General features: G+C 36.1%; 2 protein-coding genes across 2 annotated transcripts in view; both read right to left on the bottom strand.

Moving 5' to 3' along the window:
* Positions 1-1,121, bottom strand: part of LOC149779655 (helix-loop-helix protein 13-like) — a 16,159-nt gene extending 15,038 nt beyond the window's left edge. Inside the window, exon 1 of the mRNA XM_089938451.1 lies at positions 650-1,121. Coding sequence (XP_089794577.1) covers positions 650-1,121 — 472 coding nt within the window. The remainder of the gene's footprint in view (positions 1-649) is intronic.
* A 42,946-nt stretch (positions 1,122-44,067) lies between these two features.
* Positions 44,068-113,056, bottom strand: LOC149779654 (uncharacterized). Its single transcript, XM_089940465.1, has 6 exons — positions 112,942-113,056; positions 92,535-92,642; positions 86,050-86,142; positions 66,024-66,174; positions 62,834-62,870; positions 44,068-45,051 (listed from the first exon to the last, which is right to left on the bottom strand). Exons 2-5 carry the CDS (start codon positions 92,637-92,639, stop codon positions 62,860-62,862), a joined length of 360 nt encoding a protein of 119 aa, XP_089796591.1. The 5' UTR covers positions 92,640-92,642; positions 112,942-113,056; the 3' UTR covers positions 44,068-45,051; positions 62,834-62,859.
* Between the last annotated feature and the right edge of the window lie 31,123 nt (positions 113,057-144,179).

Here is a 144,179-nt window from a genome sequence, read left to right as displayed (position 1 = left end):
TCTAAATCGATTGTTATTTTCTTACCTTAGATAATTATATTTATCGGCAAAACATTTAATGTACGAAAGCGATACTTAACAGTTTATGCATTTGGGTGCAAATGTTTAAATACCATTAATGTTCCGCACTTCATCTCACTTCATTTCAAACATTATTACAACTGTATCTATTACTATTGAAAAACAATGGAAAACGAATAATGAAAAATGTTGATGATTAAACACTTCCCAAACATCAGGTTCAACGTTTTCTAAGTTGAGCATGACCTTGTGTAAGAAAAGTAAGAAAAATATTATATTATAAAGTTAAATAAAATAACTATATCAAGTTAAATAAATAAAACATATATTTTCTTGTCTTCCTCGACCTGCTCTATTGGGTCCGTTATCCTGTAAGGCCGCATGATTACATGTATATCGTTGAGGTCTCGTAAAAAATATGAAAGCCAAAATATATCTGGATCAAAACAGACAAAAAGAAAGGAACAACGCAAATTAACAGATTTACGCCATCTATCTGAATTCAGTCGCCATCTATCTGAATTCGGTCGCCATCTATCTGAATCCAGTCGCCATTAATTAGATTAGGAGAGAAAGAGAGAGAGAGAGAAAGAGAGAGAGAGAGATTTGGGGTGTGGGGGAGATGTACCGCTTGTATTCCATGTCTGCTTTTCATCCGCGTCTACGTCAGCTCTCAACGTACTTTCGACATAATCAAGAGGGTCACACTCGGAAACCAAAATATCCCTCAACAAAGCGATGTAAGCGATGGCCAGTCTGAGCGTGTCGATTTTTGACAACCTCTTTTCGTATGGAAATGTAGGAACATGCGTTCGTAGCTCCTCAAATGCCGAATTGATACTCAACATCCGACGTCGCTCCCTAACGTTGGCAGAACGACGGTGGGGCTTGCATGGTGTGTACGTTAATGACGGGTCACCGTGAAATCCTCTGACTTCGTTACGTTCTTGTTGAGAGGCGAACGCGCAGGACGGTAGATCGTAGTGAACTGTTCCACCTGATATTTGTGATTCTTCCGTCGATGTCAACCCAAACGTTTCCGTCTCCAACTCATCTTCAAATGTTCCACAGTAGTTGAAAAACTCCTGCGATTGGTTCATAGTGGGAAAGGAATTTTGACGTTGATGACTGCTCTTCCACCCAGAATTTATGCCAGTAGGAAACAATACCACGTGTTTTAAATGGAAGGTGAATTGTGAAATTAATTTTTACAAGCAGTATGGTGTTCGCAGTTTATTTTCCTTTTCAGTTTTAGTAAATTTATCCTTTTTAAAATATCGTTTCATGTTGCAGGTGAACATTGCATCCACGGTTGACTTTTAATATATTTTAAAAGTTTGTCTGGCCGCAGATATATTATGTAGCTATGTGTTCAACATAGGGATTCACTTCTAGAAAAGTAACTCCTAAAAAGCATACGTCGATTTTGACTTCGATTATACTTTAGATATGTAGCCGGCCTGTCTTCCTAATATATAGGGAACATGTTTCTGAAAGTTTACTACCAAGGGCCATTTTATATAGTGTCCCCCTTCAAAGCTGACAGCCTGCCAATATCACTTGCCTCTGCTAATTACAACTTTGATGCGCCTTTCCGAGCCAGAGATTAACAAGTCTCTCACGTCTATTCGGAATGGCATATCCCTTCTATTCAAGAGCGCCTGCAGGACGCGGCGGGGTAGCTCTCGATCATTTACTGAAGAGAAAACAATCTATTATGCGGCTTGTACAAAATCTGAATGGCCTGTAGCATCATGCGGTGAACAGTATTTGGTAGGGATGCAAAATACGGCAATTCCGTTAAATTCAGAGTATTTAGAAGTCAAAACCCAATAGTATGTGTCAGGGCACGCGTCGGTCTCGCGCAAGAACGACCATTGATCGGGGAACAAAGCGGTTCCCGATTGGTCCAATTTACCCTATGGCCTTTGCAAGGTCTGGATTGCGTTACAGCTTATTAATGCACAGAGTTTTCAAAACACAAGATTTCCTCTTTTTCGTAGTTTAATGGAATTAAAAGGATGTTTCCATCTGAACGGGTATTGAACAGGTTATCTTGTCCAGAGGCCACCACTTATAGATGTCTGCTGTGAGAAAAGAAGATGAAGTTAGCAGACGACAAATCGCGTGATATCCATTAAACCTAATTTTCTTTCCTGAGTTAACGGTTGATTTCATGTTATATCTTAGGGAAGCTTTTCCACTGATAATCGCTTTAAAAACTATTTTAAGTTCTAGTTTCATACTTTAAAACTTGTATTAAAAAATCTTGCATGAAAGTAAACAAAACATGGTAAAATGCGTATTTTCTGGTGAAATTAATAAAATATATGGTTAAAAACCTTTCCATTTCTTAATTGACATTTAAACAGCGCATAGACTATGTTCACTTTATTTATCTTTTCATTTGCCACATCTACTTGATGTGACGTTGTCATCAGCTAATCGAATTGCGTAAACATGCAAGTACGAGTTCAAATGATTTTGCTCATTGATAATAATACACTCCTGACACAAAACAAACTATTTATTGTATTTTTGTGCAATAGTGTGTGTAACTCTTACATTTATAAAGTTATTCCAAATGTGCTTGAAAGATTCCGTGCCACTAAAGCTTATATCCCCCGGTTGTATCATTCACAACAAACGGCCCTTGCGAGGAAAATAAAATCAGGTAGTGGGCTGATAGACAGAGAAGCAGGTCAGGAAATAGTCGTCGATTTTTTACCAACCATGCTTGCGAAATTTGCAGCAAAATCAGTTTCCCTTGAGAACTTTGGAAAATTTTGTAATGTTAGTGGTAATATTTATTTATTTATTACCCAGGCAACGACGACATTATGGAGAGATATATTTTGCTGCGTTTAAAAAAATATATTAAATATATTATTTCAGTCGCCAGAGATATGCTTCATGCGTATAAATATAATTTTAGACTTTCTACAGTACTCAAATAAATGATTCCTTTTCATCGAAGATTAATTGACAAGATCCAAATAACATTTCATTCGCTGCCAGCAGTAAATCATAATTCTCTGTATTGAAATAGTATTTTGCAGATTTTCTCAGGGTAAAGCTAAAGTGAATAAGAGATGAAACCCATATCTGGTCATTCTAAAACAGCCTTTGGAACGTAAGACATGTGGGAATTATAAAACAGCCTTTGGAACGTAAGACATGTGGTCATTATAAAAGAGCCTTTGAATGTAGGACGTGGTCATTATAAAACAGCCTTTGAATGTAAGACATCTGGTTATTATGAAAAAGCCCTTGAAATGTAATACATCTGGTCATTATAAAACAGCCTTTGGAACGTAAGACATGTGGTCATTATAAAACAGCCTTTGAATGTAACACATGTGGTCATTATACGACAGCCTTTGAATGTAAGACGTGGTCATTATAAAACAGCCTTTGAATGTAAGACATCTGGTTATTATGAAAAAGCCCTTGAAATGTAATACATCTGGTCATTATAAAACAGCCTTTGGAACGTAAGATATGTGGTCATTATAAAACAGCCTTTGAATGTAACACATGTGGTCATTATACGACAGCCTTTGAATATAAGACGTGGTCATTATAAAACAGCCTTTGGAACGTAAAACGTGGTCATTAAAAAACACCCTTTGAATGTAAGACATCTGGTAATTATAAAACAGCCTTTGAATGTAAGACATCTGGTAATCATTAAATAACATTTGGAATGTAAGACATCAGGTAATTGTAAAACAGTCTTTGAATGTAAGACATCTGGTAATTATAAAACAGCCTTTGGAATGTATGTCATCTGGTTATTATAAAATGCCCTTGAAATGTAATACATCTGGTCATTATAAAACAGCTTTTGGAATGTAAGATATCTGGCCATTATAAAACTGTCTTTGAATGTAATACATCTGGTGATTATAAAACAGTCTTTGAATGTAAGACATCTGGTCATTATAAAACATTCTTTGAATGTAAGACATCTGGTCATTATAAAAAAGCCTTTGAAATGTAAGACATCTGGTCATTATAAAACAGCCTTTGGAATGTAAGATATCTGGTTATTATAAAACAGTCTTTGAATGTAAGACATCTGGTAGTTATAAAAGTCTTTGAATGTAAGACATCTGGTAATTATAAAACAGCCTTTGGAATGTAAGACATCTGGTAATTATAAAACAGCCTTTGGAATGTAAGACATCTGGTCATTATAGAAAAGCCTTTGCAATGTAAGACATCTGTTCGTTATAAAACAACCTATTCGAACGCAAGACATCTGGCAATTATAAAACAGCCTTTGGAATGTATGACATCTGGTAATTATAAAACAGCATTTGGAATGTAAGACATCTGCGGAGATACATATCCGTATTGTTGTTTATGGTTTTACAGTACAGCATCACTTTGAAGGCTATATTGTGCCCAAGCAAGCAAAGTAAAGGTACCTTGCCTAAGATAGCCAATGCGGATTGATACAGCGGTGGGCGACTGAACCCGCATCCTTCACCTCACGGATCCAACGCGTTAATCACTCAGCCACAGCGGCTGCTCAATAGCTATTGTGATGATTAGGTATAGTTTAAAGATAAAAATATCAAGGACGCGCTAAATGAAAGGTTTCTATTTTGTGAGATTCGTCAGTTTTTATAAGAAACTACTTAAACCGACGTGCACTCGATGAAATAATTACAACCGTGAAGACATGTTTTGACAAAAGAGGTTAAAATCTAGTACAGCATTTGATGATATAATTTAGTTACAGCCGTGAAGACGACACGTTTGGACTCGCCATATTAAAATAAAGTGATGATATAATTTAGATTTTTGTATATATCATGCTGCATTTCGAGTACCGTAAGAACTTTACCAATGATGGTTAGCTTAGAGACTTATTACGCCGACATCAAATTTGATTCACTATTCCACCTTTAAGGAATGCTAGCCCGTTTCTGTCGTCACCGCTCGATATGGACGTGGCCATCATATTTAATATGCAAGTGCAATGCGCTGAATGAATTATTGCCAACTAATTGGTCGACTGCAAATGAGCTTATCAGAAGGCGTACTATATCTTTTCAGTCGACAAACGAGAGGGCAGTATTCCATTCAGCGCATCGCACATGCAAATTAATCAGGTCAAATCATGGAAAGTTCCTGCGTTACAGTTATTTGTTGAGGTTGTTTCTATCAGGGCGTTTTATTCTGCAATATTTTTACAAGAGATGCGGAGATGGTTAAGATTTAATCCCTTTTTCACTTCTCATAACGTCACACCTGCGAAGGCAACAATGCACAATCATTCTGATGTTATTGTTGAGGTAATCAAAATTATATTCTAAAAAAATGTATACTTTATAGAATTATTCCAAAGATTTATGTTTCATTCCACGTATTTTCGAAAAAAAAATGTAACTTTTTTCGTTCATTGCGAAAATGAGTACACTGAAACATGGTTATGTAGCAAACGATTATAGCATTTTGGAATGCATAGTTATTTTTGTAAGGAGATCAAATTTCTTGGATTTATACAGCACATGATAAGATCTTTAGTGCATAGACAATAGAAGCTCTGTCAAGGGACAGACACAAAAGAATGGCTAATGAAAGAGTTTACCCACACATCACATGAATAAGCGAGAACGAGCTTTCTTTAAAACAAAGTTCATATCAGTCACGTGGATGAGTAGAGACAGGCAGAAATACCTGACAATTGTTGTTTGAACTTTGGTGTCACATGAAAATACAAATGAAAGGAATAATCTCTAACAACACATTAATATTAGACTTGGTCAATGAAGGTATAGGAAAATACAAAGATGAATACAAATACAACTCGACAGCAGCAGCACACACACACACACACACACACACACACACACACACACAAAGGGGTGAATGAGTGTGAACAAAGAAAGGAGATAAGTTACGTGGCGCATTTATACAGATCTTTACAGAGCCCGAGCCTAAACAAAAATATGAAACAAACAAGTTTTACGACAGAGAAGTTCAAAGGAAAATGCTGAATCCTTTTTTTTTAATTTATCCAGACATCGAAAAGCGTATGTAGTTGAAGTGTTTAATAGAACTACAAGGACCAGAAAGTGGAAACATTTTATTCAGACTGAACCAGTAAACCAGCTGACTTTTACCAAAGCGACTTGATGGACACAATAACACTCACTACAGATCAATATATATGACTTTACAGATTAATAGGCATGACTCCACAGATCACTAGACATGACACCACAAATTAATAAATATGACTATAGATCAATAGATATGAATCCACAGATCAATAAATATGACTCCACAGATCAATATATATGACTCCACATATCAATAGACATGACTCCACAGATCAATGGATATGACTCCACAGATCAATAAATATGAATCCATTCTATATATCAATGAACATGGTTCTACAGATCAATATATTATTTCACAGATCAATAAATATAACTCCACAAATTAATATATATGACGTCACAGATTAAAAAGACACGACTCCACAGATCATTAGATATGACTCCACAGATTAATATAGACCGCTCCGGTGGCCTAGTGGTTATAGCGTCCGCCTCGGATGCCGGAGGTCGTGGGTTCGATCCCCTGTTGAGTCGTACCAAAGACTTACAAAATGGTACTAACAGCTGTCTCTCTTGGCGCTCAGCATTAAGAGGTTAGTGTTAGGACTGGTCGGCCTGGTGTCAGGATAATGTGACATCATGGTACATGTTTGCGGCATGAAGCCCCAGTGCTAGACATCACTAAAAACTGTCACACTGCAGACATCGTAGCGATATGACTGAAAATTTTTTAAGTTACGTTAAAAATCCAAATAAAACACACACGCAAGCACAGACATGATTCAAAAGACCAGTAGATATTTCTCCACAGATCAATCAACATGACTCCACTGGAAGCAGCGAAGAAGGAAAAACAGATCAAAATTATTGAGCAGGGTATTCAGTTACCTAACAATAGATGTATTCTGAAATTTAATATGGATAAAAATGTCAGAATACAAAAATAAATAAAAACATTGTTTTTAAAAAAAAGAGATCCACTCCCAACTTTACCCAAACAACGCTTAACATCAGGCAAATAATCGTACGTTATCCAGTCGTTACAAATTGGACGACTTAAAGAGAAATTATATCGAGGGCATGTTTCACGAACAAGAATAACAAAACACGACAATCAAGATGACATATAATGTTGAACGGTAAAAAGTAATGCACTTCTTAAATGGACAGGTAACGTGGACGATCTTATGGTTGGGCACCGGATGTTAACATTGTGCCATGATAATAAATGGCGTCCAGACCTTGTAGAGCACTTGAGCTGAAGGAAACTCGATACATAGAAGTATTAAGGTGTATAAAAACTTGGACAAATAGCGCATTAGATCATAAAATGTCTAGCACTGGGGCATCATGCCGCAGCCATGTAGCACGATGTCCCACCGAGTCACCAGTCCTAACACTAACCTCTTAATGCCGAGAGCCTAGCGAGGCAGCTGTTAGTACCATTTTTGTAAGTCCTTGTTATTACTCGGCCTGGGTTTGTACCCACGACCTCCCGCTTCCGAGGCGGACGCTCTAATCACTAGGCCACCGGAGCGGTCTATTTTAGTATGTATCTTTGTATGTATGTATGTATGTATGTATGTATGTATGTATGTATGTATGTATGTATGTATGTATGTATGTATGCATGCATGCATGCATGCATGCATGCATGTATGTATGTATGTATGTATGCATGCATGCATGTATGTTATGTATGTATGTATGTATGTATGTATGTATGTATGTATGTATGTATGTATGTATGTTATATATGTATGTATGTATGTGTGTATGTATGTATGTATGTATGTATGTATGTATGTATGTATGTATGTATGCATGTATGTATGCATGTATGTTATATATGTATGTATGTATGTATGTATGTATGTATGTATGTATGTATGTATGTATGTATGCAAGTAGTTAAGTGGGTCACCCTAGGGACAATGGGAATTACCATTAAAAACACCCCTGGGTCACTCTGGGGACTATGTAAATTTAACATGGGGAAAATTGCTGGGTCACTCTAGGGACAAAGGGAATTTAACATGGGGAATAGAGTTTGGGCTTGTCTAGGGACAATGGGAATTTAACATGGGGAATAGAGTTTGGGCTAGGGACAAGGGGAATTTAACATGGGAGAAAAAAACTAATTCAGGGACAAGGGGAATTTAACATGGGATTTTTTTTTTTAAATTTAAAAAAAACAACTGGGCTAGGCAATTGAAAGTCAATCTCTTTTCGAGACCTATGAGTGGCCCTGAAAAGGGCCTTTGGGTTTCTTCTTCTTCTTCTAACTCCTCCACTTCTTCCATCAAGTCCTCACTTTTTCCATTATTCCTTTCTTCTTCTTTTTCTCCTCTGGCATCCAGTCTGGATGTCCCAAGGCTCTAAACTTTTCCTGGACTTTGATCCAATTCTGATTGAGCCTTTCAAAATCTGCCTGTTTCTTTTTGTTTTCCTGATCTTTTCTTTCTTTATTCCATCTCTCTTTAATCTTCTTTACTTCTTCCTCCATTACTTTTCTCATTAGTTCTTCCGATTTCTTAAGCTGGTCCAGGCCTTTTTTGACGAATGACCACTCTGTCCATTCCATTATGTCTTCCAAAACACACTTTACTTCTAGCACATTATCCATGGCTTCTTTCAAGTGACCAGTCTTTACATACTCTGGATTTATAAAGCCTCTTAGTCTTTTTACTTCTTCTTCTATCATCTCTTTCACCAGCTCCATAGCTAATTTCAGGTTTGTCACTTGCCTGCTGACAAAATCCCTGGTAACTTCATGCTTCCATTCACGTTCAATCCTTTCCACTACATAGGCTCCATCCACCATCCAATACCAAATATCCTTCAACTGGTTAAACAATTCTGTTACAGCCACCATCTTCCTTGTCTTTATTCTCTGTAGAATGGTTTGAACAACGAATACTGTGGGTTCTTATACGAAAAGCGCGGACGTGAAGGAAAACATCCCCCTAAAATAAAATTGATCTTACCTAGATCATCACTTAAAACGCGCGGACGTGAAGGAAAACATCCCCTACTTTTCTCATTTCATATGATCTACGATCTACTATCCACATACCTGAAGCAACAATAAACAAACCCAAAATCTACTATCCACACACGCAAAGCATTATAATGAAACCCAATAATCTACTATCCACACAAACGTCCGTGAGCGCTTACAAACACACACACAGACACACACACACACACACACACACACACACACACACACACGGAAAAAAGAGTAAGTGTTTATATTCACACTACTCTTCATACACACATTGGCAAATCGATTGTTATTTCTTTTCTAAAGGTTTGGGTAGCCCTGAAAAGGGCTGTTTGTTTTTGAACTCCAGTGACACCTGGTTAATGATGGCACCTTCCAGGCCTGGCACCACACACACATCTTCTTCCCCAGTCTCCTTTTACTTTTTTTTCTTGAGAGCGCAGAGGGAGGATGACTGGCTTCAGCACCCCAATCCTCTGTCTCTGGTATCTTGTAAGCCATCCTCTCTCCTATTTTCTTTTCCTCCTCTTCCCTCTGTCTTCTCTCCTCCTCTTCCTTCTTTATTCTTCCCTCTTCTACTATGGCCTCCGCTGCCAGTTCATTTAACAGGCGCCTGACATATTCCAGATGTATCTGGAGTTCAAGAAGTTTGCTTATTCTGGAATTCATTGTCTTGTTAACGAATGAACAGGGTAGCTAGACTGCCAAGCGATTTTCAATTTATAGTTAAAGCGCGAACGTGAAGGAAAACATCCCCTAAAACAAAATTTATATTACCTAGATCATGACCAAACAACGCGCGGACCTAAAAGAAACACTCACTCACTTTTTTATACTACCCATTACTAATTGAAAATTTTTCATTAATCACTTCAATATACTATTCACATACGCAAATAAATCAAATCAAACCCCAAATCTACTCTCCACGCACGTCAAACAGCAAAAAACATGATCATCATCTACTATCCACACAAACACATACACTCACACCACAAAAGAGTCAGTTTATATTCACGCTACTCTACATACACACATTGGCAAATCGATTGTTATTTCTTTTCTAGAGTATTGGGTAGCCCTGAAAAGGGCTGGGGTTTTTTTTTTTTGTTTGTTATGGCGATCTTTTAGTTTCTAAGAATGCGACGTCCTCTGAGGATAGACTTTCTGACGATAGGTCTGCTTCTTCGGAAAGAGAAGAAGAACTCTTTGGTGTCGATACGACAGTCGACAAAGCCTCTGTCAGGTTCAGGTTGCTGCTACTCTTGCTGCTGTTACTGCTCTCTCTGCTGTTTCTGAAGTCTGTACTTCTCTGTCCATTCTTCTTTCTCCCTGTTCACTTCTTCTCTGAAGAGCTCTTCTATCAGGTCTTCAGTGACTTTTAACATTCTCACATTCTCTATCTCTTCTGGCTTCGGTATCAGACTGTGTCTGACCCTGTGCAAATTCACGTAGGCTTCGCTTAGCTTAGTTAGTTTGGAGCACATCTTCGTAGGAGGATGAGTCGACAATGGATGGTTAGACTGGAGGCTACCCCGGCCTTAAAGTCAAAGCGCGGACGTGAAGGAAAACATCCCTTTACGGTTTTCGAGCCGCAACGATCAATGAGTGTCATGAGAGAGATAGAGAGAAGTCAAAGAGCATGAATCAACATTCTTATAGCCAAACAAAAGACAAAGGCATTTTTTTCAAAACACAACATTTTTTTATTCAAAAATCACTTAACACTAACAAACAACTCTAAGATTTTTTAACAATAATCCAACACTATAACATCAAACATTTGTTTTTCAAATCACAAACATTTTTTTCAATTTACACATTATTTTGGACAGGGCTGACAACCTTGTGAATGAAATTGTGATTTCCACTGTTGGACGTCATTAGGCCATTGATGGACACTACGTTTCCTAGCTTGAGACAAAAGATAAGCATAATGGTCACAAAACCATCGATCTACTTTCACATCGTTTCTAGAAGAAGAACGAGGATCAAAATGAGTCACTAAATGTTCTAAGGAATAACCCAGGCTGCGATGATGCAGAAAATACACACAATATTGTCCACACACCAAGGAATCTGTGCCTTGTAATTTCACATTATTGAATCGGGTGGTCTGAGCATTTCTTCTCATAAAGTCGATGATATCGTCTTCCAAAGGAGGCAATCCATACGAATCGAAATATTCCAAACATCCTTCTTGAGGAAAGTAGACGGCTACCCAGTGGGTTCCTGGGAGATGACTGTCGTCCGTGTTGATCACATGAGCTTGATGGTCTTGAGGTTTGCGATGAGGGAGTTCATCTTTAGCACAGACGACAGGATTCCAAGAAGCCGTGTACGAACTGTGGTTCAAAAGATAATAAAGTTCCCAGGTATCCATTGATTTGTGTGGTTTTTTTCTTCACAGGTAATGATAAGTGATCAATTCGATCCTAACTTTTTGCTTGAAAATGTCTGACAAGTAAAAGGCGTTTGGCTCCGACTTCTTATTCTGGTCAAAGAGAGATTCGATGCGACGGCGCTCCAGAGACATTAATGGAGGAGAAGAATGTTTATCCAAGCCTTTATACCACTCGTTCAACACGAGTTCTATCTCGATGACACCCCAAGCTTTGTCCAGATACTCGTCCAATTTTTCTTCTTGGCTCAACATCAGACATTTGTCGTGTTGAATTTGACTGGGATGATCGTTGTGACATCCATAGCACTCTTCCTTGATCAATTCTTTCATTACATCTGTCAGGAATGTAGCAAAACAGGAGACTAAATGGGCTTTTTGTTCTGGCCATCTCGACTTCATCATGATAACTTCTTCGTCTTGGGATTCTTCTTCTTCTTCTTCCACAGTCGCCTCACATTCCATGTTTAAAGTTTCTCCACTAGGTAAAGAGGGATAACAGTCTTCCATAGCTTCTAATAATCTAGAATGACTTCTCTCAAACTGTTGATTTCTATGGTATTGTCAAATTCTGCATACAGGAGGACGTTCACTGTGTCAGGTAGAGGATTAGTAAACTGAAGTTCCACACGAATCTGGCCGGATTTTATAGGGTGGAAATGCCCCTCGTCGCTGCCTTGGTCTGGAGTGAAATCGAAAGCCCACAAAGCGTAGCCTCCTACATAATCCTCGTACGTAATACCGTGACTGGTGTTGGTTCCTAACTGTCCCGTGGCTTCGTACAGGGACAAGTACGATCTCAAATAATTCCTGTCACCGAACTTAGGCTCAAAAGGTCGAGTACACAAGATCTTGCCGTCGCGACTGACTTCGATCTTGGACACATTTTAATGATAAAACTCAAAAGGATTTTCCTGGTAGAGTCCGTTGGAGGCTGAATTCTTGACCATACCAACGATCAAACGTTTGGGTAACTGTCCTTGGAATAGATGATCTTCGATCATGGATCGTTGTGCAGCAGGAATGGTGAACGTTTTCACTTCCACTCTTCGTATCGGATACTTGGCAGTCGTTCTGCTCAACGTCTGACTGACGTCGTTTCCCACTTTAGGTAACACTTCCACACGACGCACGTAGAGTCTGGCTTCTTGGATGATGGTTTTGTAAATGGAACCATCAGCAGCCATCAAATGGAAAGCGGTACTGCTGCGATTCAGTCTCAAGCGGATATCCACCCCGTTCAGCAAATACTTTTCTTGTAACCACATGTTTAGATGCAAGCGATCCATCAGTTCTAAACTACGACTTAGATGAATTTTCGTTCGTCGTTCTACAAATCCCGTTGTATTTTGAGCATCCCCAGCAACTGTAATGCTGTTGAACTTAGTCGCTTTGTCAGGTTTCCATACCACGCAAGCATCCAGATGAGTGTTCTTGGCTTCTTTTCCGTACGTCAAGAGATTTTCCAGGTACGCTCGGTAAGGGTAAGTATCCATGCTGCTGCTGACCAATTTGTTATTCAAGTACAAGTCCACTTCGCTAAACAAGGAATGCATGAAATTATTGACGGGAACTACTACATTATCATTGTCTATGTTAGCGTTGGGTGGTTCGATCACTTTCACTTTCAAGTATAGGTAACTGCTATTCAGATCGATGTAATCTTCGGGTTGTCCTTTGATTTCAAACTCGATGGGAGCGGAATCCGTCAAAGAGGAGACGGGATGAAATTCCACCCACTGGGATTCTTGCATCGTCATCATGGTGGGGGGGCATGGCAAACAGATCCAGTTCCGACTTGGAACAGGCGCAAGACTCTCGGTGCATCATTTTTTCTCTTTCGCAATAATCGAAAACGTCTAAGTCTCGAACGGTTCTTCTTTTCTTTATCTTTCTAGCTTTAGACGTGTAAAGTCTGGTGAAAGGGTGTTTTCTTCGTCGTCTCTTTCTGCCTTGTCCTTGCTGAATGCCTGACTCGGTAGCGTGCAGGGCATTTATAGGTGTTTCTCGTCGGCCCAAAAGGTCTTTACCCGTTTGCAGCAAGACATTTTTCCCGGCCCTCATGAAGGCTTCTTTAGGGTTTTGTTTGTCGATGATGACATTTTGGAGAAATTCTTTGCCTTGCGTCAATGCGGCATCTTTCAAGGCGTGCAATCCGCGTGTCACCATCGGTTTCAACACCCGGGCCACCGAACGAAAGGCCGATTTTAACATATCTCCTAAACCGTGTCCTCGCTGTCGAGCAACCCCTCGGTACACTGGATACATGACTTACGAGTCGTGAGAGAACCGTTTCCTTTGGTGAATGGAATATTTTGTCCCAAATCTCCTTTTATAGCAATGTTGACCGTGTCCAAATACGACTTGCTGACAGGCAAATAGTGAGGATGTACAAATTCGCGGTGAACGTGGTAAGTGTTTCCACCTTCCTCGTCAGAGTTCGTGGCAGAATCCACTTTGAAAGGAATGACACGCAGCAACGGCACAGAGGTGTGTCCCACCACGTTATACTCCACCACATCGGAGTACACAAACATCAAATTCAGTCCTTGGTTCAGTTCTACCGGGGCACGAAATAACTTGCTAAAAGACTCGTTGTCGTAAATGACTGGTAATTCCTTTTTCTTGAGCATGACCATTCTCATGTCCATGTCTCCGCCCAACATGTCAAACAATTCAGGACAAAATAAAATGGACATGATTTTACTCCCGTCAAATTTCATCAAGAAGCGACGAGCTGCTTTGTGGTATTCCATGGTGACACTTTTTTTGACACTTTCCAAAGCCTTCACAAACACGACATTAAACCTGGAGGTTATGGTGCTCACCAAATGTTGACCACTAAAATAATAGCCTGAGGGAACGAACAAGTGAATGGTGGTGTACTTTTGATTTTTCCTGCCAGGGGTTTTCTTGTCATATTTGCCATGGGTATCCAAGTACTGTTGCAATTGTTCGTCATGAACTTCCACATCAAAAAAATTTTGATTGGGAAGGACACTGAGGACGTGTGTCGGGTGAATGATTTCTACTAAAGCCACTTCCCAATGGGCTTCGTGATCTAATGGGATGGTCTGAGGTAATTTGGCCGTGTAACAGCACAACGTGTTCTTGGGAAACACCTCCATGGAACTGTCACTGGGTAAGGTTAAGTAAAATTGGTTTTGGTGACTCATAATTCCAGAGTCCTGTGGCTGTCCGAGGGGTTACTGGACGTCAGAGGCGTGTCTCCTCTCAAAATGGGGTTATTGTTGTGGTTGGAGTGGTGACTGGCCCTGGCACTGGACACAAGGTTCCCGTGGTTCCCGTTCGAGGAGAATTTCAGGGAGGGATTGGGAAGCAGGTAACCGATGCAACTGCTCAATAAAATGGTCCACAATTGTTTGTCTCCTTGTTGCAAACTCAAATTGGCAATGGCTGCCCCGATGACACAATACACCACGAAGATTTGGCAGAAAAGGACGATTTGCGTTTTCGGCACACGTTCTCCACACCACACCCACAAGGGTTGTTTTTGTAAATTTTGCAGAGAAGAACTAGGTGAAGGAGTGGTAGACGTAGCTGCGTCTGTGTGAAATTGCATGATGGTCACTTCTTTTGATAGTCGATGACTTGCGAAGCGTCAATCCAAGAATCAAAACTGGGTGGATATCCTTTCCAACGTACTTTGACTTCTTTGACACGTCGTTTGCCCACTTTACGGGTTCTGCGTTCGAGAATGCTTTCGATGTCGTACACGTCGTCTTTTTTTTTGGTGACACGTTGTAACTCGGGTAAGTAAAACGTTCCTTTGAGAACTTCTCCGTTCATGTCTTCCAATTTATAGACGGCAGGATGACGGCCATGCACTCGTCCAGTGACACGAAAGAATTCGGTCGTCCAGTTAGGTAAGTAACCTTTGTCGAAAGTGCGTTTGGTTTTTGCCAATGCGCACCCAATCTCCTACGTCCACCACTCCACTTTTCTTGGGGACAGCCCTCGTCGTGGCCGTACCAAACAGGCGTTCAAACACCAACACTTCGTTCTCGGGAGTCACTTCTTGTTGGGCACGTCCGATGCTTCGATGGTAAGATTGGTTGTACGCTTGCACCAGGTGCGGTAAGATGTCGATGTACTTCAGAGTGTGGTGATGCGTAAAATATTTCCACATGCGTTCTTTCAAAGTGCGTTGAAAACTTTATACTGGCTTTGGTTTCGGGATTCTAGGTGGTAAAAAAATGAATGTCACGTTTCTTTAATTCTTTTTGGAAAGCTTGGTTCAGAAATTCGGTGCCTTTGTCCTTTGCCATCGAAGAGGGTGACGACCGCTTTGTTTCAACACTCGTTGCAGGGCTCGCACTAACTCGCTGCTCGATTTGGAAGTCAACGGTACGACCCAGGCAAATTTGGAAAAGACGTCGATGACACAAAACAAATATTTGTAGCCACGATTGTAGCTGGCCAAATGAGAGACATCGGCTAAATCGGCTTGCCATTGATGATCGATGCCTTTCACTTGGGTGCGACTTCTGGAAAACTTGCGTCGAATGGGTTTGTGTAAAGTGTAGGTAGCTTCTTCTTGTAACCATCGTTGCACTTGAGGTAAACGGAGACTTTTCAGTCGAGTTTTGGCAGCACGATACAATTTTTGAACTCCTGCGTAACCTGCAGGATGGGAGGGATCGTAGTAAATGCTAGCTAAGACTTTTTCCATTTTTTGTATGTTAATAAGTCACGCACTCTTCGGTGATGTTACTTTGGGTGGGACGAAAGGGTGGTTTAGAAACGGATTTACGTGTCCGATGGGCTACGGGAGTAGAAGTCGAAGGTAGTGGTTGAGGTGGTAATAGAATGGCTTTGGTCTTCTTTTCTTTTTTCACTTCTGGTTTCCCTTCTTTCTTTTTCACTTCTGTCGAAGGAGGAGTGGACATCATCTTTTTAACCCAAGCTTTCATTTCTTCTCGTTGGGGTGTGGGGGACGGGGTCAACAAGGATGCTGCAATCTTACTTGAAATGGGAGCTGCTGACGGTGTTTGAAACACTTCTCGCATCTCTTCTTCCTCAGGTCTTCGTGACGTAGCATCTCTGGTGACCCCTGAGGATGGTAGTGGTGGTGGTAGTGATGATGGTGCTGGACTTTTCATCAAGGTCTTCAAATCTTTCAGAGTGGGTAGAGCTGTTTCGTCTAAAGCTTTCTGGTGAAAGAGTTGCAGTCGTTGCAAGAGTTGACCCTACATTTGCGATTTTTCTGTTTCGGACAAATCTTGGCGATCCATCAAGGACTGCAATTCGTGTTGTAACTGGGACATCTCGCTCAAATTGGGATTGGGAGGTAAATGCGGGGTGCGTTGTTCTTGCCAACGATGGTATTCCATCCATCGTTTGTAAGGCACTAAAGCTAGATTTCGTCCTTCCATGGGGTTGTCAGGGGTCGATTCTGAGATCTTGGGACTTCCGAGGGCCTTTTTATCTTGCTCCCACCAGTCTTCCCAACATGGTTCCCAAGACTCCTTTCAGCAATGGGCCTAACAAGAGGGGTAAAATGCCTCCACGTTAGAGCAAAATCTTCTTCTTTTGACGAATGGGAATTTTCTTTTGAACCATTTGGCGAAGAACTTGACGATGTTTGCCTAAGCATTGTTTCTGGTGTTTGGACAAAGGGATCGTGCCTTTCAAGACGTTCAAACAACATTCGCACACGGTATGGATGACCTCTTTGGAGGCTGATTGAATGAGTCTTTTTCGTAGAGGTGGAGAAGCTTTGGACAGGACAGATAACATGTCCCCATGTTTGACTAAACGAGGAGGCAGTCCTTTCCTTTTCTTTCCTTGGGGGTGTTTAGAAGAGGGATGTTTTCTGGAGGGTGACATCTTTGAGTCTTCAGCACCAAAAACACTGATACCCCGACTTGGTCACAGGCCTTTTTTATACTGGAACGCGTAGCCACTGATTGTCTTTACGTCGTATCAACTTCAGGACAGGCATGACACGTCGTGCAGGGGTACGCAACGGACTAAATCGAGCCAGTTCTTGCTTGGACAAATCCAGTAAACTTTGTAACATGCCTGATCTTTCTTGAACTTTGATTTTGGGAGCAGGTACTTTGTGAGCAGCAGCCACTGCCACTAAATTGGAGGGTCCTGCCACTGGGGAAGTTCTTGGGGTCATCAACGGAGAAGTTCTTGGTGTGATCAACGTCTCCAGGTACTCTTCAGTTCTTGGTGTCATCAACGGGGAAGTGGATGAACTTGAGGCTGCCGGAGACGCGGTCACCGCCGTGGCAGGTCGTGGTTTGTGAGTGTAAGGTTGAGTCCTGGCCGAAGTGTCTCTCTTGCGGATAGTTTTCTTCTGTGGGCTTTTCTTTTTCTGGGGACTTTTTCTCTGTTTCTTTTTCTGGGGGCTTCTTTTCTTTTTCCGGGGTGGTGTCTGGTCAGAGGAGGGTCCCGCCACTGGAGAAGTTCTCCTTGGGGATCTGGTCTTTTTCTTCTTCATGGAGCTTCGTTTGACTTTTTTCTTGGGGAGAACTTTGGGGGCATTATGATCCCATCTTAAGAGAGAGCGAATGATGACCCCTCCTAGAGTACCGCTCCCTCCAGGTTTCAAAATGATTTGTTTTTTGGTTTGAGTGTCGATGCGGGGATCGGCCAGTTGGGTCAAAGCGACTTTGTTTCGATCAAAAAAGCGTTTGGTTTGATGAGGAATCTGAATGATCCCTTGGAGTAACTGACGTGCCGTCACCGTGAACCATCGTAAGACTTCTTTGAGACTAGCTTCCAAGACACGAGAACGTATTTGTGGATTTTTTTCTCGACTGATGCCATACAAGGCACGAATCAATTTGACGGGAAGATGCGACTGAAGGGACGTCATGTTCAAAATGTGTGTGAGAAAGACGAAAAGGGTCTGAGGTTTTTATAGATTTTTTGTGGAGTTAAGTTAAGTCGAGGAGTGAGACGTGTACAGGACAGGCCCTCCGTCTTGGCACCAGTGGTGAAACAAGTGGGTACGAAATCGCAAATCCTCGGGGGTCGTAGGTTTCAAATCGACGAGTAAATAGGCTTGTGGAGTTTGAGTGGCATCGTCGTACGCCTGAGTCAGCCAAGGCGTTCCTAACTGTTTGGCTAAGACTTGCACTTGCGATTTATCTCGAGGGCTTTTAAACAAGACCACGTAATGCGCATTGAGACTGATGATGCGATGGGCTTTACTTTGTTGAAACACATTTTGGGTGATCTAAACGACACTGGGATTACGATGATGCCCTTTGCGCGTGAACCACAGTTTAATTTCTTCTTCGTCTTCTCCTAACATGTCGTCGAAAATGACCAAATGGGTTTGACGGGAGTCAGAGACGATGCCGTCGTCTTCTTTAGGAATGCCTTCCACAAACACGATGGAATCGCCTTGACTTTCTCGCAAGAGGCTGTACGCCGATTGCCACTCTTTGTAACACCACACGATGCGCTGAGGTGGTCGATCGATCAAATGATGTTTATGTTCGATCAAACGTTTGACGAATTCGGTTTTGCCTGAACCGCTAGGTCAAGCAATGAGCATGTTAAAGGGATGGCGAAGATACAAAGCCTCCCAACTGGCACGATCTAAGTGTTCGTCGATGACTTTGACAGTAGAGGAAGAGGGAGCAGAGACAGCAGAGGTAGCCATAGTGTTAGGAATGTCACTTGTGACACGAAAACAGACAAGACAAGAGTTTATATACTTTTTTCAGGACACGTTTATTGAATGTTTTAAACATGAACACGAAAGACAAAAAATACATAAAAGCCAAAGGCTTAAGTACAACGATAAAAGGCACATGAAAACCATCAACGTGGAATAAACACAAGTGTCTGTACAACCTGTTTTGGGTAATGTTCTGACCAGTTCTATAGGGGGTAAGGTCACACAAGTGTCCTCCCGAAAGGGTCTTTTAGGCATGTCCACGACAGTCCTGTCCTGGGTGACGGGTTCTTCTGGCACCGTCACTAACACAGGTTGAAAAGTAACTTTTTTCCTTGAACAACTCTCGTGCATACTGGGCCACTTCTTGGGTCCAAGCCTCAAAACCCCCTTTTTTTCCAGTCACGGACATCTGTCCAATGGGGGTGTAAGTCACAAGCTACACACACATCGTCATACACGTCTTCGGTAGCATAAAGTTGACGAATCTTTTTTTCCCGTTGAGGTCGAGAAGTATCCAGATGAAAACGCAAGGCTTTGAGCAAAAGGAGTCTTTCGTGACCATTTAAGGCCATTGGGGTGTGGTAAGTACTAATCGTAAAGAGTCCACAAGGAATCGGCTGGTAAACGAAATCCTAGAAAACAAGTCACTAAGACACACACCACTTGTCGACCCAAATTGAATTGATACAGTTCTTGTAATAATCGATGGTAATGATCCACGGTTTGAATATGGTCATTGAGTTCCTTCCATGGAATCTGTTGGATTACATGTGACAAAAGTCGTGGCATGGCAGCCTGTTTTTATAGTCTCTTTGTTTCGGAAACAATACACGTACTTTCTAGCCAGAGATCTTCGTTTTCCAGTGGGGAATTTAAATGTTGCATACTGTAACCGAAACGTCAGAGTTCGTTTAGACGTTTCCTCTTCCACTAAGTAGATTCCGCGTAAAATATATTGGTAATTCTTTAACTTGTCTTCCTCAATACATTGCTGTAGGTGAATCTCGAAGTAACCAAAATGATCAACACGTGGATCATCGGGGCCCTGGAAGTATTGAACAAGGTCTGACCACTGAAACAATTTCTGACGAATCAGTTCTCTTATACCATTCAGGTACCAGTGGTTAAAGATCTGGTGACGTAACGGATGCAACTGTTCTTTACGTTTGACTTGTATTTTGACCATTTCTCGGTAAATGCGTTCTTTCAACTCCACAGGCAAAGCACGAATGTTCTCTAGCAAAGTATCCATGAATAGGTCATGCTAAATCTTCTTTTGTCTGACACAAGACATGTGCTGTTTGCACAGACATGGTTTTAATTCATTGTCGAATCTAAATCGTTTAGTCACTAATTTACACGTTACAATTCGTTCAGAAGTTTCCTCTTTCACTAAGTCGACATTGCGTAAAAGATGTTGGTAATTCGTTAACTCTTCCTCTGGAATTGGATCCAGTATGTTTACAATGTAGTAGATAGAATTATCCATGCCAAACCATTCCTTTTTAAAACCAGGGGTCGTTGATCAATGTCTGTCCAATGGAACACTTTCAACTCAATCAATCCTTGTATAGCATTCAGGTACCAGCGATTAAACATCTGGTGAGGTAACGGATGCAATTGTTCTTTACGTTTGACTTGTATTTTGACCAGCTCTCGGTAAATCCTTTCTCTCAACTCCACAGGCAAAGCACGAATGTTCTCTTGTAAAGTATCCATAAACAGGTTAGTCCGTACAATTCACAATCTTCTCCTAGAGGAAAAGTAATTCACATAGTGAGTAATTTCTGACCACTGCCATTCGGGGTAACGTCCAAGAATGTCACTGAACTCTTTTAATGTAAACGGTCTAGAGTGATATAATAGGACGAACGCACACTTGACCCAGAGAAATCTAACACTTTGATTAATTCTTTTCACTTTCCTCTTGTGAATTTCTCGGCACAAAAGTTCTACAGTTACCCATTGAGATTTCACTCTGGCAAGTCCCTGCCAAACTTCCTTGTAAATCTTCTCTTGCAGTTCTTTAGGTAATGATTCAATATCGTTTCTGAAATGAAGTTTAAATACTGGTCTCGGTGATGTCCAACATTTGATTCCTAACCAATCTGGTTTCTTCTTCAACAACATGGTAAGTTACTTCAATATCTCGGTCCCACTAAGGGTAAGTAATGACAATTCGGTGACCATCGAGCATGTTCTGCGTAGGCCGAATCTTGTGGTTCCCAGTGGTGAAGTGACACACCGCAACTGAAGCACTTGACTTTATCTCCTTCGCCCAAGTAGAACAATCCGGCTCTGGCTAATTCTTGGGGGGTTGGTCCTCCCAGATACTTAGGCCATTTTCCTTTGAACGATTGAAAACGATTTTCAAAGTCGCAGTATTCTGACAAACGCACAGGGAACGAATATTCGTCTTTCACAGGTTCGTTTCGATGAGGGTTGGGTGACATGGACAGGAGTTTGCTCAGGGCTGGATGACATCCGTAGGGGGGGGGGGTAAACGTGAAGGTGAACATTCCCCTTTAAAACGAAACCCTGTAAAGTGTCCAAGAGGACGAGTGGCATCGCTTTCGCATCCCTCAGGTTTGGCACGCACAGCATCACTTTCCATGATAGGGGTAGTGAGAACAAAGTTCCCATGATGCTTTACGGCATCGCTAAGGTCACAGCGTACAGCATCGTTCCCATCGCAAGGCTCACAATCGCATTCGACTTCAGAAGTCCCACACTTGAATTGTGCCTGTCTGAACTTGTTTTGTGTTTCTCTGAAAGTATTCATCTTGTTCGCTTGGTCTTCGTAGTCACAATGAACTATCGATCTTGCCTAGGGTCCCTTTTTATATACAGACCAATACCGACGTGTCCATACGGTAAGGTGAAATGATTGGGAAGTCGCACTCGCTTCTGGTACACGATTTGATAGACTTTTTCCAAGGGTCGACTGACGATGTGGTGAGTGGGTAAACGTACAATCTTGTTGGGTTGATAGGTGGTCACTTTAAAGTGTTCATCCTCTCCAGATTGCAAGGCTTCTTTCAATACCCCAAAGTTGACCACTCGACTGGTACGATAATTCAGAGTCAATCCTTTCACTTTACACTTCGTGTGCACTTCTCCTTGTGGGTCCCGGTATTAGTAGCCGTAATTTTTGGGACCACCACTGACGAAACTTAGAATCTTGTCGTCGGGATGCTCGTCTGTCCAGGCTCCTAAAAGGTCTCCTTCGATGTCAGGGTGCTGTTGACTCGGGTGATGGATGTAAATGTCCGTGTCAAAGTACAGGACGCGTTCCCCTAACAGTTCTAAAGCTTCGTACAATTTTAAACGAGCATGAGCTGTCACGTAAGCCGCAATGATGACATTTCCAAAAGGGTCGTCTTGTACAAAGTCCAGATCTTCTTCGTAATTGACCAAGATCAAATCCTCGCGAACGACGTCCACGTGTTTCATGAATTTGGTTTTGTCGTGAATCATCTGAAAGTAGCGGGAAGGTTCTGTCAAATATTCCGTCTTGGGTAAACACGGTCGTTGTGCCATTTTACCCCACAAGCAATTTAACATCACTTTGGCAAACGATCGCCTGCCTTCGTTTTTCTCTATGTGGTCTAAAGTGATGCCTTCTTGTTCCCGGTATTTCTCTTTGAATTTTATTTGGTCTTCGGGAGTGTGACACCAGGAAGGATAGCCGCTGGCTTCTTGCTTCAGTTTCTAAAAGGCATCCACGTAGTCTGCGAAAATGCCTTTCTGAGTGGGGTCACCCTTGTGGTATTGTTCTGTCTTGGGAAAGTGGCAAATTTCGTACACTTCTAACAGTTGGTATCCCATGTCCAGAGCTTTGAACAATTTCACACCCACGTCCCCGTCAAGGCCCGTTCTTCCTGGGTGTGCTGACAAGGTTGGTCTTGGTTGCACGTTTCGGCACAAGTACGGCACAAAGGAAACATCAGTTTGCCTTGGCAATGGTGAGGTAACACGGGATGGTACAAGTCCGTGGGAGGCAAACCTTTACACTTGATCAGACCTTCGTATTGTCGACTGTTTTTCAGGTCGATGTGTTCCGTCAACAATTGTGGGTGCCCTGCAGGAAAGCGACAATATTTGCACACGTAAGGATACAGCGAACACACATCCAATTATTTGATTTATTCTCCTTTCTCTTCGTCGGATTGGTACAGCAAACAGGTGGCATTGGTCCTTCCTCCGTACAAACTATCCCTCGGGTTCAGGGGGTCCATGAACTGGTAACTTTCCACGAGGCGTTTAAACTCGGGATCGGTTTTCAAACGGTGATCGTACTCGTGTTCCCACATTTCCACCACTTGGTATCCTTGCTGTTCTAACTTTAGGCGTCGCTGACAAGTATCCTGGTACAAGTCTTCCATGGTTCGTTGTAAGAACTGATTTTTAGTACCACGATCAGGGTAACAGACGGGGCATCCGTGAAATAAGCAACCGTTAAACTCGTACACGATCTTGGGGTTTTCTAAGTCCCATCCATCGACCGAATGCGTTCCGATGGTCTTTTCACCTCCTCCGTTGCGGGCATGCTGAATCCATTTGTCTTCCTTGTCGCACAAGTAATGTAACCAACGTAGGGCTTTGACCGAGTATTGACGTTTGACATAGTTGGTCGTTTGAGGACTGATGACAGCCACAGTGTTTTCAGGCATGAATCGTTGCCGGTACACTAAGGAACACGCTTTGGCAATGGTGCAAGCTTCTTTCAAAGGATCGACCCCTCCGTGTTCCATGAACAGTTCTCGAAATTTTCCACTGCAACGCCGTAAAATGTCCACGTCGGAACGACAATACTTTAGCATTTCTTCCTGAAAGTCGAAAGGGTCCGAGGCGTGAGCCTGGTACCAAGCGTAGAAAGCGTCTCATTGTTCGGCATGCATGTTGTCGGGGTCGTAATAGTGAGCCGCAGGTAAATGGGGTAGAACGGCGTGTTGATTGGCTTCCGTGTTGAAAAAGTGTGGAAAGTACCCTTTAGCCATTTCTGTCATTCCAAACGTTTTAGACATTCGACTCAAAGGCATGGCCAAGTAACTCATCGAATCTTTAAACTGCACTTGTCCCACTTGCATGAAAATGATTTTGGCTCCGTTCAAAGTGACTTTAGGACGCTCGGTGCCTTGTTCCGTATAGTATCTCAAAAGAAACTGTCCATCGTATCCGGAGAAATTGTGAGCCATCACCGTGGCATGACGATGACAATCTCCGTAACGTTCGATGTCCTCTTGGCTCCACGTCTTGTCGATGGGGTCTAAGACCCATTGTGCAAAATCGGCTAACGTGTTCGGTCCCCGAAAGATTTTTTCACGCCCTCCAGGAATCTTGATGCAGTGAGGGCAATGACTGAAGATAGGTTCCTGAATGCACTTCTCGCACGCTCGATGAGCCACGCAGAAATTAGGAATGTGAATACCGGTCTCTTGCATGCATTCGAAATCGAAAAAGATGAAATTGCCTTTCTTCTTGTGACCGTCCTCTTTCTCTGGTGGGGGTTGGTATTTTTGCACGTAGCATTGGTGTTCGAAGTCCTTGATGTGGTGACAAATGTGACATTTTTTCTTTCCTGAACATACGTGTGCCTTGGCATTATTGGTACGTATACCTTGTCCACACGTAGGGCACAATCTCAGCAGTTGACAAACACATTTCTGCTGTGAACCTTGCGTCTTCAGATGTTGTTGGTAACAGGTAGGGCTGACAAACGTGCGCAGACAAGTTGAACAATGCACCGGTCCTTCGCTCAGACAGGGTGGAGAGGCCAAACATCCTGAGCATTTCGATCCACAATGTTTGTGTTGTTCTCGATTTTTAGTCACATTTTTCACAAAAATAAGCATATCCCAGGAATCCAGTGATACTGGTAATGGTATCGAAATGTTCATCGTGATGATAAAGGTGAATGTATTTTCCATCCTTAAAATCTTGGCCTCGAAACAATAGAGGTGGAGAGGCCAAACATCCTGAGCATTTCAATCCACAATGTTTGTGTTGTTCTCGATTTTTATAGCCATAGTCACATTTCTCACAATAATAAACATATCCCAGGAATCCGGTGATAGTGGTAATGGTATCGAAATGGTCATCGTGATAATAGACATGAATGTATTTTCCATCCTTAAAGTCTTGGCCTCGAAACAACAGAGACCCATGCACTTCTTGAGGGTGCACTTTCAAGGTGTAGCGTGGAGCTAGGGCATCTTGCAATTTTTGCATTTCAGGAATGCCACAGGGTTTGTCTTTGGGCAAGTCGACTTGTTGCAACAGGAGTTCTGCTCCACTTCGTTGTTTGGCTCGGTCCGATTTTCGAATATTCTCCCAGGCTCTTTTCCATTCTACCGTGTCGTTTTTGTTGGCATAGGTTCGTCCCACCACGATAGCCCTGGCTAAACACATCTGGTCTTGAGGGTTGTGAATTCGGACGAGACTTGTTTTGGTGCTGCGAAGCTCGTCCACCAATAACATCTTTTTGCGTCCAGTCCCTTGAGGAGGAGAGACGTGGGTCATGTCCAGTGTGTCTTTTCCATCGGTGATGTCAAACTGGTCATTGGATTGTTGTAATTGTTGAATTTTGTCCATGACTTTGGAAGCAGTCAATTCTGCAGGGCTGCTAAACACGATCCAAATAGGGGATTTCAAACCGTCGTGTTGTATGGAGAGTCTCATGCGATCGTCTTCTTTGGGTTGACATTGTCGCTTGAGTGTGGTGAGCAAAGAATCCCACACCCCGGTGATGAACCCTTCTGCTTTCTCTAACGGTACTTCAGCCTTGAAATCTTTAAACTTCACCGTGTATTTGTAAGCCGTGGTTCTAAATTTTCTAGAGGAGCGCTTTTCGGTCTCTCGAATGGAATAGTATTTTTCAGGGTTGACTAAGGGTGGCGAACTTTGTTTAGAGGGTTTGGATTCTGGTTCACTCATGTCCTCTTCAAAATCACTGTCATGAATTTGTGCCAAGACTTTAGCTCTGGTACGAGGCGATAGATCACGTTTCTGCCTCTTACTTTCTTCTTCTTTCTTCTCAAATGAATTGGATCGTTTCATCTTGAGTGCAAAACGTCAAATGACTCAAGTTTAAACACCATAGACTAATTTATAGTCATGGCAGACCAGCGTATATAAAAGGGTGTGTGTCTTGTCCTTTCACTATTCATTTCACTCTCAGACAGAGCACAACGATGGAAGAGATTACCCAGATGGAACGTTTCATCAGAGCTTTGCGAGGGGTCATTAGAAAATTCTCTTCAGACCAGCCGACGGACTACTCTCCTTCCTTTCGAGATAAAAGTCAAGATTCTTGCTATATCTGTCAGAAGAAAGGTCTTCAGAGTGTCCAGACCGTCAAAAAAAAAACAGGGGCTAGAAAAGACAAAAGTCAAGATACCTGTTATTAATGTCAAGAAAAAGGACATTGGTCTCCAGATTGCCCAAAAAAGAAACAAGAGGAGTCAGAAGAAAAGAGGGATTCTTCAGAGAAAGAAGAAGAGGAAGAAGAGGAAGAAAGCAGACAGGTGAAAAAAAGAAAGAGGAGAAGAAAAGAAGAAGGGAAGAAAGTGAGGAGGAAGAGGAGGAAAAGACTGTGACTGTGAAGAAATTGAAAAAACAGAGACTAAACACAATGAGACAGAAGAAGTGTATGAACTTTTTAAAGTGTTCTGTTGTGATTTGTGAATTGAATTGTAACTATTGATAAAAGAATACATTAATTATATAAGGTAAGTGTCTTTGAGTTTTGATTTTAAATAAGAAGCTACACTCACACATTCATACACAAGTACTATAGGGGTAAAATGTTTTTTTTTTTGGTTTTTTTTAGTTATTGGTAATTGAAACTCTATCTCTTTTCGAGAGACGTGGGTGGCCCTGACAAGGGCCTTTGGTTTTTGGTGTTTGGGTGAGTTTAAGCAATCAACTTTAACTGTCTTAAGCCTTTGCCACGGCCAAGGCCTACTTCTGGACTGCGTACTGTTGATGATGATGATTTGGTTGAAATAACTAAGGGTGGCACAGTAGGCTTAGTCACAGGGTTGGAGTGTTTAGCTCGGGAAGGTCGTATTCTCTTCGGTCGTAATAAAGAAGTCTGATACATTTGTTTCAGACTTCTTAACTCCGCTAAAATGTCTAACAGTACCGTGACCGTTTGATTTTCACACCCTTGTTTCTTTGCTGCTGCTTCTTCTTCTTCTTCTTGTTTTTTTCTTACCTCTTCTTCTTGCTGTTGTTGCTGTAGGAGAAAAGCTTGTTCCGCTTCCTTTTGTCGTTGTATAAATTTCTCCAATTCTTCTTTCTGTCTCTGTCTAAAATTCTCCACGTGCGGTAATGAAGGAGACGAAGGTTCCGGAACAAATTCTTGCGAGGTAAGAAAATCCACAAAATCCCAATTTACCTCTTCTGAAAGTAAGTCCGGGTTCCCTTGGGCGGTCTCCACTGCTGGTGCACCCCAAATGATCGTTTTCTGAGTTTCCGTCATGTTGAAAAACTCACATGGATTGACTACACACAGGCGCTAGCGAATCTATATAGACCACTTGACGTCACAGACTGCTGTCTTCCGATTGGACGTGGGCTGATTGAATTTTGTAACGCGTGTTTGGATTGGTCAATGAACTCAATCCGTTTCAATCCTTCCTCTACCTATAAATAAGCGCAGTTCACTGCATTGATTCACCTGTTCTCGGCGCCTCAACATGTGGACCGACGTTCAATCTTCTACGTTTGTGTCTTCAATGATGTTCAGGACGGACATACCGATGTATGTCCAATCCAAGTGGACAGTTGTCCATAGGACCGACACCAGCCTATGGATACGTAGGATTTACGTGGAGAGGCAAGGATGCCTCAAAAGAGTTTTAGTCTATGGACCTACCATTAGACGAAGCCTAAGACGAAGAAGATGTTGCAGATGCCCTTTATGTTAAGGGCATATTAACATAAACCCAAAAGCCCTTTTCAGGGCCACTCATAGGTCTCGAAAAGAGATTGACTTTCAATTGCCTAGCCCATTTTTATTTTTAAATTTTTTTAAAAAAAATCCCATGTTAAATTTCCTTTGTCCCTAAAGTAGTTTTTTTCTCCCATGTTAAATTCCCCTTGTCCCTAGACAAGCCCAAACTCTATTCCCCATGTTAAATTTCCATTGTCCCTAGACAAGCCCAAACTCTATTCCCCATGTTAAATTCCCCTTGTCCCTAGAGTGACCCAGCAATTTTCCCCATGTTAAATTTACATAGTCCCCAGAGTGACCCAGGGGTGTTTTTAATGGTAATTCCCATTGTCCCTAGGGTGACCCACTTAACTACTTATGTATGTATGTATGTATGTATGTATGTATGTATGTATGTATGTATGTATGTATGTATGTATGTATGTATGTATGTATGAATGTATACATCTTCTGTATCTATTTATACATTTTATGTTACATTATTTCCAACTGTGAAAATATATTTTTAATGGAGAACAGCATCTAGAGTTTGCCAAGTACCAAATAGTCCTAGAGCGTTTTTTGTTACCTTTTGGCAATTCATTTTATTGCAGCAGGGAAAATATATGGTGGAAGTGAAGAAATATTTCACTGACATGACTTTAGGTCTCACTGGATAGTTTCGTATCTTGACACCTAATTTTTAAGGTAGAAGGCATGAACCTAATTATCACAAGCCTAGCATTTATAAATTCACACATAAGCTAAACCTGTAATGTGGCTGTGATTCACTTTGAGTTAGGCTTGGAAATGGGTTGGCTTGTTTGTTGACTGACTGTCACAGTTAGATGAGCATTGGAAATCAAATGCGTAACTTGGGCTGCAAATGAGTAGCCGACTTGGGTTAAGTATTTACATGTATCTGCTACAGAGGTAAATATCTAAAAATCTCGATGGTTGAGGGTGATGAAAAGTATGCTAATTTGTTATAGTACTAGTGAACTTGATTCATGCATAAGACACACACTGATTCTTTTAGTTGCCTTGTCACAGGAAAATATTCAAAATAGCTCTTTCATGTCAAAAAATGAATGTAAAAAAGAGGGGTTGGTGACAGTGTTGGTTAGTTTAAAAGCCACCAGTAGCATTAGGAATTAACCTGATTGCCGCAGCCAAAATCTCACATGAATACTTTCTACAAAAATCATTAGTTTGTTTTATTTGTATCTTCAGTGTAAAATTATTCTCATTTTTCTGCAATAGGTCATTGTTGGATGAAAATTCACCAGATAAACTGTCCAGTGAGACCTTAGTTCAATATTGAAAGGCTAACGTGAGCTATCAATACAGGTACTACATTGCCGTGCACTGTCCCCGATGATATACAAAATTATTGGGTAGATTACGTTTCGATATTTTAAAATATTGTGATTCATACTTTATTTTAATTACAAATTATAACGTTTGACCTCAAGCTGGACTTCCTTGCTTCCATTATATGATGAGTATTAGACATGGCAAGGTCAAACTTCTAATTCTCCAAACAATCTCAAACCTGAGTTTGTTGATTCCAGTGTATCAAGTATACGAGAAGAGACCAGGCATGGCTCCGGTTCCTCCCCAAAAAATCTCAAGGTCGGTCTGAAATTATGGTCTTCACCTGAGAACCTTCAGTATTAGTCAAATGGTGTTTCTCACAAATTTTCCGACTCGAGGCTCAAACTCAAATACCGACTTTGCTGCGCTCAGCTGCAAATAACCTATTATTTGTCAAACTGGCCATTTCGAGACGATAAATCGGAGTATATCAGGACAAAATATCTGAGTTAAGTACACACACACACACACACACACACACAGACATATCAACCTTTCCAATGTAATTCCACATGTTTCCAATGTAATTCCACGTTTCCAACGTAATTCTACAGGTTTTTAAAATTTGATCCCACGTGTTTCCAATGTAATTCCACATGTTTCCAATGTAATTCCACATGTTTCCAATGCAATTTCACGTTTCCAATGTAATTGTATCTGTTTCCAACGTAATTCTACTTTTTACAATATAATTCTACAAATCTCCAATGAAATTTGACACATTTTTGCTATTCTACATATTTCCAATGTAATTCCACATATTTCCAATGTAATTCCACATGTTTCCAATGTAATTTCACATGTTTCCACATGTTTCTAATATGATTCAACATGTTTCCAATGTAATTACATATGTTTCCAATATGATTCCACATGTTTCCAATGTAATTCCATAAGTTTCCAATGAAATTCGACACGTTTCTGTAATTCTACATATTTCCAATGTAATTTTACATATATCCAATGTAATTTTACATATTTCCAATATAAGTTTACATAATTCAAATGTAATTTTACATATTTCCAATGTCAGTTTACATATTTCTGTAATTCTACATATTTTCAATGTAAATCTACATATTTCAAATATAATTTGCATCAGTCCATTCACAGTATCTTTGTTAAATTCGTGCACCGTTCCTTTAATCCTGAGCGGTCGGTCTATAGATGCTAATGTAAAATTAAAATGTGAAAATATAATATAGGATGCTAATTTAAAATGAAACTGGCAATACGAAATATACGTCATGTGAGATATCCCAAACCCCGATAATTTATAAATGTATGTTATGTAAGATAAGTGAGATAACCCAAGTCAGATAATTTACAGATGCACCTTATGAGAGATAGAATAAGTCCGATAATTTACAAATGTACCTTATGAGAGATAGAATAAGTCCGATAATTTATAGAATTATCTAATGAGAGAAGGACTAAGTCCGATAATTTACAGATGTACCTTATGAGAGAAAGACTACGTCCGACAATTTACAGATGTATCTAATGAGAGAAAGTCTAAGTCCGATAATTTACAGATGTACCTTATAAGAGATAGACTAAGTCCGATAATTTACAAATATACAGACTATGAATAATTAATAGTATCACGCAATGTCCATTATACAAAAATATTATTTGACCAACATGTGTCATATGACCAGTGTATTAATAACATGTATCATTATGAACGAGGAAAACATAGAAAACAATATTCACACACACACACACACACACACACGCGCTCACGCACATACATTTGTACAACATATTTTAGATATTATACTACACGTCAAGCTGTATGCAAAGTCTGATTTTCGTCAAAAATTTCACTTACGTGAAGCTGAAAACTTATAATGTTATTGTAACCAGAGAGAGAGAGAGAGAGAGAGAGAGAATTTCACAACTAATGGGATGCAACTCTTACGCGTTTGTAAAAAAATTGTCTATTTATCTCCCCTACTCAATTTCTCGGAAACGCTGTACTGAAATACAGATTTCTAGTTAAAAGCATACTATTAAAGTTTCATCCCAACTTCGTATATTTAATATAAAAAAATCGTGAGACCAAATGGCCTATTTCTTTTTACTGTCAGGTATTTGTTTGTTAGTAAAAACATATTCTTCTTTACATGCTGATCGAGAAACTGAAGACTTCCCACCAGATTGTCACAAACATAAAAATTATCATGTCGTCTAGATTTGTGTTACTATAGTTACGAATCAAACATTAGCGAGAGAAAGTACGTAAAATAAACAACTGTGCACAAAATTAAAGATAAAGCCAATCACATCAAATAAAATGGAAGACTTGAATATTATAAACTAAGAGTATATACCGTACCCATGGTATTTGTTTTTATGGGAATCATGCCTACAGGTTATCATTGATGTGTTAGGGTCAAAATCTGTATGTAAGCAATTAAAATATTATTATATTGAGAGAAGTGTGGGAAATATTTAAAGATGCTATTGAAAAAATGCTCAGGTGGCCTAGTGGTTAGAGCGTCCGTCTCGGATGCAGGTGATCGCGGGTTAGAACCCCGACCGAGTCATACCAAAGACTTATAAAAATGGTTTTACAGCTGCCTCGCTGGACGCTCGGCATTAAGAGATTAGTGTTAGGACTGGTTGGCCTGGTGTCAGGATAATGTGACTGGGTGGAACATGATGTTACATGTCTGCGGCATGATGTCACAATGCTAGACATCACTATAAACTGCCACACTGCTCACATGGTAGCGATATGAATGACAAATTGTTAAATTTTATGTTAAAATTCCAAATCACATACACACGCACGCACCTCCCCCCACAACAACACGCCCCCACAACCGCACCCGCGCGCGCTCGCACACACACACACACACACACACACACACACACTGAATATAGACCAGAAGAGCTTATCTGATGGCCAGTGGTCAGTTGGCTGGCTGGCTGTTACGACACTATGGTCTTAAACTAATTAACAAAAAAATATAAAACATCTTTAGGTTCTGTAAAACTCAACAAATAAATTTAAATTATTTAATGCAATGTCAAAATTTAAAAGAACTTACAGTATTTCAAATTAAATCCCAAAATAATCCTAAAATTTTATCACAAGTCGAAATGTATATATTTTAAATTAAATTTCAATGGTATTCCAAGTAAGTTCCAATACTGGATGTGTTGATGTGCTTGTAGTCTTGAATGTGGTAATGTGCCGATAGTCTGAATTATGATGATGTGCTAACAGTCATTTGATGTGCCACGCTCATATAATGCAAAAATGTTCTTGTCTGAATTCACTGAAATTCCATTCTAATGTCCAGTCCAGAATATTATTGATAACCACTTAGTGTTTCCAGTGAATAATAATTTTAATAAAGAACTCCACCCAAATGAAAAACTGAACACAACAATAAGACTGATTCTATTCCAAGATGTTAATGCAAGAGTGAATAATATATATATATATATATATATATATATATATATATATATATATATATATATATATATATATATATATATATATATATATATATATATATATATATATATATATATATATATATATATATATATATATATATATATAAAAGACAAGATTGTAAACCCCTCTACTTTTCTAGGTCACAATTCTCGTAATCTCTGTCTCGTTATGGAAACTTTCATTCCATTCAAGAAGTTTCTTAGGCAGAAGGAAGACTATAAACATGTTTACATTAATTAAGATCTGAGCATTTTATCCACAGTCACAGAAAAACTTCAGCCACGTATTCTGTTGTTTACAAAATATACGTCCCTGGTCAGGTACAGAGTGACCTTGAATTTAGACAAGGTCAAGCACAAAATACAAATGTATTCAGAATATAATCCTTCAGAACAAAGCCAACAAATAATGCAAATTCAATATACATAATATACTACATTTATATATTTTAATTATACATTAACATCTTGTGTTAAATTTTCATTTTATCTTTTTCATAATATCATTTCCATATTATATATTTCATATTATCGCTTGCATTATCAAACTGTTTTACGTTTTCATATTGGTATCTAAATTAACAGCATCTATTACATTTCATAATATCATTTCCATATTATTTTTTCCATATCATAATTTTCATATTCTCTTTAGAAATTAGCAATCTGCATTGCAATTTTATATTATGATTTTCACATAATCATTTCTATTTTATCATCTTATATTAGCACCATGTATTACATTTACATATGTTACGTATATCTGATTTAATTTATATTTATTTTAATTTTATTGTTTGTCAGCTTTTTTTAAATTCTATTATAATATAATCTTGTTTGCGTGATTTTGAATTTTTTTCCAGTTAAATCTGTTTAACCTGACTCTAACTGTAAACACATAAGGCTGACCTAGTTCCTGACCTTAATTCAAAATTAGTAACAGCCACCTAAACAAGTTCTTTTTTTTAAAGTTATTTTTATTGTGGGAATAATAAAGATGAGCTAGAGACTGTATTGGATACGTGACCCTAGACTTGTTAATTGTTTTAGTGAAGTAAACGACTTTCTTTTAATTTTATCAAATGAGTAAAATGATTGGTTTTTGTCAGGGCCATATTGAGAGGACGTAATTTAAACATGATCACGTGACCCTCATAAGGGTACCTATTCTGCGTCTTAACATTATTGTATAACCATTGTTTTAGAGAATAATCGCACTCTGGACTTAAAACGCTTGATGTGAAGACGTTTCCTTCTGCTGTAACCAGTTTTCGAGTTAAATGTTAATTTTTCCTCAGATTATTTGGATTCTAAAAGATTGATTCGTTTTTCTGGAAATATTTAGGTACAGAATTCTTGAACAAAGACATTTCTTTTAAAAAAGTTATTCGGATTTCCAACACCGGACTGTTATTTCTTGTGTTTCTATAAGGAACTGAATACAACAACACTGTACATGATACAACATACGTCATCGCCTTCCATCTTGGAATCTTCATCGGGACTCGAACTTGATTTCATTAGAACATTTTATTAGTAGGACGTCTAAAAATTTATTCGTTGATTATTTTTGGATTTATTTTGGATCTGATTCTTAAAACCGTAAGTTCTTATTTTTTTATATTTTTACAGTGTCTTTTTTCCAGGGAAATCAGTTATTGGTTAAATTTTTCGAAGCTTGTTGTTCTCAGTCTTTCTTTTGTTACTGTTTATTCACGTGACATAAATCATATAGTCATTGTAATATGGCATCCTTTATTATATTTTGATATTATTATTTGGTATATTATCTTTTAAATTAGCAATCTGTATTACTTTTCTGAAATATTGTGCCGGAATAACATACTAGTTTACGTGTTTTAAAAAGTATCTTATTGAAATAACATCCGGGTCTATGATTATTATTATTATTATTATTATTATTATTATTATTATTATTATTATTATTTCGTATTTTTAAAATTCTAACTCTGAAATAGCAATAAAAACTTGCAGTTTTGTAGAATACATCCTCAGTATTGATTAGCGTTTAAAACATTATTGCACGAAAACATTTAATTCTTATAACATGTTCGCAGAAGAATCTTGTCACAAAATTTAATTAACAAAATACTCTCTGCCTTTAGGCATATTTACTTTTTGTCTTTTTAGAGCGTTCGGATACTTTCGTTCATAATTATGTCCAAAATTAATTGAGAAATTTTCTTTACGTTTCATTTTAATGTATACAAATTCTCCTTGCTGTAGAATGCGTCGCAAGTAGTTGATGTACCGAGAGTAATGAACCACAGAAAAAAAGATTAAAAGATAGTACTATATTTTCTCCCAGTGTCGGAATAAAGCCTTCCAGGACTATTCAAAATATTATGGTGCGCCCCCCCCCTCCCCCAACTAAAATAAAAACATCAACAATTTAACAAAATACCAGAAAACAATGCTGTGTTATGTATATTTGATTTAATTATATCTGATTTGATATATAATTATTTCAATTTAATTTTTTGTCAGTTTTAATATTTTTTCATTACATGATATTGTAATGTAAATTTATTCACTAGAGATGATATTTCTTTTAGAAAATAGTTTGACCTTGACTGTTAGTTTATAAACACCTGGTGTTGACTTAAATCCTGACCTTGTTTCAGAATTTGTAGCAATCTCCGTAAACAAGTAATATTTGATTTTAAAATGATTGGTTGTTTCCAAGGTCATGATGGGACTACATGATTTAAGATATAAACAATTTTTTATTTTTTATTTCTTGGAGTAAAATGATTGGTTGTCGTCAGAGTCATTTTTGGCGTACGTGACATAAACACGATCACGTGACCCCCTATTCGATTTCGCAATTCCGGTTTTTCTATTACGCGCATTTGTTAGTTTTAATAGAGATGCTTTGAGAGAGATTTCTGTTTTGGGCTTTATCCACTGATGTCAAGTTATTTTGTTGTAGCCAGATTTATAGCTCTAATTTTCTTCAGATCAGTTGGATTTCAAAAGAATTAATTCTTTTTTGTCGGAAAACATTTTGAAGAATGCTCACTGAAATTTTGGAAAGAAATTGCTTACAAATTTAATTTGGATTTCCAACACCGAAGTGCTAATATTTGTATTTCTACAAGGAACGGTAGATAAGCACAGTACTGACTTAAGCATACATCATCGTCATCCATCTTGGATTTTCCATCAGGATTCGAACTTGAAATTATTAGAACATTTATTACTATAACTTTTGCAATATAATTCGTGGATTATTCTTAGATTATTTTTTTTTTGATTCTTGAAACCGTAAGTTCTTTTTTCAATTTTACAGATTTTTTTCCAGGAAAATAAATTATTTGTTAAATTTTAAAAGCTTGTTGTTTTCGCTCTTTCTATGTTACTGTTTATTCGAGCCTAAACACGTCACACTATTTATTCACTGGAAATATAAAATGCTCTTTAAATCCTTTTCTTGGATATAAATATTAATTTGGAATTATAGTGAATTCAGACAAGGGCATCGATGATGTATTATTGTAATTAATTGGAAGACTGTTAGCATATCATCCCACTTCAGGCCAATGTACATTAGTACATTCAAGGCCACAGGCACATCGACGCCTTCAGCGCTGGATTTTATTTTGAACACCACTAGAATTTAATTTGAATTTTATCTATTAGGACCGGTGATATAGCTTTTTTGTCTCGTTGCGATTTAATTCGAAATAATGTGAGTTCTTTTTAAATTTTCACTTTTGTATTCTAGAGAAATAAATTATTTGCAAAATTATACAAAATATGATGGATATTTCTTAGTTTATGACCATAGATTGTAATAATGACAAAAATGTAATTTACTGCGACAGACTATGTCAACCAAATCATTTTCTTAAGTCACGTAGATTTGTATGATCATGCTATGAAAGCTAGGAAAATAGGGTGGGGGTGGCGAACGTGTTGTACAAAAGAGCGAGTTTAATCTTCATTAATACCGGATATATTTCATCTTGTGTTCGCCACTTGTTAATAAATCATGTTTTTGGTAACAAACGATAACGTATATCAGGTATTAATTTAGGAAATGAAAATATCCTCCTTTTATTGACGTAATATACCAATTTAGCCAAGAAAGTAAGTTTCAATTTGACATCGGCGCCCATTTTAGTGAAAAGAAATGCATGTAGTTCAGACAGGACGTGTTTTTATTGCTGTCCAATCGTCCAACCAAATTACAGCTGACACATGAAGTCACCTTATATATTTAAATTTTTAAAGCATAAATAATTTCCAAGGATTTCTTAATTGGTCATCCTGTTCATTTAACACAAAACATTGTATATTTTTGATATTGTTACAAGAATTTTTAATTTCATTTAATTTAGTGCCTGATTAATAGGTGTATTTTGGATTATAGAGTACATATCATGGCCTTACTTCAGATAGGCATCTCTCAAAGAAATGCTAGCTCCGCTTGGTCCTTTTCTCTACCTGAACTTCTAATGTGAACTGTATAAAATGAGCGGATAATATTTTCTTACTTTCTATATATTTTTTAATTTTTTAATTGCATTTTCAGAAATCAAAATCGTGTACTCTGGTACACTTTCTTTCTCCTAGTTTAATAACGGTTCGTGTACTTTGGACTAATTCAGGATCATTTTTTGGAGTATATGGGAACATTTACTTTAGTCAGATGTTTGCTTTGATCTTGTACAATTTCCACACAATATATATATGGGGTTTCAAAGAAACGGAAGGAGCCGTTAGACTTTGTTGAACGCCAAACTGATATTTGCTCAATAACCAGAAGCTGGAAAAATATAGCAACAAGGGCTTAAAAGGAAAACGTTGATCATGAAACAGTAGAAATTGAGTGAAAACACAATTGTTGGTGTGTTTCACGACATTTTCGCAGCGTTGAAATACCTTAGAGAAATATATCAAATTTCTTTAGAGAAATCGACGAGAAAGAGAAAGAGACATTCACTTACATCTAAGCTGCTCACCAAGCAGATGTCAGCTGCAGCGGCGACTACTGCCACTACCACTACTACTACTACTACCGCAATAATATGACTTGGGCGTGGAAAAGATGCAAAGCAGTTGCGGACACTTTACAGCTGTAGTAGCACACATTTAGTTTTTTTTAAAGTCGGACCTTTAGTATTTCGGTAGGACCCATTTAGTGAAAAAAGCGACTGGAGTACCACACAACTGAGTCCAAACTGACATTTCTATTGCAGTAAAGTGACACAAATATCCTGCTAGACAGTGGATATTTTCCTCGCTAATTCCTTGCTCCTTTTGTGCTACTGGTTCATTATTATTTTTAGAGTACCGGTACTAGATATTATGATAGATCTATGATTTGAATGTCTTGAAATTTCTCCATGCGTTTACGTGATTATTCGTATTTGAAGTCCAGTGGTGAAATTATAATACTGTATTTAAATCTCTTTATATATATTCAAAAAATCATAAAGAACCATTTCACTGCTTAATCTGGGATGTAAATGGTATCTGTTCTAAAACGAAAACAAGCGGATAAAGAGTGAACAAATCAAAAGGATGAAAGTATTACCTTTATGCTTTGTGAAAACACTCTTCTGCAAGCACGTTATAAGACTTGTCATGGCACGGCCATCTCTATCTTAGAGAAAACACACATGCTGTTTCGATGTGTCAAGATGGAAGAGCCATGAAAGAGGACACTTATGGTCAGAGATTTACAGAGTCATTCGAAAATATTCAAGACTTTTCGCGAAACTCCAGATCACTTCACTCAAGATAAAGTCATGATCCTTGTTTTGTATAACTAGTCTAGAGAGTGTCCCAAGAAAAACCATTTTTTTTAAAGGAAATTTAACCCATTTCAGTGAAGAAATTCAAAAAGATAGAGACAGTGAAAGACCAAGAAAAGATGATACTTTGTGATGTGTTTTTCATATTTCATTGCGAATCTGATTCAGTAGAATATACCAAAACGTAAGTTTATATTCGTCTTGATTTGTTCTTTTAGCATGAATATAATGCTGGGCACACGTTTACGAAAAATCAAATGGCGTGTTGTATAGGAGGTGTGAGGTGTTTGATAGTAAATGTGGGGTCTTGAACATTGAAAGTGGGATGTTGAACGGTAGATTACTCATGTTGGTCATTCTATTATTTTAATTATTTGGAAAGTGTGGGGTGATGGTCACTGTGATCTATATTTAATTTGGATTATGTGATTGGGTTTGTCCATAACTGAGGGTACAACTTGAATTTGAGCTTGATTCTGACCATATAAATGTAGTAAATTTAGAGTATGTGCACTTGGTTGTAGTGCCCCGTTTTAAGCAATTCTTAGATTTGTGTGATTACTTGTTTGATTATTGGAATTCGGCGCCATGGAAATATTCCTGGCCCGAACTAATGAGCTAATGAATAGGAGCAAACGTCACGGAGTGAAGTGTTAGTGTGTTTCCATGATGTCCCGGTTCACTAGTAGTGAATTCCGACCAAAACCGAATGAATGTCCCTGTCGTAAAATAGTACATATTAAAATCTAGTGGTATACATTGGTAGCGTGACTGCAAGGACAGTACTTACAGTATTAAACCGGTAAATTACACAAGGGCATAAATAAAAAGGGATTTGACAGACACCGTTTATGTCGCCATGTGGGCGAATATGGTGCAGTTATATCGGCGAAATGTGCCTGGAAAGCATCATTGACTGGCCTAAGGTGGCGGAGTTAAAATAGTTCCCATTGTTAGGGAGTACTCATATATGTTCTAAGGCGTGAACGGTTGGTGGTACGGAAACATAATGAAGCCAAAACACGCAGATATACGGTTGATAGATAGTTGGCAGTTTGGTTTATCTGTGGTCTTGCATTAATTAGAGGAAAATTTAGGTATAGAATGGACACGTCGGGCTTTCTGATTTACAACTGAGGTTGTATGGAAGTCTTTGGAAAGTCGGGGAAACTTATGACTTCTAGCGAGAATCGCGCCAGGGTTTGACAACCGCTCGGTCAAGTAAATACCCGTGTGCGTGTAACATAAGGTTACAGAAACGAATTTTGTTTAAAGTTCGATGGAAATTTCCATTCAGATGAGTCCCATCTTGGTCCTCTTATTGTGACTTATGTTTTTATATTAAGGTTGTTTATATTAGAATTGCTCATCCCTACTTTAACATCTGATTAGTGAAATCGGGGTTTTCGTTGTTTTCAGCTTTAATTTGAGAGGATTTTTTAAACATTTAAATCATTCACTGGAATTACAAAGTGTTCAAAAATACTTTCGGACTAAAGTACTATTTTGGGATTATTTTGAATTCATTAAGAGAATCTTGTGGATTATATCATTGTGATACAACGAGGCTGTTAGCACACCAACACGATTCTAGGCTATTGGTACATCATCACTTTCAAGATAAGAGTTGATTCGGAACACAACTGGAATTCGTTCACAATGCTCTATTGTTTTGAACTTCTGGTAGGACATTTAGTATTGTTAGGGATTCAGTTCGCTATACTGTAAGTTCTTTTTAAATTTTCACATTGTATTCTATGAAAATCAATTATTTGTTGAATTTGACACAACTTGTTGTTTTAGCTCTTATATGTTACTTAGTTTTAAGCCATATATTCGGAATAGTCACTCAAAACGAAATAAAATTTTTAATATTTGCACACTTATTTCCCATAATTTAAAACAACAAATATTCAATTTTCAGTTTGAATTTTGTTTTAAAACAAATCCAATTTTTAAACAAATCAGACATTTTTGAAGTATTCTCTAAATTAGGTATAATTTGTTCATTTATAAAAGTTGAACAACAGTGCAAATATTTACACTTTTAAATCATTTACGATTTGTAAAAGCTATCTTTTTAATTAATTTTTTTTTATATTGAGCGAATCTTTTGAATCTCCAATAAATTTCGTATTAGTTTATGGAATGTATTGTTGCTTTCAGTCCCAGCCAAAACTTTTACATTTTGTCAAGATTTTCGTTTTCAGTTTCTTATAAAATCCGTGACAGTTTGTGAATTTCAGGAGAGCTTTTAGTATGTCGTTTTAATCTAATATACGTTTTTTTTAAAAGTCTTTCTCCTCTAAGGTCCGAGACAGCTTCCAAATTTAAGCATAAATTTTTCTCTGGGTTAATTAAATCTAATATTCCATCTGTTTAAATCTACGAGAGAGAGAGAGAGAGAGAGTTGTAAATCTACGATAAATTTTGGCAATCCTATAACTTTCATTTCTTTTAGAGTTATCATCCGTACAATATCTCCAAATTTACTGACACCGTCAACATAATCTACGGCATATGGGCATCATTTTAGTCATGTTTATAGTACAATTTTGGGTGTTGGATAGTACACAACTGTGTGTTGATCACTAGTCACATGTCATGATGGATATTACGTATAAGGTATTTGACGGTATAGTGTAGAGTTTTGGATAGTAAGTTACTATGTATTAGTAACTACATATGGCGTGTCGCCTATTAGGTACTGGTCACTTCACACGAGTCGTTAATGATATGGTATGGGTGTTGGATAGTAGATGACTGAATATTGGTCACTATACACGCCGTTACAAAGTCAATAGCTCATTTGTACACATTATAAAGTAATTCTATCTTAAATTAAATTCTCATTTATTTAAACAACTTGTGATTGAATGGAAACCGGAATTTTCTTCCCAACTGCTTACAATGTTTGAAAATTGTTCGTTTATTTTTCATTCCCGACATTCTGTGTCCTTGCCTCATGATATCTTTTATTTGATGACTGAAAATGCAGATTTAATAGGAACTAATTTTCTGAAGCATTCGATACTTTAATAGTTCGACCAATATTTAATCGGTGCCCACACTTTATAATAATAATAATAATAATAATAATAATAATAATAATAATAATAATAATAATAATAATAATAATGATAATGATAATAATAATAATAAAATACAATTATTTTGATTGATCTATCATATAATTTTATCTATGTCATTATTAAATTATCACAAAGGTCTGTGATGTTTTAAAACTCAATGAATCCTGCTATGGGTCCACTCTTAAATGTGCTCGGTATCGGTATTGCAGAAATTATCCTACATTCTAATATATTCAGACTAATTACACCGTTGGACCATTTAGCCTTCTTTCGGATATGTTCGGACTAATTAAACCGTTGGACCATTTAGCTTTCTTTCGGATATGTTCGGACTAACGGCTCTTCCGACCAATAAAAGTATATTCATAATATTGAATCTTTGTACCAATAATTTCTGCGCATCCACTCGTGTGTGTGTGTGTATGTGTGTGTGTATATATATATATATATATATATATATATATATATATATATATATATATATATATATATTTCATTGTTCCATTGGAAATAAACAAAAGCTCTTTATCGATTGTTGCTTGTTACGTATTTATGAATTAATGAATATGTAAAAGTAAATCTCATATATTTATATCTATATATATATATATATATATATATATATATATATATATATATATATATATAGAGAGAGAGAGAGAGAGAGAGAGAGAGAGAGAGAGAGACTTGTATTAGGCGTTTGTGTCATGTTTAATATTGCATTGCGTGAAGTACTAATATACGGCTCGAAAAGACTTACGAAACACTCAAATGTGAAACATATACACACACAAAACAAAAGGAACAAAAAAAACAAAACAAACAAAAAACAAAACAACAAGTGTGAAACTATAGTTTCGTCGTGTGTGGTCATTAGTTGATTAGGGCATAATTATCCGTAGTGTTCGCGCGTTAAAGAGCCGCTCAGGTGACAACGTCTATTGTCCTGAAGTCTTTGGAAATAGAGAAAAACATGGACTATCAAGCCACACTGTCACGCAGAAGTTTGATTCGCACGGTTTGAAACCCTTTGCGTGTAACAATGTGATACACTAGTACATATTCATTAATACATAAATACGTAACAAGCAACAATGGTTAAAGAGTTTTTGTTTATTTCCAATGGAACAATGAAGTAATAATAATAATAATAATAATAATAACAATAATAATAATAATGATGATAATAATAACTTACTATTGAATTTTGCTCATGAATATTTATTCAATGACGAAATTTTCATACACCCAGGTTTAATGTATTATAAATTTAAAATTTTAATTTCACAGAGGCGAGGAATGAATTACATAAAATGTAGAGTAATTTACGGTTTGAGTCAAAACAAAGCATAAAAGGTAATAAAAACTTCCCCAAAAATTAATTATTTAGAATCATTCATTATAATCCGTTTTCGCACGTGTACAACAATAACTTGTGTTGTACAAGAAAATTTAATTAACAGTCATATATCATCATTAATCAAGTTTTGAATTGGATAAATCGGCACAATTTCCTTTACGATACACAAATTCGAAAATTCTTTGCCATAATTTTTTAAATTAATTAAAGAAAAGTAATTGATTGGGTTTTGAGCTATCATTTGGTTAAACATACATCTTGATTAATGTATCGAGGTGATTATTTCCTACATGAACGTGTAATTTAGTATGATGGACTTTGAAATTGCAAGATTGTTTACGTTTCTACAACTCACCATATTTCAGGACACTGAATCGATATATTTAGCAATGAAAATCCCATCGTCCCCGTTATAATACACGAACAGAAATTGAAAGGTTCTGAAAGTAATTCCTTTTATATACAATTTTGTATAAAGTTTCCAAGGGGAACTTTTTCCCTTACTAAATATTAACATACAGGTCTAGCTATAGTTAAAGAGTCTGAAAGAAAGATCAATAGTAATTTAGCAGATCAATTATTGTCAGCTACATGTATAAGCTAGGATCGATCAAGTACTCCACTCAAGATGAGTCTGTGCGACATGTATACACGCAGATCGATCAAGTACTCCATTCAAAATGAGCTTGTACGAGATGTATATACCGCAGATCGATCAAGTACTCCATTCAAAATGAGCTGTGTGAATTCCTCAGGCGAAGAGTAATTATATTTTTTACGTCGTACTTGCTTATTTACGATTTTAAGAACAAAAGAGTCAAAATATTTTATTTAATAAGACGGTTAGAAACGAACGAGTCTAAGCAAATAATATTTATTGCATTTTATTTCGGCTTCAATAATTTTATCTCTACAGTGCAGAAACTAATTAATTTCAAACTTGTCAAGCATCATTCAAAATACGCTGGATTTATCTGAATTATGTAACGTACTTCAGAAATTCTGGCGTTTTGCTATAAATCGGCTCGTGATATAGGAAATTTGATAGTTTAAAATGTAATGAAATCTGTCCGTAGAAGAAAGAGACTTGTCTGATTAGACCAAATACATTAAACCATTTAGCTGCTAATAACGTCCACATTATTACACCATTCTCGTTTCATGGAAATGGTCATTAGAGTCAAATTTACAACATTCTGGTTTTATGTAAATGGTCATTAGAATCAAATGTACTAAATATGTGACCTCACTTCAAAACCAAGAAATAAATGAGGGCCTGGCTTGGGGAGCAAGATCTTCAAAATGTCTAATGCACACATTGCTTCATTAAACTGCACATGGAAAAAAAAAGAAAATCATCTCCTCCAAAATACCGTATTAATTGTATTTGTGCATGCATAAAGATATTAATATCTCTAATAGTTCAGTCAAAGAAAAACACCTAGTTTCGATATGTATTGTGATTTCGTTTTCAAAATCGGTATGTCAGGCAGTTCGTGACACAGGTAAAAGACAAAGGGTTTATTTACTTCAAAAGAAAAATACTGGTATACGATTGCAAATCACTGTACATACTATAATCAAAGTAATTTAAAGCTGTACAATATCGAAAGCAATATGATCGTTAACATTAAATAATAAACTTTTGACAATTTAAATATGAAGATAAAGATATACAAATGAAATTTCCACACAGAAAGTTTTTTTTTTAAGAAATAATTCTTCGTTGAAAATGAAGAAACAGAAATCTTTTTATAAGCAATAATCATTCGTTGAAAATGAAGAAACAGACAATGAATATATGGTGCTCTTTTCCATCAAATAGTTCCGTTAGGCTGAGTTGTTTATCGGCCTGAAATAAGACAAGACATGAAAATTATATTAAACAACAAAATAGCTATTTCATCTCTGCAAAGACTATAACAAAATGGTTACCATAGCAATAATAGTCTGAATACAATATCGTGATTATACTAAATTACAAAACAGTTTGTAATTAAGAATATCTACAAACAAATTTCAGGAATATCTGTAACCATGCACAGTCAGTAGTAAATTTCAGGAATATCTTCAAGCATACACGGTCAGTAGTAAATTTCAGGAATATCTGCAAGCATACACGGACCGTTGTAAATTTAAGGAATATCTGTAAGCATACACGGTCAGTAGTAAATTTCAGGAATATCTGCAAGCATGCACAGTCAGTAGTAAATTTCAGGAATATCTGCAAGCATACACGGTCCGTTGTAAATTTCAGGAATATCTATGCACGGTCAGTAGTAAATTTCAGGAATATCTGTAAGCATGCACGGTCAGTAGTAAATTTCAGGAATATCTGCAAGCATACACGGTCAAAAACATGCACAGTCAGTAGTAAATTTCAGGAATATCTGCAAGCATACACAGTCGATAGTAAAATTCAGGAATATCTCAAGCATACACAGTCAGTAGTAAATTTCATAAATATCTGCAAGCATACACTGTCAAAAACATGCACGGTCAGTAGTAAATTTCATGAATATCTGCAAGCATACACAGTCGATAGTAAAATTCAGGAATATCTGCAAGCTTGCACAGTTAGTAGTAAATTTCAGGAATATATGTAAACATGCACAGTCAGTAGTAAATTTCAGGAATATCTGCAAGCATGCACGGTCAGTAGTACATTTCAGGAATATCTCAAGCATACACAGTCAGTAGTAAATTTCATAAATATCTGCAAGCATACACTGTCAAAAACATGCACGGTCAGTAGTAAATTTCATGAATATCTGCAAGCATACACAGTCGATAGTAAAATTCAGGAATATCTGCAAGCTTGCACAGTTAGTAGTAAATTTCAGGAATATATGTAAACATGCACAGTCAGTAGTAAATTTCAGGAATATCTGCAAGCATACACAGTCGATAGTAAAATTCAGGAATATCTGCAAGCTTGCACAGTTAGTAGTAAATTTCAGGAATATATGTAAACATGCACAGTCAGTAGTAAATTTCAGGAATATCTGCAAGCATGCACGGTCAGTAGTACATTTCAGGAATATCTCAAGCATACACAGTCAGTAGTAAATTTCATAAATATCTGCAAGCGTACACGGTCAATAGTGAATTTCAGGAATATATGCAGTTTTACACAGTCAGTAGTAAATTTCAGGAATATCTGTAAGCATGCACGGTCAGTAGTAAATTTCAGGAATATATGTAAACATGCACAGTCAGTAGTAAATTTCATAAATATCTGCAAGCGTACACGATCAAAAGCATACAAAGTCAGTAGTAAATTTCAGGAATATCTGCAAGTATGCACGGTCAGTAGTAAATTTCAGGAATATATGCAGTTTTACACAGTCAGTAGTAAATTTCAGGAATATCAGGAAGCATGCACGGTCAGTAGTAAATTTCAGGAATATAGGCAAGCATGCACGGATAGTAGTAAATTTCAGGAATATCTGCAAGCATGCACGGTCAGTAGTAAATTTCATAAAATATCTACAAGCGTACACGGTCAAAAGAATGCACCGTCAGTAGTAAATTTCAGGAATATCTGCAAGCATACACGGTCAGTAGTAAATTTCAGGAATATATGCAGTTTTACACAGTCAATAGTAAATTTCAGGAATATCTGCAAGCATGCACGGTCAAAAGCATGCACGGTCAGTAGTAAATTTCAGGAATATATGCAGTTTTGCACAGTCAGTAGTAAATTTCAGGAATATTTGGAAGCATACACGGTCAGTAGTAAATTTCAGGAATATATGCAGTTTTACACATTTAGTAGTAAATTTTAGGAATATCTGCAAGCATACACCGTCAGTAGTAAATTTCAGGAATATCTGCAAGCATACACGGTCAAAAGCATGCACGGTCAATAGTGAATATCTGGAATATCAGCAAGCATGGACGGTCAGTAGTAAATTTCAGGAATATCTGCAAGCATACACGGTCAGTAGTAAATTTCAGGAATATCTGCAAGCATACACGGTCAGTAGTAAATTTCAGAAATATCTGCAACCATGCAAAATAAATTTCCATCTAATTTGCCACTGCATATTTGACACATAATTTAACGAAAGCAAAAGAGTATTTGAATTTGTTTTGTGTCATGTATATTTATTTTTATTTTAAACTGAACGAATCGTACAATAGTATAATCACGACATACTTTTTCATCAATTGAGGCAAAACGTTCTAAACATTGTAATTTTTTAATCAAATGAAGCCAAGCCACAGAGGAAATATATTGTACGTAATCGTCATTGGTTGGCGAAAGATGTATACACAAAGAAAAAGAACCATCACACTGTTCATCAACAATTAAAAGTTAAACGTCTCTCATTAGCTAGATCAGAAAACAGAATATTGTCATAAATAAATCCTCTCCAAAAGGTGCTTAACATAATAAGTAGCAAATATGTCTCTTCAAACCAATCAAATCTGCTGGATAATCCTTTCTATTCTCCACTCTCTTTTTCCCTGTATTCTCCATTCTATTTCTCTTCTTTAAACGAATAGTATTACACTAATTTGCATTCAGTTTTCTTCGTTTCAATTTGTACTCTATAATTGCTTGATGAAATTTTTAATAGTCATTGTAATAATGTATTAAATCACTGATGTATGTACAAGTATGCACACCTATTATTACTCCTTGTCCCTTTACATGTATTTATTTATGTACTGGTACTAAGTTGCTAGAACTTGTAGGCAGACCCAATGTAAAAATATTCATAATGCAGACCAATTAAATTAATCTTCAATTAGGACTGTCATAATGAATATTATGCATAATTAATTAAATGTTCTTGTTCCGTTTTTGTCAGAGCGGATATATTATGAACTGACTGCACTATCTTGAATGAGATTGAGGCCGATCGGTTTATGTCCCGAACATACGGCAGTGACCTGGCCTGGATATCACACAACACTCACCTACAGTTCGGACCAATCACAAAGGTCTTTACGTTTTGAACAGTCTCTGGCCTACAGTTTGGACCAGTCACAAAGTTCTTTACTTTTAAACAGTCCCAATTGACCGACAGAGAGTCCCGAAGAGGTTGATATGACTCGTTTGGCAATGTTAAACTATTTTAAAAGCCAGATATTAATTGCCATTGTCAAAGCAGAGGTGAAACGTTTCTGTTGAGAACGTGCAATTTATCGTTGTTTCTGAGCAAAATAGAGACACCGCTTTCAGTATACACCCTCTACCTGTTCTGAATTCAAAAACTGTCATGATCCCTGACGGATACGATAACTTATCATTTCCAATATGGCATCGAGGAAGAGTCCGATAACACCAAAATATTTAAGCACGAAGATGAAAAATATCAGACAGTTTTAGCAAATGCTGTTGGAGGTGGTCGTCCACTCCTAGTTGATGGTTTCCTCAAGGCTGTGCAGTTTCTTCTGCTGTACGACTATTCAAGGCCTTGTATTTAACTATCTGAATATAAGCTGTGAGAACTGACAAAAAAGTTAATAACATTTCAACTTTGAAGCAAATGTATGAGCTTAGTTTATAAAAAAAACTAATTAGTTCACAAAAGAGACAATCAATTTACATTTGGATTGCAGGTATATATATATATATATATATATATATATATATATATATATATATATATATATATATGCATGCACACATACACATACATACATAGATAATAAAAAAGACAGAAAGACAAATAACCAGGCTTAAATGTAGACTATAACACCCCAGCAGAAATCCCTAAAAATGACAAGAGTACTAGTCAGACGTACAAATAGACAGACAGGACTGATTTGCTGTTTTATGGTACATCGAGAGAAGTATGTTATTTAGTGCAAGGCAAGTGGAATGAGCTAAACTGCTTAATGACACACCCACCGTATCCAACTCGGGTTGTGATAAAACCCTTATCCTTAATGACAGACCCCCACCGTATCCAACTTGAGTTGTGATAGAACCCATACCCTTAATGACACACCCACCGTATCCAACTTGGGCTGTGATAGAACCCTTACCCTTAATGACACACGCATCGTATCCAACTCGGGCTGTGATGGAACCCTTACACTAAATGACACATCCACCGTATCCAACTCGGACTGATAGAACCCTTACCCTTAATGACACATCCACCGTATCCAACTCAGGCTGTGATAGAAACCCTACCCTTAATGACAAACCCACCGTATCCAGCTCGGGCAGATAGAACCTTTACCCTTTCCTTTGGGAGTTCGGCACGCTAACCGCTGAACCACCGCGGCTCCTGATAGACAGACCGACACTCGCACATATAAATATAAAAATAAGCTGATTGGCTGTGTGGTGCTGTGGTGAAAGCTCTTATACGTGTCAGTGATTTATTTATAAACACAAATACTCAACTTTACGGTTAAACGTTCCTTCCCATTTTAAACTTTATATAATATTGCCGATTTCGTACAAAACATTAGAAAATAAGTATTTTCGACACTTTAAACCATCAAGACACAAACGTGTTCATAAGCAGACATTATTGTAGCACTCAAAGTTTTCAAAAACTGATCAAATACTGGCCGTAATAATTTCCATTAATGATTTTTTGTTTTGGTTGCGGGGATAGACAACCGGAAGTGGGTACTTTCAACTAATGTCATGAATTTAAAGCCGCACGAAGTTGTCACGAAATTAATAATGGAAGTTCGTTGTTACCTGGTGATTTATGTCTATCATCTTACTGTGGAGCATGCAATACGTACGCTACAATACTGAAATTAATAAACGTGTTCATGTAGTATTTCACAGACGATAAAGTCAGTACGCCCCCTTGACTTACTGTTGCTATCAGGCTTAAACGTCATCCTCCAGGCTGTTGTATCAATCCTTAACTGTAGACTTTGGAATGTGTTATGATCAGGAAGTAAACTGTACCCGTGTAAAAATATTTACTTTCAAATAGGTGGAATTAACTCTCTCTCTTTCTGTCTCTCTCTTTCTGTCTATGTCTCTGTCTCTCTCTCTCTGTCTGTCTGTCTGTCTGTCTCTCTCTCTCTCTCTCTCTCTCTAAGGCTAAGTGCTCTCTCTCTCTAAGGCTAAGTGTGATATTGTTATCCTTCTTGTGATCAAACCGTAGTTAAGTTGAAACATCCGGTACATATGTCTCCGAGAATTCTTGTTTGATCCAAACGATGATTTCTAATTAATCCGTGTTCGTTAAACTACACAGCTTAGCGGGACGGTTTTTTTTTTTTTTTTACTAAACAGAGACTAAAATCAATGGCAGAGGGAAATGAGCAAAATCAGATCATTTGATCTAATTTTCAGCCGTATTTACCGGTGTCTTTTCATCCGTAGCTTTCTTAGTTTACATCCGGATCGAGGACATTTTTCATTAGTAAGGACGCAGATTACAACATGCAATACTTGATCCTGTCAAAATTGTAATTATGTTTCAGAGTATGTTGTTTCCAGCGGATATTCAAGTGAAAACACTCACATTATATTCATCATCTGAGTACTTCAATCAAATGTTTTAAAAACCGCCCTTGTTTCTACTATTTCTATGCATATAAGGTCACAAGATGTCCGAGTGGTTTAAGGCTATCGTCTTTTCCAATTACTGACATCTTACCTCTGTCCGCGGGTGTTCAAATCGTAGGCTTGGTCAGCACGGCTATGCGAGAAAACTTGCCAGTAGCTTTTATTTTGGCCAGTGGTTCTTCCCGAGATTTTCCTCCACCAGATGTGCTGGCCTCCATGTATAGCCTATTATGTACTGAAAATGGCTTGAAATCCACAATAACAAATCTACGCATACACATTCAGCTCTTTTTGCTACGTTCAAATATATTTCAAAAGGGTTACAACGGTTAATAATTTCCTTCAATGGTTACCCGAAATACATTATCCAAACAGTAACTAGTCAATGGAAGCCACGCGCTTAGTATGGTGTATATTAAATACATCATCAAAGTTTTTTGTTTCTGTTCATCGATTTGGTGTTTTACGGCACGGCATTACAAGAAAGTTATATCGCGCTGACGCAATTGGAGTAAAGTTCCATGCCCACCGACAAAATACGGCAGCCGATCTGGGTTGATCCGATGATAGGATTCGAACCTGCGCCCTTCAGGGCATTAGTAAGGCACGTTAACCACAAGCCGGTGTCACACTTTTCGACGGTTACTTTTTCAAAAACCTTTCACCTTCCTTTAACAGCTATTTCCATGAAACAACCGGTAGTCTCTCGTTGTTAATACTGTGTAGTATATCATTGTTAATACTATGTAGTCTCTCGTTGTTAATACTGTGTAGTCTTTCATTGTTAATACTGTGTAATTTATCATTATTAATACTGTATTGCCTATCACTTTTAATACTGTGTAATTTATCATTATTAACACTGTATTGCCTGTCATTGTTAATACTGTATTGCCTATCATTGTTAATACTGGTTAATCTGTCATTGTTAATGCTATCTAGTCTATCATTATTAATACTGTATTGCCTATCATTGTTAATACTCCGTAATCTGTCATGATTAATACTGTGTAGTCTATCATTATTAATAATATGTAGTCTTTCATTGTTAATACTGTGTAATTTATCATTATTAATACTGTATTGCCTATCACTTTTAATACTGTGTAATTTATCATTATTAACACTGTATTGCCTATCATTGTTAATACTGTATTGCCTATCATTGTTAATACTGTGTAATCTGTCATTGTTAATGCTATCTAGTCTATCATTATTAATACTGTATTGCCTATCATTGTTAATACTGCGTAATCTGTTATGATTAATACTGTGTAGTCTGTCATTATTAATACTATGTAGTCTATCATGATTAATACTGTGTAGTCTATCATTATTAATACTATATAGTCTATCATTATTAATACTATGTAGTCTATCATTATTAATACTATGTAGTCTTTCATTATTAATAATATGTAGTCTATCATTATTAATACTATGTAGTCTTTCATTGTTAATACTGCGTAATTTATCATTATTAATGCTGTATTACCTATCATTGTTAATACTATATAGTCTATCATTATTAATACTATGTAGTCTATCATTGTTAATACTGTGTAATCTGTCATTGTTAATACTATCTAGTCTATCATTATTAATACTGTGTTATCTATCATTATTAATACTGTATTGCCTATCATTGTCAATACTGTGTAATATGTCATGATTAATAATATTTAGGCTATCATTATTAATACTATATAGTCTATCATTATTTATACTATGTATTTTGTCATTATTAATACTGTGTAGCCTATCATTGTTAATACTGCGTAGCTGGTATAGCTTTATGGTGATTGTACACATGCAGCGCAGTTTCAATATCAATAGGGACTTGGGTTCGTTATGGAGCAATGCCCGATTTGTGTCTATCGTTGATGACATATGCATTCCTCTTTGCCATATAAAATCAGACAAAGAGCAACTGTTCAAAATGTTCAAATAGCAAACGTTCGGGCCAAAGCGTGATACGGTGCTTCCGCATCATCATAACCAGTTAAACAACTCCAAACAAAACACTATGGTGTTAATGAAAATTATTTCAAGACATGTCCAACCCCTACCAAAGTCGCTTCAAGTGGATGGGTTTACGATTATGTCTTCCGATTTGGATGCCCTAGAGCTGTCACCAGGCATGTCAGTCTTATATACGGCGGAGAAAACCGCCAACGGCGCCAAAGCCGACCATGATTAAAAAAATGTCTCCACTAGGAATCCGACAGTAATTATCGAACACTGCAAACATCGGTAAAAAATACACGCATCCGATAGTGCAAGTCCTATTCAACCAACGTCATGCATCTTTTGAAAGGTCGTAGTGGCATCGCGGTAGCGTTATTGTATAATAACTAGAATTGCCTGGTCATCCAGCCTGGCTAACATACTCGTGTCCGATCATTTATTATCGTCTGCTATTTTCTTTATGTATTTGGTTGATGAAAAGAAAGTAACACATCAATTAAAATAACAAAACAAACAAACAACCTCCGGTCAATCATGCCAATCTGATATGTCGTACATGGACGACACAAAAAAGAATTATTCGTTATCTTATACGAGAGTAAGTGATTCAATTATAAGAAAATAGAATTTAATGAAAATATTTTACCAGTCTATTATTCAACATCATACAGAACTATACAAAGAAGTGATTGACTTCTTCGAAGTTTTAAAAGTGCATGAGATGGTGCCCAGTAGAACGTAAGCACCAAATGTAATTACTTCATATATAATTGTATACAACCATCTCTCTCTCTCTCTCTCTCTCTCTCTCTCTCACGCACACACACACACGCATAACTTTTTTTTTTAATAAAAAGAAGCGATATACGTCTGTGCCTGGGCATAGACTTCTTAATGGCAAGTATGTAGGGTGGTGATTTAACGCAATTTCCAGCGCAACTTTTAACGGATAATATTACACAAAGTGCTTTGTTCAGGATAGACAAACTTTACCTATACAGTATACAAATCATTATCATATTTACGTCACAGACTATCCATATTTCGGAAGACGTCATCTCCTTGACGTTTTCTATACCTGACACTTTTTGTTGTATCAATTTGGGTACCAGTCTAGTGCTTACTGGAAGCAGTTTGGGTACCAGTCTAGTGCTTACTGGAAGCAACTGAGGCATTTACTATACAGAACACACTACCAAGGCATGCTCTCTGTTTCACTTATTTGGTTCATTGCTGGAAACATCTGTGGATTTAAGGTTGATATTTATTTAATCTTAAAGTGTAAAGGGCACGGGTTTTTAGAACTGCCGGTTTAACCAAATTCTATATATATATTATTTTTACGTTTGTCGCTGACGTTCGACGAAGTCTGCTTTGGGAGTTGCTTTTTGTGTTTTTCATTATATTTTTTATGACAAGAAAGTTGAAGTTCAGCCTTAAAAAAAGTCAACTGTTAAAAAAGGAAGCGACAGGAAATTATGACATCAATAACATATCATTTTACAATGGTTGTCACGGAAACGTTAGTTTGTCCAGTGGAAGATATTTTACAATTTGAGCATCAATGCCTTTTGGAATAACAATTCTGGTACGAAGAGGCAACTTTATTTGTCACAAACTTTGAAGGTGATCTAATTCTGTTTTCCGTCTTCTTGATTTCCTTTTCGAAAGTATTTTCACGCTATATTTAGAGTGACAATTCCTAAGAGAAACGTTATCAAATCATAGTTTTAAAATGAAAGCGCACGGGAAATATTAATACGAAAAACACATCGTTATTTTTTTTTCCATTCACCTAAATCAGCTCGAAAGAATTTACATGTGGAGAAATTACATAATGAACAATTATAATAACCTCCTCACCGATGTAAGCCGCAGTGAGATCAATAATAGACATTAGCTTTAAGTGTCAGTTGTAGTCAGGAAATAGGGTTAATACTCCATTTTAACTTCTTTATTAACTTCTTTTTCATGATGAAAACCTAGACGAGTATGAATTTGGGACTGAAAAAGACAATCCCAATTTGCATTCCGAGTCATTAGAGAGACTGACACTCCCCGTTCTCGTTAGTCTGTCAGGGACAAAGATTTTTTCTCCACGCCCCCCAATTAATGTTAGATGAAAACCATGGCGATACTTTTATAGCACGGTGTAATTACAATGCCACCTTAACATAGGAATCTTTAATTTAAGACTCCTCAGTCCTTGTGTTAAGTTCAAATATTGAATTATCAAAAACAAAATACATGCATAATACAAGAAAATACACATAAGATACCAATTCTAAAATACTTTCATCTTAAGTTTAAAAGTTTAAATTTTACAATGCTTATATGGCATGCTTTCCTAACTTGCCACAATAGGACAATTGAAATGTAGACGCATATCATTATTTCAAATTTCAGAAACCAGTATTTTATTTTCACTCTTTCATATTTTTCAGAGCTTTAGATATGTAACGTAATTGTGTATGCTGGGCAAAATCAAGATAGACTAAAACAGGATAAAGAAGTATTTAAATTGTGTCCAAATCAGACAAGCAATTTAATGTTAGAATGTAATTAATTCTTGCCAGCACATTACTCATGCAGTAAGCACAGTGTTTTGGTTTTGTTTTCAAAATGTATTCAGTCCATATAAACTATGGTATTGGAACAAGCGCAGGATGCTTTGTGTTCGTTTCAAATAATTGTATATGATCATCGCGCGAATTTCTCGTATAAAGCCGAATGTATAGAGGAAATTTGCTTGAAACGAGTGAATAACGGATATATTTCATCGAGTGGATGAAAATACTAGAGTTTTTCACCCACGAGATGAAATGTATCCGTTATTCACTCGTTTCAAGCAAATATTCTTTTTATTTTATGCTCACATAAGTTGTGACACAGTGAATTAGCAGATTTCTTACGGTAATGTCAGCTGTTTACCGTACATGTTCTGCTGTGCTATGTGTACCTGCGCACAAAATTAGTTCCACATCAGATTGATAACAATTAACTGATATTTCCAGAATAACAAACTACAAGTTTCAAGGATAACAGACAGGGATTATTAATAATGACAATGACATGTACATAAGGAAAACGTAGTTCACGGACAGAAAATCAAAGGGAGGTAAGTATGTTCTGACCCCAAAAAGTAGTTCCTAATAGTGAAAAAATATTGTTATTTTTTCACTACAGTGAAATATCAATATTATTTTAATTAGAAAATCAAGTAATTCACTGCTTAGCATGAAATAAATTAAATTATTTTTCCTTTGCCACTTCTCGGTTAATTCAATGGTCAACCCAATCATAGAAAGAGCCGTTTTGGTCGCGGTTACGTTTTAATTAAAACAAATTTCTGGTGAACAACGAACCCAAAAAACTAACTTGTATTCCTACAAGTATATCTGATATTTCGTGACATTTCAGACATGACCGAGCGATGTTTCCACTGTGGTTGCACACACATTCGGAGCACCTCGGCTATTTCTGCGAGACAAACATATGCCTTGGATGCATGTCTGCGCAATAATTTACAGAATAATCATACATTCTGTTCACCATACATTTCATCGCTAATAAAAAGAGACAACGATCTATTTTGGAACACATTGGCTATTTCTTCGACTGAGGACTATGTAGGATTGACCGAGAAGTTGCGAAATGAACATATATATCGATGGATTCGCAACTTCTCGGCCAATCCTTATTTTCTAAATAACAGGTGGTCCGAACGGCTGTTAATGGTAGCTATTCACATACATTCGATATATGATCGGTGGTATAGGTTTTGTTTTGATATTTTTGCTGTATATGTTATCCTTGTATCCAGTGTCACCATAGAAAATATGACTTTTAGATAATGCAAAAATACATGTAACTTCAAGCTGAAGGAGGGTCGACATGTTATAAGAGTACATACTCTCTCTCTCTCTCTCTCTCTCTCTCTCTCAAATCCGATTAAAAACGTTACAGAAAAGTACGGATCTTTGTTATTTGTTTAATTTTGACGCCTGATATACACGCTCTACGGACCAAAGTCGACGCTACCAAATGAATGAATCTTTAACGGTGAATCCATCGAACCTAAAGAAGAAATACGACCATCAGATATGGCTGTACAATAGGTTTTATCTCTATTTTAATTTAATCCACAGCGACGTACAGTTGTCTTTGGAGTGAAATACGTATGAGTGCATAATGTGACGACACTGTCATTCAACAAGCTTCTCCTGGCTATAATTCACAATGGCATGATTTTTGACACATTCCATATTTCTAATATCAACTTTATAGTTAGTTCCACACCTTTAGAATTATCTGAGTGTTTGAATGGCAAGAACTGTCTTTTCATTGGAGTCCTTGACTGGATAAATACTAAGAGCTCCTTTTTTAATCGAGTCCAACACCTTTTTAAATCACTATACAAAACTGATCGTATATTGCAGAGACGTACAAATTTATGACCCATTTTACAAATAGAAGAGTAGCCGTGGGAAAATACCCCGTGGGATAATTTCATCTTTGAAAAAGAAAAATGGAAGAACCTAATTATTTAATTGGCAAACTGAATAATGCATATACAACTTAAATGTAATCGATATTCATTAAACTTACTAGAAAATCAGTCCATACTATTACATTTCAAACACAACATACAGTACTTTCTAGAAGCAATTAATGGTACTAAGAGATGCAATTAATTACTAGAAGCAATTTAATTACCAGAAGCAATTAATGGTATCAAGAGATGCAGTTAATTACTGGAAGCAATTAACGGTATTAAGAGATGCAATTAATTACTGGAAACAGTTAATGGTATTATGAGATGCAATTAATTACCAGAAGCAATTAAAGATATTAAAAGATGCAATTAATTACAAGAAGCAATTAATGATATTAAGAAATGCAATTAATTACTAAATGCAGTTAATGGTATTAAGAGATGAAATTAAGGGTAATTAGCAGAAACAGAGATTTTACAAAAAGTTCTTAAAACTGTAAATGTTTCCTCAGAAAATTGCAACATATTTACAAAACGTCAGAGACATGAACATCACTACAAAAGTCGAACCGCAAATAATAATGTATAACCAATTTAATAAAACAACATATTTTTAAGAATGATTTCTTGAATTTTTATTCAAAAAAGTTTTGAAAACCTTGTGTCCAAAACATTGCCAAAAAAACTTTAGATGACACACAAATATTAGATTCAGAAGTCACATTGATGTAATTATTGTTTTGAAACTTTCCCTATAATTTTTTTAAATGAAAAATAAAAGTTTAAAATAAGCAAAATTATACGGTTTCAAGGTTAAATCGTCGTTTATACAGTGTCGTGACACTAGCCTCTTCATATTAAATAGTTGATTATATAGTGTCGTGACACTATCCTCTGCATATTAAATGGTTGATTATATAGTATCGTGACACTAGCCTCTTCATATTAAATGGTTGATTACATAGTGTCGTGACACTAGCCTCTGAACCGCTTCAGTGGCCTAGTGGTTAGAGCGTCCGTATCAGAAGCGGGAGGTCGTGGGTTCGAACCCCGGCCGAGTTATACCAAAGACTTACAAAATTGGTAGTAACAGCTGCCTCGCTTGGCGCTCAGCATTAAGAGGTGCTACATGTCTGTGGCATGATGCCCCAGTGCTAGACATGACAATAAACTGCCACACTGCAGGCATCGTAGCGATATTGATGAAGAATTATTAAAGTTGCGTTAAAAATCATAATCACACACACACACACACACACACACACACACGCCTCTGCATATTAAATGGTTGATCATATAGTGTCGTGACACTAGCCTCTTCATATTAAATGGTTGATTTTGTAGTGTCGTGACACTAGCCTCATAATATTAAATGGTTGAATGTATAGTGTCGTGACACTAGCCTCTTCATATTAAATGCAGAAGATCTTTTCGATGTCAAGAGTTCCATTGATGGATAACTTTGCCAGACTATTTATCAATAGAACGTAATTACTACAGGACGTCTGGTTAAACCATTCTTGATGGATTTGTATTAAAACATGCAAAGATTATTTGTTTTGCATCGATTGCTCATGGAACAAGTTCATTTAGCTGTGTAGCGTAGGCTGCGAAGGAAATGAGCAGTCCAAGCTGGAACGAAAAACTTGACTAGTATAATTTCTATGGGTCTGTCTGTCTGCCTGTCTGTATGTATGTATCATGTAGGTAACTAGGTATGGATCTACTTGTCTCATTTAAACAACTTTATAAACAACTTTTTACATGGTGGTGACATTGTTCAAAACTATCGCAATCACTATATTCCAAACATGTACAATATATCCCATTTGTTTATTTTGAACTCAAAATCTCTTGTGACTTCTCGCCAGGTCGTGTGAGCAGAATAGTTCAAACATGTTTGAGTAATTGTGATGAGCGGAATGTTAGGTACCTGTTTAGAATAAAAGGTGATCGCATTCTCTTTTCTAAACATTGCACATGTACTGGAATGAGCAATTTAAACGTGTTTGCTAAGATGTCAACAAATTTATGCTCAGCTCTGATTTTAATGTAACTAACGATACGTATCCTGACTCTCAAGGACTCTGACATCGGCAAATGATGTTGTTATGATAAAGAGAGGTAAAGGGTGTTGTTGATAAGGAGGGGCAAAGGGTACTGTTATGATAAAGAACGGCAAAGGGTGTTGTTACGATAAGGATAGGCAAAAGGTGTTGTTATGATAAGGTACAGCAAAGGGTGTTGTTATGATAAGGAGCGGCAAAGGGTGTTGTTATGATAAGGAGCGGCAAAAGTTGTTGTTATGATCAGGAAAGGCAAAGGGTGTTGTTAAGATAAAGTACGGCAAAGGGTGTTGTTATGATAAAGAACGGCAAATGGTGTAATTATGATAAAGAACGGCAAATGGTGTTGTTAGGATAAGGAGGGGCAAAGGGTGTTGTTATGATAAGGAGGGGCAAAGGGTGTTGTTATGATAAGGAGAGGCAAAGGGTGTTGTTATGATAAGGAGCGATAAAGGGTGTTGTTATAATAAGGAACGGCAAAGGGTGTTGTTATGATAAGGAGCGATAAAGGGTGTTGTTATAATAAGGAACGGCAAAGGGTGTTGTTATGATAAGGAGCGGCAAAGGGTGTTGTTATGATAAGGACCGGCAAAGGGTGTTCTTTTGTTATGAAACGATAATGGGTGTTGTTATGACAAGGAATTGCAATGTGTGTTGTTATGATAAAGAACGGCAAAGAGTGTTGTTATGATAAGGAGGGGCAAAAGGTGCTGTTATGATAAGGAACGGCAAAGGGTGCTGTCATGACAAAAAACGGCAAAGGGTGTTGTTATGATAAGGAGGGGCAAAGGGTGTTGTTATAATAAGGAGGGGCAAAGGGTGTTGTCATGTTAAGGAGCGGCAAAGGGTGTTGTTTTGATAAAGAACGGAAAAGGGTGATATTATCATAACAACACCCTTTGCCGTTCTTTATCATAGCAGCACCATTCCTTTACCCCTCCTTATCATAAAAGCACCCTTCCTTTGCCCCTCCTTATCATAGCAACACCCTTTGCCCCTCCTTATCATAACAGCACCCTTTGCCCCTTCTTATCATAACAACACCATTTGCCGCTCCTTATCATAACAACACCCTTTGCCGCTCCTTATCATAACAACACCCTTTGCCGCTCCTTATCATAACAACACCCTTTGCCTCTCCTTATCATAACAACACCCTTTGCCTCTCCTTATCATAACAACACCCTTTGCCCCTCCATATCATAACAACACCCTTTGCCCCTCCTTATCATAACAACACCCTTTGCCCCTCCTTATCCTAACAACACCCTTTGCCTTTCTTTATCATAACAACACACATTGCAATTCCTTGTCTAACATTGTTACACATGGGTGATGTTATAATAAGGAACGGCCATGAGACAAATGGTGCTGTTATGGTAAGGAACGGCAAAGGGTGCTGTTATGAGAAGGAATGGCCATGAGTGTTTTTATGATAATGAACGGCAAAGGGTGTGTTATGATAAGTAACGGCAATGGGTGTTGTTATGATAATAAATAGCAAGGGTATTGTTATGATAAGGAACAGCAAATGGTGTTGTTACGATAAGGTACAGCAATGGGTGTTGTTATGATAAGGTACAGCAATGGGTGTTGTTATGATGAGGTACGCAATGGGCGTTGTTATGATAATGAATAGCAAGGGTATTGTTATGATAAGGAACAGCAAATGGTGTTGTTACGATAAGGTACAGCAAATGGTGTTGTTATGATAAGGAATGGCAAAGGGTGTTGTTATGATAAGGGATGGCAATGGGTGTTGTTATGATAATGAATAGCAAGTGTATTGTTATGATAAGGAACAGCAAATGGTGTTGTTATGATAAGGAACAGCAAATGGTGTTGTTATGATAAGGTACAGCAATGGGTGTTGTTATGATAAGGTACAGCAATGGGTGTTGTTATGATGAGGTACGCAATGGGCGTTGTTATGATAATGAATTGCAAGGGTGTTGTTATGATAAGGAACGGCAAAGAGTGTTGTTATGATAAGGTGCTACAAAGGGTGTTGTTATGACGAGGTACGTCAAAGGGTGTTGTTATGATAAAGAACTGATTGCGAAGGATAGAATGTTCACTGTTAAAAAGCGTTCACGTGCAGAATTCAATCTGTTCTAACATAGTTGTAGATTCATCTCAAGTGAGAGAGAGAGAGGGGGATGGATGGCAGATTTGGAAGACAGCTTAAATCAACAGATTAGTACCAACACTAGTGAAGTGAGCAAAACATTTACATTTATCAAAGTTATTAACTCTCCTGACAGGTGTGCTGATGTGACGTTTCATGAGAACAACACATTTTGTAATGTAGGGATGATAGGGTAAGGGCTCTAAGATACATAATGAAATGACGAGAGAAAACGTATAGAACTGAAAAAACATGCTACTGCATCCAATCGGACTTTGACGACAGTTATTCGAAAAACTCGTCAGGAATACTACCATACATTATAACACTGAAGAGTACCATCGCAATCGTAGCATTTATAGAGGGTAGTTTAACCTGTCATGTATTTAGCAGAAGAGAAAAAAAAAAAAAAAAAAAACTCGAAGACAGTTTTCTAAAATTGTCAGAATGAACTCTCACAAAATAAAATGCAGTAAATTGAATTGGTAAGGGAGAAACGATTGAAATGTCAGTCCTTATATCCTATCATAGAACTTTAGTTCCTCTTATTTCAAGTTGTGTTCGATATTTTTTTTACTCTAACTTATCGTTAGTTTTTAGTATAAATGTTAAAGAGTGCTTTTTATTTTAATTTCTTTGCCTATATTTCAAGGAATGGAATCTTTTCCTGCGTTGCCCTTATTTCATTTTCGTTCCTTTTCCTTTATTTCACGTAAGTTGAAACCACGCATTGTTTCGGTTCTTGTACGAAGTCATATCCATGACCTTTAATAACGTCTATATGAATCTGAAACTATTTAATCGGAAAGAATAATTATAATTATGTATTTGTGAAGGACACGAGACGAAGCAGATAGATTTCTCTGGTCTGTTAAATTGTGAAGCGAGTGACAACATTATAAAATTGCATGTTTAGTGACACATTGATCAATCATAAATACAGAAAAATGTTTACACGATAAAGTGTATACAGAAAAATGTTTACACGATAAAGTGTATACAGAAAAATGTTTACACGATAAAGTGTATACAGAAAAATGTTTACACGATAAAGTGTATACAGAAAACAAGTGGAATCTCAAAGTGTGCCGACATTTGTACAGTAAGAAAACAAGTGGAATCTCAAAGTGTGCCGACATTTGTAAAGTAAGAAAATAAAGGAAATCTCAATGTGTGCCGACATTTGTACAGTAAGAAAACAAGGGGAATCTCAAAGTGTGCCGACATTTGTACAGTAAAAAAAAACAAAAACAAGGGGAATCTCAAAGTGTGCCGACATTTGTACAGTAAGAAAACAAGGGGAATCTCAAAGTATGTTGACATTTGTACAGTAAGAAAACAAGGGGAATCTCAAAGTGTGCCGACATTTATACAGTAAGAAAACAAGGCAATCATGCTACAAAGGGTGAAGGTGAGTACACTTATTTTAATATATTTGTATATTTACGACGTTTAGAAAGGTGTACAAAATACCTGTGTAGATAGAAGTTCCCTTTTTTTTACTCGGAATCTACAGAAATAGAGACATAAAAGAGTAATCAGAAATGAAAAGAATACATTTTACGAAACGAAAATAAAACATGATTTCACATGTATCTAAAAATAATTAAAGAGCTTGTTTAAAACAGCACTTGGAGCCAATTTGTCACATTTTGAAAACTAATTTAACCGAAAGGTTTACACATGTATTACTTGTCTTTAACTCGTATATTAGGTTATTATTGGTGGACTAGAGAAAAATAGAAATAGTTACAATATTAGCAAACACATTATAATATAACCATGAATAGAACGAGCAGACGTTAAATCAGGTTATCTGGTTCCCACACTCTTCCTTTAATTTAATATCGTTTTACATTGATGACAAGTTGTCCAATAAATGTCCGAGAGCGAACGACGTCTATGCAAGGGCAGAATAAACCCTTATGCTGCCGAAGACACTGCAAGATATCTCGCGTCACGTGACATAATCCGGGCAATGATACGGATGATTCTGGTTTGCTTCACTCCTAATTATCAAGAACAAAAGTTCATTGTGCAGTTCTCGTGTGATTTGTCGAGAATAATGTCACGGGGCTACAACAGTTTTCTGGCATGTGGTTTTCAGCTTGATATGCGAATATTATGCTAAACAAATCAAAACAACAAGAACAACAAAAAGAAACGTTAATCGTTGACAGCTAAACCCTGCTTCTGATATTCTCGAAATGCATTCAGTGATGAATTAAAATAGTATATATAGTAGTTGCATCGAAATTCGTTAAAAATTCAGTTTGCAAAAATACTTAGAAATTACTGTAAGATTTATTTGTGCTTCACACAGAGAGAGAGAGAGAGAGAGAAGAGAGAGAGAAGAGAGAGATTCAATTATTTCAGTAAATTTCCACCGCTTTCTACGCAATTGCTGATACTAAGTGAAAAGGCAACTTTGAACAACTCAATTTTAGCAACGTGTCTTCATTGAGCTATATTTTAAAAATCAATTTTAATACTACTACATACAGATTTTTGAAAAAGGAAAAAACAGTCTTAAATTAGGAAGAAAAAAAGGAGTAAATGATCATTTGAAAGAATAACACGTACTGGGTTTAAAGACAAGTCAGCACAATAATGGCTATATGGTATGCACAATGCTGGATTAATTGTGCCGATTAAAAGGTATGTTCTAAATGTGTCAAAATAAGATATAGCAAGATGAACAACATTAAGATGAATAATAATAATAAATAATAATAATAGTATTAAATAATAATAATAATATTAAAATAATTATAATAATAAATAATAATAATAACAATAATAATAGTATTAAATAATAATAATAATAATAATATTGAATAATAATAATATTATTAAATGATAATAATAATAATAATAATAATAATGATAACAAAACGATTTATTGTAAACAGCAAGCTGTCAAGGAGACAATAGACTTAGCAATGAACCGAAGGATGCCAAGCTTAAAGAGAAAAGAAAAAGGGGATGTTCACCTATTGTTACTACTATAAACTCCGTTGGCAACCAATCCTCCAACCCACCCCTTCCCCAATAAGTATTCAGAAAGTAAAAGGCAGGAAACCAGCAACTTAGTAAATACGCCACAAGAATCCTATCACGTGATATTTATCGACGACCTGAAACTTTAAGAATGACGTGGTTAGTAATGAACGGCTTGGTCCACATGATACGGATTGTCCAACGGGAATTCCAATGGGAATTCGGAATCGACAAGAACGCATCTTTGAGCATCAACAGTGACAAATTAGAGGAGACAGAAAGCATAAAGTTCGCACACTAATACAGAGGAAAACAAATAGTGGAGGATAAGGACTACAAATACCAGGGGATTCTGGTTAAGAGAGCTTACGAAATGAGCACATGCAGTGTAATATCTGAAAACAGTACATCTGCAAGTTGGATAAATTACTAGGCACAAAACGATATGGGAATAACACATTAACTGGTATCAGTAGATTAATATTTTTCATCATCGAAAATCGATGACAAGGGAAGGAAAGAACTGGAAACATATATATCGATAACAAATAGCAACTGGCCATCGATGACACACAACATTCACGAGATGAACCCTGCAAGCCAATGGCAATCATGGCACACTCTATCAAAGAACCGATGTAAAAACACTCTTTGTTTCCCGACCTGGGGAGAGGGAGGGGAGGGGAGGGGGGAAGCCCAAATGAGAAAAGTGATGCCCAATTTATTGCTTTCATCAGGTAAGAAGGTTTGCTCGAACCGACCGAAAATAATATTTAGTAGCTATAACATGAAGAGAGACCACTAAAATAGATGCGAAAAAAACCCACAATACCAATACCAACAAGAATACAATGCATCAACAGTTTGCAAGAACAAAATAAAGCCTCCCCCCCCCAATAAAAAAAAATCGATGCCGTAGTTTACAAATACTCTCAGAGCACATAAGAAGGGCGTATGAATACACATGTACACATGATGAGATTTTAGCCAATATACATAATCTACATGGGCTTTGTATATATATATATATATATATAGAGAGAGAGAGAGAGAGAGAGAGAGAGAGAGAGGCAGACAGACAGACAGAGACAGAGCTCTTTAAAGTGGAAGCGTGTTCGATATGCACATTTCACATATTTACAACTATGTATAACATGTGACTAACAGACGCAAAACGTATAGTACTCAGCGTATGTTTGACATATGGGAAGCAACATGTCTTGTTAGTTCCCCAATGACGCCATCAGCAGCCATGTTGTAGTATGCTGGCAGATTTAGGCCTACCGTTGAGTTTAAATGGCATTTGGAAGTTGAAATAAATGTATGGAATCTCAAGATACTTTTACTAAACAGAACGTAAACCAGGCTTTCTGTTAGTATCAACATTTATAATTATGATTTGATTTGGTTTCAGTGTGCCTTGTTCAAAATGGTCAATTTTGGTGGTCGCGTAAAGAAGGAACTACGAGGTTGCCCATCGTTCAGGTAAACTGGGCAGAATATCGTCTGCTAGTGACATTATCGGGGAACATCTATTGAACAACTTCAACACTTTCTCAACATATGGTTCTGTTTTTCAGAGTGTACAAAACACCAATTCTAGACGTAGTGCTAACAGTAGATGTGAATCAATGCAGATGTCCTACAACAAACGGTTACTAACCAGCTTTCCAGCATGGGTAGGGAGTGAGGGTGGACCCACGTCGTCTAACACACAGTCCTAGATGTCTGCCTCTCCGTTCCACTGCGCCCTCAGGTGCAGACTCTGAGCTGGAGACAAGTAGTTCCGGGTTTATTCTTCCCTCTGTAGCAAGCTGAAGGTACATACGACAATATTTGCGTTACAAAGATCTTCCAGGCTTCACTATATATTTTTTTATATAAAGAAATAAACCTTTAAAGAAAATAGCAGCAGGGTGCAGCAGAAGCAGGACAGGTAAATCTTTTTAAAGCAGGAATATTCTTTTCGTATTTAGGAATTATGGGATACCAGTAATATGGAATATTATTTAACTTGTCTTGGTTGAGCAGAATCGGATGTCTTGGGCTATGCAATTCCTTTATCGTAAAATATCCCTGCACGGATTGGATTAACCCCACCCTTATCGTGAAATATCTGTGCACGGATTTTATTACCTCTCAAGGAATCATACATTTGCTAAGTACATGAAACCTAAATATAATCACATACACACAACGTTTTTAATGATATTTATAATATTTTACCCGCACTAGCCCTGATGGATGTTTATTTCTTGAAAATGATGCGCAGAAGGGATGTGTTTTGCATACATTTTTTTACGGAGTACCATTTGAATCAGCTATAATTATTTTTCTCTTTGCTGTTTTGTGTGTCATTGAAAACTCTGCAAAGCGAGATAAAAGTCTGAAATAAATGATACGCTATCAAAAGTTGAATCGAAAATAACTACGTGAGCTCTGTAATTCGTTAGCTGAGTTGTTACTGGCTTAACGCCATTTTTCAGCACATGATAGGTTATCGCTATAGCTGGGGGAGGAATGTAACACCAAAAACCCCGGGAAGAAACACCGATCCATGGGACATTACTGGCAAATTTTCTCACATACCCACATTTGCCCACCCTCCCCCGGTGCCCCAGCAGGTTAGTAGTATGATAAACTGTATATCTTTTACGTGTTTTGAATGCTACATAACTAATGACTCGCGATCAGAGCCGGTTTAACCCCAAAAGGGCAAACAAGGCGGCCGCCTAGGGAGCCAAATTTTTTTTTAATACCCTTGCACCGCCCTGCTCGAGATTATTTGCCAAAATTCATGATGCAAATCTTGTAGATCTAAAGATTGAAATTTCACAATGCAGTCTACGAATGACATCAGATAGACTGGTACGTATGCTTGCCAGAGCACAAGACTTGTTAACATGCACAAAAATGCACATGGAACAATTTGATTTCAGACTGGTCTGCGATTGGACCTTTCTTAGTCAACTAAAAGTGATGTTATAAAACGTCCGTATGCTACGCATATAATAAATAAGACAATAATTTTGGTCTGAGCCAGTCTGTCCGTCCGTCACTTCAGTCTATCATGGATTTATGCTCTGTCGGTCTGTCACTTCAGCCAATCAGGTGTCCTTTCTTACATGGATTTATGCTCTGTCGGTCTGTCACTATCCAGTCAGGTACCCTCTCTTATCTGGATTTCGTGTACATTGGTAACAATTGGCTGAAATACCGTCTGAAGTTAATTTTTCTTTGCGCTTTGACACGGATCAACAAGTCCAATGTTTACTATTGCTATGCAAATAAAAGAAAAGCCAATGTCCTCCTATGTAAAGGTTTAATGGATTTGATCACTACAGAGCACGAGACATAGTATCCGTTTCATTAATAAAGTTAGATTAAGCCAATTTAATTTGGGAGAGTTGTTTGCCACATAAACGATCATGGTTATTTTTTTTTAATGTAGTTTTCCAACTAAACACGAAAATAGTATCTGCAAGTTCATTTTTTTCAGTACTTCTCCTCCAGTACTTAGTTTAGTGTATGTCTATACTCGCAATAGCGCACGTTTCTGTCCTTTCTTTTGTTAATCCCTATGCCAAGCATGAACATTTATTTGTAATCTAGATAAAAACAGAAACAATGCAAAACTTTATTTTTCCTTCAATTTAATGTCGGTCATGATTTTTCGAAACGATATTTGAGCTGTGAAACGAACAAACTAGCGTGTTACTGAGCAACGATGTTGTACAAATGAAGAATATAATAGATTATTTATTCACCTATACTTGCCGTTCATGATTTCAGTCGATACGCAGAGCAGAGAGGCAGAAACACGATGTTGATAAACTAAGCTGTCACAAGGGAGATGGTAGTGAACTGGGTCGATAAAGCTAATCACAACAAATTAGAGGACACACTAGTTGTCTAATGTAATAAGTGATTAAGACTAACCCAATATAAATTTGTACAAGTTATTTGCTACATAATCAAGCATTAAAATTAAATCACTCTGTCTTCTATGAAATATCACCAAAGAGGATGCGCTGGAGGCATAGACCAATACACCGACCCGTTACATTGTGTAACTTTGAGATTGTGTAATAAACTGACCAGTTACTTTGTGTAACTTTAAGTTCGCACGGATGTTTCAGCTTGACTAGTTGTGCTTTACTTTTAATTAAAGACAAGAAAAACTCGCAAAGGGCAAGAAATACAGTAATCATGACGTTTGCACCAAAGCATCCACTCAGTAAGACTTCTTTAACGATGCTCTGATAGTAATAACAGTTCTAGTTCTTCTTCTCAATCAACCAAAATGTTATTCAAGCCTCATGGAAGGTCGTTCATCAATAGCCACTCGATGCTTGATGGTTAAGGGAAGGGCGTTCATCAATATCCACTCGATGCTTGATGGTTAAGAGAAGGGCGTTCATCAATATCCACTCGATGCTTGATGGTTAAGGGAAGGGCGTTCATCAATATCCACTCGATGCTTGATGGTTAAGGTAACTATTCGGCCAATATCTTTTAAACAGCATCAATTGTAGCAGTGCAATTCAGGAAGCTAAACTTGATGAGGATTATTACTATGTATACTAGACTGGTAACATACCTCAAGCGGATTCATAAATAAAACCCATCAAATTATGACTCCTCCAGCTACAAGAATTTGTAAACCAGTTTCGTTTGACACATACAGTTAAACAAACAGAGCAATTATATAGCCATTTTAGAACGTTTCAATGATTCAAATATTTAACTCAGCAGTGCCAACGAAAGCTGCTGTTAGGATCGTCTGAATAATCGTCTAATTGTGAAGAAATAAATGGTTCTAAACATCTGGTAAATATCACACGAATCACAGCTCACATTTTACTAGTCAAAAGAAATAAAACACGACATGGAATTTAAATACACGAGAATGGTTGAAGACGTGACGTACTTGTTAAAACAAAATACAGAAAATTTAATTGTGACATGGAAAAGTTTGAAGACATTGTGATATTGCTGACAGGAAAGACATGTTACTTATTTTATTCTGCAAAAGGTATTCAATGATTTGATAGAAATAATCCTTGGATAATTCCACCTAAATAGCCACAATAAGGACAAACCAAATAGGTATTAACTATGACACTGCCTCCTATAGCTATTTTAATAAGACATTAAAAAGCAGATATTTAAATATAGACATTTTCTGCTAACTGTTCTTGCTGGAATGACACAAACAGTAAAACCTACTCGCTTAGTATTGCATAGTAACATACTGGCATCAATAACTTGGGTATATTTTAAATGTAATATTACATACTGAATGAAAGACTAAAAGTTATACTCAGACTGAATCACATGAACGCTGGATATCATTCAAAGCCATGGGTAGACTAATCTGTATCAATGCTGGATATCGTTCGAAACTATGGATATACTAATCTGTATCAATGCTGGATATGGGTCAAAGCTATGGGTAGACTAATCTGTATCAATGCTGGATATCGTTCGAAATTATGGGTAGATTAATCTGTATCAACGCTGGATATCGTTCGAAACTATGGATAGACTAATCTGTATCAATGCTGGATATCGTTCAAAGCTATGGGTAGACTAATCTGTCTCAACGTTGGATATCGTTCGAAACTATGGATAGACTAATCTGTATCAACGCTTGTTATCGTTCAAAGCTATGGATAGACTAATCTGTATCAACGCTGGATATCGTTCAAAGCTATGGGTAGACTAATCTGTATCAACGTTGGATATCGTTCAAAGCTATGGGTACACTAATCTGTATCAACGTTGGATATCGTTCGAAACTATGGATAGACTAATCTGTATCAGCCCTGGATATCGTTCAAAGCTATGGGTAGACTGAGCTATATAAACGTTGGATATCGTTCAAAACCATGGGTGGACTAATCTGTATCAACGCTGGATATCATTCAAAGCTATGGGTAGACTAATCTGTCTCAACGATGGATATCATTCAAAGCTATGGGTGGACTGTCTCAACCCTGGATATCGTTCAAAGCTATGGGTAGATTAATCTGTATCAACGTTGGATATCATTCAAAGCTATGGGTAGACTGAGCTTTATGAACGTTGGATATCGTTCAAAGCCATGGGTGGACTAATCTGTATCAACGCTGGATATCGTTCAAAGCTATGGGTAGACTAATCTGTATCAACGTTGGATATCATTCAAAACTATGGGTAGACTAATGTGTATCAACGTTGGATATCGTTCAAAGCTATGGGTAGACTAATGTGTATCAACGTTGGATATCGTTCAAAGCTATGGGTAGACTAATGTGTATCAACGTTGGATATCGTTCAAAGCTATGGGTAGACTAATCTGTATCAACGTTGGATATCGTTCAAAGCTATGTATAGACTAATCTGTATCAACGTTGGATATCGTTCAAAGCTATGGGTAGACTAATCTGTATCAATGCTGGATATCGTTCAAGGTTATGAGTGGGCTCTATAGGGCCATATGAACGCTGGATATCCTTTTGGGTAGACTGAGTTATATGAAAGCTGGATAAAGTTTTGCATAGACCGAGTTCCGACGAATACTTCATCATCGTCTTTATTTCCTTCCATGGAAGATTACATGATATCAGAATAAATCATCTGAATACAATCAATAGATAAGTATTAATAATAATAATAACAATAATTTTTAAAAAATATACAAACAAAAAACAAATTAATATTAGAATACAAATTCTTACACTATATCAGTCAACAGTGTTGGTAAACTGCATAAGTTGCAAGTTTCAGTACCTTATTTGAAAAAGATAGCTGCACACTGCATGACAAAGTATGCTACATGCTGATAGCGTTATGGTTAGTCTGAATCATACGAATGCTGGATACCGTTATAGATAGCCGGCGTCCAGTGAGCGCTGGATAGCGATATGGAGTCATATGAAGGCTGTAGGTCGTTTTACGTAGACTGAGCCTTTTGAACACTGCATATCGTTGTGGGTTGACTGCACGATGTGGACTTTGTATATCGTTCATTATTTACAGAAGGAATTCGATATGTGCAAAATAAAAATCAATATTGCCTATTTGTATTCGTTCAAATATTTGAAAGGGATCTAGTGGAGTCCAAGTGTATAGTGGATTAATTGGATATTTTTAAAACTTAAACTCAAATGTGTGAGGTCATTTAGTTAATAAGATTGTAAACAATAAATATAGAGCAGAAAGTATCTAGTATTTGTTCCTCAAACAAGAGATTTAAAACATTGTCTCGAACGACGGAGTCGTTCATCTATTATATCGTTACGGAATATAATTTTATGTAAGTATGGTAGGATTTTATGTAAGTATGGTAGGAATTTCTGTAAATATGGTAGGAATTTCTGAAAAAAATATTACTTTGATCCAATGACTGCCTAATTGTTTCTTTTAACAGTAAGAAGCTTTTAATGCTGAACAAACATCAGTAAACTACTCATTTGCATATTTGAGCAATAACAGTAGCAATAAACTACTCATCTGCATATTTGAACAATAACAATATTAATTAACTACTCATTTGCATATTTGAACAATAACAATATTAATTAACTACTCATTTGCATATTTGAACAATAACAATATTAATTAACTACTCAACTGCATATTTTGAATAATAACAATAGCAATAAACTATTCATTTTGCATATTCGAACAATAACAATAGTAATGAACTCCTCATTTGCATATTTTTAGAATAACACTAGTAATAAACTAGCAGCAGTGAGGGTGAACACACCACTTGCTGGAAGGTCCATTTTTGAAGAATAAAGCGTCCTACGAAAAATGAAAATAAAATATCAATAACGTCAAAACCGAAGCCTCTAAATAAAAGCGAGAGTTACTCAAACTGGGTTAGTTTATTTTGTTATTTTATCTTTGTCGTTTGTGTTTTTCAAAATTTTGTTTACCCACCGTGACACTTATTTGTGGTCGCACCCTTTCTGTTGCTATCAATGTGTGAATAATTAAATCATTATTATATCAGTCTCTAAACCAAATATTTTATCAAGACCTATACGATATCATGATTGAGGATCATGTTAATTTATTGTTAAAAATCCGCGTGGAGCAGATTGTGCTTTTGAAAAGAAGTTTTAAAACTCAATCATGTCCTTATCCCCACTACACCAAGTCTGATGAATATTTTGCAGAGTATGTGTATCAACTCCATTAAACACAACCAAAATATTGCAGTTATCTCTGATCACTTTTAGGTATTTGTATTTATCGCTGAGTAACATAAATCACATCAGTATTTTTAAGTCTGCCTCGCGAAAATATTCTAGCTCGATTTGATTGTTTGTCCAGCATTACATAATCGTATACCACGAGATTATTAATAAATCCATCGAGGTCATCAACAGATGGGACTTCATCAATATCGGTGAAAAAAATAATAATATCATTACCATCTTCGTCCAACAATTTTGTATTTTCATTAAAATCTTTAAGTATATCGTAACATCCCTGATCATCAACTGACGGAGCTACTAAATACAACTTATCCCATTTGAGCCATCTCATTATCAGATTAAGTAATAATTACGTTTTACCAGACCCAGATGGACCTATGATAATTGCTCTGATATAATTTGGTAGCGCTGGATGATGTTTTACTGGCTCTTGCTTTTGTGTCGCTGAGAAAGCAATGGGATCCATGTTATACAAATATAATAAATAATATTAATATATATTATGTTCGATGTAGAGCATCCACCCTCACAAGTGGATTAACAACAATAAAAACAAAAAATAAAAGATCTGCACTTTCAGGTAAATGTGTAAATGTGGTACAAATAAATATAAATTTATTTCGTCTCGTATGAAAACAGGTGGTGATATCGCTACTTCATTAGGAAAATTAACAGGAACTCCATGGGCTAAATACCCAGGAGAAAACATCTTCCAGGACATAGTTATTGTGGTCCTGGAACTCGACGTGATAAACGCTATTGATCAAGCATGTCACGTTCATGATGTAGCTTATACAAATCCAGATCTGCGGCAACGACATGGTGCAGATGTGAAGATGATTCATTCGTTAAGTTCCATAAAAAATAAATCTTTCAGAGAATCATTAGCTAATTAGTTTGTAAGATCTGCGATGAAAGGTAAACTAAAATTAGGAGCCGGTAATTAATCAACCGATTATTAATATAATGAAATCGATTTATTATTGCCGAAGATGATATTGGAGGGGTAGAGCAACGATTAGTAAACTCGCAGACACAGCAAATAATACACATTATTTTGCTGCAAATTGGTTACCACGACAGCCAATATGGCAAATTTATCTACCACCACCTAAAAATTCCGCATGCATATGTTGATGTCAGCACTCCTAATGAAGTTCATCAGGAAAATATTTTATTTTTACCACACGATACCATTAAAATTGGTAGATGGCAATCACGTACATACAAATACGCGTTAACTGCGGTTGATGTTGCAAGTAGATATAAGGAAGCAGAGCCGTTATCAACTACGACAGCAGCTGAAGTTGTATCTGCTTTTGAACGAATTTTTCAACGAGGACCCTTGTGATGGCCATAGTTGTTACATGTTGATTCTGGCAAGGAATTTCTTTGTGCATTATCATCTCTGATGAAAAAACATAACGTCACAATTAGACGAGGACATACTGAAATTCATCGTTATCAGGCAATTGTTGAACGATTTAATCGAACACTTAATGAGCGGTTATTTGGATATCAATATGCAAAGGAAATAATTCAGAAAGATATGAGATTTCGCGAATGGGTTGCAAGATTACCAGGCATATTAGCTGCATTAAATAATGAAATTACTAGTGCTTTTTCTATGAAATCCATTAATGCAATTACAAAAAAAAAACAAAAAAAAAAACGACATGACTTTTCAAAACAACCAGTACTAGGTAATGTTACTGTGAGATATTTATATGAACCTGGTGAACTTGAAGGTGGTAAAAAAGAGCGACTGATCCTACCTGGAGTATTACGACACATACAATTTCTAGCGTGGTTAGATCCACGGGTAGACCTGCAATCTACATATTAGATTCAACTGCTCTTCAACGTGGATTTCTACGCGAGCAATTACAAGTAATTCCTGAAGACACAATTACCACCGCGTTCACTTTTGTAAACTAGCACCTCTGCGTCGATCACATTCGAGACAGATCATCATTACATTTTCGCGTGTATGACCAGGACTAATATTCATTCTGTCTACGGTAAATTGTCTTGGATTATTTTTTTTAAATATTGCATCAACATTACTATGTTACAGCTCGCACAATGTTTATTCTATCGTTGTTCAGTTTCATGATAAATTCAACATCGAGATGAAAGTTGCGCTTATTGTTTTGTCACACTGTTTATAATTAATGTTTTTCTTACTATATCATCGTTAGTTTCCTGAATTTGGTTATTATTTTCTGTGAAGTCTATGATGCTTCTTTGCAGCTGAGATATTATTCTGACTCGAGACACTGCAAGATAAACTAAGTTTGACCATTCGATACGATCATCAACCATCCAAACATTTGTACCAGAGATGGTTAACCCTTGTGATGAACGAATTGTTATTTCGTATCCTAGCGTCCATGGAATGGGGGTCTACCCCAAGCTCGAACTTCAACAGAAAAAATATTCCCTCCCCACCATGTCACCACGTGGTGTGTGCTCTTTTACACTCTCACTGGGTTGATTATTGGGTGTGTGTATTCAGAAATCTGTTAAACGTAGAGAAGGCACCGTATATGTATTGTGCCGTCCTTAGAACTAACATTATATGTATTGTGCCGTCCTTAGAACTAGCATTATATGTATTGTGCCGTCCTTAGAACTAACATTATATGTATTGTGCCGTCCTTAGAACTAACATTATATGTATTGTGCCGTCCTTAGAACTAGCATTATATGTAATGTACCGTCCTTAGAACTAACATTATATGTATTGTGCCGTCCTTAGAACTAACATTATATGTAATGTGCCGTCCTTAGAACTAACATTATATGTATTGTGCCGTCCTTAGAACTAACATTATATGTAATGTGCCGTCCTTAGAAGTAAGATTATATGTATTGTGCCGTCCTTAGAACTAAGACTGTATATAGACCACACGTGATCTGATCTGTTTTAGTGATATTTTTATTCCACAGTTCTTTGCTAAATTTGATTGAAGCTTTTTAATCTGATCAGGAGTCAGACTGACTCTAACATGATGATACATAAGACTTACAAAAGGGGTTAGGCATGAGTCAGACAAATGCTTATATTGTGGAGAGCACAGTCATGTAACACCGGGAAGTCTGCATGGAAAACAGATTCGTTGCCATCATTGTAACGAACTAGGACATAAGCAAACGTTGTACACATACCAATAGGTAGAAGGCTACGATGTACAGGCCTATGCAACACATATCCAGCAAGAAAATACATTAGAATATGTGTATACATTTCAATGTAATAATTATAATTCTATAAACAGGTTTCAGGCACTATCTGATTTGTGTACAAAGTACATCTTGTTAACTTGTAAACAACTATGTGATACTGTTCAAGTTACTTCTCCCCCTGAGGCTCCCCAAGTGTCTAATATGTCAATGTCTTCTTGTATGTATGTAAATCAGTCTCATATTGAACATTCTCAAATATCCGCTACATGTGGTCATGGTACAACAGATGGATCTTGTATGTTATCTTCTTCATGTGTTTATGTGAATAATCAAGGCAATGTAAATAAATATGTCAAGTCTAAAAACAATACATGGCATACTACCTTGTCTGAAAATCAATCCTCTGATCAAAATTACTATATCTTTGGGCACCTCAAAAGAGGTCTGCAAGTAATCAACCTAAATATTCAACACATCCTTCCTAAACTGAATGAAATTAAGTTAATATTACAGCAAACTAGATCAGTCAATATTCTAGATCTATGTGAAACCTTTCTGATGATGATACTGATGATTTGAGTCTCCAAATATAGGGCTTCAACTTTGAAAGAAAAGATAGAGACTCCATGGGGGTGGGGGTATTCTTCTCTATGTAGACAGTTCCATTAGTTATAACATACGTGTTGATCTAGAGACTATTGGGGCAGAGGGTATCTGGATCGAAATAGCCCTTGCCCAATCAAAGCCAATACTCTTATGTTCAGTTTATAGGCCACCTAGTTCCACAGCTGATTGGATTGATAGATTTGAGGTTCAGATTCAAAACGTATTACTAAAGGAAGATTTAGAAATTATCATATTAGGTGATTTTAACATTGACTACATGAAAACTCCACCATTAACATGGATAAGTAACTTTGAAACTTACAACTTTACTCAGTTAATTAACACCCCAACTAGAGTAACAGATAAAAGTGCTACTATCATTGATCATGTCTATACTAAAAAACCTGAAAACATAAGTGAAATGAATGTGCCAGTGTATACACTGAGTGACCACTAACCAGTCTGTATAACTAGATTTGTTCCGAAATCATCTAAAAATGGCCAACACATTGAAATACAATACAGGGACTTCAAACAGTTTGATGAGGAAATGTTCTTAAATGATTTAGTTTGCAAACCCTTCCAATCAGTCTGCAATATAGTTGATGTCAACACTGCTTTAGACAAGCATGCTCCAATTAAAACAAAAATGGTTAAACACCAAATTACACCCAAGTGGATTACCCATGAGATCAATAGGCTAGGCACCTAAGAGATAATTTCCACAAGAAAAAAGACACGAAAAGCTATAGAAAGTGGAGGAATAAAACTAAGCACCTGATAGATAAGGCAAAAAAGACCTACTGAATGAAAGTAAGAGTACCAAAACACTTGGAAGCATCTAAAAGAGCTGAACCCACTGAAGAACAGTTGTCTTCCCCCTAGACTTAAGCAAATAAATCAGGACAAATTCCTAATCCACTTCCGGTTTTCGGTTCAGGAGGTTATTTTCATTGTGACTGATCTGATTAATCTATTTTTATTTCTTTTACAAGTTTCATCAATTCTTGAAGCTTATCTTTATCAACATACATTTTACGACCATATTTAACCATAAATACATCTTTAGTCCAATTTCTTTCTGTAGATACAACATGTTCAGGTTTTAAATATTTATCTCTTTCATCATGAATCGCAGCAATATGTGCTACCTCAAAATCATTTTTATCCCTGAGACTTTTTAAACTAGCAGGTGTAAATCTATTTATAATAAAAGATTCAAAATCATCCTCAGGTTGTTGTCGTATAGGTTGAGGAGGAGCAGATTGTGGTTGTTGAGGATTAATTTGCAGCTGAGGTTTAGCTTCAGTTAAAATTTGTGATTGAGGAAGTTGTCGACGAGGAGATCCTGGTTGGGCAGGTTGAGGTTGTTTTCTTTTTCTTACTGCTTCTTTAAATTTTTCAAAATTAGGATCATCAGCTTCGAGAGAATTATGAATAACAAAGATGAGATATACATATCTAACCCAATCATCTTTTGTCCAAGTTTTAACATATTTCTTTCTTACATATATTGTCATATTTTGCAGCAATATCATAAACTTGTTCTGTTCTTGATCCTCGATAGCATTTAAACCTTTCTTCGTCAGTTTATCTTTAAGAGCAACTTCGGGTTTAGTTATTTTTAGGTTGTCTTTTAAATTGTCGCCCTATCGCTAAATAATTATTTATTTCACTATAATATGCAATATAATCAAAATCACTTGTCCTAGCTTGCCTCTTACCTACTTTTTTATTCGAAATATCCAATTTTACCAGCTTATTAGCAGATTCCGGTTTTAAATATATTTCTCTATCACTATAACTCGCAGCAGCAAATGCAGCTAAATCTGCTGCTGTTTGCTTTTTTCTTATTTCCTTCATAGCTTCTTCAGTTAATTTATCAAACATTTTATCTTTCTTTGCTATTGGTTTTGGTTCTTCATCAACAGCGCCTTCAAGTATTTTTTCAAGTTGAGGGGCAGGTTGTGGTTGAGCATCAGCATCAGCTATTTCAGTTGGAAGATCTCTTAAAATCTTTTTTGTCTGTTTGGTTCTTCTTGCTATCTTTTCAGTTTGCTCAGCAGTTTGTTTTAATGCTGGAAGAAGACCTTCAGGAGCTTCTGCAACTCTTTCAGTAACCTTCGTAACAGGCTTAAAAAATTGTTCTTTACCTTCTGCATATTCAACTTCTGCTTCTTGTCGTTCCTGCAGTTTTGTTTGACAGCATCACGAACAGGAAGATATGTTCTGATTCCATTATTCATATAATAATGATTTAATTGCTCACACGTTTATAGCAGCAGAGAGGGTGCGATCACAAATAAGTGTCACGGTGGGTAAACAAAATTTTGAAAAACACAAACGACAAAGATGAAGTAAAAAAAATAAATTAACCCAATTAGAGAAACTCACGGTTTTAGTTAGAGGCTTCGGTTTGACGTTATTGACCTTTTACTTTCATTTTTCGTAGGAAGCTTTATTTTTCAAAAATGGACCTTCCCTCAAGTAGTCTTCACCGTCTCTGCTGCTAAAGTGCTCATTTGCTTATTTGAACAGTAACAAGAGTAATAAACCATTAATTTGTAAATTTCAAATCTGATCGCTAGAATAAGAAAGTTACTGACCATACACTGGTTTCATTCTCCTGAGCTTAGAACATTATGGTGGCTTTTGTATGTAAATCACAACAGTTTTAAAATAATGGTGGCTTTTGCATGTAAATCACAACAGTTTTAAAATAATAAAACTGTGCTTTTTTAACACAGATTATTTAAAGTTTGATTCATTTAAACTTGGTAAATACATTCAATGAATACAGAACAGCATTCGTCTGTGATAAATGTAAAAATAGTTTACGAATCTACAGCAGGAAATGTTTTAAGTTTTCCTTGTGCGCATGTCTAAAACAATCCTTAGGACGTGCTTTACACGGACGTACTTTTATCAATTACACCTACCCTATGTGTGAATATATTTTTGAAACTTTAGGGAAGACAACAAAACTTGGGCATTGTTGCTGATTATTCAATGTTGTAGTATTCTTCATGCTCATAGAAAGGCATACATTGTACAGAAAACGGACAAACAAACAAAAACGGTTCAAGTTGATTTTTCCCCACCATTATCTATTCTCTTCATTATTGGTTTTTAAAGTTCTAATTGAAACGAATTAGACGTTGTAGTTTACATTAAAATAAAGCTGTATAACTTAAAACTTGTCGTTTGAGCCGAGAATATAGAATTATCTGAACCGATACACGACGAGGATCAATAGACTGATTACTAATTTACTTTTGTAATAGAATTACTTAACACGCCATGCATCTAGTACATCATTAATAACGCCATGGCTTGCTCTTTCCCATCTGCGTCCAATAGCATGCCAGAATGTCACTCGGGGGCAATGGATACAATCCTAAGAGAAAAAACTCCATCTTTTTTCAGCGAGATTTAATTTGGTTTTGGTTAGGCTGTACAATTCAATTTCCGATGACGATTCCTCCATTTCTTCTAGAGAAATGGTATTTTAGAAATATAAAACAGAAACGGAACGGAATATAAATTTAAATTTTCTAATAGGATACTACATACTAGGATATCGAAGTCTATTTCAGTATCATACTATTCATACAGTGGACTATTGAGACATCTTGATCATTGCTGAATGATTAATTAAGGTATTAATTAAAGTATTAAGGTGTTAATTAAGGTGAGGCCAAATACAGCTGAATGCAATTGGAAAATCCTAATCACTATGGATTATGTCAGAGTACTGGTTATGTCCCCTATTGACTGTCCCCCTACCGATTATGTCCCCTACTGTTTATGTCCCCTATTGACTATGCCACCTGCTAAAAGGAGTAATTTTGCGTTTTAACCATTAATTTAGTTAACATCTTTCTGCGTAACTTAGTTGTTTGAGCGATGGATTGGCAATCACATTTTCGCAGGTTCCGATTTCGTGTGTGTGATATATCCATTAATGGATTGAATGTGCCACTAAAACAAACCTCATTCCCGCAACTTCGTTCCTCCACCCGCAGCCGAAAAAAAAGAACAAAAGTGTGTGTGTGTGTGCATTTGTAAAAGGCGCGAAACTGGGACATCAGTATGAATACACACCAACAGACCGGGGACACACCTCGAAACGTAACGTCCCGTCCCGTTTTGTAATGTCGGCTTAAATGGAATGTCAAGGCCTTATTTAATGATCTGAGCATGTCCCGATTTTGTTAGTATTTTTTCACATCATGCTATATATATAATACACACATCCCGCTCGACTCAAAACCTCGTGTGTATCAGTCGGAAAACTGCGTCCCCGTTTACGCGATAAAAATTCACACTGTTGTGCTGTCGGCTTGCGCACTTTGCTTCCAAATTACTGATAGAAGATGACATCATAAAGAGCTAACATGATTTAAATCATTTATATTAACATAGACAAATATATGTGATATATTTTCTGTTTTAAAACAGATAGCAATATCGATGTACAAGTTTATTGATGGGTAGTCCAACGTACGTAACACATTTCGCCAAATTAGATCGGGAACCAAGAAAACAGAATAAAATGTTTCATGCAGATATTATGCACGGTTTTTACGATGGACAAGAGATTCTAGCAATTCATCTGTGCATGTGTATTTTATTTCCTATTTAACTATGAGCCAGAAATACACTGGAAGATATGAACATTGCGTTTAGTTTATTCAAATGTAGTTAGAAGCATAATAACGAACAGTCTACATGGTAACCAAAACATAATACCATTTGTTTCCTCCAATTAATCGCATTAGAGGTAAATCCGACAAGTTAAGATTGAGCCAATAGGAAATAAAATAACTTTTGCAAGTGCTTGTACATGGCACCAGTAACGAAGCTAAAAATACACGCTTTTATACTCAGATTTAGTGTTTCTCGATGTATCATAAATGTGCATGCTGGATGAAGTACAAATAATGTAAAAAAATCCAGTCAGATAAATTGTGTTTGACTCAGAGGTAAATTATCAAATATTTCAGATTCTGTTCTCCTTTAGTCAGTACCTTTTTATATTCATTCTCTCTCTCTCTCTCTCTCTCTCTCTCAGTACCTTTTTATATTCATTCTCTCTCTCTCTCTCTCTCTCTCTCTCTCTCTCTCTCTCTCTCTCACACACACACACAACTGACTTCACTAAGCGAAAGGCAGAACATTAATAATGTTACATACAAGAGGTCTCTTTAGTGAACGAATGAAACAAAACTATAATAATTTTCCTCTAATTAATGCATGACAACCAATATCACAACTTCACAATTGCCCGCCTACCTTACAAATGCATTGTTTCTCCTTAATACAGGTCCGTAACGTAGCGCCGGTACTTAACTACCATAAAATACAAATCTCAACTCAAACACCAAATACCTGGAACTATGTTTCCTATGCTACCTAAAGTCAGTCAAATCATGATTTTAAGCCTCATTTCGCCTGTAACTCTACACGATATTTACCATCATAGTAAGAACAAAAGGCTTCCCCAGATAACGGGACAGTCCCTTCTCGATCATTCAACTGTACGATTTACCAGTCTCTATCATGAATACTGCACATGGCGTCACACAATCAATCTACACAATTAGATTTTAATAGAGACTATTTGGCGACAGGTACACTTATGCGGCGCTGACCTGAGCTCACTAAAACTAAACCATGCCATCATACAAAATAAACTTTTGTTGTGTTTCATATTGAAGAGATATCATGCATTGACTTATTAATGAAGAGGATTGCACTAAAGTGGCAAAGTTTTGTACACCAAAGTTAAAAATGGTGTTATTGTGTGTGCCATTTTAAATTCTAAACCCTAGTCTTGCCAATAACATTATGTTAACTGAAGATTGGCATGCAGATCTTTGATTATTTCATTTTAGAGAAAGGGACACATTCTCTGTATTTTCGAACATTTCTGACAATTCAACTTCTTCAAACTCCTGGACACCATTTTTACTTATATATACAACAACCTTTATGTAAAGTTTCAACATGATAATTTTATTTTAGTTTATTAATATGGATGGGAACTATGTGTATCAGGTGAGATTACTGCATTATTTAGATTGAATTAATTTCTATTTTGAATCAAAATACACTCTTATTGAATGTCTCTTACTTGATTGTATCATTTCCAGCACTGTGTATATGTGTGTTTCCCCGTTCTGATGGTAAAGATTCTTATACAAGTATTTCTTGCAAATCAGCCACAAATCAATTAGAAATGACACGTGTGTACCAAATGAATATTAAAATAGATCTTTATCACTCATAATTTGTTAAAATAAAAATGATGATAAAAATCACATGTTCCCGTTTTGTAGGTTTTACAAGAATGTGTGTGTGTGTGTGTGTGTGTGTGTGTGTGTGTGATTTGGATTTTTAATGTAGCTTTAACATTTGTTAGTCACATCGATACGACGTCGTTAGCGTGGCAGTTTATAGTGATGTCTAGCAGACATGTAGCAAGATGTCCCTCCCGGTCATATTATCCTGATACCATGCTAACCAGTCATAACACTAACCTTTTAAAGCTGAGTGCCGAGCAAGACAGCTGTTAATACCGTTTGTACAAGTATTTGATATGATTCGAACAGGGCTCGAATCCGGGACCTAACGCATCCCACGCGGACGCTCTAATCACTAGGCCAACGGAGCGGTCATGAAAGAATACCACCCCATCCCATAACAAAACAACAGCAACATCAACAGAGAAATTCAAAGGGCCCTACTGCTAGTGGTACATTTCTTTTTTAGAGTATGTTTACATTTTCTTCTTGGTTTTAACGGCAGTTTTAACATTTTTGCCTATAGCGAACGGAGGAAATGGGAGTTATGTGCCCTTCCCAAGGCAGCTGAACCAGGCTGGTCTGGGCGTGTATTCAGTTTGCGACTCTTGGATTACGAGTCCAAAGCTCCACCCTCTTTAGAATAAGACTTATTTATAGATCATGTTAATTTGTTAATTTAAGAACTCGCTTCAAACCCCCATTAAGAGCCACCAATACGTTTAAACAAAATTGAAAGTTACTAGACCAGCAAGACTTAAGTATGCGTACACGTGATAACAATGGTTTTTAAATTGTTCAGGAATAGCCAATGCAGTGTTAGAGGGCGGCAGGTATCATTTAAGAAAAAGAATTGTGGATCAACTAACGCTATTATATGAGTATACGTACCGAGTTTAAGGTGTAATGGTAGATATAATGTTTCGAAAAATCTGGATGGAATTCTGGAAGTGTTAGCTAAGCAAAATATTTACTTCTCTGATTTAGTCATAACACAAGAGTTGGCACGTATGCGTTTTGGAGTAAGCAGTGATTATACGATGAATTGACAAATATGATTATATCATGTATAAAACTAACGTAAACACCTCTGACAGTAACCCAATAGATTGGGACAACATGGTACATAGATTACTTTACATAATTCTATGATGGTTGTCACTAGAAATCTTAAAACAATCCTTAAGCCAGTCAGTACTCTCTAGGATAAATACAACTATAGGCACACACTTACTAAATGTTTTTTTTTTGTACGGAACTTAATAATTCTGTAAATAGGGTTTTGTTGTTAATGTTTGCATTTTCTTTTTAAAGACAAACTAAGCACACGAACTAATTATGGTCGTAATTAAGCACGTTAAATTCAATAATATGCTAACTGAACCAGTAATAGCAATATTTACCCTATTTGAGCGGATAAATAGCTCCCTCGAACTGAAACAGTAAACAAAAATAACAATGTGCAGAAAGGCATGACGTAGGAGTCCCCATATTGGAACAAATAAATTAGGAATGTCACACTCTAAGGATTGGTTAGGACTGGGATGTCAAACTGAATTTATTTCCCCCTTGATCTCTGTTTTCATTTATATCTTTACCACGTGGTTAGAGCGTACGTCTCGGAAGCGCGAGGTCGTGGGCCCGATCCCAGGCCGAATCATACCAAAGACATACAAAAATGGTACTAACAGCTGCCTCGCTATGCGCTCAGCAATAAGAGGTTAGTGTTAGGACTCGTCGGCCTGGTGTCAGGATAATGTGACTGGGTGGGACATCATGCTACATGTCTGCGGCATAATGCCCCAGTGCTATACATCGCCTTTAAACTGCCACACTGCAGACAACGTAGCGATAAGACTGAAAAATTGTTAAAGCTACGTTAAAACTCATAATCAAACACACACACACACACACACACTATATATATATATATATATATATATATATATATATATATATATATATATATATATATATATATATTGATCCCTGTCGAAGTATTTAAAAACACAAGACTGCCTCTGTGTTACATTAACATATAACCTACACTGGATATAAGTGGCAACCGACAATACTGGAAATGGAAATTATGAACTATCTGCATTAATGGGGACGGATTAAAGAGACAAAACCTTCAGGGAAAATGTACTTCAAGGCAGATTTCGACAGATCGGAGAAAAAAAAGAATTAAAAAGGAATTATATCTACATATTGTGCACGTAGTCTTTCCAAAAGCATGAAACAAGTTAGGTTTTAGTTGATGGAGATTAGGTTTTAGTTGATGGAGATCAGGTTTTAGTTGATGGAGATCAGGTTTTAGTTGATGGAGATCAGGTTTTAGTTGATGGAGATTAGGTTTTAGTTGATGGAGATTAGGTTTTAGTTGATGGAGATTAGGTTTTAGTTGATGGAGATCAGGTTTTAGTTGATGGACATTAGGTTTTAGTTGATGGAGATTAGGTTGTAGTTGATGGAGATTAGGTTTTAGTTGATGAAGATTATGTTTTAGTTGAAGGAGATCAGGTTTTAGTTGATGGAGATTAGGTTTCAGTTGATGAAGATTAGGTGTTAGTTGATGGAGATCAGGTTTTAGTTGATGGAGATCAGGTTTAAGTTGATGGATAGTAGGTTTTAGTTGATGGAGATTAGGTTTTAGTTGATGGAGATTAAACATTCATTTTCAAATTAAACCAATCATTCACACAATCACTTGACAGAATTGGCGCTAAATCATGCTAAAGTGGCATAGAAACGACAATTAACATTATTACAACATTACTGCTCTCTTAATAAACACTTTTCATTTGCCAATATCTGGAACGCCAAGCGAATTTAAAATCTATCGACTGAATATCCATACAGAAGGCTACGCTCGCTTTTCATTAGCAGCATATGAATGTACACTTGTCTTCATACAGTTCCGCATTGAAAACTGTGAGTAAAATATATAGAAGTGTTCCGTTAGAACTAGTGAAACTAGCCCACACAGCAGTGCTACAGATGGCGTGTGTGTGTGTGTGTGTGTGTGTGTGTGTTATTGACATTTTGGTTCCCTGTTTCCAAATGTTGCTCACTAAAGGAGAAATAGAGGGCCAGTCTCGCAGACAAGGGCGGCAGGTTAGTTCTACAGTGTGACTTCGTCTCTGCTGACAAATTATCTATTGTCCATATACCATTCAGCAGAGGCTAATTTTAGACGGATTATTGGCTGGCAGTTCGATTTTTACACCACTTAGTTTATATATATATATATATATATATATATATATATATATATATATATATATATATATATATATATATATATATATATATATATATATATATATATATATATATATATTTAAAATGTGTCATGTAAAAACAGGGATATTACCTTTTCCATAGTGTAAAGAACAAGGTCTTTGAAGGCCGAGAGATCACGTGTGTCCATGTATTTGGGTCGTTTGTCTTCTGCCATATTTGCATCCTTAAAAAAATAAATAAATAAATAAATAAAACATAATTAAAGACATTAATAGTTATTGCACGCATTCTAACAAGGACGTACAAAGTGTATTTTAATACCTTCCGTCTTCCCAAACAGACCTGAGCTGTATCAAAATAAACTATAAATAAGGTAACTTCTGTTAACACAATCAGATGATATACAAAAAATACATAAGGTAAATAAAACTTAAAGATAAATGATAATACAATTCATTTTTAGGCCTTTATTCTAAATTCAACACTGTCATTTCTAGACAACTTGAACAAATAAAACGAAAGGAATCCGCGTTTGGTTTGATTTTTCTTTTTATGCCTCGCAACACACATTTGTTATTTATGCAGTCGGAGTAAAATGTCCTCCCAAAGGACACACAGGGATAGAAGATCTGGATTCGAACCAGCACATACTAGGCACGGCACGTCAGTGATATAGCATATGGAGAGGGACACGTATTTGCTTTACATACTAGGCACGGTACGTCAGTGGTATAGCATAAGGAGAGGGACACGTATTTGCTTTACATACTAGGCACGGCACGTCAGTGGTATAGCATATGGAGAGGGACACGTATTTGCTTTACATACTAGGCACGGCACGTCAGTGGTATAGCATAAGGAGAGGGACACGTATTTGCTTTACATACTAGGCACGGTACGTTAGTGGTATAGCATATGGAGAGGGACACGTATTTGCTTTACATACTAGGCACGGCACGTCAGTGATATAGCATAAGGAGAGGGACACGTATTTTCTTCACATACTAGGCACGGTACGTTAGTGGTATAGCATAAGGAGAGGGACACGTATTTGCTTTACATACTAGGCACGGTACGTTAGTGATATAGCATAAGGAGAGGGACACGTATTTGCTTCACATACTAGGCACGGCACGTCAGTGGTATAGCATATGGAGAGGGACACGTATTTGCTTTACATACTAGGCACGGCACGTCAGTGGTATAGCATAAGGAGAGGGACACGTATTTGCTTTACATACTAGGCACGGCACGTCAAGTGGTATAGCATAAGAAGAGGGACACGTATTTTCTTTACATACTAGGCACGGCACGTCAGTGGTATAGCATAAGAAGAGGGACACGTATTTGCTTTACATACTAGGCACGGCACGTCAGTGATATAGCATAAGGAGAGGGACACGTATTTGCTTCACATACTAGGCACGGCACGTCAGTGGTATAGCATAAGGAGAGGGACACGTATTTGCTTTACATACTAGGCACGGCACGTCAGTGGTATAGCATAAGGAGAGGGACACGTATTTGCTTTACATACTAGGCACGGCACGTCAGTGGTATAGCATAAGGAGAGGGACACGTATTTGCTTTACATACTAGGCACGGCACGTCAGTGGTATAGCATAAGGAGAGGGACACGTATTTGCTTTACATACTAGGCACGGCACGTCAGTGGTATAGCATAAGGAGAGGGACACGTATTTGCTTTACATACTAGGCACGGCACGTCAGTGGTATAGCATAAGGAGAGGGACACGTATTTGCTTTACATACTAGGCACGGCACGTCAGTGATATAGCATAAGGAGAGGGACACGTATTTGCTTTACATACTAGGCACGGTACGTTAGTGGTATAGCATATGGAGAGGGACACGTATTTGCTTTACATACTAGGCACGGCACGTCAGTGGTATAGCATAAGGAGAGGGACACGTATTTGCTTCACATACTAGGCACGGTACGTTAGTGGTATAGCATATGGAGAGGGACACGTATTTGCTTTACATACTAGGCACGGCACGTCAGTGGTATAGCATAAGGAGAGGGACACGTATTTGCTTCACATACTAGGCACGGCACGTCAGTGGTATAGCATAAGGAGAGGGACACGTATTTGCTTCACATACTAGGCACGGCACGTCAGTGATATAGCATAAGGAGAGGGACACGTATTTGCTTCACATACTAGGCACGGCACGTCAGTGGTATAGCATAAGGAGAGGGACACGTATTTGCTTTACATACTAGGCACGGCACGTCAGTGGTATAGCATAAGAAGAGGGACACGTATTTGCTTTACATACTAGGCACGGCACGTCAGTGATATAGCATAAGGAGAGGGACACGTATTTGCTTTACATACTAGGCACGGCACGTCAGTGGTATAGCATAAGGAGAGGGACACGTATTTGCTTCACATACTAGGCACGGTACGTTAGTGGTATAGCATATGGAGAGGGACACGTATTTGCTTTACATACTAGGCACGGCACGTCAGTGGTATAGCATAAGGAGAGGGACACGTATTTGCTTCACATACTAGGCACGGTACGTTAGTAGTATAGCATAAGGAGAGGGACACGTATTTGCTTTACATACTAGGCACGGCACGTCAGTGGTATAGCATAAGGAGAGGGACACGTATTTGCTTTACATACTAGGCACGGCACGTCAGTGGTATAGCATAAGAAGAGGGACACGTATTTTCTTCACATACTAGGCACGGTACGTTAGTGGTATAGCATAAGGAGAGGGACAAGTATTTGCTTTACATAGACGATTAGGCTAATGATGAATGAGGCATCTTACTCACCAATTTCCACTGGAAAGAACTTTGCAAATGGCGGATCTTCATCATCAATTACCACTGGAAACATTGCATTTATAGCAAACGGTATTCGTGTTATGACAGTCAAGAGAGCAAATTTTGATTCTAAATTAATTGGCACCATTTAGCCGTACATACATACATACATACATACATACGTGCGTGGGCGTGCGTGCGTGCGTGCGTACATACATACATACATACATATATTCATATATGATTCAAAATAAATTTAACTTGATAAATATCAAGGTCTGTATCGTTTTATGTAGCATATTATGTGCGACAAGCGTAAAAAGCATAATGATGTGCACGGCAGGTGCACAAACAAACTATAACAATGCAACCATTCACTGACAATACAGTGACAAATTGGACAGCTATTATATTGACCAAATCTCACAGCTTCTCAAATGCAACTCGAACCCCGAAATAAATGACAAAGTAATGACGGAGACCAGAGCGTATAGTTGTAAATCGCTTTTCTTCATAAACTAATCAGTAATCCGCTTGCAACTGACATATCAGTAACGTTGGCTTTATTGCACATATATGATTTGGCTGCCATGAAACTATCCATAAATGAAGAGACACATTTAGCCAGCTTTTAATTCCAGGTCTTGAAAATGCAGTCCCTTAATGTCTGGGTCTTTCTTGCTTCATGTACTGTACATCAATATTCAGCTCCTCAAAGAAGAATTAATCGCGTTTATCAACTCTAAAATTCGTGTTCGTTTTACTTATTTGATGATTTGATTTAAATTTTAAATCGTAAAGCCAGTGAATAATCCTCCAAATCTTAGAAATTAGAGAGAAGATAAAGAGTTTCAAAATCCAACTCTTATGTTACAAATATATTAATTCTTTTGATAATAATTGGTACTTCATAATTTCATTCACGCCATGCAACCATTCTTAGATGAATTGACAGATCGTAAGACTCGAGGGACATTAATCATCAATGAACCTCTACAGCTAGATACAGCTCTCAGAATATAATCGACTGAGGTAGGAACTGGTAAGAATGTTAAGAAGGAAAAGGAGTTTCCGTCGCTGTTGTTGGATATATCTCATGCACAACATGTATTTGAATAACGTGAATCCACAAACGGAACGCGGCAAATCTTATTCGGTCGACGAAACATCAGATTTTGTCCCTTTTGGATACCAAGCGATGGATTTTCCCTCATGGAAGCCATACTTACATGTCCGGACAAGCACGGATGTCAAAATTAATTATAATAGTAATTATTATTATTAGTTGCATTTGTTATTATTATTATTATTATTATTATTATTATTATTATTTATTAGAAGCAAGTCATTGAACCAGTCAAGAATAATGAATCTTCATATAACTTAGAAGGAAACGACCATCTGGTATACCTCCCGTGACGGACGCCATGACTATTGACATTGGATACGCGTGACCGGTACTTGCACCTCATCTCACCTCCTCGCTGAAGAGCGTAAAAATGACGTAACATGTAGCGCGACACGAGTAAAATAAACGAGTCGAGAGCGGAGTTTTCGAACTTGGCGGAGAATAAATAGAAAGCAAGTCGAGATCCACTTTTGAGACCCAAGATTTAGTGGAGTAAAAACTGCAACTCCAAATATCTTGTTCCAGCTCCAGTTTCAGATGATTTCGAGATTTCAAGGCCTGGTCTGTGACGGTTCATTAGATGCAAGAGAGTTTTGTCGTGCTTTTGTCACATTTTAGGACATATTATGGTACATGTTACGGTTAAAGTCAAAGCTATCTCTAGATTCCCGGTGTCTATTAGTCAAATGCAACTGATGTGATCTTTGGGTATGACTGGATATTACTGGAAAGTTTGCTCCAATTTTTTTCATAATTGCTGAAACTTTGATAAATTTGTTGTGTAAGAAATCCAAGTTTCATTGGTCTGAAAAATGTCAAAAGTCTTTTGGCAAATTAAAGGCAATATTAAAGAGTGCGCCAGTTCCTTCGGCACCGGATTTAAGTAGAGTTTTAAAAATGGCTGTTGATGCCAGTGCTGTGGGGTTGGTGGAATATTGATTCCAGAAGATAAAATGGTGTGGATCATCCAGAATGCTATTTTTCTAAAACAACTCAACAAGCATAAAAAGCTATTCCATAATTGAGAAGGAATGTTTGGCTTTGATAATGGCTTTGCAACATTTCAGCTCTTTCTCCGGTTGATGTATTCATTGATCACAGTCCTCTTACTTTCATTAATGAGTAACAAAAATGAGAGACTGGTGAGATGAAATTCAAAGATGCAAGAAAGCAACATTTACATCAAATGCATCAGAGGAAATGATGATGTGATTGTACATTACTTTCTTGTCATATGCTTATTTGACAAATATGAAAAAGAAGTCGTTATTGTATAAAAATTTTCGTTTACTTTACAATGTTATGTATATCTATATTTTTGTGTAACTCCTGGTACATGATTGTATCTAATTTGTCATTTTTATTCGCATTTGTAAATTGTAGTGATTATCCTAAGTTAGATTTTGCATACCTGACTAGGATCTGTTCTTATTAACATTAAGAGCGTACAATTACATAGGATTTATAAATAGATGCGTACATATATATTGACAATTACAAATAATAATCTTAATAATAATAAATGGCATCTTTGGGTTCATTTCTAATTGGCTGGCGGGGTTTGGATGGTTCTGTACGAATTAAGTTATTTCCCATTGGATGGGCTAGGTCATATGAATAGATATTTCGAAATATGTATTGAGTAGCATGATCTGTTACATAGCGGTTTATTGTGAAACTTAGTCGTAATAGAAGGTGTATATACGGACAGAAATGAGCAATCAGATTCATTCATATATTAAAGTCATTCTTATTTGCTGTGTTATTGTTGTAACATCAAGTTTGCAGACGATGTAATTTGAGAGCAAAAACATTTGTTGGTACCGTTCAGTGGATATAGAAAGTGCTCATTTTTCGTGACTATACTATTATTCTAGAACTATTGTGAACTATGCAAATAGTTTTGGACAACGCCATTTTGACAACGTCACAATTATTGGCGGACCAGTAAATACATTGCGTAAAATTATAGCGATGAAGCGTGCTTGATTGTGTCAAGGCTGAGTCGTTTTCGTTTTTGTTTAATGTTAAAACAGGAATTTTAAAATGGGTATCTCCTAACCCATATCGATCATAACCTCTATCGATTTTGCGTTGGGGTTCATGATTACAAAGATTAAAAATTTCAGGAGTTTGGAAGATAAAATACGTGGAGTATGAGTTGTATTTAGACTCATTTGGCCTGTAAGATATAATATATCGCAGCACGTGTCTTTGTTCTGGCTCAGTTTAGAACTGGAAGGCAATGAAGCAGGAGTTTCTATTTATGCTCAGATTATGAATAAAATAATTATTCTGTAAATAGAATACTAAACCTATTACAAAAGTATCTCAGTGAAAATTCCTTTTCATCTTTTGTCAGTTATTTATATATATATATATATATATATATATATATATATATATATATATATATATATATATATATATATATATATATATATATATATATATATATGTATATATATATATATATATATATATATATATATATATATATATATATATATATATATATATATATATATATATGTGTGTGTGTGTGTGTGTGTGTGTGTGTGTGTGCTTGTGTGTTTGTGTGTGTGTGTGCTTGTGTGTGTGTGTGTGTGTGCTTGTGTGTTTATGTGTGTGTGTGTGTGTGTGTTCTGGTGATGTGTGTTCTTTATATGATGACGATCCTACCTGTTCGCCGTTTGCTTGTGGTATGTCAACGGGAAGGGTCAAGGCCTCTGCTACAAGAAGCATGACAGTGACGGCTCCCAGGATAGATACGAGATTGATTTCCATTTTCTGAAATAGGAGAAAAATATAAAAGTGTTTAGCAACAACATATATGACCACATGAAACGATTAGTATTATCCTTGGTACTGCCCATTTGTGTGTGTGTGTGTGTGTGTGTGTGTGTGTGTGTGTGTGTGTGTGTGTGTCTGTGTGTGTGTCTTTGTGCGCATTATTTAAAACATGAATTGGTTCTGAAATAGTTTCTTCTTTTTATTACGTGTACAGGCTGTAACACAAAAGTGACAAGTTGGATACTCCAGAAAATTTGGTGTTTTCGTATTAACATTAGCTTGCTTCTATATGTGTATGGTCTTTTCGTATTAACATTAGCTGGCTTCTAATATGCGCACGGTCTCTGCATATTTACATTAGCTGGCTTCTAATATGCGCAAGGTCTCTGCGTATTTACATTAGCTGGCTTCTAATATGCGCATGGTCTTATGTATGTAATACATGAAAGGCATATATTGATCAAACTTTAATGTCAATATTAAAGATGAAAGTTTTGTAAATATCACGTTATTGTGCGGTAACCCAAAAAAGATAGTATATATTGGTTAGTAAATGTCAAAGTCAAAATAGAAGCGCTACATCGATGTCATTTCAAGAGACAAATGCGGAGTTATATCATGGTAATTAATGTGTAGGGTAACCGGCATACAATATTTGGTTCTCATTACGATTCTAAGTCATGTGCGAAATTCTTGCTGTTATTGATATGGACAAGAAATAGTCACAGAAGTTGCCGTTTCGATTAAATAATTATGAGTAGTGGGAATCAATGGACCTCAATAAATGTATAGGAAAAATGAAGAAAAGACATTCAAGATTATTTTTAAAAAAATGATACTTTTCATTCACTGATGTTGTGGTTTCTGATGTATTTGTATACATCTCTCCATGGAAATATTAAAGTTGTCTTGTATGAAATACTCATTTTCATTAAATATTAGGTGATAAATCGCTCATAAAATATGAAGTATTCATATGTTAATATTGGACAAATCCGTTTTGTTCTCAAGTTACTGCAATATATTCATGTCATTTGAATCTCTGAAAGGTAATCCAAATTTTGGTTTAACCGACTGTAACGGGAGGCGGTCGCGATGAAGACTAAAAGCCTCAACCTCATTTGCTGGTTAGCAATGGCCCCGATGCATAGACCGTGACAGTACATCCTTTGACCTTGACTTTCATCGCACAATGTCAACCAAATTCACCTCTAGGAGAGAAGGGGGAAGGAAAACCGTTTTCAACCGGGCCACCTGAAAACCGATAGTAGGAAGAATCCCTAAATGTAAGGGAAGACAAAGTCTAATTAACCATATCAGGAAACCAACCCAGATCGTTTGCCTGACAGTCATGTGCATATACCACAAGATAAAACAGTATGGAAAAGCTAAGCTTGTTAATACGTCGCCTCAAATACCAATACTTCTACTACACTACGGTTGGAGGTACACCAGTGCCACTGGAACAACTTCTACATTACGGTTGAAGGTACACCAGTGCCACTGGAACAACTTCTACATTACGGTTGGAGGTACACCAGTGCCACTGGAACAACTTTTACACTACGGTTGGAGGTACACCAGTGCCACTGGAACAACTTCTACACTACGGATGGAAGTACACCAGTGCCACTGGAACAACTTCTACACTACGGTTGGAGGTACACCAGTGCGACTGGAACAACTTCTACACTACGGTTGGAGGTACACCAGTACCACTGGAACAACTTCTACATTACGGTTGGAGGTACCCCAGTGCCACTGGAACAACTTCTACACTAGGGATGGAAGTACACCAGTGCCACTGGAACAACTTCTACACTACTGTTGGAGGTACACCAGTGCCACTGGACAACTTGCAAATCTTAAATGTAAAAATTGTCATCAATGCGTTTAAGCATTCCGTACAAATCGTCGTCTTCATATCTTCATCATCTTTAGTTAGAATTTTCGATGAAACACATAGAAAAACACAAACGTGTTCTGCTTCGGGATATATAATACGTTGGATAGTTACTCACTAATGTAGTTAGAAGCGAGTAAAACATGTAAAATCCACAGTGGGTCAGTATTTAGCATATCGGACTCATGACCAAACCAACATTGGATCATTCATGATCGGCTACCATGGTGCGTCCTAAAGCATGGCACTTGACACCTAAAGCTTCTGTACCAGACTCTGCACCAGATAAGACTGTAGCGTAAAACACCAAATTACCAAACTAGGTTTTTTGCCTTCACAAAACCATTGATGTTATCAAAATTGCAATGTGGAGAAATATTTCGTACAGTGTAAAAATGTAAATTGAAAAGTCCTTTATATAATGTATACTGTGTGCTTAATTTTTGTCCATATTTGTAAATTGAAAGCAAGAATTACATAACTAGCTTTTTGTCCATGATTGTAAGTTTAAACAGAATAATTACGTAGCAAGAATTCAAGGCCAAGTCTCGTTTACAGTTAGACTAGTATTTTTTTCATTGGAAGTCTGCACATTCTATTACGGTGCAAGTCAGGTGATAATGTGTATAAATAGGGATTTTATAAAACAAATAATTCATTCCTGTTTTAAATCAGTTTGTCAGATATAATTCGAGAGGAATTATTTATAAAAAGAATATTCATTGTAAATGATCATTGAATATTGGATTAATACAAACCACTTTTAATTATTGCGAACTCATCCAAAGGTATTCTGGATTGCATCATTGTGTTTATGTCGTGACATTGAAGAACAATGATATACATTCGGAACATTCTATATTTATATAATTGTGATAAGACAGCGGGGGCGTGTGCGTGTGTGTGTGTGTGTGTGTGTGTGTGAGAGAGAGAGAGAGAGAGAGTGTTTTAAAGTAAGAAGATGCTTTGTTAGTGTCTAATGACGATCAATGGTATGACCTTACAATAAAAGCCCAGTAGCAATTAGTTCATTGATGAGTTCTTTTGATACATGTGACAAATATGTTATTGTTTTATTGTTGTTATTTTACGGTGTATATTCTGTTCTCCATATATTTCGTAAAAAGGTCTGGATGTCAGTCCCAAGGGAGCACTATTTTCCAGTTGACGTCAAAATCACATGAAACAGTGAAGCCTTGCAAATAAAGGCAAACCTCTGGAACGGGTTATTGATCGCTGAACTTGATGATGAAAGGACGTGTGCACGAAGTAATTTGGAGTTAAAATGTGTCCGTACAATTAGAAATCCGAACTAACTTTGTATACAGTTTCCAGAATCAATTTCAAAATGGAATTGTAAACACTATCACTATGCGGACTAGGATACTCTTTGTATGACTGAGTGGAAACTCTGGCTTGCTTGCGTAAGCAGAACAAGTCTTATGAATAGTACCCCCTTATTGATCGAAAACCGACATAATAAAAAAAAATATATTAACAGTATAGGTTTCCATTTTCTCTCGGCCATAGTTTGTTTAAGAACATTGCAAAACTGCCAACGTTTTTCAAATGCATGCACGACACGTTCCGCGAGCAATTTGTGTCGTCAGATTGAAGGATGCAAAATAAATGAAATATATACTATCGTTAACGTAAAGCGATGACATTTTATTTCATAGACAAAAACAGACCGGAAAGGTGAACTTGCACTACATCACAAACCCCATTACTGCAATCTTACCCAACCCGCACAATCCCCTAAATCCTATACCACTTCAGTTCTCTCTCTCTCTCTCTCTCTCTCTCTCTCTCTCTCTCTCTCTCTCTCTCTCTCCACACACACACCCCCCAGACGCAGACAGTGATCCAGGGATCGTAATGGAAAATCCGTCACGTATATGATGCATTTTCCTGTAATGACTATATATCTTTACATGTATATTTTCGATTTTTTTTTCTCACCAAACTTTATATATATATTTTGAAACATCTGATCTTTGATTATCTCTCAAGGACATCATGTATGGGAGTCAAGGATGAGCCACTCTTACACTTGGTAATCTCACGTGCAATATCGTTACAACGTTTCATGAATTTCCACCTAACGGTCTTGGAGGAGATATTGTAACGGACGACTAGACGGAGGGTATCTGAATATCTCCCTCCCCCTCCCCCCCCCCCCCCCCCCCCCCGTCACCGTGATAATTATTTGTGTGCATTTATTAAACATAGGGGGAAAAACAGACAGCAAGAATGAAAAAAATATAATTTCAGTACTCTGGGAGGCAGATGAAAATGGAAGTGTGTACAAAGATTACTGCTACGCAATGTTGTGTTTTCCTAAAATTGATGTGGCAGAACAAGTGATTGATTTATCTGCTCTACTGCGATGAATGCACCATGACCAGAGATTGTTACAGATCAAGTTACACGTGTACACATCAAGAAAGTAGAGTTACTAATTGCATTTGCTAAGCTCTCAACCATCACGGGATATGTGGTATATGTGATAAATTTACAATGACTTCATCGTAGCCAGGCAAGACAAGCATACACATGTTTCATTACCCTTTAATTCCCCCTTGAGATAAAACACATTACCGAGTCCTTTTAATATCGTTTCAGAGTGTGACTATCGCATGTCTTCGGATGACAAAAGCTGCAAGCTCTTTGAAATAAGCAGCGCGATCCGTAGTCCCTGCGTTCATTTTGTCCAATCCTTGTTATGATCTGTTCGATTTTTGTTTTGAAATCGTTTGTTTATGGATGAGTCTGTAACTATATAATTAGTAATACGTTACAATAGTAAGGACTACTCCCACGATTTTGACCTGAAAAATACCGGTACTATCACATGATTGTACTAATTGTTAAATGTCATATAGATCTACGAACAGATTATATTTTTTCACATCAGAAATACAGTGGAAGCTTTTGCTTTCGTCTGAATTGTCATTTATTTAATCAATTTATTTAGATCTGTTATTAAACTCTATTCCTATAAACAATCCTTGCATTGTTTTGCTCTTACAATTTATGTTCTCTGATTTACATGGGCTCGGATTTTAGCATAAATGTTTTAATTGGTGATGGTATAATTAACAAAAAAAGAATTCAATATTTGACAGCAAAACCCAACTCAGAGACACAGGTATATGTAACTTCCTCTTACAGTTTCTACCGGTTTCGTTCCAGCTTAGTTAACAAGCAATGATTATTCCTCTTTTTTCAATGCACATTTGCTGCCAAATGCTGAAAACCTTTGCTTATTTAAACAGAATGTTGTCAGATTGGTAGATCTAGCATCGCTGAAGAACTTTCTGATTGATCTTCTACACTACCTGCATTTGTCTCTTATAATTTCATGACACTTCAGCACTTCATAAAGCCTGACAGAAGTATCTGACAAGGCCATAACGGTTATGAATCTCCGGTCTTGTAATTCTGATAATGACAATGGAGACCATCTGGAAAGCGTAACGGGCCGATAGTACAGCTATAAAGTCAAGGCACAGATAGAGTCTCATGACAACTTTAATTGAAAGTACAGCACGCACGACAGAAGTATTAAAACTTCTTTCTTTCGAAATGACTTGATTCCATTTAAATTCAGCGTAAATGTAACCACTGCCAATTACGCCAGAAAGGATGTAGGAAATTTATGCCATCAAACGAATGAAGCAATTTGAAAAAGAGGCCGCAGTAGAAAATAAATAGGGTGGAAGTGATCGTCTAAGGAAAAAAAAAACTATAATGCTTACAGCTTTATAAAGATATGTATCAGAAAATGTGGCCCTTTAACATTGATATTTTTCATATCGTTCTTACTTTTTGTTTTTGTATCAAAGAGCTGTAACTGTAACTATTTATCCAAAGAAAATTCAAAACATGTCCATTTTACATGTGTCTGCCATGTAAATTATCGATATCGTTTGTAAGTAACTTAGACCTCCTTGTTTAAAATTATTATAAGGTATCAAATAATGTTATGTTGCATTGTAGTACATTTTTTCCCCATTATATTTTCATCCCACAAAACGTCTTTTTTGTTTCCAAAATGGCGAAGAAACTTTGATAAAATCATTCTGTCAAATGGATATAAATTTGGAAAAGGGAAAGAACATTGTTTAATTAGCGCATATAAATTATTGAAACAGTTTGTACCTTTATTAACATATTCTTAGGATTCAATAAAAATGTGAAAGAAAGACATGTTCGTCATCTTTTATTATACAGTTATCTAAAGTTACGTATTCTAAGGCTTCAAGTGTCATGTTGATTCAAGTGTAATTTTTCCAAAATATCTTTGTATTCCAAAAAGTTATTTAAATATTGAATAACAATACATGTATATGCTGATTGCTTAGTTACGGTGACTAAAGGTAACACTATCGGTCTGTGTTTGCATAACAACCATAGACTTAATAAAAGAAATATAAATTTCCTCTTGTCTAATAACTGGTTATGAGTAGTATTGTATTATATCAAACGCGAGATCCAAGTGAATCAAAACAGTGATTAGAAACAAAATATTATAAGGAAGAAAGTTCACCAAAGAGATACCGAGACTTATACCACCGCCACAACGTAGATTTGGTCTTCAAATTCAGCATACGGAACACCAAGAATGGATATGATAACAAAATTCTTAAATATTACCAGGAACAATGACTACTATGTTGGTAGCTTTAGTAATTATATGAAGATTGAAAAACTGAATGTTACTTTTATGAAAAGCTAGAAACAAGACGTATAGATGCGAGTTATAATGGTTCTTATTTACAAACAGAATGATAGACATTTTGGAAAAATCTGTTTGAGCAAGCCGAATTGGCGACCGAACAATAGCGGGTACGGAAGATTGGACTGACCCACGTCGGTTACCGTGGTGTATCCAATGACAGGGAACTTTAATCATATTGCCTCTCCAATAAATGACCTATTTGTTTATTGTGCCGTCCAACAGTGGCAACACCAACAATTAAACCAAACCAAAATATATACATGTACCTGATAACAAGATTTAAACTCCATCTGCATAAGAGCTGGGCCAAATTCCGGAAAATCAGATCCCAAAGCTACATTAATACATAACCAGTTATGCATACAATATGACATTGCATTCACTTAAACTTAATACAGGATATCACATGTCTTTGAACACCAACAGTTAAAATATAATCTGCACATTTATGTGATGGAAGAATACACGTCATGGGTCATGCGAATTTCAGGTTTTACTACACTAACTGGGTCAGTCACATGTTACGGAATTATATTGTAGTCCCGTGGAAAACTCATTTATATTTCTTCTCAGATTTTTCCTTGAGATTTGCTAATCAAGGAAGAGTGTTACTTTAATTTTTATTCAGCATTACATTCTTCGGCGAAATGAAATGTTTAGTAACTTTAGCATTCTGACTTTTGCACAGAATGACAAAGCCAACACGTGCGATTAGGCAGCTACTGGAAATGCCACGTGCACTGAAATATCCAACTATTTAAACCTTAGGAAATGCAATATAGTTTATACTAATTGTTTGGTGGTAAACTTGTTCAGGTTAGTGACTAACATAAGTAAGAGAGTTGATGCATTTAAACATATAATTAATGCAGTGAATTTCATCAGATAGGTAGAAAAATGAAGGAAATATGTTTGAAATTGATTGTATTCATACTTTTAAAACGACTTATTACGGGTTAATTTCTGTGTTCTTCAAGTCTTGCATGGATTGATGCCATTCTTTACATGGCATTTCAAGTCATGCATGGATTTATATCTGAACGAATCATACATTTTTACATGGCATTTCAAGTCTTGCACGGATTGATGCCTTGGCGAATCATTCATTTTTACAAGGCATTTCAAGTCTTGCATTGATGCCTTGGCATCATACATTTTTACAAGACATTTCAAGTCTTGCATTGATGCCTTGGCGAATCATACATTTTTACAAGGCATTTCAAGTCTTGCATTGATGCCTTGGCGAATCATACATTTTTACAAGGCATTTCAAGTCTTGCATTGATGCCTTGGCGAATCATACATTTTACAAGGCATTTCAAGTCTTGCATTGATGCCTTGGCGAATCATACATTTTTACATGGCATTTCAAGGCTTGCATGGATTTATACCTGGGCGAATCGTAAATTTTTACTTGGCATTTCAAGTCTTGCATGGATTTATACCTGGGCGAATCGTACATTTTTACATGGCATTTCAAGTCTTGCATGGATTTATACCTGGGCGAATCATACATTCTTTTTCTGGACATCAACACTAAAGTACACAAAACTTTTAAGATGCCTTGGCGAATCATACATTTTTTCATGGCATTTCAAGGCTTGCATGGATTTGTACCTGGGCGAATTATACATTCTTTTTCTGGAAATAAACACTAAAGTACACAAAACTTTTAATAGTCCAGAAATATATTTTCATCACAGTCAATAAACTACTGTTAACATGGCGGTTGCGCATGATACAACACCCATCAGTAATTAGACACTTGCTAATATTTAAACAGCTTTACGTATGAAGGTCGGATACCCGGCATACATCTGTACCACACAAGTATGATACCCTGCATAAATCTGTACCACACTGTATGATACTCTGCATAAATCCGTATCACACAGGTATGATACCCTGCATAAATCTGTAACACACAAGTATGATACCCTGAATAAATCTGTACCACACAGGTATGATACTCGGCATAAATCTGTACCACACAAGCATGATACCCTGCATACATCTGTACCACACAAGTATTATACCCTGCATAAATCTGTACCACACAAGTATGATACCCTGCATATATCTGTACCACACAAGTATGATACCCTGAATATATCTGTACCACACAAGTATGATACCCTGCATACATCTGTACCACACAAGTATGATACCCTGCATATATCAATACCACACAAGTACGATACCCTGCATACATCTGTACCACACAGGTATGATACCCTGCATAAATCTGTACCACACATGTATCATACCCTGCATACATCTATACCACACAAGTATGATACCCTGCATAAATCTGTACCACACAAGTATGATATCCTGCATAAATCTGTACCACACAAGTATGATACCCTGCATAACTCTGTACCACACACGTATGATACCCTGCATAAATCTGTACCAGACAGGTATGATACTCTGCATAAATCCGTATCAGACAGGTTTTATGCCTTACATAAATCTGTACCACACAGGTATTATACCCTGCATAAATCTGTACCACACAGGTATGATACCCTGCATACATCTGTACCACACCGGTCTAATACCCTGCACAAATCTGTTTACACAGGTATGATACCCTGCATAAATCTGTACCACACAGGTATGATACTCTGTATAAATCTGTTTACACCGGTCTTATACCCTGCATAAATCTGTTTACACCGGTCTTATACCCTGCATAAATCTGTACCACACAGGTATGATACCCTTCATACATCTTGTCATACACACACTGAAAAAATATTTCATGAAATAGTTATACGCAGGCTTAGTTTCTGTTCTAAAGGAGAGTGTCTGATCCTTGGCGTATAGGATGTCTTATCCTTGGCGTATAGCATGTCTGATCCTTGGCGTATAGGATGTCTGATCCTTGGCGTATAGGATGTCTTATCCTTGGCGTATAGCATGTCTTATCCTTGGCGTATAGCATGTCTGGTCCTTGGCGTGTAGGATGTCTGATCCTTGGCGTATAGCATGTCTGATCCTTGGCGTATAGCATGTCTGGTCCTTGGCGTATAGGATGTCTGATCCTTGGCGTATAGGATGTCTGGTCCTTGGCGTATAGCATGTCTGGTCCTTGGCGTATAGGATATCTGATCCTTGGCGTATAGGATGTCTTATCCTTGGCGTATAGCATGTCTTATCCTTGGCGTATAGCATGTCTGGTCCTTGGCGTGTAGGATGTCTGATCCTTGGCGTATAGCATGTCTGATCCTTGGCGTATAGCATGTCTTATCCTTGGCGTATAGCATGTCTGGTCCTTGGCGTATAGCATGTCTGATCCTTGGTGTATAGGATGTCTGGTCCTTGGCGTATAGCATGTCTGGTCCTTGGCGTATAGCATGTCTGATCCTTGGCGTATAGGATGTCTTATCCTTGGCGTATAGCATGACTGGTCCGTGGCGTATAGCATGTCTGATCCTTGACGTATAGAATGTCTGATCCTTGACGTATAGGATGTCTGGTCCTTGGCGTAAAGGATGTCTGGTCCTTAGCGTACACAATTTCTGGTCCTTAGCGTATAAAATGTTTGGTCCTTAGCGTATAAAACGTCTGGTCCTTAGCGTATAGCATGTCTGATCCTTAGCGTATAAAATGTCTGGTCCTTAGCGTATAAAATGTCTGGTCCTTAGCGTATAAAATGTTTGGTCCTTAGCGTATAAAACGTCTGGTCCTTAGCGTATAGCATGTCTGATCCTTAGCGTATAAAATGTTTGGTCCTTAGCGTATAAAACGTCTGGTCCTTAGCGTATAGCATGTCTGATCCATAGCGTATAAAATGTCTGGTCCTTAGCGTATAAAATGTCTGGTCCTTAGCGTATAAAATGTCTGGTCCTTAGCGTATAAAATGTCTGATCCTTAGCGTATAAAATGTCTGGTCCTTAGCGTATAGCATGTCTGATCCTTAGCGTATAAAATGTCTGGTCCTTAGCGTATAAAATGTCTGGTCCTTAGCGTATAAAATGTCTGATCCTTAGCGTATAAAATGTCTGATCCTTAGCGTATAAAATGTCTGGTCCTTAGCGTATAAAATGTCTGGTCTGGTGAGGCCGAACTCCTTAATTTTGTTCCTATATTTACCATGATCTGGACTTCCCAGACTGCGTGATTGTTGTTATTGCTGTAGGGTTTAACGCCATTTTTCAGCACACGATAGGCTATACATGGCGGCTAGTATTAATGGTTGAGGAAGAACCCGGAAAAACCCCAAAAAGAACCACCGACTCTCGGAAAGCTACCGGCAAGCTTTCTCTCATACCCACTTTAGCCGAATCCGAGACTCTAACCCACGCAGACAGAGGTGAGATGGCAGTGATCCGTAACGGAGAGCGCTTTAGACCACTCGGCCACTCGGGGCCCCTCCAGACTGCGTGGTAAACTTGCAGTTATCTATTAGACCCCTTACACACACACACACACACACACACACACACACACACACACACACACACACACACAAAAGAAGCTCCATTCAATGTGGAATGCGTGTAACAAACCAATATTTGTAAACCTGTTTGTCTTCGAAAAAGTCGTAGCCATCTTCTGATTACGGCATCATCATGCCTGCGGCGATAAAGCTGACTTTATGCTAATATTAAACAAAATAAGATTATATGATTGTTTCGAAGAATAATATGAAATTTTTTTATGTCTAAAATTAAGATAGAAATTGCTATTTTTGTTGTCATTATGTTTTGAAGTATTTTGGTCAAATATCACATCGCCTGTTAGCGCTCCAAAAATGCATGGTTCGTCATTCTGTTTGTCACGTAACAGAGGATATCACTTGACAATCCTCAATACAGAATGCATAGTTCGTCATTCTGTTTGTCACGTAACAGAGGATATCATTTGACAATCCGCAATACAAAATGCATAGTTCGTCATTCTGTTTGTCACGTAACAGAGGATATCATTTGACAATCCGCAATACAGAATGCATAGTTCGTCATTCTGTTTGTCACGTAACAGAGGATATCATTTGACAATCCGCAATACAGAATGCATGTGCCATATTAAAAGTCAAAAGTTAAAGATTTCATTGTGTTCTACACACACACACACACACACACACACACACACACACACACACATACATACATGCATACATATACACATACCCTAACATACATACATACATACATACATACATACATACATACATACATACATACATGCATGCATGCATGCATGCATGCATACATACATACATACATACATACATACATACGTATACCCATACCCTAACATACATACATACATACATACATACATACATACATACATACATACATACATACATACATACATACATACATACATACATACATACATACATACTGGTTGTACGACTTGGAATATGCAATTTATTTCGGTATTTTATCGATTTTACAGGGAACAAATAGTAGCCATACAGAAATATGTTGAAACACGCCATACAGAAATATGCTGGAATACGCCATACAGAAATATGCTGAAATACGCCATACAGAAATATGTTGAAATACGCCATACAGAAATATACTGAAATACGCCATACAGAAATATGTTGAAATACGCCATACAGAAATATACTGAAATACGCCATACAGAAATATACTGAAATACGCCATACATAAATATGTTGAAATACGCCATACAGAAATATGTTGAAATACGCCATGCAGAAATATACTGAAATACGCCATACAGAAATATACTGAAATACGCCATACAGAAATATACTGAAATTTGCCATACAGAAATATGCTAAAAGCACGATTACATATATTATTTAAATGAATCAGACTATTTTCCAAGTGGGAAAGTGATGAGCGATGAAAATAGTGTCAACTTATTGCGTCATATTGTCTGGAGTATTTTTGATCCTTGCACAGATTCAATTAGGCTCCGATTTTAATCTTTTTCTTTAATATTATCAGCTTTCATAGCCAGAGTATAATACATTAATCGCAACGTGCATAAAAATATATCCTTGAATTAAAATTAGTTTCCATTGAGTAGACCCTCATTTGGAAATTTTCATTACAAATGACACAAATGCCAGAACTACATATGGGTGCACTTGATTGATGTTATTGTCTGATAAGTGAAATGGCTTTTAATGTTCTATGAATTACGTCCTTGTGTCAATAACCTAACTATAAGGCAAGTTGTTAAGAAAGAGTCAGCGGAGATATTGTGCTTTAACTAAATTTAGTACAGACGGATGAACAATGTCGTAGTATGATACTTTCAGTCTGGAAAAGGGGAGATGGAGGGACGTGCGTATATAAATGTTAAGAAAGTCTTTCAGTCCACAATTAAGATTTATCGTAATGAGTATCACGCTGGAATCGTTAATTTATCTGAAAAGTATCATATATAACAATATCCTTTTTTAAATAAATACTTCATGGGCTTTCTAAGATGAGTTTTTTTTTGAGTGTAAAAGTGTCTCCAGGCAAGTGTTAATGTCACTTCGACACGATGCAAGCCTTAATCAGTGTACGATGATCTTGATTATACAGTATCAATGGGAATGTAGAATTCATGATCCTTTATTAATTGAAACAGTGCGACAGACGTCTCTCATTCGAAGACAGATTCCAGCAGTTCAATTATTGCCTGCTGACTGTCCTGATAGACTGTTATGGTTCTAAATATTGCTGATTTTGCATTCTAAACTAAAAGTACGACCACAAATATATTCAATTCCTAATTCTACAAACTGCAAATATGAACGAAATCGTTTGATTAAATAAAATGCTACGTAAAGCAGTTTGTTCTTTAATACACTTTGAACCTCACAGACAGGATCTAGACTTAAAGAAATGCTTGATCCTTAATGAATCATGGCACTTTCTTTGGTTGTTTACTGTCTCTGGTTTCCAATGTAATCTCGTGGTTTATAGATGGATCAGCAATATAAACCAACCGAACTTGTTCATCTCAACCTTTTAAACTTTTCCATTTTGTAAATATTAAGGTATTATAGTATTCTGTGTGTGTGTGTGTGTGTGTGTAATTTTTGATTTTTAACGCAGCTGTAACAATTTATCAGTCACATAGCTACGATGTCTACAGTGTGTCAGTTTATAGTGATGTCTAGCACTGGGGCATCATGCCGTAGACATATAACATCTTGTCCCATCAACATTATCCTGAAACCAGGCCTACCCGTCATAACACTAACCTCTTAATGCTGAGCGCAAAGCGAGGCAACTGCTAGCACCATTTTTGTAAGTCTTTGTTGTGATTCGGCTGGGGTTAGCTTACTGAATTCGTGACTGAGAAGGTGCTAATTCGAATCCTACTAAGGTAATTGTACTTTTGGTTGGGAAGAAGCCTATCCATTTATGTATATATATATATATATATATATATATATATATATATATATATATATATATATATATATATATATATATATATATATATATACTTCTGTGCCGTATATAACCAAACCAACTCAAACCAAATCATCGATTGTCTATTCTCTCTATCAGCAATAACTACACACCAAACCAAACTCAAACCAAATCATCGATTGTCTATTCTCTCTATCAGCAATATACACACCAAACCAAACTCAAACCAAATCATCGATTGTCTATTCTCTCTATCAGCAATAACTACACACCAAACCAAACTCAAACCAAATCATCGATTGTCTATTCTCTCTATCAGCAATAACTACACACCAAACCAAACTCAAACCAAATCATCGATTGTCTATTCTCTCTATCAGCAATAACTACACACCAAACCAAACTCAAACCAAATCATCGATTGTCTATTCTCTCTATCAGCAATAACTACACACCAAACCAAACTCAAACCAAATCATCGATTGTCTATTCTCTCTATCAGCAATAACTACACACCAAACCAAACTCAAACCAAATCATCGATTGTCTATTCTCTCTATCAGCAATAACTACACACCAAACCAAACTCAAACCAAATCATCGATTGTCTATTCTCTCTATCAGCAATAACTACACACCAAACCAAACTCAAACCAAATCATCGATTGTCTATTCTCTCTATCAGCAATAACTACACACCAAACCAACTCAAACCAAATCATCGATTGTCTATTCTCTCTATCAGCAATAACTACACACCAAACCAAACTCAAACCAAATCATCGATTGTCTATTCTCTCTATCAGCAATAACTACACACCAAACCAAACCAACTCAAACCAAATCATCGATTGTCTATTCTCTCTATCAGCAATAACTACACACCAAACCAAACTCAAACCAAATCATCGATTGTCTATTCTCTCTATCAGCAATAACTACACACCAAACCAACTCAAACCAAATCATCGATTGTCTATTCTCTCTATCAGCAATAACTACACACCAAACCAAACTCAAACCAAATCATCGATTGTCTATTCTCTCTATCAGCAATAACTACACACCAAACCAACTCAAACCAAATCATCGATTGTCTATTCTCTCTATCAGCAATAACTACACACCAAACCAAACTCAAACCAAATCATCGATTGTCTATTCTCTCTATCAGCAATAACTACACACCAAACCAAACCAACTCAAACCAAATCATCGATTGTCTATTCTCTCTATCAGCAATAACTACACACCAAACCAAACTCAAACCAAATCATCGATTGTCTATTCTCTCTATCAGCAATAACTACACACCAAACCAACTCAAACCAAATCATCGATTGTCTATTCTCTCTATCAGCAATAACTACACACCAAACCAAACTCAAACCAAATCATCGATTGTCTATTCTCTCTATCAGCAATAACTACACACCAAACCAAACTCAAACCAAATCATCGATTGTCTATTCTCTCTATCAGCAATAACTACACACCAAACCAACTCAAACCAAACCATCGATTGTCTATTCTCTCTTTCATTAATAACTACATTCAAGCCTGCTGTTGCTTTCCCAAACAATCACTCTAACAAATGCCATTCAGTTATTGTTAAGCTTTTGCGATAATATTCATATCTTCAGTGTTTCAGGATAACGCTCAACATTATCATGGTACGTAGATATTTGTTTGTTATAATTGGGATGTATTCATGCATACATTGCTTTTTAAAATATGTGGGTGGTAGATTAAAGAAAAGTTAGTTATGCTGTGCCCCATTCAAAAACAGAATATTGTAACAATTACTTATTATTACATGAAAATACAGCCATTTCCAGAATGTACAGGCAGAATATTGGTCTTTGTAGACAGAAATACACAAACTGTAACCAGACATATATGACGTTGCAAAGGTGAGCGTTTGTCTATCAGTAAAATGCATATGAATTATTAATAACACACTTTAACTCAATATGGTTTTCATCATTCAATGGATATGATATATTTTGCACTGACTACAGCATTTCTCAATTTACTATGTCCTATGAATAATTTAAAGAAACGTAATATGTGCTAGGACTTCTACTTCAATTTACGTAATGAGGTTTGAGGTAAAATATAACAGATGTTGCTTCTGGCCAGGAAGTAGCATTCATTTTTACATTCGTGTTTATTATTATTATTATTATTATTATTATTATTATTATTATTATTATTATTATTATTATTATTCATTAGGAATAGCTCAATTTAAAGTTTTAAAAAAATACAACATAAACGATGTAACGTTTAATAAGATAGTTTGATAACGTCTAGAATTACTTTCCCTGAAAGTATTGCCTTTAAAGCCATAACTACAAAACCTACCAGTCAAGTTAGAAGGGCTGGTACCATAAAGTACTGTAAAGCAAAAACAAAAAAACAAAAGGTTGGTGCTGTATATATTTTACAGTAAAATTAGAAAGGGAGAGGTGAACCGAGTTCTGGTTTAACTAGATTCCACGTACAGCATATGAGGATTAATCGGGTATCAAGCCTGGTCTGTTGATCTCTGAATCAGGTATTATCTTATACCAAACATCCAAACAGATCTTGTAAGCAGGATCTCGAACTTTTGAATTTTTTCCCCGTTGTAGATTGAAGATCGGCCGGTCTCTGGTAAGGGGTAGATATATTTAAGACCGGCAGGTCTCTAGCAAGGGATCGGTAGCGTGATGTTACATATGAATTATGATTGGTTGAGTACGTGGATTTAGTTAACTAAAATCATCAAACAAGCTGTAGTAAAATAATACCTATTGGTCAATCTCGAGGCGTACCGAATAACAGCCTAATTAGCCTCCATTCATTGATAATTAACATGACAGTTTGAAGTGTCAGATAATCAAGTCACAATACGGAGACACTTTTCAGGATGACATGGTCAGGATTGCTTTATTTCCAAATTTCTTTATGTAACCAAAATTTACTCAAAGGTGCTGATTTTACCGTATCCGTATTGCATGTATTTGGATACAGTAGTGGTGAATGAAACGTTTATTGTGGCAATGCGTTGTGTTGAGCATATTGGACATGACTGTACTATTCAAGAACAGACCTTCAAAGTCACATTTCCTATACATTTGTCGGTGAATTACTTCACTAATTGGCTTTCGTGTCACACTGTTTTGTCATGTGAAGTAATAAGAGAGAGACAAGATGTGCTCTAATTCTTTTCTGAAATGTGACCAGTACAGGCATACAGAGAATGCTAGCAAGTATGATTGCTTTTGTTTATTATATGTACTTTATCAGAACGGTGTTTAACATGCAATAAATTCATGGATGTATTCCAATATATATATATATATATATATATATATATATATATATATATATATATATATATATATATATATATATATATATATATATATATATATATATATAATTTTAAATTACGCTTTCGAAAAAATAGCCACATTTATTCGCCACGAAAACTTTTATGTTAAATCAAACTAGCATTCTTCACCCTTTGGTCTTTTCTCTTTTAAAAAACGAATGATAAAGCTCAAAAACTAGTACTTATTCTGGATGGTGTTATAGATATACTGTTATTCAAAATGTGTGGGTGAGAGGACAAACAATTTAGTCAAACGATACTTAAGTTTCCTGGAAATTGTGTCTCACCTTAGATCTATCTCAGTTTTTTAAATATATTTATTTCATGTTCATCTATTACAATTTTAAAATAGAGGAAATGTAAAACTTAGGCCTCGTTCCGTCTACGCAAAATTTATTTATGTAAAGACCTAATGCCCTTGCGGTTTGTAAAATGTAGCGGCAGATTTTACCACAAAATAATACAACTGGAATTTCCTCTGCTTTTTCCATATCATGCTAGAAAGAAACAACAATTTTTGATGCCAATAATGACCATTTTGAATTGACCTCACGACCGTGGTTGTTTTTACGATAGAATAATGTCAAAACGTCACAATGAATAAATGGACTCACAGCACCAATAGCGAGGCAAGAAACTGAAACCAAATGATTTCTATTTTTTTTTCATCACAAAGTTGCTGGAATAACATTAAAAATTAAACGTGCTGATATTTCGTTGATTGTTGAAACGTTGTCGAGTGTTGTTTTCAATTACTGTCCTGTTATAAAACTTTTTTTCGGAGCTTGCATACCAATTTGGCAAATATCACTACAATTACACGTGTCTCTCTGTCAGAGATTCGAAGTTATTCAACTCGCATCGAAAAGCCACGACGATGTTCCGAGTGTAAATAACAGTCTCGGTAAGAACGATAACATGCTTGCTTTCTCTGACATAAATATATCAACTGTAATGAGACAGGTCTGACACTGCACGCAGATTATTAATATCTTATGTACGCTTAACACAGGTTTCATCATTCAATGAATATGCTAATTTCCAACCCTTACTAGTTATGTCATTTCCACACCATTTCAAAATTAGGCAATTTATCATGTCCAGTTCATTGTTTGAAAGAAACACAATATCGTCATGATTTCTATTTCGACTACCATCACAAATTTTAAAGCAATATATAACAGACATTGTGTCTGGCCAGGCAGTATTTGAGGTAATTACCATTTTGGACAGGAAAATTTAAGGTCATTATCATATAGGACAGAAGCATCTGAAGTTATTGCGATTTTGGACAAGAAGCATTTGAGGTAATTACCATTTTGGACAGGGAACATTTGAGGTCATTACTATTAGTAAGGGACTTATGCCGCCCCCCCCCCCATTACTACTCCCATTTTGGACAGGAAGTATTTTTTGAGGTTATTACCATTTTGACAGGAAGTATATGAGGTTATTACCACTTTGGACAATGTATATGCACAGTGGCCCGAGGGAGTAATCCTCACAATGAGGTCTTGTAACATATAAGTACAATACTAAATTTTTAAAAAATCAAATATATTAACAACAGCAAATCTGGTGAAGAAAACAAAATGTTTTTTTTCTTCTAATATTGATCAGCTTGTGAAGTCATAGCAGGAAAAGTATATATTACTTGGAGGTAGACTTTATAATGCTAGCAATAGCTGGTACGAAAACGGCTTTGGTGTCTCTAAAATTGATACAAATAGCAATAGCTGGTACGAAAACGGCTTTGGTGTCTCTAAAATTGATACAAATAGCAATAGCTGGTACGAAAACGGCTTTGGTGTCTCTAAAAGTGATACAAATAGCAGTAGCTGGTACGAAAACGGCTTTGGTGTCTCTAAAATTGATACAAATAGCAGTAGTTGGTACGAAAACGGCTTTGGTGTCTCTAAAATTGATACAAATAGCAGTAGTTGGTACGAAGACGGCTTTGGTGTCTCTAAAATTGATACAAATAGCAGTAGTTGGTACGAAAACGGCTTTGGTTTCTCTAAAATTGATACAAATAGCAGTAGCTGGTACGAAAACGGCTTTGGTGTCTCTAAAATTGATACAAATAGTAGTAGATGGAATGAAAACGGTTTTTGTGTATCTAAAATAATCATAAATGATAGCATGATAAATGTCTGTTGGGTTTCAAAAATTCATAAAATATATAGTAGGCTGAGGCTGGCTGTCGAGGACAAAACATCCTTGAAATTAGGCGGCTTATTTTCGAGATTGGCGTAATTTCAGATTATATATATATATATATATATATATATATATATATATATATATATATATATATATATATATATATATATATATTATTTCATACCGTTTTTAATAATGATTTTCTGTAAATGAGTTATTTAAAAATTTAAAAATCAACCTAATTTATATACATCAATAAAAAAAATACTGTTTGATTATAGATGTATGATCGAATGTAGAGAATACTTATAAATTTAAGAAACATAGACGACTTGAAATAATTATTATTGAAGCCCAATATAATATGTTTTAAAAGTAAATTCTCAAAATGTAATACGGACCTTTTATTATCGCATGTTATAGAGCACTACCGGAAACTTGTAAAGTTAAAATGGTTTATCTATTTATTTATGTTATTTGAGAGGATTATGTTAAGCTACTTTCATAGCATATTGAAACTAAACATGCATTCAGATACAATCTGAATAACCTAGCTGGTGAAAAAGATAATTTTGAAATTGCAAATGTAAGTCAAACAGTATATCAACTAAGTACACATCACTATACTTGAATGAAAACCTTCTCATCAGAAGTTTGACATATGGCGGTTTAGTTTTTGATCCCAAATACATTTTATTATTAATTGAAAGCAGGAATTGATATAACCTTCTTACCTTAGGATTCTTGTCTTTCACACACAACGTTCTCTGTTGCCGGGATGGGATTTGACTTCAGCGTCTGTATGGGAATGCTGCTAGATTCTGCGCACGATCCAAGCGTTTATGTAGCTTCTGGAGTTGGGCGGGAGTATTAATTATTTACCAACCAACCAGGCTTGTCAGAACCAATAGGCATTTCAGTATTTCGCATATACTGTGGGAGTAAATGAGCTTATTCCATTAAAATGACATTGATTTGTTTGATACTGAATGGGTAATTTTCAGTAACTTGATAGCATGAGTTTTCGTTATTTGAAAACGTGGTCTGATGCATTAATCGGTCCATCCGCACTTCGATTTGATATCGGAGATTACTAGTACCAATTCACTATTACATTTTTCAATGATAATGGTAACATAAACAATATGTCTATCCCAAACAAATCTTTGAATCTTCAATGCATCATTTGACAGGCACATATCTAAATTTATTATATCAAATAAATATTATCAGCAAAATTGTCTTTTAGCCACCTCATTTACCTTGGAAAGCAACTTCTTGTATAGAAGCAACTCAGTCGCATCTGGGATTTACTATACTAAAAACTTCTAAGGATACTCCATTGTTGCATTATTGGATCTTAATTATTATGGTTTAATTTACTGGCACAGAGACCTAATACGTTTTGTCAGAGCTTGAAAATGTCGTAATCAAACTTCATTCGTACTACCCTAGTATCATCCATATAGTGCACATCAAAATCAAAAATACAAGGTATGTATTGGGACACTGCTTGGAGTGAGACGGAGAAAGCAATCATTGAAATGTCAGTTTTTTTTCTGTAGCTTTTTTTATTGTAAAAAGTATCTCTTGAAATGCCGTTTGTTTCAGACACAGCTTTCAGCTTGTAAAAGAAAACCTCACTTGCATGGACGTAATGATTTCATTGTTGTTAGATCAGCAGGATTTTGGAGAGGTCTTGGAGAGATTTTAGAGGGGTTGTAGAGAGGTATTGGAAGGGTTTTGAAAAGGTTTCATGACGGATTTGGAGGGGTTTTACAGAAGTTGTGGAGAGGTTTAAGACAGATTTTTGATGGACTTAAGAGCGGTTTTGCGAGTTTTTAGAAAGGACCTGTCCAAAACATGTTTTTATTTTAAAACAAATATCAAACTTTACAAATTAGGATTTTAAAAAATATAGTGTATTAAATCAAGCCTTTTTCCAACCTATAAAAACGATTTAAATATATGAGTCAATTGAAGACACTGAACTAATGTAAATATTACATGTCTCACTGACATACAGTGTATATTATGTTAACTGACTTTTCATACCATGCATATGACATTGACTTACTTTTCTCAATGCATATGACATTGACTTACTTGTCTCATTGTATATGACATTGTCTTACTTGCCTCAATGCATATGACATTGACTTACTTGTCTCAATGCATATGGCATTGACTTACTTATCTGAATGCATATGGCATTGCCTTACTTGTCTCAGTGCATATGACATTGACTTACTTTTCTCAGTGCATATGACATTGACTTACTTGTCTCATTGTAAATGACATTGATTTACTTGTCTCAGTGCATACGACATTGACTTACTTGTCTCAATGCATATGACATTGACTTACTTGTCTCATTGCATATGACATTGACTTACTTGTCTCAATGCATATGACATTGACTTACTTGTCTCATTGCATATGACATTGACTTACTTGTCTCAATGCATATGGCATTGACTTATAATAATATCAAATGACACTAAAATAACCGATTTTTGACAGTAAGGATAGCATAAAATCGCGCCACCCTAGGCGGTAACAGTAAAGCTGCATATCCGGGTTGATGCGTTTGGCTCGGTTGGTTCAAAATAACAAAAACACTCTGCATGATTTTAAAGAGTTAGACAAAGAAAACGCGTTTATATTTCGTCTTAATACCTTGTTTTGAGTTCTATGCATTGTCTTCAATATTAGACTATTATTTGAACACAAAAACAAAACCTTTCTGTCTCGATGCAAATCCGTAATTATTCACAATTAGCCAAGAGAGAAACAGTTTTACAGCAGTACGTTTGAATTGTAAATAAACGTTTATTACAGTTATTGACGGACAACTAGCCCCATTTTCTCTTTTTTTTCTTTCTTTCTTTTGGATGTGGGAAGGAGGGGATATACAGGGTGGTGGTGAATCTGATAATTCTCAAGTGAAACATCTTTCCATATTACAAAGATTAACATATTGACTACTAATGTAGGTGTGTCCATCTCCAATTCCATCCGTATTTGACTGAAATAAACCATTTCATCCTGACTCAAAATTTGTGCAAATCTCGTTAAGAGATTTGCATACTTTCCAAAAAAGTATACAATATTATGTTTGCCTAGTTTTATCCCGTTTGAGGCACGAAACTACCACTAGGTGGGATTTAATTATAGCTGATAACCCTTACACCACGAAGGAAATGAACACGTTCTGTTACTCCCATGTGCCATTAGAATCTATTTTTAACACTGACCTTTGCTTTTCTTGCTTGTCAATATATTTTGTTACCACTCGTAGCGTGTCTGAGATTTCGGAACAATCGACATATGGGGGTCTGTACCTTGGACTTCGTGCCAAACAGTGTCTGATAGATGTGACTCACTGTACTCATATAAAAGAGCGAATCGTAAAGCCATAACGTAGCTTTTATCATATCGCTACGATGTCTGCAGTGTGACAGTTTATAGTAATGTCTAGCACTGGGGCATTATGCCCCAGACACGTATCATCATGTCCCACCAAGTCAGATAATCCTGATACCTGGCCGACCAGCCCTGACACTAACCTTTTCATGCTGAGCGCCAAGCCAGGCAGCTGCTTGTACCCTTTAAAAAAATCTTTGGTGTGATTTGGCCGTGGTTTGAACAAGCGACCTCCTGCATCCTTGACGGACGTTCTAACCACTAAACCACCGGAGCCGTCGCCACGAAAATGAGCTCGGCAAGAACATAAGAGAGAGGAAACCAAAAATATATGGCATGTTGAACGAATGGAAGAGACTTCTTTGCTTTGATCATTTGAGGAAGTTGACAGCACTTAAGCTTGCTTAAATCGTGCAAGTTTGTTATGTAAATATCAATTATGGGTATTACTATTCCTGATTATATGATTGGGCAGAAAGTTACACCATCCGAGTCGAATCTCATGTCGACTGACACTGAACGTGACCAGAAAGTGTTACCCTCTGAGTCGAATCTCATGTCGACTGACTGACACTGAACGTGACCAGAAAGTGTTACCCTCTGAGTCGAATATCATTTCGTCTGACAATGAACGTGGCCAGAATTACAGATTTTGTGAAATTGCCGATGCAAACAAAGCGGCAAACCTGTCTCAGGACTGACAGTGATTTCTACAAGATTCAGTTTTTAAAAAAACATCCAAGTATGTTGCAGAGCAACCAGTAGAACAGTACATTGTTTTGTAAGGAAAATAATGTAGATATGTTATATCCGATCTAAAATAAAAAAAATAATAAAAAATATAAACAACAAAAACCACAAATAATTTATTTAATTTTACAAGATAGTTTGAATGGTGTACTTCAAAGATAAAAGCATAAAACAGTCGATAAAATCGCGTCAAAATAGGATGATACGATGGCAGTACCTTCGTTGCATCGCATTATATCGCCCCATCACTTCGTATTTATAATATATCCCATGTTGTGAAACAAAAGCAATATTCAGAAAAATACATACATCTGGTTTTGAAGGAAAATAAATGAATATACTTGAACGGTCTACCACAACGGGACAATTCTTTAAATAGGTTTCCTCTTCACACAGTGTTATTTAATAAAGAGTTTCCAGAAACATTTTCATAAAAAGTTACAAGCAAAATACAACACAAAAAATGAACTCCAACTTTTCGGCAAGTGTCAAAGCTATAAAGCCAGGGACGGACCTAAGCTTTCCAGGGACGGACCTAAGCTTTCCAGGGCCCATATCACTGAAAATATGTTAGTGCGCCTTTTCCTCCTACAAAATGTGACCCCCAACCCCAACCCCAATATTAAAAGCTATAAAGGTTGGAAAATACCGGTGCTGCCATCATTCCAAATCAAAATACTCGTACATACAATTCGAAATGGTCAAATATAATTCATTCAATTTTATCATCAACAATTACTTTGAATTATTTTCTTGTGCCCCTGTAGGGCTTGTGCCCTAATCATATGCTTAGTGTGCTGAATGGGTAATCCGGCTCTGGTCAGAGCCGTGTGTTTCGTAGCTTCTTATCGTGTAAATATTACAAATAACTAATGTGTATGTTAAAATAGTGTGACTTTTTGACTTATCTATTGTTATTTGGGTTGATAAATATCGGTACTAAACAAAACATATGAAGTTGTATCTACCCAAATTACATGAAATATATTTTATCGCATTAATAGGTTTTCGCAAACCTATTAAGTTACAATAAATTAATTATGCAAATGGTTTATTTCGAACATCTATTATAAGAATTTGTTCTTTTTACATCCAACCGGATTTATGTCCGACAGAAAGTTTCGAAAGAACCATTACAATTATCTAATTATCTGATTTAGAGAGTCCAGGTTATTCGACTCGCATCGGAAAGAGACGATGCACAAAACAACTGTTTTACAGATACCCGGATGTCAAACGTCTTTGAGATTTTGTTTTCTTCGTCAATTTTCTGCCATTCTGCTTGTTATCATAGTTTATTACATCGTTACAGCAAGCCTTACACGTAAGGCATAAAATGAACAATTCATTGCTACAAAACAGAATAGACTGATTAAACGTGACTGCAAATTTGTTCGCATTGTCTATGATTAAATTAAATGGTCACTATGGTTTCACGTCCTTCCTACTTAGTTGTGTACGCCGCAAATTATATGTATTACAGTCACATTATGGGATAGTCCTTACTGTATTTATGCATACACTTGGACTCTTAACCTAATGACTTATTCCTTCCCCTTTACTGGTTAGTCTTGGTCACCAACATCCTTTCAATTATTGTGACAGAACATACCTCGTAGTTCTTGCAGAAAAGTCATGGTGTCGCAGTACTAAACCTCGTGGTTGAGAAACAGCTACTCCTCGTTCATCAGTTATAATCACGTTGCTGTCGACGCGATGCAATTAATAAATTATACCTAATCTTACATTCTTAATGAAAGTTCCCATCTCTGAGCGGATCCGCGTAGCTTGGAGTTCCGTTGAAGCCTTTCAGAGCTTTGGATAATGGCAGACTTATCATTGCAACAAATATATGCGACAAATTTTATTTAAAATTACCTACTGCAGTCAAAACAATCTGGATGTCAGGGCGCTTCGGTTTGCAGGAAAAATAACAGTATACGACATTTTCTAATTGCTATAGATATCTCTAGTTAAATAAGACAGATGTAGCCACACCCAAAACATGTACTCTGATTCCAGAAAATGCTCATATCCAAACAATTAATCCTGATTCCTGAAAATATACACACCCAAGACATTGAAACTGATTCCAGAAATATACACACCCAAGACATTGAAACTATTTCCAGAATTTACATGAAAAACACCACATAATCTCTTCTTATAAACGGGCATTCACATAGCTTTTAAAAGACTCTAAACTTTAAAAATATTCAACTGTACTAACTCTTGATTCCATAAAAATCATACCAATGTACTAAAACATAAAAATCACACCAATGGACTAATATCCAAAAAATCATACTAATGTACTAATAACCATATAAAATCAAACCAATGTACTAAAACATAAAAATCACACCAATGTACTAATAAAAATAAACATCACACCAAAGTATTAAAACAAAAATCAGAGCAATGTACTAATAACCATAAATATCACATCAGTGTACTAAAACATAAAAATCACACTAATGTATTAAAACATAAAAGTCACACCAATGTATTAATAAAAATAAACATCGCACCAAAGTACTAAAACAAAAAATCACACCAATGTACTAATAACCATAAATGTCACACCAGTGTATTAAAACATAAAAATCACACCAATGGACTAAAACATAAAAATCACACCAATGGACTAATAACCAAAAAATCATACTAATGTACTAATAACCATATAAAATCAAACCAATGTACTAAAACCTAAAAATCACACCAATGTATTAATAACAATAAACATCACACCAAAGTACTAAAACAAAAATCACACCAATGGACTAATAACGACAAAAATCACACCAATGTACTAATAACCATAACAATTATATCAAAGTACTAAAACATAAAAATCACACCAATAGACTAATAAACATAAAAATCACACCAATGTACTAATAACCATAAAAATCACACCAATGTACTAAAACAAAAAAAAAATCACACCAATGTACTAATAACCAATAAATCACACCAATGGACTAATAACCATAAAAATCACACCAATGAACTAATAACCATAAAAATCACACCAATTTACTAATAACCATAAAAATCATACCAATGTACTAATAACCTTAAAAATCACACCAATGTACTAATAACCATAAAAATCACACCAATGTACTAAAACATAAAAATCACACCAATGTACTAATAACCAAAAAATCAAACCAATTTACTAATAACCATAAAAATCACACCAATGAACTAATAACCATAAAAATCACACCAATTTACTAATAACCATAAAAATCACACCAATGTACTAATAACCTTAAAAGTCACACCAATGTACTAATAACCATAAAAATGACACCAATGTACTAAAACATAAAAATCACACCAATGGACTAATAACCATAAAAATCACACCAATGTACCAAAAATAACCATAAAAATCACACAAATTTACTAATAACCATAAAAATCACACCAAAGTACCAAAACATAACAATCACACCAAAGTACTAAACAAAAATCACACCAAAGTACTAATGACCATAAAAATCACACCAATTTACTAATAACCATAAAAATGACACCAAAGTACTGAAACATAAAAATCACACCAATGGACTAATAACTATAATAATCACACCAATGTACTAATAATAACCATAAAAATCACACCAATTTACTAATAACCATAAAAATCACACCAAAGTACCAAAATATAACAATCACACCAAAGTACTAAAACAAAAAACAAACCAATGGACTAATAATCATAAAAATCACACCAATGTACTAATAACCATAACGATCACACCAGTATACTAATAACCATACAAATCACACCAATGTACTAATAACAATAAAAATCACACCAATGTACTAATAACCATAAAAATCACACCAAAGTACCAAAACATAACAATCACACCAAAGTACTAAAACAAAAAATCACACCAATGGCCTAATAGCCATAAAAATCACACGAATTTATTAATAACCATAAAAATCACACCAAAATACCAAAACATAACAATCACACCAAAGTACTAAAACAAAAAACTACACCAATGGACTAATAACCATAAAAGCACACCAATTTACTAATAACCATAAACATCATACCAAAGTACTAAAACATAAAAATCACATCAATGGACTAATAACCATAAAAATCACACTAATGTACTAATAACCATAAAAAGCACACCAATTTACTAATAACCATAAACATCACACCGAAGTACTAAAACAAAAAATCACACCAATGGACTAATAACCATAAAAATCACACCAATGTACTAATAACCATAAAAATCACACCAATGTACTAATAACCATAAAAAGCACACCAACTTACTAATACCCATAAACATCACACCAAAGTACTAAAACATAAAAATCTCACCAATGTACTAATAACCATAAAAATCACACCAATGTACTAATAACCATAAAAATCACACAAATGTACTAATAACCAAAGAAATCACACCAATTTATTAATAACCATTAACATGACACCAAAGTACTAATAACCATAAAAATGACACCAATGTACTAATAAGCATAAAAATCACACCAATTTACTAATAACCATAAACATCACAACAAAGTACTAATAACCATAAAAATCACACCAATTTACTAATAACCATAAGCATCACACCAAAGTACTAAAACATAAAAATCACACCAATGTACTAATAACCATAAAAATCACACTAAAGTACCAAACCATAACAATCACACCAAAGTATTTAAACTTAAAAATCACAACAAAATACTATAAATATATAAATCACACCTAAGTACTCAAATATAAAAATCACACCAAAGTACTATAACATAAAATCACACTAAAATACTATAAACAAAAAATCAAAGTACTATAAACATACCAATCACACTAAAGTACTAAAACATAAAAATCACACCAAAGGACTATAAACATAAATATCAAACCAAAGGACTCTAAACATAAAATCACACCAAAGTACTATAACATAAAATCAAAGTACTATAAACATACCAATCACACCAAAGTACTAAAACATAAAAATCACACCAAAGGACTATAAACATAAATATCAAACCAAAGGACTCTAAACATAAAATCACACCAAAGTACTAAAACATAAAAATCACTGCAAAGTACTCAAACATAAAAAGTACACCAAAATAGAATGAACTTAAAAACATAGTGTCACGTGTTTAGGCTCTTTTAAACAGTAACAAGGAAATGGTGAAGACAAAAAGCTTTGTAAAATTTAACAAATAATTTATTTCTCTAGAAATGCAGGGTACAAAATGATGAAAAGAACTTACGGTTTTAAGAATCAAATCCCAAAATAGTCCAGGAATAATCCAAGAATTAAATATAAGAAGTCCTAGTTACAAAATGTTCTCGTGAATTTGAGTTTGAGTCCCGAAAAAAATCCAAAATGGAAGGCGATGACGTATTCTGTAGTCAGTATAACACTGAAGTGTCAACAATTCTTTGTTGAACCACAGAAAATAATGTTCCGGTGTTTGAATTCTGTAACTTTCAAATAACTATCTTTGTCCAAGAATTAATTCCGAGCACAAGTATTTCCAGGGGATAATAATCTCTTAGAATCCAAATAATCTGAAGAAAAATTTAAATTAAACTCCAACTGGTCACAACAAAAAGAAAAAACACCTTGACGTCTAAGTATTTAAAAGCCCAACTGAAATTATTTCTCAACACATCACTATTAAATCTGGCTACTACGCAAAACCTTCCGGTAAAACAAGAATTTCAAAATAACAACGTAGAAGCAATTTATATGTCTAAAGTCACGTACTCCCAGTACAGCCTTGATTTCACTCTATGAATCCTACACTAAGAAAAAATATTCAAAAACAAAAAAAAACTTGTTTACTTAAAATCATGAAATAAGGTCATGAATTAGGTCAGCTTTAGATACAAAGTTCTAATATTAGGATTTCGAGAAACTGAACTGAATTTCTGGAAAATATCAAATCCAGTAAATAAAATTACATTACAATATCATGTAGCGGAATATATTTTTTTTTTTAAAAAATAACAAACAAACAATTAAATCAAATCAAATATAAATTAAATCAAATATACATGTGTGTGTGGGGTGTGTGTGTGATTTTGATTTTTAACGTAACTTTAACAATTTTCAGTCATATCACTACGATGTCTGCAATGTGGCAGTTTATAGTGATGTCTAGCACTGGGGCATCATGCCACAGACATGTTGCATGATGTCCCGCCCAGTCACATTATCCTGATACCAGACCGACCAGCCCTAACACTAACCTCTTAGTGCTGAGCGCCAAGCGAGGCAGCTGTTAGTACCATTTGGGTTAAGTCTTGGGTATGACTCGGCCTGGGATCGAAACCATGACCTCCAGCATCCGAGGCGGACGCTCTAACCACTAGGCCACCGGAACGGTTCCAAATATACATAACACATACCAAAATAATATAAATAAAAAAATGACACCACAATAAAATGAACTTAAAAATCAAACCAAAGTACAATGAAGATAAGACAAAATTTGGTTACAGTAAAATCACTGATTCTATTTAAAAATAATACCTCTATTAAAATTAAAATAAATTAGCTTACCCATAGATTGTAAGGGGAGTCCTGATTCCAATTGGTCTGCGTTCAATCTCACTGACCAAAAGTTGATCAAATTGAGAGCAAAAGGAAACCACAAAGAAAGAAGGTTAAATGGACGAGGAGAAGAGATATAAAAAAAGATGTATATTGATTGGGATCCAACACCTCTGTACAATACTGGATTATCATTTATAGACAACACTGTTTTAGCCTTGATGTACAATATTGGATTATCATTTATAGACAACGCTGTATTAGCCTTGATGTACAATACTGGATTATCATTTATAGACAACTCTGTATTAGCCTTGATGTACAATACTGGACTATCATTTATAGTCAACACTGTATTAGCCTTGATGTACAATACTGGTGTACAATACTGGATTATCATTTATAGTCAGCACTGTATTAGCCTTGATGTACAATACTGGATTATCATTTATAGTCAACACTGTATTAGCCTTGATGTACAATACTGGATTATCATTTATAGTCAACACTGTATTAACCTTGATGTACAATACTGGATTATCATTTATAGACAACACTGTATTAGCCTTGATGTACAATACTGGATTATCATTTATAGTCAACACTGTATTAGAATTGATGTACAATACTGGATTATCATTTATAGTCAACACTGTATTAGCCTTGATGTACAATACTGGATTATCATTTATAGTCAGCACTGTATTAGCCTTGATGTACAATACTGGATTATCATTTATAGTCAACACTGTATTAGCCTTGATGTACAATACTGGATTATCATTTATAGTCAACACTGTATTAGCCTTGATGTACAATACTGGATTATCATTTATAGTCAGCACTGTATTAGCCTTGATGTACAATACTGGATTATCATTTATAGTCAACACTGTATTAGCCTTGATGTACAATACTGGATTATCATTTATAGTCAGCACTGTATTAGCCTTGATGTACAATACTGGATTATCATTTATAGTCAACACTGTATTAACCTTGATGTACAATACTGGATTATCATTTATAGACAACACTGTATTAGCCTTGATGTACAATACTGGATTATCATTTATAGTCAACACTGTATTAGAATTGATGTACAATACTGGATTATCATTTATAGTCAACACTGTATTAGCCTTGATGTACAATACTGGATTATCATTTATAGTCAGCACTGTATTAGCCTTGATGTACAATACTGGATTATCATTTATAGTCAACACTGTATTAGCCTTGATGTACAATACTGGATTATCATTTATAGTCAACACTGTATTAGCCTTGATGTACAATACTGGATTATCATTTATAGTCAGCACTGTATTAGCCTTGATGTACAATACTGGATTATCATTTATAGTCAACACTGTATTAGCCTTGATGTACAATACTGGATTATCATTTATAGTCAGCACTGTATTAGCCTTGATGTACAATACTGGATTATCATTTATAGTCAACACTGTATTAGCCTTGATGTACAATACTGGATTATCATTTATAGTCAACACTGTATTAGCCTTGATGTACAATACTGGATTATCATTTATAGACAACGCTGTATTAGCCTTGATGTACAATACTGGATTATCATTTATAGACAACGCTGTATTAGCCTTGATGTACAATACTGGATTATCATTTAGTCAACACTGTATTAGCCTTGATGTACAATACTGGATTATCATTTATAGTCAACACTGTATTAGCCTTGATGTACAATACTGGTTTATCATTTATAGTCAACACTGTATTAGCCTTGATGTACAATACTGTATTATCGTTTATAGTCAACACTGTATTAGCCTTGATGTACAATACTGGATTATCATTTATAGTCAACACTGTATTAGCCTTGATGTACAATACTGGATTATCATTTATAGTCAACACTGTATTAGCCTTGATGTACAATACTGGATTATCGTTTATAGACAACACTGTATTAGCCTTGATGTACAATACTGTATTATCGTTTATAGTCAACACTGTATTAGCCTTGATGTACAATACTGTATTATCGTTTATAGTCAACACTGTATTAGCCTTGATGTACAATACTGGATTATCATTTATAGTCAACACTGTATTAGCGTTGATGTACAATACTTGTTTATCATTTATAGTCAACACTGTATTAGCCTTGATGTACAATACTGGATTATCATTTATAGTCAACACTGTATTAGCCTTGATGTACAATACTAGTGTACAATACTGGATTATCATTTATAGTCAACACTGTATTAGCCTTGATGTACAATACTGGTTTATCATTTAAGATATTAGGAGTGTATATTGCGTAAGATCTATAAATATTTGTTGACGTGTGTTTACGACCATTAATAATTCTTTTTGGACTTGAATATAACTTTTTAGGTTTATTTTGGATTTTTTTCTTCATAATACTGTAAGTTCATCTTATATTTCATTTGTATAACTTTTGATAATTAAATTATTCGTTAAGTTTTACAAAACCTGTTGGTTTTGCTTTTTGTGTTACTTAGTTTATGACCAGAGATTGTATTGGTATTCAATACTCGATTATCATTTATATGAAATATTGGATTATCATTTATATATAATACTGGATTATCATTGATATAATATACTCGATTATCATTTATATACAATACTGGAGTCTAACTTCTAAACAATACTGAATTTGGATTATCGTTTGTAAAAAAATATTGGATTATCATTTATATACAATACTGTGTTATCACTGATATACTATTTTCGATTATCATTTATATACAATACTGGATTGATATTTATATTATGGTATTGTCTGGTAATTCGTTTTAAGAAGTATAAAAAAAAACCAAATAATGATTCCTTTGCACTCATATCATGTGTGATAAGACAAACTTTTGCACCTTTGAACGTTTGGTATGGCTCTTTTGGAATGAAAGGCGAACGTATGTATACAGGGCCAGATTACTCATTAAGCACACTAAGCATTTAAATAAATTATATACGAATAATTTGATTTGGAATGATGGCAAACTTGTATTTTCCCACTGGAAGGCCTTAAACGGGCACTGCATTTATGTATGGATAAAACATTAAAGAACGAGAAGCTTGCCAACGACATTAAAACATTTTTCCTATTTTTAGTAGGCAACATAATTAGGGTATTATGTATATTTGATTTAATTTATATTTGGTTTACTATAATTGTTTGCAAGTTTTAAAATCTTTTTTTTTTTTTAAATTTCATTACATGTCAGAGTAATGTAATTTTGTTTGCTTGGAATTTGATACTTTCCAGAAATTAGTTTGACCTGATTGTTCAGTCGTAAACACCGAACTTCGTATCTCTTGCTGACCTAGTTCCTGGCCTTGATTGAGAATCTGAGATTCAAGTAAACAACTTTTTCTTTGAATTCATTATTAATGTGTAAATGATAATAGTGAAATCGAGGCTGTGCCTTCTATACTGTGCTGGAATGTGATTACGTCACCCTCATACGAGTATCTGTTTTGCGCATTATTTGACCGTATAACCTTTGTCTATAGAGAAATAATCTTAGTTGGTCTTTTAATTTGAACACTGGAAAGTGTTTCGTTGTGACCAGTCTATAATTACATTTTAATTTTTATTCAAATTATTTGGATTCTGAAAGATTAATTATTTTTCTTGGAAATATTTGAATGCTTATACTGAATTCTTGGTTAAATCATTTATTTAAATTTCATTCGGAAATTCAAACACCGGAATATTGTTTTTGGATCAACAAAGAACTGAAGACACATCTGTACTATAAAGGCTACAGTATTCGTCATCGTCTTCCATTTTGGATTTATCGTCGGATTCGAACTTGAATTCATTAGAACATTTTATTACTAGGACTTCTAAAATTTGATTCGTGGATTATTCTTGGATTATTTTTGGATTTGATTCTTAAAACTGTAAGTTCTTATTTTTTTCATTTTTACATTGTTTTTCTAGGGAACTAAATTATTTGTTGAATTTTTCAAAGCTTGTTGCTTTCACTCTTTGTTGCTGTTTATATGAGCCTAAACACGCAACATATGAAGGCCTTTTACTAACATCTCTTTTCATCTACTGTACTCGCTTCTCTTCAGTTCAAACGTTTGCACTGGGTATATGTAATATACGTTTGCACTGGGTATATGTAATAAACGTATGCACTGGGTATATGTAATATATGTATGAGCTGGGTATATATAATATACGTAGCTTCGTTACTAAGCATTATATTTTTTTTAAATATATGCATCTTGTTAAAAAGTAACGCGAAAACGGCACAGTCCACAGTAACCCGTCCATTGAACAGGAACACATTTCTCATAAATTACAGTAGGAACGGAGTGAATTATTGATACAGGCGACAAAGGCACAGTCCGCAGTAACCCATTGCTCATAAATTGCATGTATGTATGGATGGATTAAAATGTTGATAAAGGTTAGAGCGGAAAACGCACTGCCCACAGTAACTCTTCCATAAACATCGATTCTTTCATCACAAAGTGCTGTGGTTATGGGCCACGATATTGATGCTAGTTAGCGTGATTGAGGCACAGTCTACAACACCCTGTCTACTAGTGAGTGTGACTGAGGCACAGTCCACAGCACCGAGTGGAAAAGCACGGACAAAATTACATGCATATTAGAGTAAGTCTGGAGGAAAATATTCCGAGACATGTTTCTGTTAACAGTTACATTGTCGTTACTAAATGAGAGCAGTAAAGCAAACGACTTATTTAGAGATATAACTTATGAGGATGAAAGAGAACAAAATGAATACTGATCAGACTTTTAAAAACGTTGCTTTAGAGGACGCATTCGCTTCCATGAAATTTATACACATGCAATATAAATACATCGTTATGGCACAAGGCGTATAGTAAAACTTCACAAATGTATTTCGGAAATGTTAATAACAGAACTGTGGTCAGCTGTAAGCTAAAATGAACGATTTAATGCAAGGTGAAAGAATTACAGTGTGCTTTGTACAAGATTTGACTTGTATTGATTGCTTAGCAGAGATTCCCCATGTTATAATAATATCCATTTCTCCAAAATGTTTGCTTGATCTTTAGTTCCCATTGATTTAAATTATCAGGCATAGGATTGGCCAAAATACTCCACCATATCATGGTCTGCAGGTTGGTGCTGTAATTTCTTGATACAGTATTACTAGTATCTACTCTTCTTTCTAGATTTTTTTAAACAAAACTTATAATGAGGTTGAGAGGCTTATATGGCGGTCTGGGGGCCTAATATGAAGACCTTATATGGAGGTCTGGGGGCCTAATATGAAGACCTTATATGGAGGTATGGAGGCCTAATATGAAGACCTTATACGGAGGTCTGGAGGCCTAATATGAAGACCTTATATGGAGGTCTGAAGGCCTAATATGAAGACCTTATATGGAGATATGGAGGCCTAATATAAAGACCTTATACGGAGGTCTGGAGGCCTAATATGAAGACCTTATATGGAGGTCTGAAGGCCGAATATGAAGAAATTATATGGAGGTTTTGAGGCCCAATAGGTTTATGATGTTTATACTTAAACGTAAAGGTATCATAGTAATTGAAGTTTTGTAAAATACGTTCTGCTACTATAACAGTAAGATGATATGTTTGCGATGTCCAAACTGATCGCTTTTTTTGCTTAATTTTTTTTCTTTCTTTATTCCTTCAGATTCTAGTTCTTTCTTTATACATTATGTAAGTAAAAAAAATTGATAAATATTTGCTGCTGTGTATAGTCAAACTAAAGTTGTTATTAATGTTCACTGGCATACTAAGGGCTGTTTTGCCGTCCTAAGGCCTCTTGTGCCGGGACAACCACACCGTCCGCCCAGCACCCCCGCCCCACCTTCCCCGTTATTACGTTACCACTAATGTGCGTACATCTTAATGTTTCTAGACAGGTTTGTGACGAAAGGTTTCACAGTACAATTCATACTGCCAATGTCAAAAATTTGACATTACATTATCAGGTTTTTAAACGGTTTCATTCAAAACGTCGTCTGCCTTATTATCATTAATATTATATGGATAATTGATGTTACTTTATTATGTTATATATACTTTATTCGTATCCACCTTTCCCATGATATATGTGTTGTGTTTTTAAAAAAATATTCTTGCTTTTCAACATGCCATTAGTGAACAACGACATCCTTTCAATGACACGACATACACACTACGTTCTAATTCCAACAGATAAAACATGTTGCATTGTCAGACTGCGTAATAAAGAAAAAGCCAGATTAAATAGCGTGAAACTGCACCCAGTATTACAGACAATCCAGCCTGCAGAGGATATGATGCAATTAACACCAATCGAATTCAAACAAACACTATCGGAATTAAAGTACAATCTGCCAAGTTTTATATTTGATGGATTGTCATTCTAGTTTAATTTTACTCTCTCATTTAATTGCAGTTAATACCAGACTGAATGATGGTTATTTGGTAAAATGGGAACAATGTATGTATGTATGTATGTATGTATGTATGTATGTATGTATGTATAAAACGTAATGGCAAAGAAGATCAGGAAAGAGTATTCTCTCTCTCTCTCTCTCTCTCTCTCTCTCTCCAGTCTACGGCCATTACAACGCCACGCTTTATGCTGCCACATTCGATTACCACCAGCGAATTGTCTAGAACTGATTTCTTCACTTGATAACTCCTGTGTCATATCGTCAGTCTCGTTTCCGGTGTCATGCCACCAGTCTCATTTACCGTGTCATTCCGTTAGTCTCGTTTACCTACATCCAACGGTAATCAACAGTACCAAATGCCATTTTCTACCATCCTGTTCCATCTTGTAATAATTTCCATTATTTCTTTGCATGGATCGTTCAAGACGTGTTCTTTATGGTAAAAGGCTATCATATACTTCTTTGTGAAGAAGAGGACGGTGTTTATTTCTTACATTGAATGAGCTATTTGTCTAAATCCAATTTTATCAATGAATATATATATATATATATATATATATATATATATATATATATATATATATATATATATATATATATATATATAAAGTTACAAAACTGATATTACATATGAAAATATGTCCAAATACACTGGGTCTTTGAAACATCCTTTTCTCATTGTAACAATAGAGAGGAGATATGACAAAGCACCATGCAGCAAGTCTGGGGGGCAAAAAACCTGCCCAAGAGTTAAAGATTCATTCTGCATTTCTGACGACACAAAGAAATAACAATTACAAACATAAAAGATGTAAACAAAACTATATATTTACATACTGTTTTTTATATATTAAGACCAGATAATAAGAAAAAATGATAGTGACGTATCCTAAAAGGCAGTAAACTATTTACATTTTGACAAACCAGGTTTTAACGCTTACATTCCCAGAACCATGGACATTGGAGGCATTGTTAACATCGTAATAGTGTTTCAGTATAGAATATAGTTCAACAGAACCAACCTAAGTGCTTTTATGTAAACTATGGCAGAAGGAAATGGAATGAAATACTGTTAATTGATTTTATGCTTTTATCAATGCTATCTTCAATGTTATCTAAATACTCTTTTGTGTGATGATCAATCAGCCTGGCACATAATTTACAGGTGACCGTTGCGGACACAAGCTATTGGCTTGTTTTGACTGCACTTTAAGTACACAATGTATGTATGTATGTATGTATGTATGTATGTATGTATGTATGTATGTATGTAAGCACGTAAGCACAAAACTGATTATTTGGTGTGGAATAAAAAGGTAAGTTCTCAAGCTGTAATAATGAAAAATAGCAAAAATAATGCTGTGAAGTTTTCATGCCACCTTCGTTTTTGGCCCAGTATACAGAACACACATAGTTATTATAATATCTGAAGTGATTATATTGGATGCTCCAATCAGAAACCGGGTGAATTTATGGCAGTTTTGGCTGCTTTAATTGCACTTACATTACCCGTAATATCAATCCGACGTACTGGATGTACTGATTGCCAAAATGAACACTTTACAGATCAAATTGTAGATACTTGCATGGCAATTAGCCATGAACAGACTTTGTACGTGGTCTTGTTTGTCAGAAGATCCTTCCTGAACTATTGCTTCCTTTAATTTTAACACTGACATTGTAATTATTTCCTTTGGATCAATCTCAGATGAATATTATCATGTCCTAGTACAATGTCGGAAGTTCGATTTGAACGGAAGAATACTACTACTTTTGATGGCCAGGATCAGTAAGGTTTCATCAATATTATAATACCGTTAAAAATGTTCTTTAAACAAATGTTGTCCTTTCATAAATCGCATACTAGCAGTATCGATTGTGTTCTCTATGAATACTGAATACATCTAGGTTTCATTTTATTTATTCTTTTTCTTCCCCATGCAGTAAATGTAATTCTGTAATGTTTTCTTCATATAACACCTTATCGTTCGAAACTTCTCCGTCAATCTTGCGAATTATACCTGCAATAGAACTACAGCTGCCGTTCGGGACAACTCTGTTACGTACGAAAAGAGGACTGACCGAGAAGTTGCGAATGCGTCTAACAATTTTTCATTAATTTGCAACTTCGTGATCAACCCCACGGTTAATCCTAACTTAGAAATAGCTCAGATGTTCCAGACAGATCAAGCGAACAATATATATATATATATATATATATATATATATATATATATATATATATATATATATATATATATATATATATATATATATATATATATATATATATATATATATATATATATGTATGTATGTATGTATGTGTGTGTGTGTGTGTGTGTGTGTGTGTGTGTGTGTGTGATTTGGATTTTTAACGTAGCTTTAACAATTTTTCAGTTATATTGCTACGATCTCTGTGGTGTGGCAGTTTATAATGATATCTGACACTGGGGCATCATGCGGCTGACATGTAGCATCATGTCCCACCCAGTCACAGTATCCTGACACCAGGCCGATCAGTCCTAAGACAATGCTAATATCATTCTTTTAAGTCTTTCGTGTGACCTCTCGCATCCGAGGTGAACGCTCTAACCACTTATGCCACCGGAGTGGTCGAACAAAATGTAAGATTTTTTGTAAATTACTTCGCCAACATAAATCCATGGCATATTTGTGTCCCGTAAAAACAGCCGCTTTGTCCGAACATCCTACGTATCAATCAAATTCATATAATAGTTGGCATATATATTTAATGGTAACCTTAGCTCTAGTGTAGTTGACATATTCCAGGGGTGGGCAAACTACGGTCCGCGGGCCGCATGCGGACCCCCAAGGGTTTTCATGCGGACTAGGAACAAATCATCATTCGCACTGATTCTGTTTATGTTACTCTGTTTGTCGAAAAAATGTGCTTCTTTTGAAGTTTAAGTTTAAGTTTTCAAATATTGACAAGATATTAACAACTGAAAATTAATTATGATGTTATTTAGAAAAACCTTTTGCTTTTGCTATTTCAAATATTAATTATTTTACTTAATGAACTATGTGGACCGCGACAAGGTGTAAATTTGTGCATGCGGTACTTGCACTGGAAAGTTTGCCCACCTCTGGCATATTCATTTAACCATAATATTAACCTTAGTATAGTTGGCATAGATATTTAACCATAACTATTACAGTTTACGTAAACGTTTAACTATAAAGTTAGCCCTAGGTTAGTTGCCATGGATATTTAACCATAACCTTAGTCCTAGTATAGTTGGCATATATATATATATATATATATATATATATATATATATATATATATATATATATATATATATATGTATATATATATATATATATATATATATATATATATATATATATATATATATATATATATATATATATATATATATATATATATATATATTTAACCATTATCTTAGCCCTAGTATAGTTGGTATAGATATTTAAACATAAGCGTAAACCTACCCCTAGTATGGTTTCCATAGTGATTATTAGTCTACTTTATTACTGTTTTCTTTTCAAAAAGCACACTGAATATTTACTAGCAGTGTACACAGATTTTTCCATAAACTACTCATGCTTTTTGCTTTCATTTTGTTACCAGATTTTGTAAACAAAGGAAAACATACGTTTAATGGAAATATAGAATGTTTGAGACTTGGTGGAAGCTATTGTTTATCAGTCCAACAGCCGTACTCGACAATATGATTTTACATTTTCAAACCCAATATTATTCATATATTATTGACCGCACAGGCCCATTTGAACTTTAGAACATCAACACTGATATCGATTTATCAATTCGGTTTTGCAGACCGACTACTGCCAATGAGAACGTCAAAAGAAAAAAATAAAATAAACGATAAATGTCTTTTTTGAGTAGGCGGAAAGAACGAACTGTATATATCGTAGGGACATGTCGATGATGTGAGATGTATTCGAACACAATATTAAAGATATTAAACAAGCTCTTCCTACTTGGAACAAATCATGAATACAGATTAACATTTATTTCAAATCCCATTATATTCGATTTACGTAAATTTTGGAGGTACAGCGTACGTGCAAGTCAAACAAATAGGGATTTTACAGGATATTCGATTCGATGCATCTAATAATACCAAGGCAATGATATATGTGAAAACACATCCATAAGTCTGGTTTGGGTATACTATATACTGTTTAGATAAAATGGATATGCAAAAATAGTGAGGACAATATATATACTGGTCGGGTCAAATGGGTTTGTAATAATGACGAGGATCGGACAACTTATATATTGGTCGGGTTAAATGGGTTTGTAATGATGATGAGGATAGGACAACCTATATACTGGTTAGGTTAAATATGTTTGTAATAATGACGAGGATCGAACAACCTATATACCGGTTAGGTTAAATGGTTTTGTATGAATGACGTGAATCGGACAGCCTATATACTGGTTAGGTCAAATTTGTAATTATGACGATGAACGGATAACTTATATACTAGTTAGGTTAAATGGGCTTCTAATAATGACGAGGATCGGACAACTTATATACTGGTTAGGTTAAATGGGTTTGTAATAATGACGTGGATCGGACAGCTTATTTACTGGTTAGGTTAAATGGTTTAGTAATAATGACGTGAATCTGACAACCTATATAATGGTTAGGTTAAATGGGTTTGTAATAATGACGTGGATCGGACAGTTTATATACTGGTTAGGTTAAATGGGCTTGCAATAATGACGTGAATATACTGGTTAGGTTAAATGTTTTTGTAATAATGACGTGGATCGAACAGCCTATATGTTGTGTAGACACAGTGACAAAGAAATAAATGCCGTTATTTTATAGCAGTTTAAAAGTGTAAATGCATACATCAAATCTGAATGCACCGAATGAAGTCGTTCTTAGAATCTATCTCCTTTTGTGATAATTTGTTTTTATTTTTGGAAACTACCTTAACGCGATACTCGTAGTAATTTGTCCGTTCTTCATGCTTTGGAGGCAGTACGTGATGTACTGCAAACGACATTTCCTTTCTTCCCCAGCAGCAGCCTTTAACTGGGAATGATTTCAAGAATTAAAACGGACGAATTTACAAGACATTAACGTAAAAATTGTTCATTTGCTATAAAATGAATTGACAATTTTACTAAATTCGATCAGGTTTCATTGTCTTATCTGCAGTGATGGAATCCCTCAACGAAATGCGTGTGTCTCTATTTTAAGCATGTCACCATGGAGAAAGGATTTAAGAAGGAAAGGTTTATCAAATCGTGTAATTGATTTTAAGTAAAAGGAAAGAAAAAATTGCCTTTGTCTTTGTTTTGGCTCTCATTTAGACAAGATAATGTGAATCCACTTTCATGAGTTTAGTGTTTACTAATTTTCACGAATTTGCTATTGCTACAAACCACAAAATTATAGATGAAACGAACAATGATCCACGTATTAAGACAAGAAACTGCTTACAATATCCAGAATGATTCACTTATGAAGGCAATAGGCACCGTTCAATATCTACAATGATCCAACGATGAAGATTATAAACCCCGAACAATGTTCATGGATTTAGATGCAGCCGAAAATGTATAATCTTGCGAAGTGAATTCTGGGGATCTGAAGTAAAATGGCGTACGTATATATATATATATATATATATATATATATATATATATATATATATATATATATATATATATATATATATATATATATATATATATATACATACATACATACGCACGTATGTGTAGATTACTTAAATCAATTTAAATGCAAAGACATAGATTGGGGACATCTTAAATTGAGTTTATTCCAAACCCAAAAGTTTGGTATATTAACAATAGTAACATTTGCTCTTATTTTGGATTATTTTGAACAATGTTGTCATAGCGACAATGAAGCTTAACACTTGTCACATGATGTGGACCCACACTATCATTCTGACAGGGAACTAGCGTGATGGTAGATTTAGCTCTGGTTCCATTAACGGTTTGATTGTACATCAAAGAAGTAATTTAGTCTAGATTGTCTCAATCACACAACTATATTTTTCATACTTGTACACGATACTACCCTGGATATGTTACATTTTAGACAACAATCCTCAGTGCCTTCTTCGATAAACTTCGCTGTTTCAACTATACTTACGTTTGGTTTAAATTTATCTGTCTAACAATTGCATTTTCAGTCTAAAATACAGAATACGGGAAATACTTTCAGTCGTCTAAGACAAGAATCATCGATCTCTGAATAACCAATTTTATTTAACATTACCAAGTGACAGTTCCACAGACATGTTTGCCAATAACACATTATGTTTTTTTTTCCACAGTAAAATTACCGTAAGCCAGACAATTAGATTAGAAAGTTCATTGGGAAAAGATTTGGTACAAATCATTTTTCCCCGCTGAAGTCAAGAATGCTTTTGGAGATCAAACCATTTTCTTCATAGAAATATTCACACCCGAAAAAGGAGTTCGAAAATATTTAGACAAAAACATTTATCTCATTCATGAATAATAAGAAACATCGGCAGCGAATCGTCACTTGAGTATCTATATCACGAGAATTCCTCCAGGACAACATGTTAATTATCCACATTTCGTCGATACGATTGCAACTATCATTAACAGTTAGTTAAACAAAACTACTGGAGAAATCTCTTTGACGTGTACTGGTAAAAAAACACGCCATTTTTCGTCTTAAAATGGACTTTACCGGTGGCAAAACGTCATAAGATTTTCCCTCCATTCGTTTGCTATTCTGGGTAGAAACAGGCATAGTATCGCGGTCAAAATAAATTTTCAGATGCGATCAAGTTCAAAGTATTTCGTAAGCCTATGAAATTAAAGAAACTACATTTTCAAAAACAATTATCCAGTGAGCTGTAACAGTCGAATCCTGCTCATCGAGGATTCGTTCCATATCGATGACATGGTTTAAGAGATATGATAAAATTAAATTTTCGTAAGTTAGCACCCATCCTAAAACTGATGGTAACCCAAGAATTACATGCTATAAAAGATGCAGTTCTGACTCAAGGAAAATAAGTTCTTCAAAACTTACTCACCTTCAAACAGAAAACACCAATCCAGGTTCCAATGGCAGAACAACAGAAAACACCAATCCAGGTTCCAGTGGCAGAACAACAGAAAACACCAATCCAGGTTCCAATGGCAGAACAACAGAAAACACCAATCCAGGTTCCAATGGCAGAACAACAGCGAACACCAATTCAAGCTCCAATAGCAGAACAACAGAAAACACCATTCCAGGTTCCAATGACAGAACAACAGAAAACACCAATCCAGGTTCCAATGACAGAACAACAGAAAACACCAATCCAGCCTCCAATTACAGAACAACAGAAAACACCAATTCAAGCTCCAATGACAGAACAAAAGAAAACACCATTCCAGGTTCCAATGACAGAACAACAGAAAACACCATTCCAGGTTCCAATGACAGAACAACAGAAAACACCAATCCAGCCTCCAATTACAGAACAACAGAAAACACCAATTCAAGCTCCAATGACAGAACAACAGAAAACACCATTCCAGGTTCCAATGACAGAACAACAGAAAACACCAATCTAGGTTCCAATTACAGAACAACAGAAAACACCAATCCAGGCTCCAATATCAGAATAACCGAGAACACCAAGCCATGTTCCAATGGCAACAGAGCTCCAATACAGGTTCCAATGGCAGAACAACATAAAACATGAATCCAGTTTTCAATGGCAGAACAACATAAAACATGAATCCAGGTTCCAATGGCAGAACAACATAAAACATGAATCCAGGTTCCAATGGCAGAACAACATAAAACATGAATCCAGGTTCCAGTGGAGGAGTGGCTGCCATCAACAATTTCATGCATTCTTAGTTCAGCGAAGTAGATTTGTACTTGAATTGCAAACCAGTCAGCAGCAGCATTGACACTTATCCTTACCTAACGTACCTGGAAAATCTCTGGACGTCCAAAAAAGAAGCCAATGACATCTGTATGTTTCATTGGTGCGGAAACTGACACTTTACACAAGTTCAATGACACATCTTTGCAGATGAAATAAGAAAATAGCATACCTTTGAAATGATGGATCGTATACACTTAGATATGTAGCTGCATGCAGCTATTTGTTAAATGTAGTGGATGTACGCATAAGACTGAATCGAAGTAGCGCAGTAGTACCATGTTCATTTGATGGATAATACTAACGAGTTCAAAACGATTAGCTAAGAATCTACACTTCACACGCGACTAGCGGAAGTAGTTGGAAATGACATCAGTTGGACTCTGAGCAGAACAACGACCAAGTATCCTGAAGGAGTGGACGTCAAGACCTTCACTTTTGCCCTTTACTCCGATCCAAGATCAAAGAGCATGCTTTCCAAGGTCCGCTGCAAAAACCTTTACTGATTGGCATTGTAACATTATCATCGATCCAAATTCTTTCCAGTTCCAACTCTTCAATGTCTCTGAGATAAGACTCGCCTGAGATGGAAAGACGTTGTGTACTAGTCCATTTAAACTTAACTTTGCCCAGACCAATTACTTGAGATCTTTCTTGAATCTCTTTGAAGCCACAGGACAATGATAAACCAACAATACCAACAACAATTTATACGACGAGTATGCAGGAGGTTATGCTTCATGGGATTATGATTCACTTCAGACCAAGGCAACTAAGAGAGACATTTGTACCAGGCTAACTCCACGTGGAACATCAGTACGCACGAGAGAGAGAGAGAGAGAGAGAGAGAGACAGAGACAGAGAGAGAGACAGAGAGACAGAGATAACTGCAGTAATTATATCAAGATGGCCAGAACAATAACAACACTTAGTCTTCTGTTCTGTTCGTCGCTTGGCTGAAAAAGTCACAATTCTCATCAGAACACATTGTTATGGTTGGCACATCGATCATCATAGCCAGAAAGAACATGACAAATGTTTGATAATGAGCAAATACGACAAGTTGGAAGAGTATTTAAAAGACGCACTACATCCATAATTTCTTTGGAAACAAAACGCATTTAAGTTCTCTTGCAACAGAATACGGAACTACCCGTCCATCAACTTACCCGCCAGCTTCTTCAAGGATAAAATCAAGTATGAGCTATGACTTATCATTGCCTGTGAAAAGAATGAATACATAAATGGCAATGTAATTACGTTCTTATTTACAGTTCGCACACAACTTCTTGGAATCCTCTATGCGCGATACAAATGAACTTCCTCATCGAAAACCTAAAGCCATTCAAGACTATGTCATCAACATAGACGATATTTATCGCACAGGAACCCATTAGGTAGCCATATATTGTCACATTGTAAAGTATTTTGATTTTATGGATTGTCTCCTCTAGAAGATAATATCATTGGCTTTATGAGACGAAATCCTGTATCCAATCAATTCCATAATGTGAGATGAAAAGAATATGAACTCATTGTGTGTTAACAATAGCGTGTATTTTCGTCGTAAACGAAGTCATGGATTCATTCTAGAACATGTCGTAGATAGCTTGTTTCGATTTTGCTAGAAATGACGACAAAAAAGAAAAGTAGTTGCGTGAAAATTATAAATACCCATGTACTTTAGCATAGAAACGTAGAGTGCATTGAAGGCAAAATAATATACTTCAAGATTTTTGAAAGTCTTGTCTTCCTCCATAATCTAGTAAATTCCATCATTTTTAATGTTTCACATTTGTACCTGAAGAGGAAAAGGTCTAGTCATTACCTTCTTTCTTCACTGGTTTTGTTGATATTTAAATGATCGAGGCTTATTAAATAAATTTGATTTAGAAACAATGATGTTGGCTTGTATGTTTTTTAAAAAAAACTATCCTTTGGAATGCTCTTTCACACTTTCTCTGTGGATCTTTGAAGTTTTCTTTGAGGAATGTTTTCCTTTATATCTGCTGGTCCGTTCTGATGTTTCTTTAGTAAGTGTGGTGTGTTGATGAGCCGAAACCACTTTAAACTGTTAACTTTGATTCATCTGTTTAAAACTTTGCAAAAAAATTTAAATTTTCAGATTTCCCTGTTGTTTTTCAGTATTTGCTATATTCTGTATAATATTATCGAGATAAAATAATTTTGTAAAATTTTAACTGTGAAATTTAAAAACATTAATATGTGCAAATTTGTTAATATTTTTTAACACTAAAATTTTTGGGAAATTACTTTTCAATCTCCACAAAACTGCATGTAAATGTTAGAAATTTTAGTATTACTTTTAGTTTCGTCCATATTTAAACTTGTTACGACCCTCTTTTAGTCTCCGCAAGAGTCTGTTTAAGTCTCGAAAATATAGTGATACTTTTATCTCAGCCATATGAATCTTAATGTTCCGGATATTTTTCCAGTTTCGGCTAAAGTCCAAATCGGTTTCGGAAATTTAGTACTGCCTTAATTATTTCATGTCAATTTTAGTGTTACTATGAATTATTTCCCTTGATTAAAGCCATTCATAAAACCATTGCTAGATATGTAAATTTATTGACACCTCCATGATCTTAGTCATAATTAATGATCTATGTGTAAATCTAGGTTATATTGTATACGGCCACTATGCAGCAGAGCTTTAAATATGGCTTGTCAAAGATATAACGTTTTGTGTTGGATAGTATATGACTTAGTACTAGTCTTTACACAGGTCGTGTTAGATTGTAAGTGTAGGGTATTGGTCGCTACACACGACATTGAAGTTAACGCGCGTACAAATTCACACTTAATGGAACAAATATACAGAGTATGACGGCATTTCAGTTTGAGAGCAAACAAACTCACACCTAATTAAACAAAAAGACAAACTCCTCATGTAACGAGTGTGACGGCCTTTTAGTCTGAGAGCAGGCCGTTCCATTTGTTTACACTCTTATAACACACATTTCAGCCTAATGTTAATTTTCAGTTCGTCTCTTAAATGTTTCACCCTATTTAAAATTCGCCCCCTATTTGTAATCTGTTACTACTTATATATGATATCTGACTTTAATATTCATACAAAATCTTAACAATGTCATTTTTCCTTTATGACTGATGACTGTGTGTGTGCGTGTGTGTGTGTGTGTGTGTTTTATGGCACATAAGCGCAATACAGACTATATAGTGCCGACTAAAAAAAAATCTTCTGAAAACGAAACGATAAAACTTTGCGAAACAACTGTAGGAATATTAAACGATCCAATAAAAACGTAATCATAAAACATTTAGTCATATGAGGAAAACCCCCACTGTAAATAAACATTGACAAGTTAATATGAATTTTCTCCCAAACTACTCTGGTACGGAAATTTTTCATAAAGGAGATACTAATTTCTAGCTATATTTTTAAAACAAGCTTCAGTGTTCTCATGGTTCTGTTGCCATGGGGACTGTTTAATGTTGGCTTTAAAATAATACTAGATCTGACCTAACCCATCCATAATTGATAAGGAAAACTCACGGGAGAATAATTAAGGTCAAAAAGTGACACAAGTGAGAATGAAACAGCTGTAGTAGATAAGTGTAATTAAAAATGTTACACGTCTGGACGCCTAAGCTGTCTCCCTCTCTTCTGCAAAACTAATGTCTTCATACAAATTTTAACTGAAATAAGTGAGAATGGATACTTTATCCCACATTCTCCAGAGATGAAGTATTTTCTAGAGCAATTTTGAAACAAACTGGTACATAATAATCTTTCAATATTCAAATTTGTTTTGCTTCAGGATACAAGTGGCGATCTGGGATATGAAAAATCATTGATGAATTTCGTTCGTCTCCCAGAAGGACGAATATTGAGTGCTTGTGGCAAATAACTTGTGGCTTGAAACAAGATGGCCGCTATCGCATAACCGGCTTGAAGCAGCTGTTCCGTTTCTTGGTGCCGTTTTCATGATATTTGTGCTTGTTGCCTGTCTTCATCTACGTTATTGTGTCATTATGTATTGGCTGTTCAATTAGTATATTCATCTACTTGTTTTGGAAATCAGAACAATTATACTTTTTCTCAGCTGTCTTACTCCACTGTTTTTTTTAATAAACCGCCATCACGTGATGCTCGCCAGTCAACCCGTTTATGCTACGATGGACCCTCATTAATTGCTTTAAATGACCACTCCTTGGCTCTCCACACTACACTGTGCTCTAGACTAAACGAACTGGGACTATATTCATCATTACCTAAATGTAAACAGAAGCGCAAAAAGAAACGGTGTTTCAAAGCTGGCCGGCGTAGAACAGGAAGGAGAATTCCAGTTATCTCCCTAAGTTCGGCTCAACAATTTTAAAACAAATTGACCATTAATTTAGATAACCTAATTCAAATCCCTATTAATTCGTCAACCTTTGTGTCAACTATCCAAGAGATACCTATGCGTAATGCATTATTCAATGCCCAATCAGTAAGAACATCGGAAAAGCGCACAGAAATGGTTAATTTTATCAACGACCAGAATATTGACGTCTTTTTCCTGACAGAAACATGGCTAAAAGCATCAGGCGATGAGCCCAAGTTTGCGGATCTAACACCCACTGGTTACTCCATCAACTCGTTCCCCCGTAACTCTCGCGGAGGTGGAATTGCTGTCATCACAAAGAAATCCATGATCAAACGTCTTAACCACAACATTCAATTTCGACCACACATCGTTTGAACTAGTCCAAACCACACTCACACTGGAGCAAAGGTCAGTCCATTTTTTCTGCCTATACGCCCTCCTCCTAGTAGAAAAAACAAGCTGGCTGAATCTCTGTTTTTAGAGCAGTTTCCGAATCTCCTGGACTATGGAAATTCGATAGGTGGCAACCTGATTATTCTTGGAGATTTCAACCTTTACGTTGACTGTCCCGGAAACCCAAACACATCAAAACTCATAGGCGCAATATAGTTTATTACAAAACTAGCAATGCAATATTTATTCATCTGCAGATCTGTCTAAGCTTTAATTTGATACATTCCATTAATGTTTTCAACCTCAAACAATCAGTTAACCAACCCACTCATAAACATGCTCACATTTTAGACTGGATTCTTCAAAGACTTGATGATACCATTCTACGGTCCTTCCTGGTATCCAATGACCTTGCATCACATCACCTCTGCATTATATGCCATCTTGACGTATCAGTCCCTAACCATCCACCTTTATCTGCTACTAAGAGAAACGTCCGTTTGATAAATAGAACCAAACTAATGCACAACATCCAAGCAAACCTAACAACTTGCTTACCTCCTACAGCAGAACAACTCGATAACTGCCTGCGTTCATTGCTCGACAAACATGCCCCAGCTACCAAGTGCAGAGTATCAATTCAAAAGTGTTCTCCATGGTATAGAAGTGTTAGGGACCAGCTTCGCGCTGCTAAGAGAGACTGCCTTAAATGATTGGGGGGGGGGGGGTTGGTTTTCCACCAGACTCACTATTCATAAGCAAATCAATGAAGCCGCTAAAAAGAATGTCACAAATATAGTCCATGCAGCGAAATCAGCCCACTACACTAATAAGATCATGGAAAGTTCCAGCTGCAAAGAGCTCTTCGAGATTACTAAACAAGCTAATGTCAAGGAACAAATCTACACCACTTCCAACTACCTTCTCTCCAGTCGACCTTCCGGACATGTTTGCAAAGTTCTTCCGTGACAAAGTACAAACCATTAAAGATAAGCTTGACACCACAATTTCAATTGACTGGTCGTCACCATACAGTTGGGATACATAATTTGAGTGGCAACCATTAGCAAAATTTGAACCTGTCTCTATGGATTTTGTACGTACAATCCTGATTAAGAGCGCACCAAAGTCACGTGAACTTGATCCAATTCCAACATCACTGCTCCTTGAGTGCTTAGATCCAGTATTGCCTTCACTAACTGATGTTATTAATACCTCTCTCTCATCCGGGGAACTCCCATCATTTTTCAAAACTGCCATTGTAAAGCCTCTGCTGAAGAAACCAACACTAGACCATAACGATTTAAAGAACTACCGCCCAGTTTCTAATCTCCCATTCATATCAAAAATCTTAGAAAAGGTTGTTCTATCCCAGCTTGTTTCTCATCTGAATTCAAACAGTCTTTTTAGCAATGTACAATCTGCATATCGCCCTTGCCACAGTACTGAAACTACTCTTCTAAAAGCAATTAATGACATTCTCTCTGCGTTGGATAGTGGAAATATTACAGTCCTCACCCTCCTTGATTTGTCTGCAGCATTTGACAAAATAGACCATGATATATTACTTCACCGTCTCTAGCATGTATTTGGCATTCATGATACAGCCTTACCTTATTGTGGTTCAAGTCCTACTTGATCAACAGGACACAAATTGTGTCTGCAAATGGAATACACTCCAGCCCAATTGATCTATGTTGTGTTTCACAGGGATCTGTTCTTGGACCTGTTCTCTTCATTCTGTACACTCAGTCGCTCTCAAGTGTCATATATCATCATCCAGTGTCTCACCAACTGTACGCTGATGACACCCTAATATACAAATCTAGCCACCCAATGAAGTTGATGCTACCATCCACGCTGTAGAGAGGTGCGTTTCTGATGTGAAATCATGGATGACATGTAACAAGCTGCAGACGAATGATGATAAAACTGAGGCCATTCTGATCACAACACAAAGACTTTCTCATTCACATCCTTTACCTCAAACAATAAATATCAGCAACACCAACATTAAATTCACACAATCAGTACGAAACCTAGGTGTTACTATGGATAGTACTCTCACATTGCACCAACATGTCATGAACATATGCAAGGCTGCAT

Source organism: Sinohyriopsis cumingii, chromosome 17 (genome assembly GCF_028554795.1).
Source record: "Sinohyriopsis cumingii isolate HCF-2022 chromosome 17, ASM2855479v2, whole genome shotgun sequence".
Classification (NCBI taxonomy): Eukaryota; Metazoa; Mollusca; class Bivalvia; order Unionida; family Unionidae; genus Sinohyriopsis; species Sinohyriopsis cumingii.
Note: the sequence above shows the minus strand (reverse complement) of the source record. Positions and strands in the feature narration are given on the sequence as shown.

Coding starts and splice junctions, on each gene's coding strand:
- LOC149779654 (XM_089940465.1), bottom strand. CDS start 92,639: ATGGAAATCAATCTCGTATCTATCCTGGGAGCCGTCACTGTCATGCTT. Junction 86,143..92,534: donor CACAAGCAAACGGCGAACAG/GTAGGATCGTCA, acceptor TATTTTTTTAAG/GATGCAAATATGGCAGAAGA. Junction 66,175..86,049: donor TTCTTTACACTATGGAAAAG/GTAATATCCCTG, acceptor ATGTACCTTCAG/CTTGCTACAGAGGGAAGAAT.